The sequence below is a fragment of the Colobus angolensis genome, unplaced genomic scaffold (assembly GCF_000951035.1).
Source record: "Colobus angolensis palliatus isolate OR3802 unplaced genomic scaffold, Cang.pa_1.0 Scaffold57, whole genome shotgun sequence".
Lineage (NCBI taxonomy): Eukaryota > Metazoa > Chordata > Mammalia > Primates > Cercopithecidae > Colobus > Colobus angolensis.
Window position 1 is genome coordinate 5,579,110 of NW_012119265.1, and position 131,500 is coordinate 5,710,609.

Here is a 131,500-nt window from a genome sequence, read left to right on the forward strand (position 1 = left end):
TCTGCCTCTTACTTAAATGAGCTATGACAAGTCCCGATGTCTCTCCCAGCCTCTTTTATCTAAGATACTCGACATTTGAGAAATTCAGTGGCCATTATAAAGGCATCAGATTTAGTTTCAGGCATATGGCAAGGCATAGTTGGTTAGTAAATGATCCCTGTTTCTGTTTTTATAGATGGCAGTATACCCCAAAGGGGTAATTGTCCGGAGCTCTTTCTATCATCACTGATGCTGTCAGCAGTTTCTTGCTCAAGTGCTGATTTTTTGTTTTTTGGTGTTGTTGTTGTTGTTGTTGTTGATGACAGAGTCTCCCTCTGTCATCCAGGCTGGAATTCAGTGGTGTGATCTCAGCTCACTGCTGCCTCTGCCTCCCTGGTTCAAGCAATTTTTGTGCCTCAGCCTCTCAAGTAGTTGGGATTACAGGCATGCACCACCACACCCATTCAAATTTTGTGTTTTTAGTAGAAACAGGATTTCACCATGTTGGCTAGGCTGGTCTCGAACTCCCGGCCCCAAGTGATCCACCCGCCTTGGCCTCACAAAGTGCTGGGATTACAGGTGTGAGCCACCGCACCTGGCCCATTTCTGTTTTTTAATAGGACCAAGTGAAAACACATCATTTGAACTCTATCCATTGGTCATCTCTCATCCCCTTCTCCCATCACCAAACAAACACACATACCCACAAACTTGGTTCAAGAAGATTTATAATACAGGGGCAAACAGAAATGTTAATACTGCCTTGGGACTTCTAGGGCTGGGACTGCTCACTGACTCCAGCTCTGAAAATATTTCCACTTGGGAGTCCCAGACAATCTATCCACACCTTCTCTGTTATCTCCTCCATCGATAAAATGGAAAAATTCCACCAGAGATTAATTCTTGCCTGCATGGCACTTTAAAGATTAAAATGCACTACATTAAAAAAGCAAAGCATAAACCATAGGGAGGAGTAGACAAAATCACCAAGGGAAGAGGTAATAACAAGTGAATCAACCAGAAGGCAAGCCTTTACTAAAAATGAGTTACACAATTGCTATAAACTTAGATTTCCTGTCTTGATCCCTTGAGTATCTGTAGTTTGCCTGATTGAGACTTAACTGAAATCAAAATTCCAGGCAAAGCTGTTGTGCTTATATAAAAGGAAAAGCCCGGTTTTTTAAATTAAAAAATCCAAGATAAGTTAGTTCTTAGGTGAATATTGGGGTTCTCTCTCTCTGTCTCTCTTTCTGTGTATGTGTACGTGTGTGTGTATGTGTCTTTCTCTCATTTGTTGGGCCTCACATCCAAACATGTCACAGTTGATGGTGTCTTAAGTCATGGATGGATACAGCTAAATATCTACCTGTGAAAAGCTTTTTCCCTACTGCCAAAAATTCTAAAACACTATCAGGTACCAATATAGACTCTTGTCTGTATTGGAATCACTGCATCTTTCCTGGAAGTTCTGCCCACCACAGGACCCAGAAGCTTTCCATGTATCTTTAAGCTGGAATGGACACATGCCACCAGGTGACACCAAACTGTGGCCAGGATCAGGACGGAGGGAGATGGCACAGACTGCTGCAACTCCCAGTTGGTTGGCTAGTTGGGCAACTTCATTCTAGTTATTTCATTAATCTTGCAATATAACATCAGATTTTAAGACAGTGAATTTTCTGGATTATGCTTTTCTTATTATGGAGAGAGTTTTACTCTACTTCTTCTTCTCAATTCTATACAGTATTATTTTTAAATTTGTATGTTTTAACCTTCAACCAAATTGCAAGTCCACTGAGAGGAAGAATCATGCATTCTATGATTCCTGCATACCTCAAGCCCAAAGCATCTAGTGTGGTATAGATAAAGGAGAGACACTCAACAGCTGCTGGTTTCATTGCTTGTTGAAGCTTTAGTGCACTATACAGTATCTCCACACAGATTTCTTTAACCGCCTGGAAATGAACCTGTCTGCCACAGATACTCCTCTCTGAAATATACCCCTGTATACACAGGAGGCTCTTGCAGTTAGCTCTATTATTGGCCAGACTTTCAGAATACAAGTAGTACGTTCCTTTATCAGAGAAGTAAACAAAAGTACAAAATATCTTTGTGATTCAATTGCTTAGTTATAAATACAGGCATCAACTTTTTCTGATTATCTGGTTTTCCACATAGCTACTTATGAAACCTCTATTTATTTTTCCTGTCGATGCTAAGGTACTAGGGAAATAGAACATCCCCCACACCACACACCCCTCCAACACACACACTAGCAGTGTGTCCTTCTCAGGGGGAGCCACCAGCATAAAAGTCTGGAATGTGCTTGGCTTTGCACCCATCACAGCAAGGCATTAGAAATATTGGATTTAGTGTTGTGCGTCCACAGATATAAAATTAGGCCGACAGAAGTCTGGATCTGGGCCTCACTCCATACTGCTAACTTGTGGAGCACCAGTAGCCAAAAGGGTTTGGAACGGTTGTCTCTCTACAGATGCTGCCATTCATTTCTGTGGGAACAAGACCACTTACATCTAATTACAGTTTCTGCTTAAATTAACAGGACAGATATGACAGCAAAAACTTCTTCAGACTAACTGGTGGGGAGACCTTTAGCTGACACAGCTTATGAAGTAGTTGGCTTGCAGCAAAGCAATGTCAATTTTTAAAAGTAATTTAGAATTCATATGATTCCACTCAGCAATTTGTGGCAGCAAAATACTTGGGGTGGGGAGGTGGGGCAGTAGGTGGGCAGGCAGGCACACATAACCTTTTAGAAAGAAGAATAGACTATCTTACAGAGTAGATGATTTGAGAAATATTGGGTTATTTTATACATTACCATTACACACTAATAAGTGGTGGAGCTGCCATTTGAACCCTGAGAGCCAAATGGCAGAGCTCTTGCTTTTAACTTTGACTGCCTCCAGGGATACCTCAACCCCGAATGCATGCTGAAAATGCCACTAACAAACAATTAAAGGAGATTTTGTGCTTAATACTGGTTTGATGACAGTTTTACCAGCGTTCATTCTGGCCAGTCCACTGTATTCTATGGAATCCGAGGTGAACTGGATCCCTCAGGAACCTACAAATCCCTAGAATGGGTCACTGCATAACCCTCAGGATAGTCCTTATGAAAGCCTGCCTCCAGTCAGGAAATGGTGCAAGGGCAACTTTGCAAAGCGATATCCCAAAAGACATGAAATTCAGGATTCACAGAATTTGCCTCTGAACTGCTCTCTTATCAGTATTACACCTTGCTCCATCTTCCTTCTTTCACTTTGCTAAACCTCTCTTATCCATCTACCTAACTTGTCCATTTGATAGCCCTTACCAGACTCCAGTTCTTGCATTCATGACCTGGGCTCTGATTACCATCTCTTTACTTTGATCAAACAACCGAGCAAATGACCACTTTGGCAGGGGGCAGTCTTAGCATAACAGATACCCACATACTGCCCTGTGGACAGCTCTCACCTGGAACAGACCAACTCTGGAATCAGACATATGCTGGATTTGGGATGTCTGTTTCACTTGGTGCCTAGAGAAGGACAAGGAGGAACCCAGTCTTGTTATTTGTGAATGCAGCTAACAAAAATAAAGTTTGCAGCAGTCATTATAGAGTTTCCAGCATATTAGACAGGCATATTTTAGAAGCATAGATAACTGTATACAATGGAGATATACACATAAACATGCACATATGTGATACATTTTTTATGAGAAACAAACCTTATTTAAAAGTTGTATTTTTAAATGAATCACTTAAAATTCTCTTAATCACTCATTCTAATTCCTAATTCAAGAGCAGGAAGTCTCTCTTTTTAAAGCATAGTTCTGGAGACTGAATCACAGAAGTCAGAGTTGTGAAGTGATAGCTTCTTGTCTACAGCTGACTGACCTTCATATTTTTCCTCCAAAGCAGAATAATATAACAAATTTACCCGAAAAAATTCTTCGATTAGAAGTCAGCAAACCATGGCCCTTGGGCCAAAATCTAGCCCACTGTTTTTCTTTGTAAATGTTTTATTGGAACACAGCTATGCTCCTTTATTTATATATTGTCTACAGCTACTTTTGCACCACAGTGACTGAGTTGAGCAGTTGTGACAGAGACCTTATGGCCCACAAAACCTAATATATTTACTACCTGGCCTTTTATAGAAAAAATTTGCTGACCTGTGTCCTAGATGAAAAATACAGGACACAGCTTGCAACATGGATTTTTATTATCAAAAAGAAGCTTCTTAGTACGTCTACTCTAAGCCTTACAAAAACACTACACTTGATGTACAGAACTCAGGATACACTGTTCTAAACAGTTGATTTTTTATTCCTATACTTTAAAGTCAAATCATTGAAAACTCAACCTTGAACTCAGATACTAAGATATTTTTACCAGTTTACTTTCTGCAGAGTGTACTCAAGTTATAAGATCAAATCATTCATTCTTTATTCCCATAGTCTCAGACTAGAAAGATTAATATTTGCCTGGTTGATTTAAATAATAAAGAATAAGTGAAGAAAAGCAATTAACAGGTTAATATAAAATCTTGCCTAGGCGCAGTAGCTTGTAATCCAAGTACTTTGAGAGGGCAAGGTGGGAGGATCATTTGAGCCCAGGAATTCAAGATCAGCCTAAGCAACAAGGTGAGGCCCAGTCTCTACGAAAAATAAAAAAAATTAGCCAGGCATGGTGGTACATACCTGTAGTCCCAGCTACTCAGGAGGCTGAGGTGGGAAGATTGCTTGAGCCTGGGAGGTCAATGCTGCAATGAGCCCTGGCCGTGCCACTGCATTCCAGCCTGGGTGACAGAGTGAGACTTCAACTTAAAAAAAAATAATAAATCTCCATTTCTTTGAAGGTGAAGATAAAAGAATTGGGGAAATAAATAGTGATAAAATTGATTCTTCCTTAGAGGAAAAAAAATACTGCTTTGGACTACTTCAAATAATTGCTCATTTAAATAGCATTTGGCTATGTGATAATGAGACAGATTAATGTTTTCCAATCCATTCCAATCTCTCCTAGACACAAAATAATTTCAAAACATTCTCAGTAAACAAAATGAAACACAGCTTTACCTATGAACTTAAAGAGGGTAACAAGGGGGACTTCTTGAGGTTGAAGCATACTGGGGTTGAAGAAGCAGAGCTTGGGAATTACAAAAGCATGCGCTGGACTCTTGGCCATGAATAAAACCATCTCTGAAACTTTGGGCACATATATAAAAATCTGTCACCTTTTGAGTCCAATTCACATTTGTTATTTTAACAAAGTGTTTCTGTTTTTATTAATGCTAGACCATTGTTTGGACTACTTTGTGCGGGGGAGGAGAAAAAAATGGTCAGCATCTCAGATATATAACTGACATGCTACCTGACATTCATTGCTTCAAAGTACAGGTGGAAAAGGATTTGGGCTAATCGCAAGCAGTTACTCTCATCTCATCTCCACTGCTGTCTTGCTGTGTTATCTTGGACAAGCCCATTTGCCTATTCTGTGCCTCAGGTTCTTCATCTGAAAAAAAGGAGATCATGAAAATGGCCACAACCTACCATCATGTAAAGCTGCAACAAGAAAATGAGATAGAGAATAAATTAAAGCTTTAATTAAAATTAGAATTTTTCTTTCAGGAGTATGTTACTTGTATTTGCAGCTCAATTTAAACATAACTGAAGCATTTTCTTACCTCTAGTTGTGCTAGCAGTCTAAATAGAGAAAACCCTCATCACTCATTAGTTCGAATATACCAAGATTGGCAATGAGGTCCTGTCTTCCCCCAGCCCTCATGCTCAGATGGGCCTGGGCAAAGTTCTTATCTTCCCTAGGAAAAGGGTGAGGCCTCAGGGAAAACTCTGGGAAGTAGGGATATAGAGAGTGGGATCCCACCTTCCAGGAGCCTCCCAGGCCAATCTCAACACCCGCCAAAGAAAGGAGATGCAATTATCTGGGAGAATTTTGGAACTGCTGTCCTTGTCCTGTCAGTCCTACACAGTCACCAGACCTAGAATTATTCCTGTTGATAACATAAGTCAGAGTGAAAAAATCACCACGGGTGGTGCCAACCAAAGTTGGCAAAGGGATGGATTTGGATGGTTCATTTTTAGTACTCAGTAGCTAGTCGAACAAGCTTGCTCTGGCCATTTTCTTGTAACCCTGTGACCCATATTTTAGCCAATTTATTTTTTTCAGCCCCTACTTGTCACATTATGATGGGTAATGATGACAAAAGAAAGGCTTAAAACGGGGTGAAAGCCAGAGATCACTGTCTCTCTCTCTTAAGTATTTGTTGGTGAAGAAATGAAAGAATCTAGTATTGTCACTTTACCATTAAAGCTTTGATACAGGGCTTGTTACCACACAGCAGAGTCTTGAATTCATTATTAAATGAAGAGGGAAATCTTACTTAGTCTTGGACTTATCTCATAGAATCTTAGAGTTGAATAACATTCAGAAACTGCCTTTGAATTTGTAGGTCTTGAATTTCTCTGTCTTATCAATTAGAACCTGATAAATAATCTTTTAGGACTCAAGAATAATAATAAAGTATGAAAAGTGTTTTTCCTATGCCTCCCTAATGTTACTAGTCAGATGTTAATATCAGAGGGGTGATCATATGCAAAACAAGAAAATATACATTATTAGCTATTGCTAAAAAGTGCCATTTTACACAGATCTCTAGCACATTCTGAAAGCAGAAACTGACACAAAGCCCTACTTAGAGAATATGACCAGCAGTTCTTCAGATAGCCACTCCAGTGGGTAAAGTGATAGAAATGGAAATTTTAGCCTTTAGCACACTGGTACTATCCTCCTTGAGGCCACCAATATGCGTTATGATCAAAGGGAAGGCAATTTAAATTTGTTGGGCTGAATTTTTTTCCCAGCCTATGGGCAAACCTGTTTTATTTGCTTGACCCTCTCTACTCCTAAAACTATTTATGGTCAGATATTACGAAACGTGTGAAGAGCCACAGAACAAAATTACATTTCTTTTAACCAAGGGTAGGGGAAATAAGTTAATTTCATGCTATTTCTTGAGATCAGATAACAAAATGCACATTTACCCAGGAAGAGAAACGATAGGCTTTTCTTCCCAAAATTGTGAGTCCCGAAAGTAAAAGCAGCTGAACCCAGAAAGTTGATGAAACGACACTTTGAGAGAACAGCTCCTCAGATGGAGAATCCTATGGCAGCCATTAAGTTTGTGCCATTAAGAGGGAAGCAGACAACTGAGATGAGTACCAAGTACTTTTGGGACATGGAGGAATTAATCCATGAACTTCAGAGCTGGAAGAGAGACCTGAGGGATCGTGGAGTCAAACCCCTTTTTACAATTGTGGGAACAAAGGTCCAGAGAGCTGCCTTGCCCACTATACACAGCAAGCTGGTAGGAAGGCAGGACTAGAACACATGGCTCTGCACACAGGTCAGTCTTCTTTCTACCAAGTTACATTGTCTCTAGTTCAGGAAGGTTAAAGTGACTTTAAAAATAAAGGAAATGCTTTCCACTTATATAACATTCTGATCAGAAATTAAACTCAATTAGGCAGGCTGTCCTGGCCTCTGTTCTTTACATGTCTAAACCTTGGAACTGAATCAAAATTATGACTCTGTTGGTGGAAATGTAAACTGCTAAAGCCATCATGGAAAACTGTATAGATATTCCTCAAAAAAATTAAAAATAAAATAATCATGTGATCCAGCATTTACCCAAAAGATTTTAAATCATTATGTGGAAGAGATGCCTGCATTCCATGTTCAGTGTAGCACTACTCACAATAGCCACGTTATGGAATCAACCTAAGTGTCTGTCAACAGATAAATGGATAAAGAAAATGTAGCATATACAGACAATGCAATGCTATTCAGCCTTAAAAACGAGAAATGTTATCATTTGCAACAAAATAGATGAAATTGGAGAACATTATGCTAAATGAAAAGAGCCAGGCACAGAAAGCTAAATGCCACATGTTCTCACTTACACATGGAGTCTAAAACAATCAAACTCATAGAAGCAGACAGTAGAATGGTGGTTACCAGGGGTGATGGGATGGGGGAAATGTGGAGCTAATGGTCAAAGGCACAAAGCCTCAGTTAGATATGATGAATAAGTTATTTTCTTTTGAGAGCTATTGCACAGTGCAGTGAATTTCAAAATTGCTCAGAGTAAATTTCAAATGTTCTCATCACAAAAATAATAAGTATTTGAAGTGCTGGATATGTTACTTAGTTTCGCTTAATGATTCCACATTGTATTCATAAATCACAACATTACTTTGTACCACATATATACAACTATAAATTAGATCCATTTATAATAAAAATAAATTAACTAACTTAAAAAAACATTTTCTTTTTTGAAACAGAGTCTCGCTCTGTCCCTCCCAGTTCAAGCGGTTCTCCTGCCTCAGCCTCCCAAGTAGTTGGGATTACAGGTGCGTGCCACCATGCCCAGCTAATTTTTGTATTTTTAGCAGAGACAGGGTTTCACCATGTTGGCCAGACTGGTCTCAAATTCCTGACCTCTGGTGATCCACCTGCCTCAGTCTCTCAAAGTGCTGGGTTTACAGGCCTGAGCCACCATGCCTGGCCTAAAATAACAATTTATGACTCTAATCAAACCCGTGCTTTGTCACAACCAACTATCCAGGTAAACAGGACCCACAACGTCTTACTTCTCTGGCATCCCAATCATCCTCCCACTCCTCAATGGATTCATTTGTGAACTACAGAATTCCAGACAATGCCTCACCTTTTCCTCCTAATCCTGTCTTCCTCTCCCACTACTATCAACCAGGCTGAAAGTTTTGCCCCGGGATTTACTAGATTAAAAGAATTGAGGCATACTCTAAGAAAATACATAGTTTGCAAATTCAAGTAGTTTACAACTTTTTATCAGTATAGTAGACAGCAACCAATACATTTCAAATAAAGCTCAATTCCCCAAGGGGGTGACTACAACGAAGGTACCTGAGAGAATACCCTGAAGATCACCATCTCTACTTCTAAAGAACCAAGAGAAAACACAGGTGGCCACAGCTTCTAGATCAGTGGTTCTCAAACTTTAATAAGCATCAGCATCACCTGGACGGTTTGCTGAACACAGATAGCTGAGCCTCACCCTCAGTGTTTGTAATTCAAGAGATCTGGGGGTGGGGCCAGTGTTTTATTTGCATTTCTAACACATTATCTTGATGTTGGTGCTGATGTTGAGGCTGATACTGCTGGCCTGGGCATCATACTTTGAGAATCACTGCTGTTTCAGATCAACACTAGGAAAGCCTTCGAATGGGAAAATATAAACTCCTGTTTCCTCCTGAATCGTATTTACTTGTCAGATTCCATCATATAATATTGATGAACAACTACAAATCCTAACAATAAAGCTCTTGCTTGAAGTTTGCTTTGTATTGAAGCCTTGGTAGACTCTCACATCCCCAGGGAGTTATATATCAAGAATGGGGTCCTTTAAGGGCTGAGAGACGGGTAGACTACAGCTAAGATGTTGATTCTAAGAGGAAACTCTGGTCTGACATCCTCAAAATCTACACAGCTCACGTCTGATTATCACAAGCTAGAGTGACTTAATCTAGAGCCCTATCTAAAGTCAGATCAACAAAACCCAGTAGCCCATACAAATCTGAGGCCAGATTCTGGGGCAGAGCATCCAGTGGATGATGTTCCCAGAGGCTGGTGCCAATGACCCTTGAGCTGTGACCTCAGGCAGGCTAGACGATGATCTCAGTAATTCTGTTCTGAAATGATGCGCAGACCAGGAGCTGATGCTGTAAAAATATCCCCAAACAATCCAGGCTTTTTTCATGTGCTTCTGAAGAACTTTTAACAGTTCTTCCCTGTGGGATGGGCCAATGAAGGGGGAGAAAAATCCCTTGCACAGCATGCTATGGTTGACAGAGTAATTTTCACATGTATTCTCATTCAATTCTTACAATTCTGTGAGTGTTAGTGTTAGTATCATTCCCATTTTACGGATGAGGAAATAGAAATCCAATAAAGTTTGCTCAAGGTCAAAGATCCGAGATTCAAACCCAGGCCACACAAGCTCGATGCATGATGCCACACTGCCTCTCAGAGGCCGAGGAACAGATGTACAACAGCAGCCCTGAGAAATGGTTCAGAACAAAAGTCAGGAGAGCAACCAACAAAACTCATTAAAATTCTTCATGCCAAGCAAAGTAACAAGACAACAGGGCCAGGGTAAAGCTGTTTGGCCAGCAAACGATGGAGAAGTAAACAAAAACAAGATATAACTGGAATGTTCTTTAAAAAAAAAAGATGTTTACATAGTCATTTCACAATAATAGACTGAGACTTATTTCTCTGAGAGCACACTTAAAGGTTCTTACATAAACTATCCTGAGAGATCCTTAAGCAGAATGCTCACCACCACTCTCCCAGAGATATATTTTAATTCTCCATTTTGCTAAAATTTTTATTTTAGAGTTATCCAGGAAGAACAAGTGCTACAGGAACTAAAACTGCTTTAGTTGAAGGTGGTCAGTTTCCAGTGCTGGAAGCTCAAAGAATAATTAAAAGAATACTTATTTGAAACAGATTTAAATATGTATTCATGGCTGGGAGCAGTGGGTCACTCCTGTAATCCCAGCACTTTGGGAGGCCGAAGGAGGCAGATCACCTGACGTCAGGAGTTTGAGACCAGCCTGGCCAACCTGGAAACCTCATCTCTACCAAAAATACAAAAATTAGCTGGGCATGGTGGCGAGTGCCTGTAATCCCAGCTATTCGGGAGGCTGAGGCGGGACAATCACTTGAACCCAGGAGGTGGATGTCGCAGTGAGCTGAGATCACACCACTGCACTCCAGCCTAGGCAACAGAATGAGACTCCCTCTCAAAAAAGAAAAAAAAAAAAATGTATTCATGAAGATGCACTTTTCTCATAAGCTCATTCTCCTCCTTGCTTCTTATCACTATTATGTCCTGAGTCGAGCCAGCCCTAGGCAAAACTGACAAATAAACATTTATTTTCAGCACTACCTCTCTTCCTAATCTCCACTTTCCCTATCTCTTATAAAAATCCCAGGTACTTCTTCCTACCTCCTTTTGGCTAAAGACTCAGTTTTCTTTCCTTCCCAGTCAAAATCTGCCCTCCAGGAAGAGTTTTTCACACTCTAGACCAATGGGTCCCAACTTTGGCTTCATATTAAAAATCACCTAAAAACAACAACAAAAAATTGTTAAATTTGTTTTGTTAAACTAGTTAAATCAGAATCTCTGACAGTGAAGCTCTAGCATTGGTATTTAAAAACCAACAAACAAAAACAACTCCTCTCTTCCAAGTGATTCTAACATGCAGCCAGGGTTGGAAATCACTATACATACATTGATGAGAAGGCTTATTATATTACTCTTTCCCAAAATATCTGTATTTTATATCATAACAAAGTCTTAGTAGTGGGACATTTAGGCAGGTTACATGATCAATGAAGAAAAGAGGAAGAGTTAGAGAAGAGAAGACTCCTTTGTTGAAATTACTCCCTGCAGGCTGGGTGTGGTGGCTCACGCTTGTAATTCCAGCACTTTGGGAGGCCAAGGCGGGCAGATCACAAGGTCAGGAGATCGAGATCATCCTGGCTAACAGGGTGAAACCCTGTCTCTACTAAACAAAATACAAAAATTAACCGGGCGTGGTGGCGGGCATCTGTAGTCCCAGCTACTCAGGAAGCTGAGGCAGGAGAATGGTGTGAACCCAGGAGGCGGAACTTGCAGTGAGCCGAGATTGTGCCACTGTACTCCAGCCTGGGCGACAGAGCAAGATTCTACCTCAAAAAAAAAAAAAAGAAAGAAAGAAAGAAAGAAAGAAAAAGAAATTACTCCCTGCGGAGGTGGATGTCATCTTAATTAGTGAGCTTCATGAGTTCAGCAATGAGGTCATTCAGACACCTGCATTTGGTTTAGAATCACTCTGTCTCATGGTTTCTCTCTCAGACACACCATCCTTTGACTGGTGTTCATGTTCGTGGCAAACAGACCGTTATTTCTTTTTTCTCTCCATGATGGCAGGCTGTTTTCCTTCTTAGGTCTGACCAAATCTCTGTCTATAACTTTTAGCATTCAGCTGAGGGAGTAAAGTGCCCTGATTTATTTAACATAGTAAATGCTTTGAAAATAGTTCCCAGGTCATTCTCTAGAAGAGATGATCTGAGATGGCTGTCCTTTTCTTGACAAGCCTCATAGGATAGCAATTTGTTAGGATCACTGAGAAAGCAAGTTGTGGTTCTCAGTTTTGCAGGCTCTGAACCAGAGTTTTACTATTGCACCAGAGGGTGATCAGGCCCTCGTGCGCTGGCTCCTACTAATATACCACATAAGTCATAACCCTGCTGTACTCCCTTTTACTGAGATCTCTGACTGATAAACAGACTACTCCTCTTGGTCAGCCTAACAAAGTTAGGAGCTTACAAAGTCAGGAGCTCTCTTTGTGAGAATAAGGATGGAGCAAAGGTACATTAAAAAAAGTGCCTCCACAAAATCTTCCAGAGGTCCCATCTAGAACTTCTAGGAAACCAGAGACTCCAGCATTTTAGCTGTACTCACTGTACTCCCTTCTTCTTGCCTTTGAAACAGAGGCCTGCTTACTGAGAGTTAGGCTTTGAGAGTGGCAGAAAGAGCAATCCAAGAGGATACCTTCGTTGAAAGGAAATTGCCAAGAAGAGTCAGTTATTCCAGGTCTGATGCAGTCTCTTCAACCAGACCAGTGGTTCTTAAACTCTTCTGCACATTAGAATCACCTGGGAGCTTTCAGGAATCCTGATACCTGGACCACGCCCCCAATCAATTGGATCAGAATCGCCAGAGATGGGAGCCCGTGGCATGAATATCTTAGGGATGCTAAAAAATACTACAGAAATGTGTTGCCAATGAACTCAGATTATGGTTTTTGCAGATTTTTAAAACTACCACAGGTAGATTCCAAAAAAAAGCCAAATTTGTGAAACCACTGAACTATGTCTGTGCAAATAATTTGCATAGCCCCAGATTCCCCTCTCCCCTAGACAAGGCTGGAAATAAATCCTTACTGTCTTTTTCTATCTGCCATCCTACTTAGGGGGTTTCAAGGTAAGGAAGGTTTGTATTTATATTTATATGCCAGACACAGAAGAGGCCTCTATGTACTTTGTCTCCTTAGTTCTGGACACAGTCTTCTCATCCGGATTCATAGGACTGAGTTACTTTAAAGTACGTGTGTCAACCACAACCCTCCAGTTCTCCTTAATCAGAAACTCTGAGATTGGGTGCTGGGAATCTGAAGATTTTTTAAATTCCCCAAATGAGCTGATTCAAAACTAGGGCTGAGAATCTCTGAGCCAAGTAGATCACCTGGTTTTTGAGACATTTTTTGGCACTTGTCATAATATCATTTTTTTATTCAAGGCCAGATTATAGGGTGGTTCAATCAGACAAATGCCTGTGGCATTTAGAAATGCTAAAAAAACAAAACAAACCAAAACAAAAAACATGGAAATATGTTGCCAGTGAACTCAGTTCTTTATGCATCCTAACACAAAGGACAAAATATAACATGGTCCCATTTCTACTAAAGTAGATCACCTTTCAGAAGAGATTAAAATGGAGAAGGGAAAAGAAAGGAAAACAGGCCGGGCATGGTGGCTCACACCTGTAATCCCAGCACTTTGGGAGGCCAAGGTGGGTGGATCACGAGGTCAGGAGATCAAGACCATCCTGGCTAACATGGTGAAACCCCGTCTCTACTAAAAATACCAAAAAATTAGCCGGCCGTGGTGGCGGGCACCTGTAGTCTCAGCTACTCAGTAGGCTGAGGCAGGAGAATGGCGTGAACCCGGGAGGCAGAGCTTGCAGTGAGCTGAGATCGTGCCACTGCACTCCAGCTTGGGCAACAGAGTGAGACTCCTTCTCAAAAAAGAAAAAAAAAAAAGCAAGACAAAACATCCTTGCCAGTATTGATCACTCCTCACTAAATAAATGTTGAACCATGATTTTCAACATACTGGGTGCTTACATACCTCAATCCAGCCCTAATACCATGTCTGATTTTCAATGATGCTATTTGGATTGGTTGTTCTGAGGGAGACCATACGATAAAATAACAAAGCCAATAGCACTGCCATTTATTGAGCACTTGCTATGCACCTGGTGGTAGGTGCTTACTGTAACTTCTTACTTACCATAGCTTCTTTCATAGAGGGGAAGCATTCATCACTCATTCATTCAAGTATTGACTGCCTCCTGTAGAAAAAGGCAGTAGAATATTTAATATTGCCAAGTACATAGGCTTTGGAATAAGACAGCATGGGTTTGAGTGCCTGCCCTGTGAGCTATTGGTTGTTACCTCTTCTGTAAAATATGGATAGCAATAAGATGACCATAAATGAGTAATTCATTAAAGCAATGAATGCAATGGCTGGTAACTATTCAGTAAAAGTAATAGCATCAGAGATGGTCATTGCTCCTATGTGTACTATGTGCTAGACACATGCTGGGTGGTGGGTACCCTTATCTCATCAGCAAATTCAACCATCCGTTTGTTTATTCATCTATTTTAGTAAGTCATTCAGTCAACAAACCATTTTTTAATGCTGTGCTAGACTGTGAGAGCTCACAGGTAAAGAGGAGACAGACAGTAAACAAATCATGGAAACCAGAGGTGATGAGAGCTGTGTGGAGGGGTGTGTGTGTGTTTGTGTGTGTAGTGCCCTGGCAGTGGAGAGGAAGGGGCCAGGACCTTGGGGAGGGGGCAGTAGCCAAAAGCTTCATGGAGACACTTGAGCAGTTTCTGGAATGAAGAGCTGCAGTGTGAGACCTGAGGGTGGGAAGTAGGTAGAAGAAGAGCATTCTAGGCAAAGGAAAAACCAACAGTGTAGGTTTCTAGGATGATAGCCATCGCTGGCTGGAGAGAAAGGGCCTTGACTTTTCTCTGGATTTGGCAGTGTAACGGGTTGGGATTTGATTTTTGAGCTGTAGATTTAGATCCAACTACTATACTCCTCTATATCCAATCTTCATTAATAAATTACCTATGTTGTCATTATGAATTAATTAAGCAAAGCTGAGGCAAGCAGTGTTTTCACTGTAGCAATCACCCAGTCATTTACTGGCATGAAACTATGAATACAAAGGCAAAAACAAAATTTGGTTTGAAGAATATTTTGCAATGAATATATCAATAACATTTTCTTACTATCACTTGGATTTATTAGCTTTTAAATATCAAATGCATGATACTACAGCAAAACGGGCTTTTGAAATGTTAACAGAAAGAGGTATTATCAACATGCACTTACCAGGTTAGAGTATATTCTAAACACAAAGGATCCCATCACTGGGGTTTTAATAGAAAGCTCTGCTGACGCAGCTTACAAAACACAGACCAAACCTGTAGCAGGTTGTGTCACTCACGTCAACTCCAGAGGAACCCATTTTGAATGCTTCTATACACTCCTAGCAGCCAGGATGTCTCCTGGGAAGTACATTTTAGCCCTGAAATCTAAATCCTTGCAACAAAATATAAGAAAAACAAATAGAAGACGATGCACAATAGTGACTGTTGGGAATGAAGGTAATGTTTATTTTTTTTATACTTTTCTGTATTTTCCAAATTTTTCTGTAATGAATGCATTTAACTTCTTAAACATTTTCCAAAAACTACATAATTTAAAACATCATGAGAATACAGGAAAGACACTATATCACTTGGGCTTCACATGTAGTCTATTTCGCTTTGTCGAATGGAACTGTGACAAAGACATTGACCACAGAGCTTAAGTGCCTCAAAAAAAAAAAAATCACTCCTGTTAATTGCTGTAAAATTTGTCTGTTAACTTTCATTCCTGTATAGTTTCCTTTCTTAATGATATCTTGTTTTGGAGTTTACGATTTAACTAATTTTATTTTAATGTGTGATCAAATTATTGTCACAGCTGATAAAACAATTGTAATATAATGGCTTAACATTGATCTATTCCTTAGAAAAGTTTTGCTAGAAACCTAATAGGAGCAAGAGACTTGGAGGTAATTCATTAAAATTTCTCCAAAGAACTTATAACAAACAAACCACATGAAGTCAATAATGACAACATTTTAATCATGTATAAATACCAATAGCTAATATCATAGTTTGATAATCAAATCAGGATTAATATAATCTTACAGACTGCTTCTTTTCTCAAGAAATTAAATAATACAGAAAAAAGTCATCTCCTAGTCATACTCTTACACAGCAAGAAATATTTTAATTGTAAATGTGCCTTTTAGAACCTTTAAATTTCAAAAAGATGAGGAGGAGGACAGATCCTGTGTACTTACTAATCTGTAAATAGAGTACCAGGCCAAGAATCAATTCTGAAATGCGGCATCAATTGCACAGGCTTCCACTTAGTTTTAGTTGAATAAAAGCCCTACTAGATACGCAAATAACATCAAACTTGCCAGATTAAAGAGCTGCCCCTCATACTCTAAATCATGATTGTCAATCATCACCCAGGATTAAGGGATATATTTTTAAAACCTAAAAGCAAGCGCTTCCTTTTAACTTCTGCCTACTGCGCATTTTGGATTATCGCCCAGAAATAGTATTACTTGAAACAAGACTGCCTCCCTCCTACCATCTATGAGAAGTGCATTGTTACCATCTGCTGTTGTCTATTTGGAATAAAACTCAGCAAGGCATGCAGCTTAATGTTCAGAGCCCTTCAGCAGACTATGCTTGTGTTTAGAACGCAGCTTCACATTTAAATGGAGCCGATTTTCAGTTTAGTCAGTGTTTTCTCAACATTGCTATCCTCCCCACCAGAAAGAAGCAAATTAGTCTAAGAACTAAGACGACCACAACATATTTACATTGTAAAGTGGAAACTTCCCTTAAACCCTGCAGTGACCAGTGAAGCTTTACTTGTAAACTCTCCAGGTTTATTCAGGTGAATAATTTCCCCATTTTGTATTTTCTCATTAGCATTACCCTCTCCAGGCATCCATATTACTTTCACTATTAGAAAATATTCTTTTAAAAAGCATGTGTTCTTAGCAAATAAAACTCAAAAGATGTAATCATCAAAGGGCCTTGAAATAGTTGAGGCCCTTGTAGGCCAATAGTTAAGTGCAAATAGTATCTCTAAAGTATCCACAACAAATCGATAGGGTTAGGGTTGTTGTTCATCTTCATCTAGAGGTAGAAGGAGACTGAAAGTTTGGAGAGGGAAAGACATTTTACTTGTCTATTATTTTCTTGTGCTTTTTATTAACATGTAAATGTATTAATATTTTTAAATGTATTAAACATTTTTTAGTCATAACCAATAAGAATATTTAAAATTGTGAAAAAGAAAGAAAATATATACTGGTTCTTTAAATTAAAAAAAAAAAATCACATTCCAGGACCAATCTTATCAAGAAATAACATTTTAATAAGATTAAAACAAAGTATTAATTTCTGAAAAGTTCAGCATTCTATTAAAATACTAACAAAACACTGAATTACAACCCAACAGTTTGCTTCATTGAATTCATTCATCTGCTCCTGGCAAAGACATTCCAAATTTGAACTTAATTAATATTCCTTCTCCTGGTTTCCATAGTTTCTTTTTAAATATGAGAACCAGCAGAAACTGGTGGCAACTTTACCCATATTCTCAATAATAACCCCCTCTGGCTGTCAATATGTAGGAAAAGGAAAATTTTTTCCATACCCAGAAGAGCCGCCATTTTCATGTCTTTTGTTTGAAAATATGCTGGTAACATTTCTTTCGCTGTTATTTCACATATGCAGTTTGACATACTTAATTCTTTCCCTGCCTGTGGTTCACTCAATGCTTAGCTGAACAATAAATACTTAAGAGTAGTGTTGCAATTCCTGGATCTGAACAACACCCTCCCATTCTACCTCTCCATACCCTCAAATCTGCAGTGGTCTACAAAACTGGGGCCTGATAATTAAATGTCCTGGTTGGAATCAATATTATGGCTTGAAAGTTTGTTGGGTATGGAACACTTCTTTGTTTCTATTCTAACATCCGAATGAAGATTTTGACCACAGTAAACAAAGGAATTAGTAAGAATATCTCTGTATGAGTAAATGACAGGTGGATTCACTAAAGTGATTGGTTTAGGCACCACTAAAATACTGTATTCCATACATTTTCTCTAATGGTAGGTATTTTCTCCTAGCCCAGAGTGGATAGTCAGTCTCAGACCTAATCTTGGGCTTCCTCTCTGTGCCTCTCCTCCTCTCGTTATCCCTGCATATCCTAGCCTGGTTGATTGCTTTTGTGAATCACTATGCTGGAGGGCTGTAGCAGTATACTAAGCATTTCTGTATTCACTTCATTTTAGTCTAGAATGTCCACGTCTTTCTGCCATGATGCTGTTGCTCGTATTTTTCATCTAGCTTTCCCATCTCTCTGCCTTGGCACATTTCACACTGTGATGCAAAATATTTCTGCCAAGTAAATGTGTCTGTTGTGGGTTACAAGGTTTATAGCCTTGATCTGGCATGAGCTCCATTTCCTCTGGTTTGCACAAATCAGGTCTGGACCATACATCACATCAGCTCTTGTGGCCCCTGCTTGTGCTGCTCTTAGCATTCACTCCTCATTGGCCATCAGTGTCAAAAGTACATATGTAGACCCCACCCAAGAGGCCACAAGGTCAGTGACCTCTGGTTACTTCTCTTTGGTCTTGTTGACAACCACGGCTATAAGAAGAAGTAACCACACAGGGCAGTCTGTTCTCATGGCCAGTACTGACCTTGTCTTATCCATTGCTACTCTATGAAACTCACTGATTCCTTTTCCTCTGAAAGGTTTTCAGTGAAAAAAATAAACTTGCAAGCAAAGGTCAGTTAGAAAGACAATATGCCAGGAAACAATAGACTACTTTGTTTCTCATTGTATATTTCTCTAAAACTTTCTTTCTTCCCCTATGATTATATGTCAAAGGACAAAATGCTTGTTTTTAATATGAAAAAGATGGGGCTTGCATTGAAACAACTGTTTCCCAAAATCCTAAGAATAAACCCAAATGGAATTTTTTATTTATTAATTTTTTTTTTTTTTTTTGAGACAGAGTCTCGCTCACTCTGTCACCTAGGCTGGAGTGCAGCAGTGTGATTCCCGCTCGCTGCAACCTCCACCTCCTCAGTTCAAGCCATTCTCCTGCCTCAGCCGCCTGAGCAGCTGGGACTACAGGTGTGTGCACTATAGTGCTGGCTAATTTTTGTATTTTTAGTAGAGACAGGGTTTCACCATGTTGGCCAGGCTGGTTTCGAACTCCTGACCTCAGGTGATCCCACCTACTTCAGCCTCCCAAAATGCTGGAATTACAGGTGTGAGCCACCGTACCCAGCCCCAAAGAGAATTTAAATTCAAATAAATGTAAAATGTGCTTATCTTAAATTTAAAAAAATCTAAACAATATCACTAAAGAACATAAAACCAGATGAAAAGTTATACTATGTTCTATGATAGAAATAACTTAATATTATAAAAATACCAATCTCCTCCAAATGAATATACCAATGTAGTTTCAATTAGAATGTCAACCAATATGGCAGACATGCATACTGTGCATATCTCCTCTGCTTGCTTACATGCTCCATTATCCCATCAGACTTCATTTAGCAGAACACAATTTCAAAGATAAAATTATCAAGAATTTCAAGACAATGACAGCAGGGCATTAAACCAAGTATAGACTCTTCTGGAGGCTAGTGAGCCCTGGGCAACTGCACAGGTCACACAAATATAAGGCTTACCCTGCCATTCTGGTCACCATATTTAAAACTGAAACTCTTTCTCACCAACTCCTGTTTTTTGCTGATCTATTTTCCCCTCCCAAAACACTTATCACTTTCTAATGTATTGTAGAATTGGTTTATTAATTATGTTGATTGTCTGCTTTCACCTGCTGGGATGTAAGCTCAGCAATGTCTGGAGCCTCGTTCACTGATGTACCTCACATGCCTAGGATAGTGCACAGTAGGTGCTCAATAAATATTTACTGACTTGAACAAATGATAAGATAAACCCTTGAATGCTAATTGGGCATCTATGCTAGGATAATAAGACCCTGTGAGGCAGACTCTTGTGGTAATACTTAACTGGAAATGTGTGCATTGACTTCTGAACTTTTCGCACCCTTCCATGGAGAGCAAAGGAGACATTGGGGGCTCTACACACACACAGACACACACACACATACACACACACACGTTTCGTTGCTCATTTGCTGGTGTGTCAGATAACTGAGTAAAAGCAACCTTATACTAGGGCCAAGTTGTCGTTATTGCTCATCTTTAAACCTGTACCAAGCTTGAGGGTCTGGCAAACTAATAAAGCAAACTTCAGATCAGGCTCTGGGGCTGGCCTAGTCCGACATTCAGGCAACATTATTACCTACTAGCCCAATAATTCTTACCCACTAGCTCAGAAAGGAGCTTACTGTCTAAGTAAGGAAAGGCTTACTCCCTAAACTCTACATGTTTGTGCAGATGTTTCTAACCTCTGCTCATGCTATGAAGGGTCACATTGGTATTAAACATGCTGTATATTTAAGCATGAAAAGCATGGATTTTCCAAGAGTAAGGAAGCGTTTTGGAAGCTATGTCAATTAAAATTTGTGACATGACTATTAACAGGGTTCAGCTCTGAGGGGCAGGATTATTGGAATTTTTCACTCTTAAAATTTTAAGTGATCTGTTTTTTAGGAGACTGCTGGATAGTTTGGGCTTCTGATAGTAGATACATCCATTATACTCTGAGAAGTTCAGTTTGTTTGAGGAAATTTATCCAGAATAGGCTCTTTTGTTATACAAAGTAAATTTATTAATTCATTAGTTGATCTTGAAGGAACATGTCACAGAAAATCCAAATCCCGAAATTACAATCTGAACAACTGATTTTGCAAATGCAGCGAAGTGTTTGATAGAACAGGTGCCAATGTTTGCCCATGTTCAATCCTCTACCTGGTTGGATTCGCATTGGGTTTTACCTTCTTCTACCTGGGTGGATTCACATTGGGTTTCTCCATGCCTCAACTCATGATAATAATGTTTGCATCTACCTCATAGAATTTTTGTGTAGATCTAATACGAAATCATTAAAATAGTATCTGGCACAGAGTAAATGCTCCATGAGTGTTAGCTATCCTTATTAGGAGTTCCGTTTAGTACCTGGATATGGAGTTGGCTGTGCTGACTCAGCCAGGGCTCTTGAAGCTCTGGAGATGTGCTTTCCTATGTGTAGATTTAGATAGTGTTCGTATGTGGTGATATTAAAATGTACTAACTTGAGATATGAGAAACTCACTCTACTGTGACTGACCTTCTGGTCCCATCTCAATCATTTTAAGGCAGAAAAATGAATGGGTCTTGAAATCAGGACTGACGGGATGGGGCAGAAAGAGCTTTTCTGAGTCTGGATTTGGAGCATAAAAGTTCTCAGAGAGTTTTATTGGTGGGCATTAAGTTGATCTCAACATCTGGAGCCTGACAGAAACTCCAGAGGGTCCCTGATATTAAATTTGGGGCTGTTGAACCTAAGAAAAATCATTGCCAATGGCAAAGTAAATCACTTTGGAGGTATACTGTGGTTATCCCCCAAGCATGCAGTAAAATTTTATTAACCACTAAAACCTTAGGTTTAGAGGGAATTCAAGGTGTTGGATTGGCGTTGTTACAGTTTTAATATTTGTTTAAAAGTTGACCTTTCATAGCCCAAGCCAATAAAGCAGGAATACACTACACTATCTATTTCTGGTTATACTATACTGCATATTTCTATAATGTTTGGAGTACTTACAGCAAGTATAATGAAAGGATAACAGGAAAAAATATATTATTAATATAAAAATATTATATATACATGTTTTAATCCATCTACAGGAATTACAACAATAGTTCTTATGCTTTGAGGTCAAATTATGTTAATTACTAACAAGCAGTACAAGCTAGAAGTTGTAGTATACCCGGAAAGTTCTAGAAAATGTGCCTTTAGGTTCTATAGTATTTCTTACAGCACCATTAATGGCTATGAATAAAAAGCTGAAGTAGTTATGTTTCAGTTACTTTTTAAAAATAACCCTTTTATTAGAATGTAACAAATAAGTGAACAAATTGTAAATGTATTATCAATGAATTATTACCAAGTGAACACACTCATGTAACTCTGCTCAGATCAAGAAATAAAACATCCTAGAAGCTACCATCTTGCCCTCCTCAGACACCATCCTTCTCTTCAAAGCAAAGAGTGGAATTGCTGGGTATGCATATGCAGTAGAAACAAACATAGTTATCCAAATAGCAATATATCTATCTATTCTCACCAGAAACATATATATATATATGAGTTCCACTTGCTTCACATTTACAAACACATGGAATTGTTAGGACTTCTTATGTTTTGTCATTCTGGGGATGTGTAATGACATCTCATTGTAGTTTTAATTTGTAATTCTCTGGTGACCAGTGAGATTGAGGACCTTTTCATATGTCCACTGGGCATTGGATATTCTCTTTTGTGGATCAAGTCTCAAATGTTTTGCCCGTTTTTCTGTTGGATTGTATTTTTCTTAATGACTTACATACATTTTTCATATATTCTGGATATGAATCTTTTGGCAACTATATTTTATATTGCAAATATCTGTTTTGCCTTTCAATTCTTAAACTCCTATCAACAAAACTTTTCAAGAATCTTTATACCTCTAAATCCAGTTCCCCAACCTCTTGGCCCCAAAGATTCAGAGGCTCTTTTGCTCCCACTTCTTCACTCTTAATTCCAAAGTCTATTCATTTTCTGCCCTAGGATAACTGGGAGTGGGAATATTTTTTTTCCTTCCAGATGAAAGCTTCTATCCCACTCACTCAGAGGGGGATCTGATTCCCACAGTCCAAATGGTAAACTTCTACCACAGTAGAAGGGATTTTTCAAAGCCAAGATGAGTCTACAAATTGATCTAAGCATAAGTTCCTAATTTTAATTTAGTTTTGTTGGTTTTGTTACCTATAAAGGTATCTTTGTTTACACCATAATGAAGATATTTGCCTATGTCATCTTCTAGAAGCTTTATTGTTTCATCTTTCACATTTGAGTGCATTATTCACCTAGAATTTATTTTTGTGTATGCTATTAAGAGGGGTCAAGATCTAGACTGAGAGACAGTAGACCATTTTTTTAAAAACTGCCTCTCCCCCACTACTGTGCAGTGCCAATTATGTCATAAATCAAGTATCTGTGCATTTGTCAGTCTATTTCTGGACTTCCTATTTTGCTCTATAGTTTTATTTTTCCCTGGCCAACATCAAATTGTTTTAATTATTGTAACTTTAAAATAAGTGTTGATATCCAGTGGCTATTATTGGACCTTTGCATTTTCATATGAATTTTAGAATCAGCTTGTCAATTCCCACAACAAACCTGCTAATTTTGATTAGGATTTTATTAAATGTATGGGTCACTTGGTGGAGAACTGAATTATAATATTGAGTCTTTCCATTCATGAATATGGCCTTTCACTCCCTTAGTTTCTCTCAATGATGTTTTATAGTTTTTCACAAACCTATATATTTGATGTTTTGGTGCTTCTGTAATCTGTATTTTTTAAATTTTATTTTCAAGTTGTTTATTGCTGGTGTAAAGAAATAGTTTCTTGTATATTGATTCTGTATCCAGCAACCTTGCTAAATTCATTTAATAGTTTATCTTATATGAACTTTCTATGTACACAATCATACCTGCAAATAGAGTTTTATTTCTTACTTCCTCACTTATTGCATTGGCAAGGATCTCCAGTACACTGCTAAGCAGAAGTGGTAGCAAGGATCCTTGCTTCATTACTGACTTCTGGAAGAAAGTTTTCAATATTTCACCATTATAATGTTTGCCATATATTTTTTGCAGATATTCTGGCATATTAAGGAAATTTCTTTTGATTCCTAATTTGCTACGTTTCTTTAAAATAATAAATGCATATTGAACTTCACTACCTGTTTTTCTCCTGCTTCTATTGAGATGATTTTTTCCTAATTCTTTAAATATGGTAAATTTCATTGACTTATTCAAATATCTAATCAACCTACTTTTGAAATAAGTCTGATACGGTTTCAGTGTATTCTCTATTTTATATACTACTGGGTGTGGGTTGCTAATATTTTGTTTAGGATGTTTGCATCTATGTTCACAAGAGAGACTGCTCTGTAATTTTCGTTTCTTGTAATGTCTTTGTTAATTTTTCACATCAAGTTTATGCTGGTTTCATAAAATGTATTGGGATGTTCTCTTTCCTTTAAAAAACTTTCTGAAAGGGTTTAACAATATTGGTATTATTTTTCCCTTTAATGTTTGGAGGAACTTATCAGGAAAGTCACTGGAGCCTAAATTTTCCTCACAGGAAAGTCTTTAATTATGGATCCACTATTTTGGACATAGACTGTTAATATTTTCTATTTTTCTCTTTTATCAATGTTGGTAAATTAAACTTACATATATATATGTATATATATGCCAAATTACATATCATTAAAATTTCAAAATCATTCTCCTATGTTTCAAAGCCACAGATGGAGTTTTTTTTTTCTCCTGCCACAATTTCCATCAGATTACGAAGTTTAAATTTTTTGCATGACCTGAACCAAGTTCTGGCAAAAGAGATGTTCTTTCAGTAGTCAGTGACATTCCTCCTAGACCTACTTTTCCTAATGTATATATTTTAAGTCCACAGTATTGGTATTCACCAAGATATGTAAACTAAGAATCTCGGAATCATCTTTGATTCCTTTTCTTGCTTACTCCCCACATCTAATAAAGCAACAATTAATAAGTCCTATTGGTTTAATCTTCCAAATATTCCAAATATTTCCTGAATGCATCACCTCCTCTTCATTCCTGTGCTACTCCCCTAGTTCAGGCTTTCACCAGATTAATGCAGTAGACTGGCTTCTGTCCTCTTCTCTCCTGTAGTCCACTGCATACATTCTGACCAGTTCTCTTTTTCTAAAACACAAAATTGTTCATGTCATTCATTTACTTAATTTGCAATGGTTTTCTGGTTTTATGATAAAGCCTAAATTAATTGGGATACCATTTTAAAGACTTTTTTTTTTTTTGAGACTGAGTCTTGCTCTGTCACCCAGGCTGGAGTGCAATGGCACAATCTCGGCTCACTGCAACCTCCACCTCCTGGGTTCAAGCAATTCTCCTGCCTCAGCCTCCCGAGTAGCTGGGATTACAAGCACCCGCCATTTGTATTTTTGTAGAGATGGCGTTTCACTATATTGGCCAGGCTGGTCTTGAACTCCTGACCTCAGGTGATCTACTCGCCTCGACCTCCAAAGTGCTCGGATTATAGGCTTGAGTGACCGCACCCGGCTTAGACTCTAAATAAGCTAACCCCAAACCAAATATTCATTTTAACTTGCCCTTTTTGATGGACCCCACACATTGAGCTCTATCCATACAGCAGTTTTTCTATTCGGTGATATACAAGTGACTCATGCCTCCACACCTTGCAAGTTTAAGTTACTTCTGCCTAGAATTCCACTTCTCCTCCCCTACTGATGAAATGCCACTTGCCTTTTTATAGCACAGCTGAAATGTGACCTCCTTTGTGAAATCTTCTTAGAGGTAACAGAGCAAAGTGGTTAAAACATAGGCTATAGAAGTCTAAGGATATAAGTTTGAATTCTGATGCTATTACTTTTTAGATACATAATTTTTGTGAAGTTATTTAACTTCTCTGTGCCTCCATTTGACTTCTATTTCACATTGTTTATTGTAACATCTATTATAACAGATCTAGCCCAGAGACTCCTTTTTCACATTAAGTTTATCTTTCTTAGCATATATATTTTCTAATGGCCTACAAAAACAACAATTGTATAATCATTTTTCCTGTGAACTTTATTAGTAAAAATATCCTATTGGTATTCAGTACTTAATGGTCAGGTTTCCATTCATACAGTTTCTCTGATGCACTGTTATTAAATAGCAATTACAGTATCAAGGAGATTATATAATAGAAAAACATATGGTATGCATTTCAAATTTAATTCTTTCAAAATGTAAGTTCTGTATCTTGGGCATAACACTTTACCCCCTCTTCAATTCAGCTTTACTAATTTGCTCACTACATTAAAACAAACTTCCACCAAATATATAGTTGTTTCTGAGTGATAAATTGTACTTTTAAAATTTAATAGTTTAAAATGTTTACATGATTTCTGCAATGACCATTCTTATTCCCTCAATTTGGTCCTAAAGCCAAAACTTTAAGAGCTATGTGAGATAAGGATGGTCTCCTCCTGAGAGAGGGGAAGCCCAGTACGGGGTATGGAAGCTCAAGTGAGGTGGGGAAGATGTTGCAGAGGGGAGCGTGTGTACAGGTGTATATTTAAAATGTGTGTGTGTGTGTGTACACACATGAAGCCCCCTGGCATTATCTATTGAGAAAGAGTAGGGCCAGACATCTCAATAACAATAAGCACATCTCATGTATAAATCTTGGTTTCTAATTGCTAATTTCACTAAAAGGTAGAGGAATGGCTGATTCCAGAGCTAGGGCAAGTTAAGTACAAGATGAACTTGGAAAATCCTGTTGTGCCCAGAAGAAAGTGCTGTAAAAATGATAGGAACATGCCAAAACAACACAGGAGACAACCTGAAGAGGCTTCTTCTGACCAAATTGAGACAATTTGAGATTTGGTAAAACGACAGATTATAATCACCTGAACAAAAAACTATGAATACATAGTGATATCAAGAGAATTCTGATTAGAAGGATACATACACACACACACATAAAGGATGGCTGGTTAAGGTGGTTCACACCTGTAATCCCAGGATTCTGGGAGGTTGAGGTGGGTGGATCACTTAAGGCTAGGAGTTCGACACCAGCCTGGCCAACACGGCAAAACCCCATTTCTACTACAAATACAAAAATTGGCTAGGCATGGTGGCACGCGCCTGTAGTCCTAGCTACTTGGGAGACCGAGGTGGGAGAATCGCTTGAATCCAGCAGGCAGAGGTTGCAGTGAGCTGAGATAGCGCCACTGCACTCCAGCTTGAGAAACAGAGCGAGACTCTGTCTCCAAATAAATAAATAAACTAGGGGGATCTATATATGTCTGTATCTATTAACTAAACCTACCTCCAAAATATTTACAAAGGGATAAGTAATAGTTTTAAAGCGCAGAAGCCTGGTAAACAGTACCTTAAGAGAGTGATAAAAATGAACATCATCAGAAATGGGGCAGATTGAAATTGTGTACTATGTGATAGGATGCAACAGTAACACAGAATTGCATCTGTGGTACTCCTGCCAAAAAGCACAACCAGAATCTGATTACAGGGAAACAGAAATCCAAATGTAGGGGTATTTTACAAAGGAACTTCCCTATAATCTATAAAAATGTCCGGAGTCACAAAAGTCAAGGAAAGACTGTGGAACTGTGTCAGAATGAATGAAACTAGAGACACTACAACCTAAAGCAACACATGATTTTGAACTGAGATCCTCAAAAGGAATTAGGACAGTTAGTACAACTCGACTGGGGTCTGAGGATTAGATAGTAATAATATGTCAATGTTACCTTCCCAATTTTCATGTATTGTAGTTATACCGAAGCATTCTTCTTGGAAATACAAAGGTATTGGAGGGTGGTGCAGCATCATGACAGCGACTTATTCTCAAAAGGGAAAAATTTTATTTGTACAGTATTTACAACCCTTCTGTTAAGTCTCAGATTGTTTCAAAATTTTTTCTTTAAAAAACAGAATTCAGAACACTAATCAGTAGATTCTTATTAGAGCTGATAAAGAAATTCAATATGATATATAACTAAGAAAACATAATTTTAATCATGGTAAACTTTGTTCAATTCCTATGTCCACTGTGCACATGTTCTTCAAAACTGTTATGGTTTTATTATTAATTTCCCTTGAAATTTTTCTCATGCATGACTTTCAGAATCTTGTTTACACACATGCACACACACACATCATTAGGAGAGCAAAATGTTCATAGATGCTGTAAAGTTATGTGAGTTCTATTTTTAAAATAAAAAAAGTACATATTACTATAAAAATAACTTCTCCCCCTTGTGGCAAAAATTGAAAATACATTCTACTGGAGAACTATAATGGAGAGGCACTTGGGTATTATTCCTTATAAAATATTCTCACATAACTTCATGTGAATCCCCATGTTATCCTCTAAATGGTACACAGTATTTACAAACAATACACTTAGAGGTAGCTTCACAGTTTTCTTTACATCCAGCATTGTCCAGACTCTATTTGGATATTTTCTATAGCAAAAAGCTAAGGGTTATTTTTCTAAAAACAGGGACTTACTATGTTGCCCAGGGTGGTCTTGAACTCCTAGGTTCAAGTGTTCTTCCCACCTCAGCCTCCCAAGTAGCTGGGAAGCTGCAGACTTGATAAAAGTGCTACAATAAAAGGCCAGTTGAAAGGAACCAGTTACGGTATAAAGATTAAAATGATAGGCAGGCAAAGAGGGATGGCCTCACTTAAAGGCACCTGCCAACTTAAGATTACAGGGGCATCAGGAAGACTTCTCACCTCTCAAAGTTTAATCTCAAAACTCTGGAAGTCCACCATTGGAGACTAATTCCTTTGTTAGTTCTGTCCAACCATCACTTAGTTTATTAACACAAAGATAACTGGAAAGGATACGACACTTTCTTCATTTAAGATTCCCAGTGGTGAAAACAAAGAAAGTCACTCATCTGAGCTATAAATGAAACTTAACTTTCTTATTCCAGGTTCCTACTTCCTTTCTTAACCCTCCATATTTCCTCCTATTAAGTCACTAGGCACTTATGATTCTACGTTTTACTGACCTTTCACTGATTATAAAGTAATTTAAGTGATTTCTGAAAGTAAACTTAATTCCAGTTTCAGACTTTTAAATTAAAAGTGGCTCAGTTGGATACTGTCTCTTAAACACAGTAATATAAATATTAGTATCTTGGCTAAAATGAATTATTGACAATTTTAATACATGTTGCACAGTACATATTAATATAGAAAAATACATGTTATCAGCAGCATAATGTTGACCATGTTCTAATCCATTCCACCTGCTCAAATATTAGTGCAAATAATTATATATTTGTAATGCATCACTGCTGTCTAGCAAAATCTACGCCTTCTGAATAAATGACTTTCCTCTGAGGTTGACTGCTATTTGAAGTACGATGTGATATATTCCTATTTAAACTGGCTTTGTATGGTGAGGCAGACTGCGACCTTCTAAACCACTTAGAAAATGGGCGAGTGTGTTTAATTACTCATCTTCCCCCCAAAAGTAGATATTTAAACACAAAACAAAGGTTAATGGTATCTATCAAATAATAATGATAAAACACATTGCGCCTAGTTCAAAAATAGGAATTTTGTTAAGCCCACGGGCAGCCTAACTGCTCTAATTTGGCAATTAAAATCTCTATTCTCTAAATGTCAGGTTTCTGTCCCCTATACATTTGAACAGTTGTTTCTTCCCTAAATTTGTAAAGAGAAATGATTGATCGGTGGTAGAAATAAAAGGTAAGAGTTATAACAGCTTTTAAAACCCTCAACATGCAATTCTGATTACATGAAAATGACTATCTACTGTTAATACACTAAATATTTTGCCTTACACTTTCACTTCAGCATTAGTCATTTAAAAACTACCAATGTATTAAATAGTTAACACAATTGGCAAGCCTATGACATTTAAAATAGTTTTTGAATGTAAAAACACTGATTTCTTCATATCTTCCAAGGTAGAGTTGTCATTTACTTCTATGTCACAAAATATAGTACAAAATATTTGGTCTCTTTCTATTGTGAAAATTATCAAGCTGGAAAAGTATATAAAATAATACCAATAAAGATTTGTGATAGACATATTTCTATTAGGTACAAACTTAACAGTAAAGTTTCATGACCACTTATAAAATTAAAAAAAATCAAATTTAGAAAGTATGACCACACATTGAACATATTAAGAAAAGCACAACAGTAAATTAGATACTGACCCTGTATGCCAGCTCTGTAATACAGATGCTACAATAAGACTCATATTGGAAGAAACGATTAAGCAAAACTAATGAACCTACCAAACTAAAGGATCTATTTAATGTTATGTAAGGAGAACAGCATATAGAACCTAAAAGTGAGTGAGAAAAGATTTAGGTTTCAATCTGCGCATTTTACTAGCTGTAGACCTTCACCGGTCTACTTACCTTTCTATGCATTAGGATTTTCATCTGTCAAATGGAAATAATAGTACCCAAATCCTAGAGTTGCTCTAGAATCAAATAGTATATGCAAAGGACTTATTAGCACAGTGTGTGAGACTTAAATCAATACATGTAACTATAATTATCTTTATTATGCAGTAAAATTTTTAAAATTGCTAACTTTTAACTTTATGTAGAATTATTCAGTCTGACAATATGAACTGATCTTTTCTTCTAAAGTACATAATAATGTATTACAGGATAGGTCAGAGAGAAATAGTACAGAAACTGAATGCAGTTAAACTAATTGAATGAAAGCACAAAATGCTTTGTATGTAAAATTCAGCAATATATGGGTAATATGCAGAATATTTTTGCATTAAAAAACGTTAATCTCCCAGATGTTAGCTTTGTTAGTCATCAATGATTTATGTACCAACTTAACTGCTGTCTCTCAAACACAGTTCACGCATGCCTTAGCCACTACCTTGAGAACTTGACCACTTTAAGGGGTTTTGTGGCATTTCAAAAATCAACATCTCTTTATCCAGATCCTTGTAAATATTTACCATCATAGGTAAGAAAAACGCATTTTAGGGAAGCAGTGAATTCTCCACTTGGAATCAATCTACTGATTGATAATTAAATTATTTCCCTGTGAACCAGAAGGCTAGTACTTAGAAAGCAAAATACTTAGAAGTGAAAGAGGGGGAAGAAAAGAATGATCTACAATGTAATATAAATTAACCTAATTTAAATTAGATTTTAATTTAACTTATTTTGACAGTTCTTTTTAAAATAAGGAAGATTCTAAGGACTTGCAACTATGGCAATCCTCAAAATGGGACTAAATATTGTCTTGGAATGGTCAGGTGGTCATCTGTCTAAAGATCCATCCAGCTACTATTTAATAATTCTTCATAAGGACACTTCATCTACTCTGGTTGACTGTCATTTTCAACATCATAATTTATATAAGGTAGGCTTCCTTTATTAAACCCATATTCTGTATTTCAGATATTTTTCAATTTTAGAAAAACAATATGCAGTGTGTTAGAGCATATTTTCAACTTCATTCAATGCATTATGTAAATATTGCATATTAGCTCATGTGGTATTGTGTAATACTACAAAGATTGCATTTATGTAAATGTTGGTTAAAGTTACCAATTATACAAAGCTCCATTCTCTACCTAAAATTTTACCATGTGCAAATGAAAAACATTTTACTTATTGATCATCTCTTCTGAGCCATACACTTTGGGCAAAATTTTGTGATGGCTATAAATATGAAAACACTTAAAAAATCAGAATACAAAGAATGCATATTGCTTCACATGACACATTTTTTTTTTCCCCCTTAGAGAAAGACCATCTGTTTAGGATAAATTTCTAGTCTTATTTATATAGTCTGTATTTTTTGCTAAAAAAGAAAGTGAGAAGACCTATGCTGTGAAAAATTTTTTAAATCTTAAATTTTTAAATAAAAAATCATTTATAAAATTCAGGATGGATAGCTCTAAAATATAAAAAGAGTGAAATAAAAAAAAAACAACTGCAGGGAATTTGTTTATTGAGCATTAATGTTAACACTTCTAAATTAAGTATTCACTTATGAATTTTGTCACTGTCCTATCAATGGACATAATAGAAAATATTGCACAGAACTCAAGCATGAAAATAATTAACAAAATAACTAAGCAACAAGTGTATGCTTTACATTTTAAAAATTAATCCAAACAAAATAATTTGAAGCACTTCTCTGATTTGGAAGTCTTAAAATGTTATCTCATGTTTTATTTGAGATTTTTTTTCGTTTTTTCTTTTTTACAAATTGACACTGTACAAAGAGCTTAAATGGCCAGTAAAACTACTGCCTTAAAATTGTTGGCTTTAAGTAACAGAGGTAAAATTTGAATTCACATCAGAGCTTTCTAAAATGGCAATAGTACAAGCATATGACTTTCTCTAGTATCCAAAACCTGTTCTGGCTTTTCCTTGGCTAGAAAACAAGACAGCCTTCTAAAGCTGTCATATGTGTCCTAAAATTCTTTGAAAAAAGTTGGTATACTTCATTCCCTTGCTTACCTTGGTAACACTGGACTAAACAGAAAATGAAGAAAATCCAGTCAATAGTAACTTAAACAGTACTAAGTTAGCTCTGGACTTAGAAGGTTTGGTAAAGTTGATGACATTCAGATTAAGGTTCTCAGAAGAAAAGCAGTTTTCCAAAAACAGGCTTAAAAGCCTGTATTAAAGAAAAAATGCCAAGAGTGAGTAATACTTAAGTTTATCTGTTCCTAGAAGACTATGAACAACACGATGGGAGCTGAAATATTACATATAATTTAGAATGCATTCTCCCAGAGCAAGTTTACAAGGTTTATAGAATAGCAATGGCCTTTCTAAATTTTCACTTGATGTTCAAAATTTTGTAAGTGATTTAATACATCATCAAATTAAGTCAATTCCATTAACTATATCCAAGTAGGAATAACTTCAGAAATGCTTTGAAAAAGGACAATGACAGACCTATAGACATGAAAAGCAACCACTCTTTGCAAAGCTCATCTCCAAATCTATCAATTCTCAATTCCTCTTAAAATAAAAGACTAACCACATATTCAGCCGTTCCATCTTACTCAAGTTTAGCATTACGACAGAAAATCTTAAAGGGCTGCATTGTTGCTAAACACTATCAATATTTCTTATATGCACCATTTAGACTATACCTCACTTTTTTTACTTCCCTTATAATATTAAAATAATGAATAAATATGGTCCGTTAGTTAAGGTCCTCCACCTTAAGTGAAATATAAAATAAGGTAGTTTTATCAATTTCTTACTAGAATTGGCTTAAAATCTATTTACCAAATAAGAAATAGTAAACTTTTAAGTTTTACCCAGAAAGCAGTATTCTGATCCACTCCTAATGTCTACATAAAATATTTCATCATTTTAGTTCAGTTTATGACATTTTTTGGACTAGTACTAATGTTGTCCCTCAGAAAAACATCCAACCAACCACAGAAAGTAAACTTAATTGTTAACCTTCTGAAAGAGGCAAAAAAATTATTTACGAAAACCTAAAATAACCTGATTAACAATTGATGCTGAAAAGGTCATTAAAAACTGAGGAATAATAAATGTAGTTTTCCTGTATTTTGCCTATTATTAATGGGAAACAGAATGGCAAAATTTCTAAATGGAGTATGTTAAAAGTACAAGAACCAAAAACACTGGTAACATTTCCTTTGCCTTCTGACAGCAACATTTTCTAGGATGAAAACAGTGACATGTAGTTTTAAAGAATCTGAAACTTCTACATTCAAGAATGGAATTAAAATTCAACATACGGGGAAAAAAGCAAAATATAGTTAGTGGTATCCAAACTTTAAATAAAACCTCAAAGGTAAGTATGGCTGCTGTTTTGTTCCAGTCACTGTTTCACAAAATGTTGGCTGTGTCATAAGGTATCTCCTGTGCTTTCTATCAACCGAGGCCTGCTGAAGTACAAGAAATTCCTCTGTAAAGGAATTGACATTGAATTCCTTTGTAAATTCAACCTCAGCTGAAGTGTCGAGCAAGGCGGGCAGATCTATAATCAGCACGAAGTTGTACGAAGGAGTGAAGTATATTCTTGTCCAGATTAGCAAGTTGTTCTCCTGAGCAGACTTGCTTTAAATTATCTGGGGCAACTACCAGAAGATTGCAAAGAGCATGCAGAGTATCAAAAAGATGTAATACCATTGGAATCTGAATTGAGAGAAGAAAAAAAGTAACATTGAAACAAAACAGTTTCCAGTTTTACAATTAGCTTGTAACTTCTTACATACTGTCACGTGGGACTTACTAGTGTGGGTGGAGTTCAACATATTAGAATTTTCTAAAGATCACAAAGCATTAAAACTTAAAGATTTCGTAGTTAAATAAACTTACTATAATATTTCAAAAAGATTCATATGTCAATTCTCTTCAATATAACAATCACATATACTTCAGTGGACTAAAACTAGTTATTAATATATAGTATTTTTCATAATTTAAATGTTACAGAAAAATTCAGAGGGACATAAAATGAAGACAACATTATTTTCCTAATGTGTGACATATACAGCATTAGTCATGGATGTCAATAAGTCCAAGACTGTGGAACTGAAAATACACCGTGAAGCAAAAATGTGTTTAATATTAAATATGTGGGCCAGGTGTGGTGGCTCATTCCTGTAAACCCAGCACTTTGGGAGGCTGAGGCAGCAGATCACTTGAGCCCAGGAGAGACCAGCCTGGGCAACATTGTGAAACCCTGTCTCTGGAAAATAAAATAAAATTTAAAATTTAAAATTAAAAGAAAATGACTAGAACAACACTGTTTCAGGTAGAATGTGTCAATCTAAAAAAAAAAAAAAAAAATAAAATGACTAGAACAACACTGTTTCAGGTAGAATGTGTCAATCTAAAAAAAAAAAAAAAAGAATGTGTTAATCTATCTCATACAATATCAACAAAAGTTATAAACCTTTCACTAATTATAAGTAAATAGTGATTTTTAATGATATGACTTATGTTCCTGGGCCTATTTGCAAGTTTGATGTTTTTGTGTATACATACCTTGAAGTCTTTGGCACACTTCCTATATTCAGCTACATCACAAATTGCCAACATGCCACCCATACAACTGTAGGAATATTGTTGAAGATGCTCATAGATAAGTCGATGAAAACGTACTCCAAGTTCCATCAAAACTGTATCCACATTCTTCCCATCCATGGAATTTTTAATCTTCTCCACTTGTTTTCTTACGTAAGCACAGACTTTTACACAGGCCTATAAAAGTTTTTCTACACTCATTACACAGAAATGTATACCGGCTTAGCTAAAGAGGAAATACACAGTTTCTCATTAATCTGTAAGTATAAAAGAAAAAATCTAGGGCACAGTAGGATACACCAATGAAAATGTTAGCAAAGTATTAACAAATTGAATCATTTTACTCACATTAGTATACTGAATCAAAACATTGTTTTCATCTTCTGGCTTAAAATCTGTTTTCTTTTGTTCTGCAGCCAAAATATGCTTCATCTGTCCAATCATACAATTTAATGTCCTAGAGAATTGAGAACACAACATTCTTTAACCCATCTAACTTATTCTGTTTATATTTAATTATATTATTTATGCTAAATTAAATCAGTTATTTAATATCCTATCACCATAAAATTCTTTCATTATTGGTAAACTTTAGATATTAGAAAAAGTCAGCTCTAGGTCTTAATATGAAAGAGCTCTTGGTTTTATTATCTTTCTGCTCAAAACAGAGGGCAAAAATTCTTTGTGCAATAATTCAAGATTCAAAGATCTCAGAAGCCTGTCACTAATTTAATTCCTTAACAGCTAAGGATCTTCAAAGGCAAAAACCATATACAAGTTAACTATCCCTTTCTCAAAATTCTTGGGACCAGAAGTGTTTTGGATTTTGAAATTTTTCAGATTTTGGAATATTTGTATATACATAATAAGATACCTTGTGGATGGGACCCATTCTAAACACAAAATTCATCTATGTTTCATATATATCTTATACATGTAGACTGAGAGTAACTTTATAAAATATTTTAGTAGTTTTATATATGAAACATTTATGTTCACTGAGCCATCAGAAAGCAAAGATGTCACTATCTCAGACACCCATGTGGACAATCCATGGCTGTCTGGCATCACCACCATTCCTGACTCTGAATTTATATGCTACCAGTAAGCAATCATTTTCTTATACTTATTCATACATAAGTACTTAACAGTAAAAAAGATGACATGCCATTCAGAGAAAAAATAAGTTTAAGGTAACCAAACAGCACAGTAACATCACCACAATACCTGTATTGCCTATTAAACAACAACAAACAAGGTAGCAGGTTTTCAGTCTCCACCTACGATGCTGTGCTTTCATGAAAAGGTACTCTATCCTACATTTTATTTTTTTAGGTGACAAGAAACATCAGAAGCAGTTGAGAGACCAGAAAGCAGGACCTCTTTGGACGAGGAGATATTCTGCTGGATGGCTTCTTAAAAGTTTCCTCTGGAGTTATCTGCCTCATTAATAATGGTTTTTGTCTAGAAGTCTCTATTTGATTTTGTAAACTGATACGACTTCGTGTTCTTTTATGAATGTACACTGCTGTACTTTTTTTATAAGTCCATTGCACATTTTCACCATGTAATCTACAGGCATTTTTTTCTGCAGTGTTAGCAACATTACTTTGTCACTATTCACAATCACCTTGATTTAGAACCATTTTGGCTATTTCACTACCAGTCCATGAATGAGCAACTGGAGTCTCACTGATGTTAAAAATTATTCGATATTCACTTCATCCAACTTACTGACAGACTCTAAATGTATTATTTTTTGTATATGTAAGAAGTCAGACATCACTTTTTTCTCACTTGAAATATGGAAATCTTCAAAGTCACTACTTTGTTCATCCTCTTCACTGAACATAGCTCAAGGCCAGAGGTTGTGCCAGGCATGCATCACTGTCTTTAGTCACTGTGTTCCAAGCACTGGCAACAGCATATACAGCATTTTTCAAGCTCAACTCATTTTGAAAACCTTCCATACTCCTACCTCTGTTCACCGTTGCTAGCATGCTGTTCAAGAAAGTGTTCTGAGAGGCCGAAGTGGGAGGATAACTTGAGGGCGGGAGTTCGAGACAAGACTGGCCAACATGGTGAAACCCTGTCTCTACTAAAAATACAAAAATTAGCCAGGTGTGGTGGTGGGTGCCTGTAGTACCAGCTACTCAGGAGGCTGAGGCAGAAGAATTGCTTGACCCAGGAAGATGAAGTTGCAGTGACCTGAGATGGCGTCGCTGCACCACTCCAGCCTGGACAAGACTCTGTCTCCAAAAAAAAAAAAGACGGTGTTCTGAGACAGGGTCTCGCTCCATCACCCAGGATAAATGCAGTGTGATGATTGCTCACTGCAGCCTGGACATACCAGGCTCAAGTGATCCACCCAACTCAGCCTCCTGAGTAGTTGGAACTACAGGCACATGCCAGAACACCTGTCTAATTCTTAAATTTTTGGGGGGTAGAGACAGGGTCTTACTATGTTGCCTTAGGCTGGTCTCAAACTTCTGGGCTCAAGTGATCCTCCTGCCTCAGCCTTCCAAAGTGTTGGAATTATAGGCTTGAGCCACCATGCCCACCCAAGAAAGTGTTTCTGTATTTACTCTTCATTGATCTAAAGATACCTTGGTCAGAAGACTGAATAAAGTCACATTTGGGAAAAAGTATGACACGAACAGTTGTCAAGGAATAACAAAATCTTGTAGTCGTTATCCAGCCCAGCTTTTCTGCAGTATGTGCAAGCCACTAGTACAAAACGTTTGTAAAACCAATCAGAAAAGACACCCTTGGTTATCCATGCCTTTCTGTTAGCATAACAGTGGACCCAACAAGAAATTCATTCCTTGGAAACAATGAAGATGCAAGCTTTAGCCTATTACAGCAAGCTTACACTTATACATGCCTGCTGTATTAGCACACCCCAGCACAGTTACTCTGCCCTTGGCATCCTCAATTTCTGTAAAAGCCATTTTATCACCTGTATTGTCAGTGTCTTCCTGGGGCAGTAATGCCAAAAGAGTAGTGTTTCATCAACATTATAGGCTTATTCTCACACCAGATTTTCATCAGCAATAACCTTGGCAAACTCATTAAGGAATTTCTCTGCTGCTTCATGACCAGTAGATGCTTTCTCACAACAAACCTTTAAAAACATAACGCCGTGTCTGTTCTTAACTTTTGGCAAACAGCCTATTGAATAGCCATGATTCCCTTCAATTTTCAATTCATCGTGATAGATCTTTGTTTGTTTCATGATCACCATACCATTAAGTGGCAATGTATTCATTGCAATGCTGACAGATCCACTCTTTCAATACATAATCAAGATCTTCACTTTTAGCTTTATGTAGTGATTTTATATTTTTCATTAATTTCCATTCATCACTTTCAGCACAGAGTTTCTCCTTCTGTTTCTTCAGGTAATATATGGTGGTCATTCCAATACCATACTCTTCTGTAATACATTTCACACTTACACCACCATCCTGTTTGTCCAACAGCTTTGATAAACGTAAGTGCTGCTAGGTATGGTGACTCACACCTGTAATCCCAGCACCTTGTGAGGCTGAAGTGGGAGGATCACTTGAGCCCAGGAGTTCAAAAACTCTATCTCTACATTAAAAAAAAAAAAAAAAAATGGCTGGGTATGGTGGTGTGCATCTGTGATCTGAGCTACTCAAGAGGCTGAGGTGGGAGGACTGTGTGAACCCAGGAGTTCAAAGTTGCAGTGAGCTATGATTACACCGTTGCACACCAGCCTGGGTGACAGAGTAAGACCATGGTCTCTAAACAAAGTATTTTTATTTTTATTTATTTATTTATTTATTCATTTTTTGAGACGGAGTTCTGCTCTTGTTGCCCAGTCTGGAGTGCAGTGGCGTGATCTTGGTTCACTGCAACCTCTGACTGCTGGGTTCAAGCAATTCTCCTGCCTAAGCCTCTTGAGTAGCTGGGATTACAGGTACCTGCCACCATGCCTGACCAATTTTTGTATTTTTAGTAGAGATAGGGTTTCACCATGTTGGCCAGGCTGGTCTCGAACTCCTGATCTCAGGTGATCCACCCACCTCAGCCTCCCAAAGTGCTAGGATTACAGGAGTGAGCCACTGCATCTGGCCACAAAAAAAATTTTTTTAAAAGATAAACAGGCTGAGTGCAGTAGTTCACGCCTGTAATCCCAGCACTTTGGGAGGCTGAGGCAGGTGGGTCATTTAAGGCCAGGAGTTCGAGACCAGCCTGGCCAACATGGCAAAACGCTGTCTCCACTAAAAATACAAAAAATTAGCTGGGCACGGTGGCGTGCACCTGTAGTCCCAGCTACTCGGGAGGCTGAGGCAGGAGAATTGCTTGCACCCAGGAGTCAGGGGTTGAAGAGAGCCAAGATCACGCCACTGCACTCCAGCCTGGGCAACAGAGAGGGACTCCACCTCAAAAAACAAAAACAAACAAAAGGATAAACTTCCTCTTTTTCTTATCATTGTTAACCACAGTGGTATCTGTAGGCCTTTTTGAGATTTCACATCTTTATACCATAGAGCACAGAATAAGGAGAAAAAAAAAGCACACACACAGTGAGTAATACACACAGGTCTTGCCTGCATGGGGGGCATTGTGAGCAACCTACCATTGGCATGTCCAGCCTACACACATGCCATTTTATTATTCTTTGTAGGCATGCTTATTGTGGGGGCAGGGGATTCGGACATGCACAGAAAATATTTATCACAGCTGAAGAGGGTTGGGAGGGTCTTTTTTCCCTTGGGGGTACTCAAATAAACCATGTGCTATGCATCTGTATTTTGACTGTGCCCTGTCACGAGATCAGGTGTAAAATTTTCCACTTGTAGAGTAATGTCAGCACTTAAAAAGTTTCAAGTTTCAAATTCTGAAGCATTTTTATTTTGAATTTTTGGATTAGGGATGCTGAATGTGTACAGAATGCTTCCAGTGGAGATAGGGAACTTACGAAGAATTGACAAGGTTGGGAAAAACAGGTAGGAGCAACGCTGAGTCACACTGTGTAAGGACAATCAGAAGGATGGATAAGAGGTACTAAAGACTCAACTGAGAAATGAAAGCATGGATTTGCAGTGGTACCAATAACGTACATGTTATGTGATATTTTCCAACAGCGAGGAGCCAACCAGTTATGGGAATAAAAGAGACTGCACCTGTCAGAGGTTAGGGTCTGTAAGACAGTTGTGTTTGAAAGAAATGTACTTTAGGGTATTTCAAGAAAGTAATTCAAAAGATGGACCAAGTGATATAAGCACAATAACTAAAGAAATAAAGCTAGGAAAAGGATAATCGATTGGCATAAGATGAAGAGATTAAGAGACAGAGGTCCTGCTGAAGTCAGAAAAATCCCAGGACCGGATGGTCTTACTAGTGAATTCTACCCAACATTAAAAGAAGAATTGGCTGGGCGCGGTGGCTCACACCTGTAAGCCCAGCACTTTGGGAGGCTGAGGCGGGTGGATTGCCTGAGGTCAGGAGTTCAAGACCAGTCTGGCCAACACGGTAAAACTCTGTCTCTATTAAAAATAGAAAAAACTAGCTGGGTATGGTGGTGTGCGCCTGTAATTCCAGCTGTTCAGGAGGGTGAGGCAAGGGGAATTGCTTGAACCAGGGAGGTGGAGGTTGCAGTGAGCCAAGATTGTGCCACTGGTCTCCAGCCTGGAAAGACGGAGACATCATCTCCAAAAAAAAAAAAAAAAGAAGAAGAAGAAGAATTAACACCAATTGTTCTCAAACTTTTTCAAACAATGGAAGAACTTGTAACACTTTCAAACTCATTTTACAAAGACAGCATTACAGTGATACCAAAGCCAGAGAAGGACAAAACAGGTAAGAAAATTACGGGCCAATATCCCTGATGAATACAGATGTAAAAAAAAAAAAACACTAGCAAACTAATTCAATAGCATACTAAAAGGATCATACCCCATAATCAAACAGAATTTATCCCTGAGATTCAAGGATAGTTCAACATATGCAGATCTATAAATGTGACAGACCACATTAACAGAATGAAGGATAAAAATCGTATGATTGATAATGTGAAAAAAAAAAACACTTCTGGTAAAATTCAACACTCTTTCATGACAAAGACTTGCAAACAAATTAGGTATAGAAGGAATATACCTAAAGATAATAAAGATCATATATGACAAGCCCACAACTAATATCAAACTCCATAGTGAAAAGCTCAAAGCTTTTCCTCTAACATCAGGAACAAGAAGGATGTCCACTCTCACTACTTCTTTTCAACACAGTAGTGGATATCCTAGCCAGAACACTTAGGCAAGAAAAAGAAATAAAAGACATCTAAATTGGAAAGAAAGAAGCAAAACTGTCTCTTTGCAGATGATATGGTCTTAGAGAAAACTCTAAATTTTAGACTCCATCAAAAAATAGAATAAAAGAATTCAGTAAAGTTGCAAGATAAATCATCACACAAAAATCAGTTGTTTTTAAACATTATCAGCAAACTATCCAAAAAAGAAAGAAAAAAAAATCCCACTTACAATAGCATGAAAAAGAATAAAATATTTAGGAATTAACCAAGAAGTAAAAGACTTATACACTGAAAAAACTTTAGAACATTTCCAAAAGAAACAAGTAAATGGAAACATATCTCGCGTTTAGGGCTTGAAATAATATTGTTAACACGTCCACACTACCCAAAGCAATTTAGAGTCAATGCATTCCCAATCAAAATTCCAATGGCATTTTTCACAGAAATAGAAAAAAAAAAAAAAACACTAAAATTCTTATGGAACCAGAAAAAAATCCTGAATAGCCAAAGCAATTTTGAGAAAGAACAAAACTGGAAGCATCGTACTTCTTGGTTAGAAAATATATTATACAGCTACAGTAATTAATGCAGTATGGTACCGTCATAAAAATAGATATACAGCCCAATGGAACAGGATACAGAGCCCAGAAATAAATCCATCCATTTATGGTCAACTGCTCTTTAACAAGGGTGCCAAGAACACACAATAGGGAAAGGATAGTCTCCTCAATAAATGGTGCTGGAAAACTGGTATCTACACACAGGAAAATGAAATGACACCTTTATCTTAGTCTACACCAAAAAAAAAATCAACTCAAAATGAATTACATTTAATACAAGACCCACAACTATAAAACTAGTAGAAGAAAACACAAGAAAAAAGTTTCTTGACGTTGGTGTTGGCAATGACCTTTTGGATATGGCCTCAAAAGCAGAGGCAACAGAAACAAAGACAAATGAGATTGCATCAAACTAAAGAGTTTCTGTATAGCAAAGAAAACAATTAACAGCCTATGAAATGGAAGGAAATATTTGTAAACCATACATCTCAGAGGGGTTTAACACTCCAAATATAGGAACTCAACTGAACAGCAAAAAAATAAATGATCCAACGATTAAAGGCAAAGAACCTGAATAAAAATTTTTGAAAGAAGACATACAGATGGCTAACAGGTATATGAAAAGGTGCTCAACATCACTAGTCATCAGGAAAATGCAATCAATTATCACTTTACACCAGTTAGGATGGTTCTTTTCAAAAAGGCAATAGATAACAAGCATTATCAAGAGTGTAGATAAAAGAGAACATTTGTACACTGTTGATGGGGATGTAAATTGGTAGCCATTATGGAAAAGTACAGAAATTCCTCAAAAACTTAAAAACAGAGCTACTATATGATCCAACAACCCCACTTCTGATTATCCAGGCATACCTTGTTTTATTCTGCTTTGTTTGATTGTGTTTCACAGATACTGTGGTTTGTTTTGTTTGTTTTTTTACAAGTTGCAGGCTTGTGGCAACGTAAGTCTATCAGTGCCATTTTTCCAATAGCATGGACTCACTTTGTGTTTCTGTGTCACATTTTGGTAATTCTTACAATATTTAAAACATTTTCATTACTGCTAAATCTGTTATGGTGATCTGTGATCAGTGATCTTTGATGTTACTATTTTAATTGTTTTGGGGTACCACAAACCATACCCTAAGACAGTGAACCTAATTGACAAATATAGTGTGTGTTCTGATTACTCTAGTTAATGGCTATTTCTCTGTCTCTCTGCCTCTCTTTGGGCCTCCCTATTCCTTGAAACACAGTAACATTGAAATTAGGACAATTAATAATCCTACAATGGCCTCTAAGTGTTCAACTGAAAAACGTCACATACTTCTCACTTTAAATCAAAAGCTAGAAATGATTAAGCTTAGTGAGGAAGGTATGTTAAATGCCAAGATAGGCCAAAGTAAAAAACTCCAGGATCCAGTAAAAACAACATTCTAATAAGGATGAAGCCAATATATAAAAAAAAGTTTCTTTTTTTTTTTTTATCAAATGTTGTAGCAATATGGTGGAATTAAGATAAATATTTTTCTTCTCTACAAAGTATTTGCATGCTGCTATAATATGGTGTTTTTATAATTTAAAAAAATGCAAGAGACAAAACCAACAACTTGCCTGTCAATGCCAGTATCCAATTTCATCTCCATTTGTTCAATTATTTCTTTTTTCTTCTGAAGGCATTCAGATAACTTAGGAGAAGAGCTATTGTATATTTAAAAAGGAAAAAGAGTCATATTAATAATCTGAGATTTTCTAAAAGTTTTTCTTACACCGATGTGTATTACATTGTATACATTTATAAATACATCTGTATACATGCATTAATATTGTTAACAAATTCAAGAAGCATATAAGAAGCAAAGTAATTATTTAGCATTCACTATGCCCAATTCATTATAATAGACTAAGGAAGAGGACCACTTAAATTTGTTATTTTGATCCCTGAGGAGATATCTCTCAAGAATATAAATGTGACTTTAAAATTGTGGAATTATTTGGTTTTCTTTATAAACAAATATCTACTGTAATACCAACAAAAGTTATAGACTAGCATCACCAGAGTTTTAAGAATACAGTAAATCATACTCTAAAATTTGGAGGGTAACAGCCAATCCAGTTGTATTTTTAAAAACCTGACAATCATATTTGCCTTCTGAATGCTATCAGAATGTCAAAATTCAAAATATTAAGAAACAGGCAACCCTAATAATTGTGTGAATTCTCTGCTATGTGGTATAACTGATCTTGAAAAGTAAATTTCCTTTCAGAGTATGATTCAGGGATTACAAGTGACTGTTATCTTTGAGTGTGTTTCTGGACTAGTCTTGGCATATCAATGTTTATAACAAAAAGTCAAAAAATTTTATATGAATATTTTTCCTCTTACATAATAGTGCTAAAGAGAATTTTGTAAAGCATGTTCACATATACACCATCTTATTTGATTCTCAAATGTTTTATAAGTTCATATAAATTGATATGAAGCTATAAACCAAACTTTACTTAATGCCTCATTAAAATCTGTCCTATTAATCTTATAAAATTTTTTGTATGTCTTTATAACAAGTGGGTACATGGACTTTGTCTATCAGATCTTTTAAAAGATGTCAAATTTGCTGAGTTTCACTAAGCTGGAGGTCCTCTTTCACATGAGATTTCAGTTTTAGGTTTGTGACAGATTAAATCTTTTGAAATACACCAAAATTAATAATATAGTGGAAAGAGAAAACAGAAATGCAAGAAGAAACAATATTTAATGTTTTATTTCCTAAGAACTTTTATATTTTTATTTCATTCCACTTGTCCAGTCTGACATTTTTGTGAACATGTACTTTTTAAATTTAATGAAAATATATGTAGAATATTATGCAGAATGCTATAACAGTCACTGAAATATCAATGAAAATCAGATAATCTGACTAACCTTATTAGTGGCATAAGGTGATCATTAAACTGTTTGTCAAAAAGATGAAAAATAGTATTGGCCTGTTGCACAACATCCAAAAAATAAAGATTTGCATTCCTAGAATCTGAAGAGGGAATTCCTAAAACCAGAAAGCATATATATGTTAGAATCATCCTTGAAGAAATTCATCTTGGCAACAGAGAAAAAGAATGTGGTTTTTTAATCTATAACATAAATGAAACCACTGTTTTAATACATCAATAATGACTTCTGTGGACAGAAGAGGAAAATCAAGCTAAGCTTATACTAGTAAAACTCATCCAAAGTTATTTTTATGTCCAATATTCACCATCTACTTTGCCTTCATGATTCACGTGAGCCATGAATACATCTCCACATATTTCTTATAACCAGGCCTCTTTACCTCTGATAATAGTTCAAATAATTCTCTCATTGGTCTTTCTCATTCAAGTCTCTTTATCTTTCATCCTAGATACTGCTGCCATAGTAATATGCCTAAACTGACACATTTCACTTACTGTGCTGTACACTACTTTCTCAAAAATACTCAAAATGTTCTATCTACAGATTACATACCTGATTTTATTCTGGAATTTATTCAGAATAAAATAAAAAGGGAATCAAGCCACTCCATATTCTGACCTCAAAATGTCAGCTGACCTCTGGATTTCCATTTCCTCCTTTTTGTAAAGAATAACAGATGAACTCTAAGGTCCTAGATGTTTATGTTTCTAGCTAAAAGTAAAAGACTTAAGAGACTAAAGAAAATATGCATAGCTAATGTGAAAATACAGGCTTGACAACTAGAGTTCTTTACAGGACAATGATTTTTTTGTCTTAATAATGGAAAATAAAGGTGTTCTCCTCCCCTACCCAAGTAAAAGACAAGATTACCAACTGGTAAGAAAACTGAAGGCTCCAATAACAAATGAACTTTATAAGAGAAAAAAAAATCAATACATATGCAGAAAATATGAGTCACTGTTATTAATGAAAGACATAAAAATTAAGGTAATACTGATGTACTTTTTTTCTTTATAGGCATCAGAACTCAGCTACGATGTATGTTTTTAACCATGAAATTAAAAATTTTAAAGAATATTCAATTACAGAAAAACTGGCACACACAAACAGTCCAGCAATGGCATAAGTTAGTAGGAAAAGAAACCTTTAGGAAAACAGTTTAAATCAAAACAAAAAATTATTGAGAGGCTGAGGAGGGAGAATCGCTTGGAGTCAAGAGTTCAAGAACAGCCTAGGCCCCCATCTCTACAAAACAGCAAGACCCCATCTCCACAAAAAAAGAAAAAATTAGCTGGGCGCAGTGGCATGCACCTATAGTTACAGCTACTCAGGAGGCTGAGGCAGAAGTATTGCTTGAGCCCAGGAGTTCAAAGCTGCCATGAGCCATGACTGTGCCACTGCATGCTAGCCTGGGTGACAAAGCGAGACTCTGTCTCAAAAATAAAAATAAGGGCATATCAAAATTATTATATATACACACTTTAAAAAATTTTTTAATACCTTACTCAGTTTTATTTTTCTTCACTGCACTTTCTAATCATTTGTCTATCTTCTCCATAAGCATGTAAACTCCACAGGTGCAGGAGTAGGCATTTAATAAGCATGTGTTAAATGAATGAATTCTGGTAAGTGGAGGCAGACATTAACAGATAAAAATTTCATTGTGGTAAGTGCTATAAAAAAAGTTAATGCAATGATAAGATAAGGAGGATAACTGGGCTGGGAGAAGAGGGCTACTTTAGCTAGGGTGATCAGCAATGGTCTCTCTGAGAAGATAACATCTTAGCTGAGATCAGATGATTGAAAAGCCAGCCACGAGAAAAGCTGAAGCAAAAGGATTTTGGGGATAGGGAAATACCAAGTGCAAAGAGACTAAGCAAGGTAAAACAATGAGGGTCAGAGTGACTGCTCAGTGAGAAGAAATGCAACGAGAAATGATGAATACATACCAGACCAGATAAAAAGTCATGCTTCTCTAGAGTTTGCTGTTGTTTTCCCCTTAAGAGTGATAGGAAACCACTACAGAGTTTTAAATAAGGAAATAATTAAACTGGCTGTTACATGAAGTCAATAATGTGGAGAGGCAAGAATGTACACAGGGAGACCAGTTACAAGTGTCAGAGATAATGGTGTTTAAATTAGGGTGGCATCAGTCAAGACGGAGAAAAGTACATGAATCTGACTTATGCCTGGAAGTATATTAACAGGATTTGCTGATGGATTGGCTATCAGGATTGATTTCTGAAAAGGAGGAATTAAGGAACTCCTGGGTTTTGTTGGGGCTTGAGCAAGTGGTAAATGGTAATGCCTTTCAAAAAACTGACATACAATAATCATGCATATTGGTAATGCCTTTTAATGACATGGGAAGAATGGAAAAGAAATAGGTTTAGAAGGAAGATAAAGAGTTTCATTTTGGATATGTTAAGTTTGAGATGACCATTAAACAGATGAAGTAGACAACTGAATTAATGAGACTGGACTCAGGTCATTATTATGCTACTAATACTAACTACTAAGACCAAAAGACCAAAAGCAAAATAAGAATTTTAATTTGAATCTATTTTTTTCCAGACTTAGTTTTTAATACTTCTCTTTCTAAATCTTACATTACTCAATTCCCCAATCAGAATTGTTTTTGCCTTCATTTTTGTTCCTTGACATTTTCTAAGTTACAGAATTGTAAGACATTGTGTCATGCATTGTAGTGACTTAGGTAGCTTATTATTCTATTATGTCATATGTAAACAACATGAGAGAACCATTCTGTATAGTTTTTAGCACCTGGCAAATCTTTGCATTATAAAAGCTCCAACTTCATTGCATTGAACTGAATTTGACATACAGAGATGATTATACGGAAAACAACATTATGCATATAGTTTAACCAAGCAGGATCAAAGGAATTTAACACAAGTGTAACACAAATATACTTACCAGCAAGTCCTGTTTCCAAAGCATAATCAATATGCTCAATACATAAAAATTCCACAAGAATGGTAAAAATTCTGAAGGCATTCCTTGGTAAGTCGGAAGGATCAGAGAGCTTAAAAACAAAAACCAAACAATTATCACTCCTCAAGTCTACCTTTTGAAAATGCCAATTTTTTAAGCAATTTTTTATAAGATGTAGTCAGTGTTTCAGGTATCAGAAAAACTCACAGCTCCCCCCATACTGCGCATGCATGCACAAATACATATACACACAATTATAACGCTCCATATTTGCCTGTAACTCTCCTGACTTAGAGCAATGTTTTTCAAACTTGGACTGCAATCCATTAGTGAAATCCAAGTACACTTTCATAAAATGTATACCTCTCCCATTTAAATATGTATACAAAGGGTTAACATTTAAAACACATTTCTTACTGTGGGTCAGAGGTTTGAGAGCCACTGACTGAGCAAAGAACAGTCTAGTAAAACTTTGAACAAAAAGAATTCTTTGTTTCACTGGGGAGTGGAGATGGAGAAATTAATAATAGATGCACCATAAAATATGACTGGCTCAAATAATGGTTTTATCATTTCCTGACTAAGTGAACCTTTGAGATGTTATTTAACCCCACCATGCCTCAATGTCTTCATTTGTAAGATGGGAATAATATTAATAGTACTTACATTCTAGCCTTGAGGTGAGAATAAAATACGAAATTAAGCATAAAGTGTTTTTAGCACAGTATTTGCACATAGTGAGCTTACAATATTCATTTTGGTGCTGTTGTTGCTGTTAAACTAGCTATTTAGTAAAATAATTATTAGTTATGCTGGGAAAATAAAATCTTTTTAACAGAAAATTACTCTTGACTTCTTATAATTGCTTTCCATATTATTTATACATTGATTTCTGCTTCTGTCAAACCTATTTGTAGTCTTCATTCATGTATTCTCTTGGGGTTAATACTTATTACCTGATGTATTAAATTAGAAGTTGATAGGAATTCTACAACCCCCTTTGAATTCCCACTGATTATAATTTGGTATTACTCAGCTTCCTTCCTGGTCTTATTAATAACTACCCCAATCTTTACCCCTCCTTCATCAGTCTCTCTACTCCAATATATACCCTCCTCCTCTCATCACTGATGCTCAAAAAATGCTCTTACCTTCTTCACAAGCCATTCTTACACTCCTATTTACACCCAAACATCCATGAATAATAGACAGAAGAGGCAGATGGAAAATTGGTAAAGATATAGAAGACCTGAACAACATAATCAACTAAGCCTAACTGACATTTATACAATACTCCATCCAACAACATCAGGATATATATATTTTTTCAAGTGCATACAAAAAAGATGGACCATATTCTGGGCTAAAAAGAAACCACAAGTCTTAATAAATTTAAAATGGGTTCACATTATACAAAGTACATCCTCTGACCACAATGGAATCAAATTTAAAATTAGTAACAGAAAGAGATCTAACAAATTCCTAAATATTTGGAAACTAAGTAACATATTTCTAAATCACGTTTGGGCCAAAACAAATCAAAAGCAAAATTAAAAGGATTTGAACTGAATGGAAATAAAGTACAACATACAAAAATTCTGGGGATGCAGCTAAAGTAGTATGTACAGGGAAATCTGTAAGACAAAACACCTGCATTAGATTAGGACAGAAGGAAGTTCTCAAATCAATGACCTTAGCTTCTACCTTAGAAAACTAAAAAAACAGGGGGGTTGTGGTGGGAGGGTATAAAACCCAAGTAAGCAGAATAACAGAAATAATAAAGAGTAGAAATTGATGAATATAAAACAGAAAAACAACACAGAAAGATTAATGAAACCAAAAGCTGGTTCTTTGGGGGGAAATAAATCAGTAAAATGAATAAACCTCTAGCCTGACCAGAAAAAAAAAAAAATGACATAAATTACTAATATTAGGAAAGTGGTGACATCACTACAAATTCTACAGATATCAAAAGGATAAGAAAATATCATGAATATAATTTTAGTCCAATAAATTCAACAACTTATGTGAACTACACAAATGCTTAAAACATACAAACTACCAAAGCTGACTTAAAAAGAAGTGGATAACCTGAATTGTTCTGTATCTACTAAAGAAGTTGAATTTGTAGTTTAAAATCCTCACACACAAAAAAATTCAGGCCCAAATGACTTCACTTGTGAATTTTACCAAACACTTAAAGAAAGAAAGAATACCAATTCTACGCAAACTCTTTCAGAAAATTGGGAGGGGTGGTGGAAATATTTCCCAACACATCCTATGAGGCCAACATTACCCTGATACTAAAACCAGACAAAGACATAAAAAGGAAAAAAAGCCAGGCGCAGTGGCTCACACCTGTAATTCCATCACTTTGGGAAGCTGAGGCGGGCGGATCACCTGAGGTCAGAGGTTCAAGACCACCCTGGTCAACATGGCGAAACCCTGTCTCTACTAAAAATACAAAACTCAGCTGGGCATGGCAGCAGGAGCCTGTAGTTCCAGCTACTCAGGAGGCTGAGGCAGGAGAATGGCTTGAACTCGAGAGGCGGAGGTTGCAATGAGCTGAGATCATGCCACTGTGAATTGTGTTTAAAAAAAAAAAAAAAAAAAGGCCAATATCCCTCATGAACACAGATGTTAAAATGCTTTACAAAAGTTTAGCAAAACTAATCCAACAATATATAAATATGACAAAAGGTCAAAGGTCAATTGATGACCAATTGGAGTTTATCAAAGAAGGAATGCAAGGCCAACATTTGAAAATCAATCACTATAACTTACCATACTAACAGAATAAAAGAGTTTTGCACAAAATCTAACATCTAATCCTCATAGCTAGTAGGATAAAATAATTTTCTCAATCTGAAAAAGAACATCTATGAAAAACTCAATTAGTATCATACTTAATGGTGAAAGATGGAATGATTTATTCTTAAGATCAGAAATAAAGCCAAGTGTTCACTCTCACCACTTCTATTCAGCATTGTACTAGAAGTCTGGCCAGTGCAATAAGGCAAAAGAACAAAATAAAAGACATCTATATTGGAAAAAATAAGTAAAACTGTATTTATGGGCTGATAATATGATAATCTATACAGAAAAGCCAGTGGAACCTACAAATAAAAAAAAAAGGCAAATAGAACTAATAGGTGAGTTTAGTTAGGTTGCAGGTCTGAACCCAAAAGTATCTGAGACAAGTCTCAATCAATTTAGAAAGTTTATTTTGCCAAGGTTAAAGACATTCCTGTAACAATCTCAGGAGGTCCCACTGACATGTGCCCACCTAAGTTGGTAAGGACACAGCTTGGTTTTATCCATTTTAGGGAGACATGAGACATCAATCAATAGGTGTGATGTACACTGGTTCTGTCCGGAAAGGCGGGAAAACCTGAAGGGGTGAGAAGGTACTTCCAGGTTACAGGTAGGTAAGAGACAAACAGTTGTATTCTTTTAACTCTGATCCACCCTTTCACTGAATATACAATTTGCATGTCAGAGGTGGGTAGAGGAATAATCACTTATACCTTAATCTAGATCAGTGAATCTACATTTTTACACAAACAATAGGACAGAGGAAACAATGAGATATGCATTTGTCTTAGGTGGGCTGAGGGATGACTTGAGTTCTCTCCTTTGTCCTGCAACTGTGAAGACAAGCTATCAATTTACGTTGCCAAGGTGAAATTCAAAAAAACTGTTTTAGGGGAAAGATCTTGAGGCCCACAAGGAATTTCCTTGTGGATATAAGAGCAACATAAAGAAATGAATTGTATTTCTATATACTAACAACTAAGTTAAACTAGAAATTAAATATAAATTTTAAAAAGAGCATTTACATATACTATAATGGCATCAAAATATGTCAATTCTCCCCAAATAGAACTATGGAGCCAATGTAATTCCAATCAAAATCTCAGACTTTTTCAAAAACGGACAAGCTATTATAAGACATAATACAAAACGATTTATATAAAAATGTTAGAGGACTTACACTACCCAATTCAAGACTTATTATAAAGTTACAGCAATTCAGACAGTATAGTACAGGCATAAAGACAGACCAATGGAACAGAAGAGTCCAGAAACAGACCCACATATAAATGGTCCATTGATTTTTTGACAAAGGTTCTAGAGTAATTCAGCGGGGAAATGATAGTTTTTTCAATAAATGAAACTGAAACAACTGGATGCCTAATTGTAAAATTATGAACTTTGATCCACAATACTGTATAACTTAACTCAAAATTGGTTATACATCTTAACATAAAGCCTCAAACTATAAAACTGCTAGAAGAAAACACAGGAGGAAAACTTTGTAACCTTTGGTTAGGCAAAGATTTCTTATATGACACCAAAATCACCATCCAGAACAGAAATGTATTATTAAATTGGATGTCATCAAAATTAAGAACATCTATCCTTAGAAATACTGATGAGAATAAAAAGACGAGCCACAGGCATAAAAAAAATGTGCAAATCACATCTGATAAACTGTAACAATACAGAGTGCTCAAAAAATAAGAAAACATGACTGATTTAAGAATGCACAAAAGATCTGAACAAACATTTCACCAGAGAGTATATATTGATGGCAAATAAGCACATGAAAAGATGTTCAACATGAATCATCATTGCATTAGGAAAATGAAAACTAAAACTATAATCAAATATCACTACACACTATTAGTCTCGCAGTTTCTTAAAAAAAAAAAACCATATGATTCAGTCATATCAATACTGAGTATTTTTGAGATTTATTCATGTTGATACATGTAACTCTACTTCATGTATTTAAATTGTTGTATAGTTTTCTACTGTATGAAAAACATCAGTTTAACAATTCTCTTTTTGATGGACACTGAGAGTTTGCTTTTAATTTTTCACCATGACAAAAAATGCTGTTATGATGTTAGACATATCACATGAACCTATGAGTTTCTCTAAGAAATTGCCAAATTAATCCTCAAAATAATCATACCAATTTCACTCCCATTGCTGGTGTGTGACAACTGCTATTGCTCCACTTCCTTAACAATACTTGGTCATCAGACTTCTTAATTTATCCCAACCTAATGAAAATGGGATGGTAATTCTCTTATTCTAAGTTGCATTTCCCTATTAGTGAGACTGAGTATTGTACTAGTGATTTACATTTTCTTTCTTGCAAACTGTGTATGTGTATCTTTGACTTGTTTTCTATTGATTTATATTCACATGTATAATTTAATTTACTGTCTCAATATAAATGTAGACTATATACATCAACATAAATGATTAAGACTGCCTCAACTCTCAATCCACTACTTAAAAGTCATGTATTTCAGTTCTTTATTTGCAAAATAACAACCTCACAGGGTGGTTATATGACGAAATAAGTTTACATACATATACACACACACACACACACACACACACCCCCGTACGTAAACTACATACAAACAAGATACACACACACACACACTCTCTCTCTCTCTCTCTCTCTTAAATGCTTAGAAGAGTATCCGGCACTTCTCAAAATAAGATATTTATGCAGCCAAGAAACATGAAAAAAAGCTCATCATCACCGGTCATTAGAGAAATGCAAATTAAAACCCCAATGAGATACCACCTCATGCCAGTTAGAATGGCAATCATTAAAAAGTCAGGAAACAACAAATGCTGGAGAGGATGTGGAGAAATAGGAATGCTTTTACACTGTTGGTGGGAGTATAAATTAGTTCAACCATTGTGGAAGACAGTGTGGTGACTCCTCAAGGCTCTAGAACCAGAATTACCATTTGACTCAGCAATCTCATTACTGAGTATATACCCAAAGGATTACAAATCATTCTACTATAAAGACACATGCACACATATGTTTACCGCAGCACTACTCACAATAGCAAAGACTTGGAACCAACCCAAATGCCCATCAATGACAGACTGGATAAAGAAAATGTGGCACATGTATACCATGGAATACTATGCAGCCATAAAAAAGGATGAGTTCATGTCCTTTGCAGGGACATGGATGAAGCTAGAAACCATTATTCTCAGGAAACACACACAGGAACAGAAAACCAAATACCGCATGCTCTCACTCATAAGTGGGAGTTGAACAATGCGAACACATGGACACAGGGAGGGGAACATCACATACTGGGGCCTGTTTGGGGGGGTGGGGAGGCTAAGGGAGCACTAGCATTAGGAGAAATACCTAATGTAGATGAGAGGTTGATGGATGCAGCAAACCACCATGGCACGTGTGTGCCTATATAACAAACCTGCACGTTCTGCACATGTAACCCAGAACTTAAAAAAAAAAAAAAAAAAGAGTGCCTGGAACATATTATGTACTATAAAATTATTGGTTACTATTATTTGTTTCACACAATCTTTTGCTAGTAGTATCATTTACAAATACTTTATCACTCTGACTTATCTGTTTATTTTGCTAAACTGTGTTTATTTGAGAAGAAAATCTAAGTTTTAATGGAGCCAAATCTTCATTCTTTCCCTTTGATGTTGATGCTCTTAAAACACTGTTCTTTCCCTGATGCACCATTTCTTCAAGAGAAAAGTCTAACTGTCCCTTTCACATCTTCATTTAATCTTACATAACAAAAATTTGATCTGGTCAACTTTAAAGTTATTTTAAATGTGAATTTAAATTCACATTTATTCCTAATTTTAAAATTATTCTGATCTCCAAAACAAAAATCCTATCTTTTATTACAAAAAACAGTTGTTCCTAATCAGAGAGTAAATTTATATCTTAGTAAAACAAGGTAAGACTTAAAACACACAACTATATAGTCAATTCTCCAAATCTGTAAGTTCTGTATCTGTGGGTTCTGCATCAGCAGATTCAACCAGCCACAGATAAAAATATTCAGGAAAAAAAAAAAAAGAGAATGGTTGCAGCTATACTGAAGATGTACTGTCATCATTCCCTAAACCCTAAAGTTACAACTATTTACAGAGATTTACATTGCACTAGGTAATGTAATAATATATATAAACAATTATAAGTAATCTAGAGATGAATTAAAGTATAAAGGAGGATGTGCATAGGATATATGCAAATACTACACACTTTATATAACAGACTTGGGCATCCACGATTTTGGTATCCTTGGAAGTTTTGGAATCATCTCCCCACAGATATCAAGGAACAACTGTATACGTAAAATAAATTTATAATCACTCTTACCCTATGACATCTTTCAAAGGCTTGCTTGGTTTCTTGTAAAAGATTCACCACCACTTCTTGGGATAGAAAAGTTTCCCCATGAGTATCGATACTTGGCCCAAGTGGTAAGTTGGTACGTTGTCTAATTCTCTCCTTCAAATCCTGAATACTAGTACATCATAAAGAAAAATGAAAAAAAGAAAACATTTTACTTAGATTTCAACTTCGAGTATTCCAAACTTAGTATATATCAACAACAACAATAAAAATGGACCAATAGCCAAGAGACCTAATTTCTAATTCCAATAACTAGTTTTGTGAAATAGAGTTAGCCTTGATCTCCAAACGGAAGATTTTCATCTGATAAATGAGTCGATTTGGATTTCTAATTTCTGAAGTAGCTTTACAATTCAGCCTTACAATTCTGACTCAATAGTAAAACTTGTTGGGTTTCCTTAGAAAGTGAGCTATTCCAAACAGGTTAGCATTCTAAGTGACTAAATAGTCCTGTTTAAAAAGAACACTTTAAAAGTTTAACAATTTTAAAATATAGTCATTTTAAGATTCTGCACATTTATTCATGATATTAAAGAAGATATATTAAACATAATTTAGCTATTCTTAATTACTGAGGGTCACCTGAAACACTTATATGGGGTATCTTTGGAGGGTTAGACATTTTTTGCTCCTAGGATATGTAACTCCAGACTACTGTAAACTCACACACAAACATAAAAAATTCCTATTACTCATTAGTTTTTCTCTTCCCTTCCTTGCTACTACCTTTCAGGTATACCTCTTACTACTAATTTTAACTCTCTCTAATCATTATTTAATACACAACAAAATGGGAAACAAGAAACTGGTTTGGATATATATGTGTGGGGATTCTGGACTCTCAGTCCACCGAAGTCATTCTGTCTCTTTTTAGAATCTGGGTTCCAGGCAGTTAAAGCCTGGTAGCTGAGATGCCAACTATTCTTGGAGCAAGTTACTTTCTTCTAGTCTGTAAATAATTACAGGCTTTAAGGTATTCATTTAATAGTTTTTATATGCTAAAGTCTCTGAATAAAACTCACCAATTCAAGGTATTTAAACTGTAAACTATTTTCTATTTTTTTCACACCTGCAACAGTAACAAAAAAAAGAAGTGTTTCCTGGTCAATAACCTGGAACTTATTCTATCTAGAAAAAAAAAAATGAAAGAAACTATGGAACTTTTTATATTACTAGTGTTCTGCTTGATAGCTTTAAAAAATTATTTTTTTATTGACAAATATCTGCTTTACTTTTTTGTGACGTAGAGTCTTGCTTTGTCGCCCAGGCTGTATGTAGTGCAGTGGTGTGCTCTCGGCTCACTGCAGCCTCCACCGCCTGGGTTCAAGTGATTCTCCTGCTTCAGCCTCCCGAATGGCTGGGTACAGGTGCCTGCCACCACGCCCAGCTAATTTCTGTGTTTTTAGTAGAGATGGGCTTTTACCATGTTGACCAGGCTGGTCTCAAACTCTAGACCTCAGGTGATCAGCCCACCTTGGCCTCCCAAAGTGCTGGGATTACAGGCGTGAGTTACTGCGCCTGGCCTACATTTTAATTATATTATGTTAGGTCATTTCAACATTGGGTTTAAGAGCAAGATTTGATCAATAATATACGAATCTGGATTAAAAGAACTCTTCATAAAAAATTCTAATGATAGTCAACATTTGATAAATTTGCCCAAATATAATGAAGTTATTAATGTCTTCAGTTTTAACAGTAGTATTTAACAAAAATACTCACCCTCCTGTGCCAATGGATCTCTTTTGATGGTTTTTCGAATCGTAATAGCGCTGCAGGATCATAGCACTTCTGCTTTTCAAATATCCAGTCTCCACCTCAATATAGTTCTCCAAATAGGAAATGAAAATGGATTTGATAAGCTTAGACAAGAAAGTCTGTTTATCAGTACCTAAATTAAACTCCATCAGCTTGCTGGAAAGATTGGTGGTTCTTTTCATGAAAAAGGGGGAGAAAAAGATTAATATATGTTTTAGGTATAGTAACAATATTAAGGAATACAAATTTTTACAATGTGACTTTAATGACTTATATTAAGCCACCATTTCTTAAACTCCGGGAGAGTACTTACGATGCAGAGATCAACTCTACAGGGTTACATGTAAAAGTACAGTGAAATATTATGAACAACTTTATGGTTTTGAGAACTGTTACAAATTCCTAGGATAAGAAATTGTGAGGCAATGAACTAGTCCAGAAATGGCAACAGTGGCAGATTGGCCTCAAGTATGTCTAATGCCATTCATCACATGTGACCCAAAACAGAGTACTGAGAGAGCTACTGTCTGTTCACCCTCTTTTGTTTTGTTCTTGTGGACTTTCCCTTCAATTCTCTATTTCTCGTTGCTGAAGATAGGGTCAAAACAGTGTTGTTGTTGAGATGGACTTCCTCATTACAGTAACTTTGGAAAAACCTTCTCCCAAAATGAAGACATTGAAGAAGAGTAATAGGGTGGGGAAAAGTCAAGGGAAAAAAACCCCACAAAACTCCGTATGAAGCTTCTGAGACAATCTCTAAGAGTAACACTGACATTTATAAAAGCACAAGAAAAATTCCTACGTAAGACTTAGAGCTGAAACTGTCGTTTAAGATTACATCACTTCCTTTTGCAGTTTCTAAAATTTTGACTGCAGATAAATGTAATTACACTAATGCTTAAAGAAAAGATAAAGCATAACATCCAATTTCTCAAGTTAATGTATTAAGAATGTTGTACAATACAGTCTTGTACGATAACTAGTCTATACAGCTAAGCATTTAATGCTAAAAGGTAAACTGGTGACAAACTTATTCAAAAATACCTGAATATTTCCTCATTTTCTATCAAAAAAACAAAAAAAATCTGTTATCTATTATTTTCTAATCATTAAAAATTTACCTTGTATAGAGATCATAGAGATTTTTGAGATACTGCTCTGCATCAGACTTCCTACATTCTTCTAATTGCTCTTTCACAAAACTCTAAAAGAAAAAGGTTAATATTCTGTTAATTAGGCAAATATTAAATTCTGTAACTTCTCAAGATATTCTTTTAAAATTCACTCCACAGTTTTGAACCTTTCTGACTTACAATCCAATCAAAAAGGTAATGTACAGAAAACAGACCAATCATAAAATATTTTATAACAGGTTTTTAAATTTTACAGCTTCTCGTATTTACCTGTAGAGGATCTATATCAGTCTCAGGAATAAGTATTAAGAATTTAGAAATACCTTTCCTTTTAAATTGGCCTATTCTGCTCTGTAAGGTAGATCAAAAAAACAAAACTGAGAGTACAAATAATAGAGTCAACTCGTTAAAGCAGCATTTCCCAAACTGAGCTCCAGGTAATACTAGTGTTCTTTCAGACATCTATAGGCATTACTCTAAAACAGGGTTTCTTGGACAGTAAAAGTGTGAAATGCTGTACATTACATCCCCACTTCTAGAGAATGACAACACTATCCAAATTCCTGAATTGTGTTTAAAAAAAAAAAAAAAAAAAGGCAAGCATTTATTGAATGTTGTTTAATCCAGTAGTAAACATAGTTTAGGAAATGTTATCTGAAAGTACAGTGATATGTGGGTAAATTAAATTTCTGTGTTTTCCCTTTTCACGTTAGTACCATATTATTAAAAATTCTACAGACTGCTCTTGGAATTCTTGTTCAGTTTCACAAATGATATCTATTGGTGAAGGCAGAGACCAAAAAAAAGAAAAGTCTTCAAGGCTATCTTACCACAATATATTATATTACTACTACGAATACTACACAAATTTCAAGCATGTTCTCTGATAATACTTACTGATTAGCACTTTCTTCTTGGTGAATAACAAAACATTTTTTAAAAAGCATGAGGATTCCTTTCTCCTTAACTAGATTACTATTTCTAAGGTCATTACATAAGTAAACTAAATTTTAAAAATACTTTTAAAATACAGGAAAAAAATTACATATTGCCTTAAGAACTATTTACTTTGTTACTATTTAAAATTACCTGTAGTTTGATTTCAAATACATTTTGAATAAGTTTAGCCAGGACTGTTTCTGGATTACTGAAGATATCTCCAACTTGTTTGTTCACTCGTTGACAGAGTATTGCAGCATCTTCAAATATATCATTTCTCAAATAAGCACCCTAAACAGCAGAGGCATTTTACACAGTGAACATATAATTTCTAAATGATTTTAAAACACCAAATTAGCAAAAAATAATATCCAATAAAGTGTACTGTTACGTTACCTCCTGGCACTGCTTTATATAAACATCAACACAATGGGAATAACCCTACAAGGAAGAAACACACTGTTATTATTCTGGTTCAATTATAATAATTATTATTTCAATAAAAGAAGTGTTATATGTCATAAAGCTATGTCTATTTACCAGTAAATGGCTGATAGCAACACCTGTTGGACTTAAATAAAATTAACTGTAGAAAACCAGTAACTTGATAAAGGTATCGTCTCCCTAGCCACTTTCTATGATAAAATTTATCAGTTGGTACATATCCTTGTTGAACTTTAGACTGAAACAAGAAAGATGAAGTATGTAACTGAGTTCTTTAGAGTGATTTTTGTCCTATGATCATCTAGCCATCTCCTCCAACTCCAAAACATACCCCTCACACCCACCCACCCACATGCATATACACACACACACACACACACACACACACAGTCAAGGTCTTGGGAAAAGGTTTTACATATATATATATATATATGTATGTGTCTTATATACATATAAAAATATTTATATATATTAAAACGTGTGTATATACATATATACGTGTATATACATGTGTGTGTGTATATATACATATATATGTATTTCTTTTTTTTTTTTTTGAGACAGGATTTCACTCCCGTCACCAGGTTGGAGTGCAATCGTGTGATCTTGGCTTACTACAACCTGTCTCCCAGGTTCAAGCGACCCTCCTGCCGCAGCCTCCCGAGTAGCTGGGACTACAGGCACATGCCTCCCCACCAGCTAATTTTTGTATTTTCTATAGAGACGGGGTTTCACCATGTTACCTAGGCTGATCTCGAACTCCTGAGCTAACTGATCCACCCGCCTCAGCTTCCCAAAGTACTGGGATTACAGGCATGAGCCATTAAGCCTGGCCTTTCTCTAGCATTTAGTTTTCCTTGCAAGAATCTGGACAGTTGTATTCAGCTGGCAGTTTGGAAATTTACTTTTTAAATGGAACCTATTTTAATAAAATGTGTTTTAAACAAACTAATTTGTCATCAAGCTCACCATAATGAGATTTTTGCCTATTAATAAATCATACATAAAAACCAGTAAGGAAAGCAATATGAAGTGCACTACTGTCTCAAGAGCCATTCTCAATACTCATTCAGATTTTACCAAAATGAAAAGTCCAACAAATAGGCTTCCCTTTCCCTAATCTGATACAAATCAAAGAAACAGACTGAAGGAAGAATCATTTCTTTAAGCACTTTCTTTGCAGAAATCTACTCCTACACAGGGATTCTCTCCTCAGTTCAAATTCTAGGAAAACAATTCTGTAATACAAGGTCCTGAGGTCCCCTGGATTTAACTCTCTTACTAGTCATATTCCATCTACTCTCTGGTTCCTATATTCTACCAGATATTTACAGTCAAATTTTCTTTCTTTTCACCTGTATCATAATATGTGAAAGCAAAAAGGCAGACAATATGATTTTCCTTATCAAACTATAAAAATTCGTCAATATGTAATTGATCAATTAATTTTAATTCAATATTAATATTGACTATAAAGCCTTAAATATTAAATATATAACATTTAATACCATTTACAGAGTATAAAATGTACAAATTACTCAAAACAATGAAAATTATCACTGTGATATAGTTATATAATGAATGGGGGAGGTCAGAAACTATAATATATAGAACTTACACAATTTCCATAGCCTTGAACACTAGTCTTCATTTTTAATTCTTAGTATTTACCTTAAAATGAAGTAAAACTGCTGCTACTTCTCTCATTCTGGAGATTTCACCTCTTCTTTGAGCATTGGTAAACTCCTGAATCAGCTGGCATTCTAAATCATGGTATTTACCTAAAAATAAAGTCATTCAGCTACACTGAAGCATACAAGGCACCCACGTCATTTAACAGTATCTACATTACTTACAAATATAACGACTATGAATATAAATTTCTTTTGAAGGAATTACAAAAACTAATGAGATTATAGGCAGTGAACCTAGCCCCTATAATACACTGTGGCATATAAATCTATATTTTCAAGACAAAAAACTTCCAAACTGGCAAAACTACTGAGCGTTTCCAGAGTCTGACTGTCATATGCCATTGTTACTTAAACCAGTAGCTAACTGGAAAAAATCCTCCAGATGTTATTTCTGATAGCAACGCACATGAAAAATCCTACATACGGAAAGGGTGAAGAGGACTACAGAACTCTTTACTAGTGTTCTGATGCCTCTACCTTGAATAATAGTGGACTGATGACTGAACACCAAATCTCATCCTGATAATATGCAGTATTTATATTTTTTCATTTTCTTTTTTTTTTGAGACAGTTTCTCTCTGTCACCCAGTCAAAGTGCAGTGGCGCAATCTCGGCTCACTGCAACCTCCACCTGCTGGGTTCAAGCGATTCTCCTGCCTCAGCCTCCCGAGTAGCTAGGATTACAGGCACCCACTACCATGCCTGGCGAATTTTTCTATTTTTAGTAGAGATGGGGTTTCACCATGTTGGCCAGGCTGGTCTCGAACTCCTGACCTCAGGTGATCCACCTGCCTCGGCCTCCCAAGGTGCTGGGATTACAGGTGTGAGCCACCATGTCTGGCCTTATTCACTATATTCTTGAGGCTAGTATGGTTCTCAATGAACACCTGAACTTCACACTACTCTATTGTGATCAAAAATATTCCCAGGAAGTCTAACTAGCTGTGTCACCCTTATTCTAAGACTTTTTGGGAATACAGATGAATCTTTGAATCTTCTATGCAGTGGCCTACTCTAAATAGTGACCCCGGCTACCACAGAGCCTGCAAATTTAGTGGTCTTTTCAAAAACCTAGAATGATCTAACCTAAAATAAAATCCAAGACTGGCAAGAACCAAACTAATCATGTAAGGAGTTAAACAGATACTGAAATGCTTACATAATCTTAAAAAAAAAAAAAAAAAAGAGAATCTTATTCAGAGATAGATGTATGGAAAGCACACAATTTCCAAAACGCACTGTTAAATTAAAAATGCAAGGCATAAAGCTATTTATGTAGCATGGTAGCAATTATTTAAAAATAAATGAGGGTAGAAGTACATATAAATATCTATACACACACATATATATGTACACACACACATATATAGAATTTATGTCTTATGCTTGTATATCCATAGATTATTCTGCAAGAATATCCAAAAAATTGGTAATGGTTGTTTTCAGGGAAGAGAAATCAAACTCAGGGATCTTCTATGCAGTGGCCTACTGGGGTAGGAAGATGACATTGTTCCTGCTTTTTCTCCTTTCGCTATTTGTTTCATTTTTACACATGTAGTTTTTTTACTTATTAAAAAAAGGTAAAATAAATACATCACTTACTTGCAATTTTGGATTTAACTTCTGAAAATCTGAAAGACAAAAACCAACGACGAGGTTCGTTAGTTGTGACACACATCCTATGGCAATGTAAGATGCTAACCAAAGGGGAAAATGGGTGCAGGGTATATGAGAACCATCTATCTTCGCAACTTTTCTGTAAATCCAAAACCATTATAAAGTTAAAAGGTTATTGTAAAAAGAAAAAAGACCAAATCAGAGGAGAGAATACTGATAGGAAGCACGGCAGGTGATAGAACTTAATGTAGGTAATTCATATGGGGTAGCTGGTTCTCATTTAGGAAATTTACATTGAAAATCAATTCTCTTTTTAAAGAATCAGCTGCTCTGCATAAGACACTAACAATCCAGCCAGTCCCAAAACTGACTTACTGTTCTTACTTATATTTGCTGGCATTTTAAACACACTTTATTATTTGATTCCCTCCCCACTCCCATGGTTGGTATTTTTAAAAATAAAGTTCCATCATTATTATTCAAAAGAAAAAGATGATCAAATAATATACTATATGATAATGATGTATTAATGACAAAAGATAAAAAGACCCAGCAATGTGCCTAGCAGAGTAGCCATTCGATCTTTACAAATTAAAAAACTAAAATACCACACAGTAGGATTTTTTCAAGTTTCAAATATCTAATTGAAATGCATAGCATGAAAAAGAAATGTTTTCAGATTGTGTGCAATTGTTTGCAGAGAGAGGAGAGTGGCTGGCAAAAGAGATGCCAAAGACAAATGAAGGAAATAAAAATCTAGACTGTTATACAAAAATGATGTATCAAAGTCACAGTAGATCAGATCACATATAAGGCCATATTAATCTGTGTGCAAAAAATTGAATCTAATTAGGATATATATTCAACTCCAAGGCTTGGTGAAGAGGCTAAAACAAAACTGTAAGAGAAGTATGTTCCTGAGTGGTGGTGAATATGAGTGTGTGTGTGTGTGTGTGTGTGTATATACACATATATATTTATATATGAAAGTGTGTTCTGGAGTAGAAAAATAGAATGAAGACAGGGGAGGGGAATGCAGTCAATAATTATTATGAGCCTATTTTGAGCTAGATATTTTATTCATTTAAGTAAATAGTTCAATTCTGAAACGAGATACAGTTAAAGAGAAGTTTTGGTGGGTGGCTTTAAAAATTATTACAGTAAGTTAAATCATAATGCTGGGCAACAACCAGATTATTATTAAGAATGACAGATGATCATTATTGCTAATTCTTCATGATAATCAGAGTTGAGAATAAAATAGACACATTTTTAGGGGGAATTCATTACATGTTTGGGAGATAATGGTTAAGCTTTAAGTATAGCAGTATGTCCATACTTCATCTGTTCCTGAAGATCTTCAAGTATCAACAAAATAACATATGTCTATTAATATGTATCATTTGTAATATAGTAAATCATATTTCTTTCAAATATTCACATGGAGGAAGTACTAATTTACCAAGAGTTTATTAAAGAGTCTGACATTCCGTACACTAGAAGAAATCATGAAAAAATTTCCTTCTCAGTGGATAGTTTATTTTAGGATGAAATCTAACTTAGTAATGGCTCTGGGGCCTTGCATTTAAAAAAAAAGGGGGTTCTTAATGTGAAGTCCCTAGGAAGAGTTCTGTGGATAGGCTAGAGTCTAAAACACCATGAAATTGTATACAATAATCTGTGTGTATCTTAATTTCCTGAAGAAAGGTGATAGTGTTCATCAGCTTTTCAAAGGTGTCCAAGGCCTCCAACAGCGTAAGAACCTTCACCAAGAAATAGGAAGTCTTCTCTCTATCGTCTACCTGCTTCTCATAGTCCAAAATGTGAAAATCCAAATTTTACCTCAGTCGATTTCAAAATTCTCCTTCATCAAATTTTTTTCAGAAGACAGGGATTGAAATTATTTCAAGACCTATCATTAAATTTAGATATTAAGAAAAGACTGTATTTTTTCAATAAATTATTTTATACTGCATCTTGTACAAAGTGAAATTCCTGTTTAATTAACGGGCAAAGAAAATCATACAGGAAAAGACACAATTTTATTTTATAAATTATACCATACATTCAAATTAGCTCTTAAGAAATGAACTTGCCTATCAAAAGGTAACTCTTGGGCAATTAGGTGCAACTTCTGAATGATGTCTGCTGCTTCCTTTATCTATTAAAAAATAAATAAAAGCAATCATTTTAAAAACCTTTAGGTATATCAAAAAATAATTACATATTTGAAATTAGTAATATCGCCCTGCAAATGCCCACAGTCCCTTCCCTAAAAAAATTTCCTTTAAAAATCCACAACAAATAAAACTTTATGAGCAACAAGAATACATTTGGGGTGTTACCAATAATGTCAATAAAATATAAACATTTATCTTTCTGGTACTGAAATTCTGTGATTTTTTTGATGCCATAATCCCTTCCCAATGAAACCCATAGTTCAAGTTTATTCCGAAGAAATTCAAATCATTGCTCACTGAAAGCCAAGTGTAAATCTCAAAATTCTAAGTTTATGAACCCGAAAAGAATAAACAAGATTTATAAAAATAATTTAGGGCATACTGCCACATATATCCTACTTTAAGCTAAATGCCTGTCATTTACTGACCATATGAATTTATAACACTTGTTCTAAAAGAAAAGATAAAGTTTAATGTAAAGCCCCAAGATGAAATATAATATAGAAATGTGTATATTTCTTTTCTTTCTCTTTTTTTTTTTGAGACGGAGTTTCACTCTTGTTGCCCAGGCTGGAGTGCAATGGTGTGATCTCTGCTCACTACAGCCTCTGCCTCCCAGGTTCAAGTGATTCTCCTGTCTCAGCCTCCCGAGTAGCTGGGATTACAGGCGCATGCCATATGCCTGGCTAATTTTTGTATTTTCAGTAGACGGGGTTTCATCACATTGGTCAGGCTGGTCTTGAACTCCTGACCTCAGGTGATCCACCCGCCTCCGCCTCCCAAAGTGCTGGGATTACAGGCGTGAGTCACCGAGCCCAGTCAGAAATGTGTATATTTATTCAAGTTGTGGAAGTAAGGAACTTAGGCAAGAGTTCTAAAATTCTTTAATGCAGATATCTGTGCTTATTTACACAACAGTGTAGAGGAGTTCTATAATGTTCATTTATTCTTTAAATTTCAAATTAGTTCTCTGTTTTACTTTGGCACAATTTTAATAATTCACTTTATGAAGATTCATTTTCTTTTACATTTGAAAAGACAGTGAGACTCATAACTATGAAGGAAGAGCTAAGAACATCAATATATATATTTTTTCTTTTCTCTTTGAGACAGAGGCTTGCTCGGTCACCCAGACTAGAGTGCAGTGGCATGATCCTGGCTCACTACAATCTCCGCCTCCCGGGTTAATGCAATGCTCGTGCCTCAGCCTCCCAAGTAGCTGGGATTATAGGCATGTGCCACCACACCTGGCTAATTTTGGTATTTTTTTTTTTTAGCAGAGATGTGGTTTCACCATATTAGTCAGGCTGGTCTTGAACACCTGGCCTCAAGTGATCTGCCCACCTTGGCTTCCCAAAGTGCTGGGATTACAGGCCTGAGACACCATGCCCTGCCCAATATATATTTTTCTAAGTAGGCATGTCAACTCTGACAAACAACTGTGAATAACAAGAGAAGAGCCTCTTCTCCCTTCTTGCTCCAAATTATAGTGAATATAGCATTTCTGCTTCAGTCATCTCTTTTCTCCTAGTCAGCAGGTCACTGTCATTTTCAACTACCAAACACTCACTCTGTTCTGCTGTATATGGGCACAAATATCACTGCAGTATCTGTCCTCACCATGCCATTTAGTTGTATTAGCAAAGTCCATCATTTTCTCCTCACCAATACCCCCTTCAGAAATAATACACTTGGCACACAGCCTGCTCTATGCTTCCATAAGGAGTTTGCTTTTGTTCTTTTAAGAAGTCGTCATCATCATTGTGCTGTTTGCAAATTTTGTTTAACGTACTAAGTAGTATAAAGGTAAATGGCACTTGTTTATATTGAATTTCCATAGCAAATTATTTTATAGAAATTCTGTAAAGCACAGGTATCTCTTAAGGTTACAATATATGACATTTAGTCAGTTAAAACATACTACAACAATAGGTAACAAAAGCTGTCAAAACTATATTCTAATAGTTACTGATATTTGGGTGAGGTGAGAGACTACCCTTGCTAATAGTGTTAAAGATAATCACAGTCATCAAGTATTATCCACATGAGGTACAGTAAGCTGCCACTCTAGGTAAAAAAGAGAAACAAAAAACAAAAAACAACATATATGCAAGGAAGAGGTAAACAAACAATAGTTTTTTTTTTTCCCAGAATATGAGAAGATTCTTTTTTTTTTTTCTTGAGACAGGGTCTGTCTGTCACCCAGGCTGGAGTGCAGTGTGGCTATCACAGCTCACTGCAGCCTCAACCTCCCAGGCTCAAGCAATCCACCTGACTCAGCCTCCTGAGTGCTAGATCTATGGACGTGTGGCACAACGGCCAGCTTACATACACACACACATACATATATATACACATATATATATACACACACACACACACATATATATATATATATATATTTTTTTTGTAGAGACGAACAGGGTCTTGCTATGTTGCCCGGGCTGCTTTCAAACTCCTGGCCTTGAGTGATCCTCCTGCCTTGGCCTTCCAAATTGTTGGGACTACAGGTGACCACACTCAACCACAGCCAACAAACATACATATATATACACATATATATATACACACACACACACACATATATATATATATATATTTTTTTTTTGTAGAGACGGGGTTTCACCATGTTGCCCGGGCTGCTTTCAAACTCCTAAGCAATCGTCCTGCCTCAGCCTCCTAAAGCGTTGGGATTGCAGGCCTAAGCCACCACACTCAACCAAGATTCTAAAAAAGAACAATTAAAAAAAACAAAAATGACTAGGGGGTGAGAAGAAAAAGAATATGATGTGTTGATATCTTAACCCATTCTAATTCCTCCCACAATCACACATTGGTCTAGCTCTGTGGGTGCTTTCTCCTTTTCTTTCCATTGGGAAGGTGACTGGTCCAGAGTCTAGAAATTGATATAGCTAGGAGTTTATCTAATAATTGGCAATCTAATACTACATGAGTTCTTAAGGATGGCTAACTGGTAGAACCAGGCCAAAAATTAATTTACTGCAAATATATGGAACCAACCTAAGTGCCCATCAACCAACGAGCAGATAAAGATAAATATGGTACATTTACACCATGGAAAACTACTCAGCCACAAAAAGGAACAAAATAATGTCTTTTGCAGCAACTTGGAGAGAGCTGGAGGCCATTACTCTAAATGATGTTACTCAGGAATGGAAAACCAAATACCATGTTCTCACTTACAAGCGGGAGCTAAGCTATGAGGACAAAAAAAAACATACAGAGTGATATAATGGACTTTGGGGACTCTAAAGGCAGAAGTTGAGAGGGGAATAAGGGATACAAGACTACATATTGGGTACAGTGTACAATGTTTGGGTGACAGGTACACTAAAATCTCAGAATTTAACACTAAACAACTCATCCTTATAACCAAAAAACCACCTGTACTCAAAATACTAAATTTTTCAAAAACGCCTTTTCTTTAGAGGAATTATCTGTACACACATAACTATTTTCCAAAGAACTCTAAAAATTACACATTCTGTAACCCTATAGAGTTATATCAAAAAACTGTTGCTTAATTCAAAGTGAGTGTCAATAATACTTAGCTTTTACATTCCACTATCTGAAATATTCTATGGAGTAAGTCTGGAATAATTCAAGTCTGTATTCAATAGGAGTGGACAATGTTGCTATGTACACATACGAGCCATAAGAATGTCCATTTTCTCACACATTTTGATTTTTTTTTCCCCTGAGGCGAAGAAAGTGAGCTAAATTACCTTCTTTTAAGATTGTAGAGCAACCAATACCATGTACCCTTAGACCAGGAGTCAGTGACTAGTGCTATGAAAAGGATTAACCTAAACAATTAATTCAGAATTTTTTTTCAATTCTCCTTGGTCCAAACTGCTTTAATTATTTATAAGAGATCTTTATTCAAGTAATAAAAACCAGAAGTTCTGAATTCCTTCTTCCTTTACAGAAAAGCATCTCAGCTGATCAATGATTTAGGTCAGACTACCCCACCACCACCCAACAGACTGTCCCTATTTAAAGACTACAGAAATTCTGTTAATATTGAAAGAAATGTATGGTAAAGAGATACTTATGAATACAGTTACCACAGCATTTTTAAGCCACAAAAAAATTCATTTAAAAAAATGCCAGGAAACCCAATTAAAAATCTCAACATTAACACTTCATCAGCAATCTACAAGCGACTGTATTAGCTTACGTTTCAGAACAATAAAAACTTTTAATAAGTCAGCTTCTCAGTGATTTGAAGTCTAACTCTGGAAAGCAATTAGTGTAGTTCATAATTAGGGCACTGTTATTAATGCTGTGATTTGGTTTTATCCTCTGACAGCACTTACCTTTTCAGAATTCGTAAAAACATCAGATTTCAATTCTCCATCTAGAAACTCATTAAAGTATTTCATCAATTTCTGAGCCTCCACTGCCCGTTGTCTGGGTGTGTTTACCCCCTCTAACTGGTCTCCAAGGTGACAGACTTTAGTTGCTACATAGCTAATGTGCTCATCTAGTTCTTGGAAATGTTGGAAGGCAACCTAGGAAAAATGTGCATAAGCATAAAATACAATCAGTGTGCTCAGTTTATAATCTAAACTACTAATCTTATTGCTACTAACTAAAGATAACAGAAGTTATATATGAGATGATCTACAAAATTCATGCTCATTAGTGTGACATGATCTGAAAATCTGTTAACCAAATTGCAAACTTTTATACCATTAACTATTAAAATAATATTTATCATGAGTACATTAATCAACAAAAAAGCAAACAAAAAAAGCTGTTTACTCCTCATCCTGTTTTAACAAAACACTCAATACCATTTAGCCCCAAATAATGATTCTAAAAACAATTAGCTAAGTATCAAAAGGATCAGACATCTAAAGAGCTCTCTTGCTACTAAACTGAAAAGAGTAAAAAATATGTCAGTAAGAGGCCAAGGCAGGCAGATCACTTGAGGTCAGGAGTTAGAGACCAGCCTGGCCAACATGGTAAAAACCCAATCTCTACTAAAAATACAAACATTAGCCAGGTGTGGTGGTGGGCCCTGCAACCCCAGCCAGCTGGGAGGCTGAGGCAGGAGAATTGCTTGAACTCAGGAGGCTGAGATCACACCACTGCAGTCCAGCCTAGGTAACAGAGCAAAACTCTGCCTCAAAAAAAAAAAAAAAAAAAAAGTCAGTAGTAAAATATACCAATTTATTTTAAATATTTGAAAATGTGATATTTATATATAAAGTAAAACAGTTCTTTCCCAATTTTGAAAACAGAAAGGTAGCAATTATTCTACTAAGGCAAAGGTATATTATTTTCTAGAATATTCTTTCCCTTCTACCCGGGTACACTGATCGTCCTGTGGCGTATCGAAATTGAATGCAATGAATGCCTTGTAATTGCCAACAGCAGAATTGCTGATAATCTAGTGTGGGACTTTTTTTCTAACCCTAAATTGAGGTGGGGAAGAGCTGTAAACATTTATTGAGGACTTTCTCTGTGCTACACTAGACACTGTTCTAAACATATTACATATATTTACTCATATAATACTCTCAACAACACACTTTACAGATTTAAAAAAAACTGAGTCGTGAAAAGGTTAAATTGCTTGAGATTACACAGTTCATAAGTGGCAGAGTTGAAACTAAAACTCAGGCAGACTGGTTCCAGAGTTTATTAGCTTAACTATTAAATTATTATTACTAGCAAGGGAAAACTGCATCAGAAGTGTTTGGAAACTGTGACCTTAACTACTTAAAAATGCATTCCTTACCTTAAATTACTGACTTCCTTATTTCTCATAGCCGCGTATGTTTAAGTAAAGCAAGCAATCTTAAAAATTGAAACGTTAGCAGAAATCAGTGTGCTAATCCCTAACACTAAAAAATTAACGATCCCTGGGAGGCAGCAAAGCTAAACAATATTCCAAACTAAGGGCAATCAAGGCCAGCGGCAGTAGCTCACACCTGTAATCCTGGCACTTTGGGAGGCCGAGGCAGGGGGATCACCTGAGGTAAGGAGTTCAAGACAAGCCTGGCCAACATAGCAAAATCTCTACTAAAAATACAAAAAAAATTAGCTGGGTGTGGTAGCATGTGCATGTAATCCTACTTACTCAGGAGGCTGAGACAGAAGAATCACTTGAACTTGGAAGGTGGAGGTTGCAGTGAGCCAAGAACGCACCACTGCATTCCAGCCTGGGTGACAGAGTGAAACTCTGTCTTAAAAAAAAAAAAAAAGACACGGCAACCAAATTCCAGATAAGGCCCAGCCTGTGAATGGGATTCAGAGGTTCCAGATTAAGTCTAGGACCTAAGAGTGACTAAGAAGTTTGGTCTGCTTAGCCTCAGGACCAATCTAGTGATCTGGTTTTACTCCAAAACAGATCAAGGCAGTTTTTCCTATAGTTTACACTAGAATTCTTACTGGAGCATATACCTCATGACTTTTGTGAAACTTCCCAGGGAAGTTTTTTCTCTAGGGAAAACCTAATCCAGACAATAGTTGGTTTCATATTACTTTGTTTTATGATTAAAGAGAATGCAAATGACTACCTAAATATCCAAGCTAATAAAGAGTCCCTAAAACTAGGGGTCTACTGAAGTGTCACTCTTGAAAGTTTGCATTATTAGAGGAGAATCAAGGACCACACTCAACTGGATACCACTCTATCCTGAGAAGAGTACCACGATCCTAAACCAACACTATGGAAAGCCAATGCCAAGAGTACTTGATAACAATTCATTAACATTTTACCCCATGGGACTGAAGCAGGAGAGAGAAATCTTGACAGTTACTATCATGTGACTAGACTTTTTTAAGAGCTTAAAACTGGAAGGAAATAAAGATATTATAGCCTATATAAAATACCCATTTCTTAACAAAATGTTTACCTGATTGCTTTTCTGGAGCTCTTGTACCTTCTTGGCAAATTCTTTCGCTTCTTTCTGACATTGTTGCTCTAGTTTCTCTACTTTCCTTTGAATTCTTTCATCCATTATCTGGAGTTCCTGAATATGATTTACAAATTCTTCTAATAATCTAATAGAGGAAAGTTTGAATATGTATCAATCTACCTATTATTAATCCTTAGGAACTGACCAGTTAACTTATAATCATAAAGTCTTAATAAGAAGTGTTCCTTGAGCTTGAAATGATCATGTTAATTTTTTCTTTGGCATCTTGTTAGAAATTTCTTCATCAAAAGATCAAGTCTTTCTGTAATTTCATAACTTCCTTATAGTTGTGTCCAGGCCACATGGCTTTAAAGCAAACATGACGTTTGAAAATACAGCCAGGCTTTAACTATTGACTTTTTGGTGGAATATCTCAGAGGTGAATAAAAGCCTCACCCAGAATCCCCATTAAACCCCTACAATAGAAATACATTTTATAGCCTATTTAAAACAGTCAAGAAGGTAAATGTACCGTATAAAAATAATAATATACATTTCAGAGTTCAGTGACTTTGTTCCCTTAATTTACAACTATATTTAAAACAATGTATTTAATGTTTTTATTTTAGAAGTATAACCATTTCTAGTTTATGACTCATTAGAAGAAATGTCAAATTCTTACACTCAATAAAATTACTTCCTGAATACCAGTAAAATTGCTTCATTAAAAGAATGTCAAAGAAAAATCAAAATCTCAAACTTTTAATGCTCTGTTGTATTATGTCTTTTATTGGCCAATTGTTAACTAAAATCCTTGTAGAGGAATGTTAAAAGCAATCTCAACAGTTATCTCTATTTTAACACTAATGTGTACCAGATTAGATCTGTGGGGAAAAAAATTTTTTTATTTCACCTTTTAGGATCAAAAGCCTCAGGTCCACCTCTAGAGCCTCCTCCTGGGGTTCTCCATACAAGACGTTCAATATATTCATCTGCCACAAAAGGCTCCTAGTTTACAAAATAAATACGCTTTAACAAAGTTTCATACACAAGTACTTAATATTATTTATAAAATTAAAACAGCTTCTACTAGGTAAAAACTTAAAATGAAATTAGTTTAAATACATCTATATTAAAATGTACAGTTTTTTCCAATTAAAAAATCTTCAATAAACAAAACAAACTACTTAATGAAAATTAGGATATTAAAATACTAGAACAGCATTAATGACCAACTGGAACAACTCAACAGAAAAATGAGCAAAGTAAACAAACAAGTAATTTATAGAAGAAATAAAATGGTCAAAAAAATTATTTTTAATGTACGGCCTTACTAGTAATCAAATTATTTTTTTTTTTTTTTTGAGCTGGAGTCTCGCTCTGTTGCCCAGGCTGGAGTGCAGTGGCACGATCTCGGCTCACTGCAAGCAGCTCCGCCTCCCGAGTTCACGCCATTCTCCTGCCTCAGCCTCCTGAGTAGCTAGGACTACAGGCGCTCGCCACCACACCCGGCTAATTTTTTTGTATTTTTTAGTAGAGACAGGGTTTCACCATGTTAGCCAGGATGGTCTCGATCTCCTGACCTCATGATCCGCCCACCTCGGCATCCCAAATAGCTGGGATTACAGGCATGAGCCACCGCACCTGGCCTATCCTTTTTTTAAAAATCTCACAAACTGACAGAGTTTTTTTTTTTTTAAATTATAACAAGCAAGGCAGGAAAGGATAAACTGAAATTTATACTCTCATTATTGTTAGAAATGTCAACAGTTATAATCTTTTTGGAGGCCAACTGGTATTAGGTAACATCAATACTGTTACAAACGCTCGTATACCCTAACAGTAATTTTATTTTTAAAATCTAAGGGAAAAGCATATATGAATGCAAAAATTTCTGCAGAATGTTCATTGAGCATTATGTATATTACTAAGAAATTGTTTACATAAATAATATCCACAAAGCCATAACTGACAAATTAGAGTAAACTTACAGGATGAAAAACAATGTTCCTATTAAAATCATGATCATGTAAAGAGTTTAGAAACGAGAAAAAGTCTAACATGATAGCCGACGAGAAAAAGCAAGATACGAAATCTTATAATTTTCTTAAAAAACCCATTTTTTAAAAAAGGATATTAGAAAAGGCTCAATCAAGAAAATAAAACTTCAAATGTTCACCATCAGCAGATAATACATTTTTTAGACTAATACACACTAATTTATACACTTTTCATACTACCCTCTTTCATGTAAATGGATACCACACATTGCTTCCTACCTAGCATGTAACTTAAACTAGTGATCAGCAGCATTTGCTGGTGATTACAATTTGAACTTTCATATCTGCAAAGTTTTTTCTTACACTTTTAAAGATATAAAGTGCTGACATGTTTAAGAATTAAGTTCCAAGGATGAATTAATATCCTTACAAAGAAAAAAATATGGCACCCTGAAATACAATGAACGCATTTAGCAACATATAATCATTTAGATAATCAGTCTCTTGTCTGCCTCACTTCTGTCGAAACAAGAGTTGATGCGAATCTAAAGATTTTTAACATCATCTAAAATTGAGAAATATGGACTCAAGATGAACTTATATTTAGAACTACTTAGAACTTTAGAAACTAAGCTATTTAAAAATTTTAGAAAACTTGGCCATCACATGAAATACTCCTATACAATGAGCTGGTGATGACAGCTAAAGTTTTTTAAGTACTTACTACGTGCCAGGCATAGGCATTGCCTAGTATTTTACATACTTTATCATATTCAATATGTACTATGGTAAGTAGTAAGTCAGGCCTTTCAAAATCTACAATACTTCCATTAAAAAACTTCATATAGTAATCATGTACCTTTTCCCTATCATTTGCTTGGCATACACATTTGTATAAATACTTAATAATCTTCATTCTTATGTGTTGTTAATTTTATTTGTTGAGTAATCGTAGTTTTCAATTAAACACATTATACTGTTCATCAATTTTAATATATTAGTTTTATTAAATGACATACACTAAAAACTTATAAACAGCAGATATTTACTGACATAAAAAATTAAGCAATTTTTATACAAAATATTTTCAATTACCTGAAAATATAGTATGCCTTCATTCAGCAAATATTAATTGAGCACCTACTACATGCTAGAGACTATGCTAAATATCCAGGAAATAGTAAAAAAGAAGGAAAAAAAATCTCTGCTCCTCTGGATCTAGTGGAGGAGAGTGACAGACAAACGAGCACAAAAAATGATAGTGGAATAAGAACCATGAAGAAAATGAAAGAGGATACAGAATGATGGATAAGAGTGAGATGATGATGATGATGATGATGATGTTTTTTGTTTTTTTTTTTTTTGAGACCGAGTTTCGCTCTTATTGCCCAGGCTGGAGGGCAGTGGCATGATCTCGGCTCACCGCAACCTCCACCTCCTGGGTTCAAGCAATTATCCTGCCTCAGCCTTCCTGAGTAGCTGGGATTACAGGCATGCACCACCATGCCTGGCTAATTTTGTATTTTTAATAGAGGTGGTATTTCTCCATGTTGGTCATGCTGGTCTTAAACTCCCGACCTCAGCTGATCCGCCTGTCTCAGCCTCCCAAAGTGCTGGGATTACAGGCATGAGCCACCGGGCCTGGCCACAGTGAGATTATCTTTGAAAGAAGTTACCAGGCAAGGCCTTTCTAAAATAAATTTTCAGGAAAGACCTGTATGCGGCCAACTAATATAATAAGCTATCTGAGGGAGGAAGACTCTAAGCACAGGGAAGACTCTTGGTATAAAATCAATGAAAAGAGGCCAGTGTGACTAAAAGAGAGTGAATGCAGGGGAGAATAATTGTGGATGAGGTCAAGAGAGGTAATGAGAATCCAGAGTTTATACCAAAGTCTTATAGGATGTACTATGATATATTTCCTGTTATTGATTGAAGAAAAGGCCAGGTTCTCAAGAAGATAGGTATTACCTTCTTCTTGGGAATGCCAATACACAATAATAATTCTCCTATTCCTTCTTCCAAAAGAAGCTACAACCATTTACTTTAGTATGCTAAGGAAAGAAAAATATGCAAATATTTTGAAGTCTGTTGGACATAGGGTCCTAGTTGGCACTGGCACTTGGCTGACCCAAAGCATAAATCATCATGGACCGTGTCAGAGTGAGAACATATGGGGGCCAGGTAATAGATTCCTGGCCAAGATCTGGCAGAGTCAAACCAGTATATCCACGAGCATACCTAGTGGTGATTTCTACAGTCTACAAATGTTTAACAGGTATAGACACACTTAGTGGTTGATATGACTCCAACACTGGGTCCTTGGTCTACAAAATAAGAACTATTATAATGAGGAAGCCCAAGTAAAAATCCCTAAAATTGCCCCTGTCCAGTTGAGGTAGTTAATCATGTAGGATGGCAAAAAGTAATGCTACTCTTAAGAATATAAAGTAGAGATCAACAATTTTTTCTTAAAAGACAAGATAGCTAGTATTTTAGGCTTGCAGACCATATAGTCTCTGTTACAACCATTCAACTCTGCCACTGTGGTGCAAATGCAAACATACACAACACATGAATGAGCATGGTTATGTATCAATAAAACAGACAGGATTCTGGGAAGATGGTGGAGTAAATCTGTCTCCCCATCTAGGTAACAACTGCACTGGCAGAATCTAACTATTTTGGAACTCCGTAGGCTAGTGAAGGCTAGTATCTTCCCAGGTGAAGACTTAAACAAGAAAATGTGGTAATTTTGGTAAACTTCAGCTCTTAGCACAATAGCAACTACCCAGGTCTCACCCTAGCCCTGTGGCAGAGTGCTGTACACAAATTCCTGGAACAACCTGCACACAGGTTGCAGGGGCCAGCATGACCAAAAAGGACCCTGTCCTTTAACTATCCGGGATCCCTGCGCTGAGAGCTAATTGCTGCTTCAGACCACAGAGGCATAAAAAGGCCTTTGTTGTTGTACCTTCCCCATTTTTGCAAGCCCCTCTCCCTGTGGATAAAGTGACTGTCAGAGGATTTAAGTAAACGGATCAAAGAAGAAATTACAAGGGAAATTGTAAAATACTTAAGAAATTAATGAAAATAAAAACACAACATACAAAAACATAGGACACAGTGAAGGCAGTGCTAAGGAGTAAATGTGCAACTAGAAATATTTATACTAAAAAATAAAAAAGACCTCAAATCAACATAACTTTAAAACTTAAGTTACTAGAAAAAGAAGTATAAACTTAAGTAACAAGAAAAAAAAGAAAAACTAAAGCCAAAGCTAGCAGAAGGAAGGAAATAATAAAAACTGGAGCTGAAATTAACAAATTAGAGAATAGAGAAACAATAGAAAAAAAAAATTAAACCAGAAGTTGGCTTTTTGAAAAGATCAACAAAATTGAAAAGCCTTTACCTAAACAGACTAAGAAAAAAAGGGAGAAGGCTCAAAATACTAAAATCACAAATGAAAACGAAGACGTTACTACCAATTTTATAGAAACAAAAAGGATTATAAGACAGCATTACAAACAACTGTATACCAACAAATTTGATAACCTAGATGAAATAGAAAAACTCCTAGAAACATAAAATCTACTAAGGCTAAATCCTAAAAAAATAGAAAATATGAATAGACCTATAGCCAGTAAGCGGAATGAATCAGTAATCAAAAATCTCCCGACAGAGAAAAGCCCTGGAACTCATGTCTTCGCTGTTGACTTTTGCTAAACATTTTACAAAACTAACACCAAGCCTTCTCAAACTTTTCCAAAAAATTAAGGAAGAGGAAACACTTCCTAATTCACTATATGAGGTCAGCATTACCCTGATACACCAAAGCCATGCAAAGACTGTGCAAGAAAACTATAGACTAATATCCCTTTATGAACATTCATGCAGAAATCCTCAACGAAGTATCAGCAAACCAAATTCCATAGCATTATTAACATGATTATATACAACCTACAGGAGAAAATATCTGCAAACTATATATCTGATAAGGGGTTTATCTAAAATATGTAAGGAATTCAAACAACTCAATAGGAAGAAAATAAACGACCTGAATTTTTAAAATGTGTGAAGGGCAGAAACAGACATTTCTCAAAAGAAGACACATAAATGGCCAACGAGTATGTGAAAAAATGCTCAACACCACTAATCATCAGGGAAATGCAAATTAAAACCTCAGTAACGTATCACCTCACACCTATTAGAATGGCTATTATCAAAAAGACAAAAGATAAGTGTTGGTAAAAACGTGGAGAAAAAGAGAACCTTTGCACACTGTCGGTGGGAATGTAAATTACCATAGACATTACGAAAAACGTTACGGAGTTTCTGAAAAAACTAAGAATAAAAATACCATAATGATCCAGCAATCATACTACTAAATATATATCTAAAGGAAATGAAATTAGTATGTCAGAGATATCTGCACCACCATGTTTACTGCAGCATTATTCACAATAGCCGAGATACAGAATCTAAGTGTCCATCAATGGACGAATGGACAAGGAAAATGTGGCATATATTCACAGTGGAATACTACTCAGCCATTAAAAAGAAGGAAATCCTGTCATTTGCAAAAATATGGATGAACCAGGGGAACATTATATTAAGTAAAATAAGCCAGAAATAGAAAGACAAATACCACATGACCTCACTCATATGTGGAATTTTAAAAATGTGATCTCATACAAGTAAGAGTGGATTAGTGGTTACCAAAGAAAGGCTGGGAAGGGTAAAGGGGAGGGGAGGAGGAAGAAGACAGCCTGATTAACAGATACAAATACATAGTTAGATAAAAGAAAAACTGAAAAATTAGTTGCCATTTCTATATACTAACAAGGAACAATCTAAAAAGGAAATTTCTATGAAAACAATTCCATTTACAATAGCATCAAAAAGAACAAAGTACTTAGGAATAAACTAAGAATTAGCCAAGGAGGCTAAAGACTTGTACAATGCAAATTATAATACTTCGAAAGAAATCAAAGAAGGTACAAATAAACGGAAAGACATCCTATGTTTACAGACTGGAAGACTTAATATTGTTACAATGTCAATACTACCCAAAGTGATCTACAGATTCAACTCAATCCTTGTGAATATCCCAATGACTTTGCTCTATTCAAAAATAGACAAGAAACACCAAAGAGCCCAAAACAATTTTGAAAAAGAACAGAGTAGCAGGACTCACACTTCCTGATTTCAAAACTTACTACAAAGCTACACTGATCAAAACAGTGTATGATACTGGCATAAAGACAGGGATACAGAACAACTGAACAGAATAGAAAGCCTAGAAAAAAACCCTCACATATTTGGTCAAACAATTTTTGACAAGGGTGCCAAGACCATTCGAAAGACAAAGGACAGTCTTTTCAGCACTTTGGCAGGCTGAGGCAGGCAGATCTCTTGAGGTCAGGAGTTCGAGACCAGGTTGGCAAACATAGCAAAACCCTGTCTCTACTAAAAACACAAAAATTAGCTGGGTGTGGTGGCGAGTGCCTGTAGTCCCAGCTATTTGGGAGGCTGAGGCAGGAGCATCACTTGAACCAGCGAGGCAGAGGTTGCAGTGAGCCCAGACCACTCTACTGCACTCCAGCCTGGGTAACAGAGTGAGTGAATCTGTCCAAAAAAAAATGCCCAACATTACTAATATTTAGGGAAATGCAAATCAAAACTACCATGAGAAGCCACCTTACACAGGAAATGGCAAAAGGCCTAGCTATCAGAGAAGTAAGACTGGAAGACCAAGGACAAGGAAGTCTAGAGTAGAGGCATATGGACGATACAATGAAAGAACTGTCCTGCCAAAATTCATAGGTTGAAGACCTAACTCCCAATGTGTATTTGGAGATGGGACCTTTGGGGAGGTAATCAGTGTTAGATGAGGTCACAAGGTACAGGCTCTCATTATGGGATTAATGTTCCTACAGGAAAAAGAAATCTCTCTCTGCACATACAAAGAAGAGATTACGCAAGCACAAAGTGAGACAGTGGTGCCTACAAGCTAAGAGAAGAGGCCTTAGCATGACAACTACCTTGCTGGCACTTTGATCGTGGACTTCTCAGCCCACAGAACACCGAGAAATAAATTTCTGTTGTTGAAGCCATCCAGTCTATGGAATTTTGTTATGGAAGCCTGAGTTGACTAAGACAGACAAATATATGAGACTGGATGAAAAGTATGAAGTTCTCTGTATAACATGTTAGCACCAGAAAACATATACCATGAAAGAGGAACTAAGCAACCAAGCAGAAAAAATGACTCTGCTTGGCATTAGCACTCTGAGCACATGAACAAAGCAGACACAGTACAGAGACAACATGACTCCAACTGCAAGGGGTCCTACTTACCAAGGCTGATCCAGCTACTGTGAAACCAAATATCTAGCCTAACAGTGACAGAGACCAACTCTAAGCCCCTAAAATAGCCCCATTCAAGACTAATCACATGGTTGGCAAGTTGACTACACTGGGCCCTTTCCACTCTAGAAGAAAGAATATTTTACTTTGATAGAGAAACATTTGAGTTGGATTTGCCTTTCCTCTGAAGGAGTGTTTGTTCCTGTGGCACAGGACTTCACATAGCATATCACACCAAAGGACCCAGGCACCCAGTTTACAGCAAAGGAGGTAACCATGGGATTCACTGGTCATATCATAAACCACACCAAACAGAGGTAGGCAGACTAACAGAGCACTGGAACAGCCTGATGAAGGCACAGCTGAAGCACCAGTTCAGAGGGTGTACTCTATCAAGATGATGCACTGGTCGGGCGTGGTGGCTCATGCCCGAACTCAGGAGTTCGAGACCAGCCTTGGCAACACAGTGAAACCCTGTCTCTACTAAAATACAAAAAATTAGCTGGATGTGGTGGCAGGTGCCTGTAGTCCCATCTACTTGGGAGGCTGAGGTAGGAGAACTGCTTCAGCCCGGGAGGTGGAAGTTGCAGTGAGCCAAGATCACACCACTGTACTCCAGTCTGGGCAACTGAGCAAGACTCCGTCTCCAAAGCAAAAAAGAGAAAAAAAAAGAAGCACTATCCTCCAAGATGCAGTATATATTCTGAATTAAAAGGCTTTATATGATGTTGTGACTCCAATACGAAAAACACATGAGTCTGGCAACAAGGGGTAAAAGCAGAAAGTGGGTTCACTTATCATGCATGATTCCCAATTTGTGGTTGAGATATCTGTGACTCTAGGTTCTTCAGGAAGAGTCTTGGTCCCCAAAGAAGGAACACTTTTGCCTACAACATAGTATAAGAGTATCATTAAACTATAACTACAAGTACTGCCTGGTCATATTGTCTCCTTATACCTAGGGAATAAGAAGAGGAGTGATCATCTTTGGCTGGGGCAATCAACCATAATGATCAGGATGAGGCAGGGCTGCCAATACACAATGGGTGCCAACAGCAGTATGTTTGGCACACAGATGATCCTCTTGGGGATCTCTTGACACTCCCTCAACCAATTCTGAAAATGTATGGACAAGTGTTACAACTCTGGCCTAAAAAGGGTATTGTAACCAGTTAAAATACCAAGAACATCAGAGGTACTAGCTGAAGGTAAGGCAGAGTTACAATCGATAGCAGAGGTGACAGATAGTGAGTATCAGTTGCCACCCTGAGACCAGCTATAGTAGTGGGGGCCACAGTTCACCTCACTAGCCTTTTTCTTTGAATTTTCCTCCAGGATAAGACTCAATCAGAATGTCAGAAGAGCTACTCCCCAAATGTATATGAAGAAGTGAAGTCTAATAGTGGAACAAGGGTGGTCTGTGGTGAACACAATTATGTGCCATCCAGCTCGCCCTACAAGAAGGGACTTGCCCTAACTGCTAACAGTGCTGCCAACAAAAAGGCTTCATGGGCAGTATTTTTAGGGACGTCATCAGGTGTAAAGAGCCACTTGACCCAATGTCATGCCTTTCCCAATGTGATCCATAGCCAATGACTGATTAAGATGGAAGTATAAGGGCCAGACCACTTTGGTCCAAAGCAGGACAACTCTGACAGGTCATTTTAGTTTCAGACCTCCCCACAGGAGCCATCAACACTGCCACTGGACCAAAACTGTAGCTCTGTTTCTCCACATGCCCAATCTTGTATCCTTGCTCTGCCCGCTCATAAATGTTTATCCGAGGTTACTTCCTAATAAATATTCTGCATGCTAAACTGTCTCAAAGTCGGCTTCCCAAAAGACCCAACCTGCAACACCTCAGTAGTCCAGTCAAGAGATGGCAGCGACTCAGATGAAAGTGGCAGTGGATGAGGTGCTGAGAAATAGGTTCATGACGTTTTAAGGCACACATTCATATAAGTTGCTGATAGATTGGATACGTGGAAAAAGAAAAAAAAGGAACAAAAGATTACTCATAAAGGTAGAGGTTTGCAGCCAGGACAATTCTGTGAATGGCGGTGCTAATTACTGAGATGGGAAGATCAGGGAAAGAGATGGATGAGGGAGCAGTGAAACAAGAGTTTTGTTCTGTATATGTTATATTGTAGATGCCTATTAGATATATAAGACAAATATAGAGCACATAGATGGAAAAACAAGTTCGTACTACACGGAAGAAGCTGGAGCTTCACAAAATTTGAATCATCAACACATAGATGGTTACCGAAGGACTGGGTGAGATCATCTAGGAGGAAGAAAGACATGCCAACATTTGGAGATAAGAGGAAGAAAACAATCCAACAAAAGAAAGCAGGAGGCACCAGTGCAGGCGGAAGAAAATTAGAGGTCAGTGTCCTGGAAGCAAAGTACACGTTTTATCCTCAGAGACAAATTACCACTAGGGTTTAAGAGAAGTCAGTGATTGATCCCCAAGGGATAGATGTTCCAAAAAAGCAAAAAATAAAAATAAAAATAAAGAATTCTGCTTATACAAGCAAATAAATCCTAATGCCTTGCTTTCTAATACTTTACCTTGCTGCAAAGGCACTTACAGTGAGAAAAAGACAGCCAAATTAACAAATCCTAAGACCTCCAAATGACCAAGTCCTCCCAAGAGACTTCTCAAACAATTCCCTATAATACAAATACCTGTAAAAAATTTTTTTAATCCTTCAGAATTTTATAAGCCTGACAAAGGTTTAGCTTCACTTTCTGTTTGCTACTGTAATCAAAAGCAAAAATTACCAAGCCAAAACAAAAATCTAGAACTATGCACTAAGACACTATCATATGAAACTTAGCTTTACATAATTGGTTGTTATATTGCTCCGTTAAACTGATTTTAAATGCTTTACAAATGTTACCAATTGTAATATTAAAATATGGTGTTTGTCATTGTGGAAGATAGTGTGGCGATTCCTGAAGGATTAGAACCAGAATTACCATTTGACCCAGCAAACCCATTACTGGGTATATACCCAAAGTATAACAAATCATTCTACTATAAAGACACGTGCACATGTATGTTTACTGCAGCATTATTCACAATAGCAAAGATTTGGAACCAACCCAAATGCCCATCAATGATAGACTGGATAAAGAAAATGTGGCATATATACACCACGGAATACTATGCAGCCATGAAAAAGGATGAGTTCATGTCCTCTGCAGGGACATGGATGAAACTGGAAACCATCATTCTCAGCAAACTCACACAGAACAGAAAACCAAACACTGCATGTTCTCACTTATAACTGGAAGCTGAAAAATGAGAATACATGGACACAGGGAGGGGAGCATCACACACCAGAGCCTGTCAGAGGGTGGGGGACCAGGGGAGTGATAGCATTAGGAGAAATACCTAATGTAGATGAAAGGGTTGATGGGTGCAGCAAACCACCATGGCACATATATACCTATGTAACAAATCTGTAAGTTCTGCACATATATCCCAGAACTTAATGGTGTTTGTGGTCATTTCTACTGAAAACTCCCTTGGATGTCAATCCCTTGGACAGGAATACAAATCCCTAATTTAAATAATGTTGCTTCCTTGACAAAAATTCAAATTTTTATATTTTCTTATATTTCCATTCCCAAAAGTAGATCCAATACAATGTGTTGGAACCACCCACAAACTCAAAGAAACTAGGATATTGACCCCAGCCTAGCTAAAAAAAAAAAAAGTAAGTCTCAGATCATTTCAGAGAGATATTTCTGTATCCTGTTAAACCAATTAACCCATCAGTTCAAAAGTACTGCCTATCATGTATTTTCCTTAAATTTATTATGGATACCACTGTCTAACAGATCATTAAAACACTACCTCCTTTAGTGAGAAACTTCCCTATATAATTCCTATTACACTATTGAATTCACACACTTTTTTTTTTTTTTTTTCTTTAAGATACAGTCTCACTCTGTCTCCCAGTCTGCAATGCAGTAGTACAATCTCAGCTCACTACAAACTACGCCTCCTGGGTTCAAGCAAGTCTCATGTCTCTGCCTCCTGAGTAGCTGGTATTACAAGTGTGCACCATCACGCCCGGGTAATTCTTGTATCTTTAGTAGAGATTGGGTTTTGCCATGTTGGCCAGGCTGGTCTCTAACTGCTGGCCTCAAGTGATCTGCCCGACTCAGTGCTTGGATTACAGGTGTGAATCCAATCCCACAGCCAAGTTCATACTCATATCTACCATTTAGGGTTCTTATCTTGTACCACCTACCCAAATTTCTCTGTACCTCAAAACAAACAGTCACACTTCCATCAGACTATGCCAGTCTTCTTTTCAAGCCCATGTTACTCCTGCTTCCTAACCTGTGGCCAGGTAACTCACCCTATTAAGTATGCCCTTTCTCCTCCAAAATTTCAAAGACTGCTATACCATTACTCAAAGCCTGGCTCCATTCCCATTTCATCTTTGAAGGGTTCCTTCCCTACATGGTCTCCATTAATTTCTCCACTCTTAAACCCCTATGAAGCTTAAAAATTCAAATCCCAACACAGAATATTACTAACTGTCATTTTATCATTTATTGATTTAGAATCATTTTCATAAGTTTCACTCTTTTCTCCATACTTAAATTGAAAGCAAGGGGAGGCTGTGTCATACATTTCTCTTGCTTTCCAGCTGTAGTCAACAGAACAATGCTGAGCATACCAAAACACTAGCTAGTTGGGGCCATGGCTGAAATCCCTGCAGAGGGTCTTGAAAGTCATGCTCTTGATCCATATATCCAAAACCAAAAAGGCAGGACCACCACCCCACAACCCAGAAACAAAGAACAGGCATTACATGGTACTATCAATCCAAGATTCTAACAGAAACCAAATATGAGCCTAATACAATTCTGGCACTACAAAGAACTAAAGAATTTTACAATATTTGGCCTCTACTTTCTAACCCCATTTTCTTTGATTTTTCAGTGAGATTCTTTATGTGTTTTCTGTATATTAATAAGTTATATTTATTGACTACTGATTTTTTAAAAAAGCACCACAAAATATTTTGTCTCCAGCTAACAAAATGGATTTCAAAAGTAGTATGAAAAGGTAGAAAAATAAAGCACATTAAGACACAAATATAACTAAGGCAAACTTTGAAAAAGTATTTTGAAAACTACTTGCACAAACACTACAAAATAAATAATTTTACGTTTTAAAATTAGTCAATTTTAACATTCAATCTTGAAGCCCTTTAAACTATGAAATTGGCCAAATAATCATGTCATCAAAATTGTTTTGAAGACTATCTAAATGATGGTAATTTAGAATCTTATAAAATATTTTAGATTCTCTTAAGCAAAATATTTTTCCAGGATAGAATATATCTCATTTTGAACCGTAAAGTAATATATATGTGTATGTCCTAAAGGGAGAGGTAACAAAATGTTACAATTCCTGTTATACTAGTCTCAGCAGAATCATATAATTAGATTTAAAATTTGTAATGCAAGAATGTTCTTTAAATATCATCACAGCCCAGCTCTTTCATCTCATTTTTACATATGAGGAAACTGAGGAAATGAAATTTAAGTCTTATGAAGGTACTAAACCAGTATTCTAACCCAGATATTTTTCCCACTCTATTATAGAGACTTTAATATAGACTGTGAAATTACTTTAAGTATTTAATAAAATCTGCCATTAGCATTTCAAATCAAATTAAGCGTATTTACAAATATACACGTTAAATATTCTTACAGGCATTTAACAAACACCTTGGAAATGAAATTAAACAAGTAAGGAATCATTGCTTCTTTCGTTTATTATACCCTGAATAAGCAAAGATATATAAATAACTGTATTTTCTTATTTTCATATTTCAGCTTCAAGGAAATAGCATCAGAAAAGTTTGCTAAGTTTTAAAAATATATATATACATAAAATATTAACAACCAAACTTTTAATTTATCACTCGACTAGAACTTTCATTTAATTTGTAGGTTATATGTTTATTTGCAGGGTGTTACGTGCAATTGCAATCCACTTTTAAGAGAACAAGGTAATCACTCTTTCAAATCTCTCTCACACATGTGGGCACACACATACCTCAACTATTTAATTTCCTGGGAACACCAGGGATTCAGTATTTTAGATTAATTATACACACATGCAGTCCATAATACTGTCCTCAATTTAATGACTTGCTTATTCCAGAAGTTCACTTCTAAGTTGGTTTGACTGGAGAACTCCAAAGCATAAAACACTTAAATGCAACTCTATTACTCTAAGCATCAACCTCTACTTCTACCACTCTCTCCACTAACACCAGCAGAAGGTAAGAAATTGATTGGCCTCTGTTTCAGTTATCTATTGCTGCCTAACAACCACTCAAATAGTTAGTGGCCTAAAATAACAATAATCATACTGTTCACAAATCTGATTTGAGGAGGGCTCAACAGGGAAATCTGGTCTCTGCTCCACATGAAATAAGCTGGGGCTGCTCAACTTGGCTAGAAAATACTCTTTCAAGATGGTAAGTTGGTGTTTACTGTTAGCTGGGAGTTCAGCAAGAGCCAAGGGTGAAGGGCCTTGGTTCTTTAAAAGGGCTGCATGGGCCTTCTCTTGCTATGGTTGCTAGAGTCCAAGAGGTTAGATCATCAAAGGTAATACATCTGGCCCAAAGGTAATACATGGGGCCTAACCTTGCAAATCACTACATAGCAACACTTCTATAGTCATAGGCCTGTACAGATTCAAGAAGTGAGCAGAGACCCTACTTCCCTATGGGAGGGGCATAAACATCACGATGTGGGATGGCAGATCTTGTGACCATCCTGAAAAATATAACCTTCCACAGCCCCTTTTTGTAATCCTCTCCTACTATAATCTCCTACTTCTTGGATATTAGTCAGCTAAGACCAAGAAGGCTGAAGGCTTTCCTTCCCTGATAGATCTTTAATCTAGTTCTCATCTCAATCCACTTAAATTGAAAGTGACCGACACCTAATTTTTAAAAATGGATACTACTCTTTTAATAGTATGCTCCTAAGCAATTTAAATTTCTCAATTCAATTTAGTCATCAAAAAAACCTTCTGAAGTAGATACTACTATTTCCCCCATTTTACAGATTAGAAAATTGAGGTACAAAGAGGTTGGGTAACTTGCCAAGATCATACAACTAGTAAGGGGCAGAGCTGAGAGATGTCATCCACTTCCTGACTAAATTACCACCCATATAAAGTGATACTTCCTAAACTGCTATCTCTGACTGTGATCTCTTTCTGAGTTACTAATTCATATTTCCATTTGCCTAGTGGACTTTACCACGATGTCTTGCTAAAAACTCAAAGTGTAAAACAATAATATATATATACACATATATATATTTTTTAATGAATATATTACTTCTTTCCCCTGCAAAGGTCCTTCTAATTTTCTCTATCACAGTTAATGAATCACCAACCACCCACTTTTCAAAGTTTACAAATTTGGAATTTTAACTCCTCAGTAATTGAATTATTTTAATTCTTCCTCCAAAATGTCTTTTCAAATTTCTTCTCTGTTGCCATTGAATTAGGTTAGAATTTCACCTGGCTAGATTAATCAGTCAACAGATAATTCTGGAACACTTACCAAATGACAGCAATTATGTTAGGCTGCCCATGATCCCAATTTTCCCAGCTAACAATTTCTTCCCCCATCAAAGGCCATTCTTCACACTAACATTAAAATTGCCTGTCTTCCTGACCCTTACCCAAAAAAAGTAAGGTCAGCCCTCTTGCATGATCTATAAAAAGCCTTCTTAAAAATTCCCCCAGGCTGGGCCCAGTGGCTCATGCCTGTAATCTCAGCACCTTGGGAGGCCTGAGGCGGGAGGATCACTTGTGTCCTGGAGTTCGAGACTAGCCTGGGCAATATAGTGAGACTCCGTCCCTACAAAAAATAAAAAATTAGCCAAGCATGGTGGCACATGCCTGTAGTCCCAGGTACTTGGGAGGCTGAGGTGGGAGGATTGCCTGAGCCTAGGAGGTCGACATTGCAGTGAGCTGTGATTACACTACTGCACTCCAGCCTGGGTGACAGAGCAAAACCCTGTCTCAAAAAACAAAAAAACTGGCCAGGCACGGTGGCTCATGCTTGTAATCCCAGCACTTTGGGAGGCCGAGGCGGGTCGATCATGAGGTCAGGAGTTCGAGAGCAGCCTGGCTAACACAGTGAAAGCCCATCTCTACTAAAAATAAAAAAATTAGTTAGGCATGGTGGCAGGCACCTATAATCCCAGCTACCCAGGAGGCTGAGGCAGGAGAATAGCTTGAAACCAGAGGCAGAGGTTACAGTCAGCCGAGATCACGCGACTGCACTCCAGCCTGGGCAACAGAGCTAGACTCCTTCTCAAAAACAAAAAACAAAAAACCGAAAAACCGCCCTCGAACTCCTATGGTCTCAATGCCTTGCCACCACTCCCTGTTCTTAAAATATGCATATACACATCCTAACTCTTCTCAACTGCCTCACCTTACAACAAACTGGAGTCATCTTTTGTCTCTGCCTCGGAATACCCTTCTCCTGTTTGAAAAATCTCTACTCATCCATCAATATCCAATTTCTATATGCCATTACTAAATGAAACCTTCCCTAATAATCCCTGGAAAAGATTCTAAACTCCCACTGCACTGTATTAATGTATTAACATGTCTGTCTCCCTCAATCAGATGCTTAACTCAACATCTTTTAACTCTAGTACCTGGAATAATGTCTGGCCTACACATTCATTCAATGTTTGCAGAATGAATACATTTTATCATACACATGACACTACAATTGGTAGCCAATGTCTATAAACACTTAACAACTAATATGGTTAAAATAAATAGCATTTCAGCACCTTGACAGTTAACGGGGGCCCCTTACTTGTATATCTCATGCTCATTAGTATACACCTGGCTAGCTAATTGAACAAGAGACATCATTTTCAACAAGTCTATTTAAACAGCTTTTGTAATTTAGTTTGAAAAATTAAGAGACAAATAAATGTGGGAAAATGTGTTCTTCAATATTCATACGCTAATTTGGAAGTCAAACAGCCATTACTATCACAGCCAAATTACCTGACCTCAAGCACTATTATCAAGGAACCTACATTTACAGAAAGAAAAAAAAAATGAATTTTTAATCCTGGTATTTAGGATCTCCAAAATTAAACCCCAATTTACCTTACATGCCACTACTCCTCTTTATGTGTGCTATACTCCAGCCAAAATGAATGTTCCCCTCACCTCCAGGGCCTACAACCCTCCCTTTATGTCTTAGCTTTCACTGTCTGCTTTACTGAAAAGTCCCTCCACCCAGTTCCACAAACTCAAATCTAATTTTTCCTCTGTAGATAATTCAAATGATAATAATTCCTATGTAGATAATTCTAATCCTTTCTTCTAGAGGTAATCTTCCCGTCCTCTTGACACCTATGGCACTTTATCTAGACCTCTTTGAAACCACTTATAACCTTATTTTTAAGAGTATAGTATCATATATCTACCTTCTCTCCCTCTATTTGCTAAGGACAGGTTCTATACTTAACTCAACATTTTCCAAAATATGTACCTTATAATTCACAAAATTAAGTTAACAAGCAGTAGAAAATAAAAGTCTCTTAAAAAAAGAAAAGAGTCTCATGGTGAAAAAAGTTTGGGAAATGGACTTATCATCTTTAACATATTAAGGTACACTGCTGCAAATCTCCAACGAAACAGACTATGCTCATTTCCATAAGTTATTTGGCCACTGAACCCTGTTAGTTTTTTTGCGACACATCACGTAGGATTAATATTTCTATGGCATGCCCTTTGAGGCATGCAGATAAAGTTCAAGAACTTTACCTTGAACCTCATAGGTACTCAACAAATATTTGTAGAATGAATGAATAACCCTAGTTATTAACCAAGAACTCTCCCATAACGGTAGTCTCAACAGAGAAAAGGGAAGATTCTTGAAGAATTATGGGGAAAAAATAAGCAAATGAGAAAAGAATGTCCTCGGTAGTACAATAAAAGGAGAAAGGAATATTTGCAACAACATAAAAAGAACTTCTGGAGGGGCATGGTGGCTCACACCTGTAATCCCAGCACCTTGGGGGGCCAAGGTGGGCAGATTGCTTAAACCCAGGAGATCAAGATCAGCCTGGGCAACATGGTGAAACCTTTTTTCTCCAAAACAATTTTAAAAATTAGCTGGGCTTGGTGGCAGGCACCTGTAGTCCCAGCTACTCTGGAGGCTAAGTTGGGAGGCTGGATTGTGCCTGGAGGGTAGAGGCTGCAGTGAGCAGTGATTACCCAACTGCACTACAGCCTGCGCAATAGAGCAAGACCGTGTCTCAAAAACAAAGAAAATTTAAAAAGGAATTTCAGAGCCCAGCCACTTTGCATATGTAGAAGATACAATTTATCTACACCAGGTAAGAATCCTTATTCAGAATATCTATCCTGAGAAGATTTAAAAACACTGTACACGGATCTTTTCAGAAAGATCTGTCAACAAAAGTTGAAACTAAGAAGGTATTCTGAGAAACTTTCAGGATACACACTATTACAATAGCCAAATCATCTATTACTAAATCATTTCGGTCAACTGAGGAAATATATTACAGTCCGATTTTGTTACATGAAGTTGTTTTCATTGAGTGTCATGGGACCAATAAGATTTTAAAAGAAGTATAGTTAACACAATGAAATTTCATGGATTCAAAAGCTTAATTTTGTTTTCATTTAACTTCTCTTAACATGAAAAGTGAAAGTACAATTCTATTTAATAGTGCATGAAAATCAGGATGAATAAAAACCAAACATCCTTGACTACATCCTGCCTTCTGTTTTCCACAGTTTTCCAGCCGGGACTAAGAAAGGGAAGCAGGGGAAAAAGATACTTCCTTTGACTTGTACTACAATCTAGATGCTATGGCAGTAGCTACAGGAAACTGAGCAGTGACAAGATTTGTTTTTCCTCTTCCCTCCAACGCCAAGACATCAACTTTTCACTTGGGGATGAAAACTTACTCAAGAGTAGAGTCCACTGTAGGGCTGGATTCATAGCAGTACCAAAAAAAAAAATGCATTTCTTAATTATAACTACTAAAATTGTAACTATTATGCTTTTAATTTTGACGAAGCAACAAGCTACACATAGTCAAGAAAAAAAGTCACGTAAGTTTTACGATCTATAAATATGTTTAAATTTGTTCTAAAAACCCTCTAGCCTAAGGGTAGTCTAAGGGCTACTGTCTCTATTATCACTGAATCTTACTGGCTACCATGTAACTAGAGTCACTAAATTACGTTAAATCCTAATCTGGTTTAACTACTCAACCTAATGGCAGGACCCCAGAAAGCAAAATATGTATTTCCCCACCTCCTCCCCTTCCCCGCCAGGAGAGGGAGAAAAAAAAATCAAACATATTTCCAAATAAGTTACCGAAATAATGCGGTCAAATATTTAAATAAAAATATACATAAGATGGTCCAAGGTACAACTGGAACTGGATTAACTCAAAGGATAATGTCTTATGAACTGTATGACAACATATATAATAGTTTTCTGTTAAGACCTGGCTTGTCAGCAAATACATTAATTGAAGATCTCATACAACTTCATCGTGTTCTCCCTCTATAAGATGTGAAAAATAAAACAAGGAACCACAGCACTACTTAGTACCCAGGGACACAGTAAAAGTTTCTAGCAGGAAAAGCATCTCCCTGATCTTGTGTCAATAAACAGATGGCACAATTTTGGAATTACAGAAATTAATGTAGCTTATCTCCCAACACTTGACTGAGAAAATACAGTATCTCTGAAGTCTTTCTTGTAATTACGATCCTTCATTCACAAATTACTGTCTTATTACAACTTATTATAACAATAACACATATTATTCCTCAAAAAAAGCACTATCTATCCGAAAGCTGACTGATATGCAAAATATAGTAACAATAACAAATGTAAAGTTCCATTTATTAAAACTGTGGCATTCAAATTGTAAGCCACAGAAACTGCTGAATCTTAGGCAGAAAAATGATACCATTTTCACTTATGGAGACGTTCCCTATTGTGGATTACAGTCTTCTCAATTATTACACTTTTGTTATTCAATGTGAAATACAAGCACACACACACAAAAGGGGTCTTTCTTTCCTTTTTCTTATGTGTTTTCATTTATTTCACAAAAGGAGATGCTTTATAAGTTTCATTGTTTTGTAGTCCCATTAGTTTTCCTATTCTATTATCTCAAACTTTTATCACAGCTTCTTACAACAGACTTCACGAAATTAAATTTTAAGGTTCAGATACTGAAAACGCTCGAGGAAAGACAGTATTCTCACTATTACGTATTAAGGATTCTCTAGCTTGCAGTTAGGTGATTTTATAATACACGTAAATGAATATAATACACTTAAGGTGCATTATATATATGAAACGAAGTGTTCGTTTTATAGTGTTCATTTTGGTTTTATTTTATAATACACGTAAATGCTTTCAGTATATTATTATGTATTATACGAAATAAAGTGTTCACTTGAATTTTGCCTCCCTTCAGTCGAAAGAGATAAGTACGCCTTTATTGTACAAAAAAAAAAATTGTCCCAGCCTTTTCAAATGTAAGGTTAAACTGGCAGGCCTATGAATGCCACCTGCAGCCTTACTAATGGAATAATTATTCAAAACGAGAAGCCCCCAAGAGTCACGATCTTAAGTGGCTTCCTGCTATTATTCCCGCAAGAATCCCAGCGACAAGACTCGCCCAACCTAAGGCTCCTGGCTCTCTTTCCTCGTCCTGAGTCAGCCCTTCCCACTACTCATCCCGAGTAGACATCTTCCAACACCCGAACCTTCCAGACTCCCCTTCTTGCCCCCACAGAGAAAACCAACCCTCCTCCCTTGGGGCACCCGGCTTCCCCTCTCGGCCGACCGGTCGCCCAACCCACCTCGGCCCCAAGCACCCCTCCCCCATTTCACGCTCCGCCCGCGCTAACACGGAGCTGCCACCCCAACCCTTCAGTTTCGCATCTCTCTCCCGAGTGCTCCTCCTGGGTAGCCAGCAAACGCCCGCTCCTCGGCCCGCCCACCTAGCTGCCTGCAAACCCCGAGGCTCCCACTCCCTGAAGAGCCGCCGGGGCCCACCTCGAAGAGCTCGGCCGTGGTAGCCATCCCGGCCGGCTGAGAGGCTCGCCCCGAACTGGATGCCGTCTTCGCTTCACATGCTGCGCCTCAGAGGCGCGGCGCACAGGTCTCCGCTCGGCTCGCCAACCCTGGCTCCGGGCCGCCGCGGGCTCCTCCACTCCCCACAGATCCCAGGCGGGGCGGGAGAGCTGCCATGAAGCGAAGCCGCAAACGCCTGTCAGCTGCCTCCCGGCGCCACCCGCGCTGCTCCCATTGTCACCGCCTCATACGCCGGAAGTGGAACTGCGCGCGCCCCGGAGGTTGTCGGGAGGGGCCAGCGAAGAAAACGAGCGGCGGGCGATCCGAAAAGAGGCTCGACGCTACGGTATATGAGGAACTTTGATCCTTGCGGGCCACCATTCCGGAAGTGGAATTTAGAGGAAGAAAATACCGCAGCTGCAAGGGATAGGTAAATTTCTCAACGTTATAGGTTGGGGTTCTTAGAACTTTTTGTGGTGTGTATTGGGCTAGAGCGACTCAGAAGTGTTAGTCACCTCACCTAAAAATAACCTCTCTGCTGAGCGCGCCCGGTTTGTGGCGCAAGATGAGCCTCGGGGCTTCTGGTAAGAGTCCGTCTGAGAAAGCCGGTCTGCAGTGTTCCTCGGTGGCGACCTTAATTGTAAGATGAGCTAATGCTTTACTGACTTACCATGGCGCAGCGGGCAGTGTGGCTCATAAGTCACGAACCGGGAACTCCACTTTGTGGCACCGTGAGATTCTCCAGGTAAATGCAAATCTGAATCCTGATCGATGAAGTAGCATAGTTTTGTGGTGCTTCGTGGCCCAGGTTTGCCACGAATAGCTGCGTGACCTTGGGCTAGCCAGTTAACAGACCTCTGTTTCGTCTGTTAAATGGAGATTTTAATAGTCCTACCTTACAGTGTTATGAGAATTGAGTTGATGACTCGTACATACTAAGTATTACGGTGTATGTTTAGTGTTAGTATTGGATTTTAAAATGACCTCCGTCTGCTTAGGTTTACAATGGAGATGACTAAGGGAAACGTAGAAAATTTACTGAGCACTAAACATGTTTCAGATTTTTCAACATGCATTGACAAAATCATTCAGGAACATTTTATTCTACTGAAAAATCCATGCTAAGTTACATCAGACTTTTTTTTGTTGTTATTATTGCTATTTTTCCGAAACGGAGTCTCGCTCTGTCCCCCAGACTGGAGTGCAGTGGCGCGATCTCGGCTCACTGCAAGCTCCGCCTCCTGGGTTCACGCCTTTCTCCTGCCTCAGCCTCCTGAGTAGCTGGGACTACAGGCGCCCGCCACCACGCCCAGTTAATTTTTTGTATTTTTAGTAGAGACGGAGTTTCGCCATGTTAGCCAGGATGGTCTCAATCTCCTGACCTCGTGATCCACCCGCCTCGGCCTCCCAAAGTGCTGGGATTACAGGCGAGAGCCACCGTGCCCGACCCAGACTTTTATTTTTATCCTGTGAATTTGTGTCATTGGTAGAAATCATCTGTTTACAGTTCCTAATTGTTGGAGAAAATAGAAACAAAATAATTAATTCACTTTTTCATATATTGTATTAAGTTGATCTGGTCCGACTTTTAGAATTTGCCATGTGTAATCAAAATAGCTCTGTTAAGAGAATTATACAGTAACTCATTGTAAAATGTTGGTGGCAATCGACTGGATCTGTTCACCTTTTTTTCTCTGGCCATTGATAGTTCTTTTTTGTCACAATTCGTTCTTCCCTGAAGAAAGCTTATAGTGAAGTAGCACCATAGTAGAATTGAGATCGAGGCAGAAAAAAAAATGATTGTAATTTTAAATGAAAATTGGTTGGCAATGAGGATATGAAAAATTCCTTCTTTGCAACCTAAACAGTTTTTGTTCCTGAGGGCATCAGAGTTGGAGTTTACCATTTCCCCGCAGGATTTCTGGCTGACACTAACCCCAACATTTGTTGTTGGACCTCAAATACAGGAGATTATATATATTATTTAGTACATACTTTATCAGGAGCATCAGTCCATCCAAAGTATCTTTCATTTTACTTTGGTTACATATTCCCTTTGGTTACCTATTTCTAACTGCCGTTCCCCTCCCCTTGACAGGTAGCTCTTACGTCTTGGATGTTACCCTTTTTCATTGTATGCATTTTTCAAATTACATAATTAAATGTGCTTTAGACTTCACTTCCTAATGTTACATTTGTCAGATTTCTCAGCACTATTTTAAAGAAACATCCATGATACTTTGTGTTCATCTAAGGCACCTTGCCCAGTAGAATTCTTTATGATGATGGAAAGGAGAAATGTTCTTAATTCGTACTGGCTAGTACTGTAGCCACTAGCCACAAGTACCTATTGAGCTTTTGAACTGCAGCTAGCATAACTGAGGAACTCAATTGTTACTTTTGGATAATGTTAATTTTTATTTAAGTTTAAATAGCCACATGTGGGTAGTTCTACTGTGTTGGACAGTGCAAATCTAGGCCATTGTTTTTTCTTGCTCTGTAGTACTCCGTGGTTCACATCCTACACATTTTACCTATCCCCTTTCCCTAGTGACGACCTCTCCCAAATTTGCCTCCAAAGAACACTGCCAAAGTGTGCATCCTCAAATTGGTCCATGGGGCATGTCTATGCCGATTTTGACTAAAGACTGCCAAATAATCTGCACTTTCACCCACCTACGCACTCACCAGCAGCAAGGAGGAGTTCCTATATCTCCATTCTTTCCTAACATTTAATTTTTGCCAGTAAAGGGCATCTTATTTTTGTTTGCATTTCTGTGTGTAATAATGATTGTTAGTCCTTTAAGTTTCCTTTACTGTGAATTGCCTGTACATGTCTTTTTTTCTTTCAAAGTTGCTTATTTTTTCCTCTGAATTTGTAGGAGTTTGTTTTATATTCTTGATATTAGTCCTATGTCATTTTTAGAAAGTACTGATATTTTCTTTAATTTTACCATTGTCAATTAACTTTATGTTTCCCTTGATTAAACAGAAATCACTAATTTTGATGCAATCGAAGTAGTCGCTTTTGGGAATTTGTTGAAGTTTTTTCTTACCATATTTCCCAAAAATATCTTCCTACAGTATCTTCTCTTAACTTTATAATTTCATCTGTTGCATTTAGGTCTTTAACCCATATGTAGTCCATCTTTGGATATGGCGTTAAGTAGGAATCCCATTTCGTTTTTCTCTGTACTGTGGATCAGTTTTTCTGACACCATCTTTTAAGCAGTATGTCATGTCTTCATTAATTTGTGAGGCTATTGGTAATGTTAGTTATGTCTCCTCATATAAATGTTGGTTTGTCTCAGTTCTAGTACTTTGTCTTTCTTGTGCCAATAACATATCTGTTGCTTTTGTAGCTTACCTTAATATCTCATAGAGGTAAACTTTTTACTGCTTAAAAAAATAAGTTTCTTAAATCCTAGTTTTCAGAATGACTTTTAATTATGCTCAGGATATTATTTCAGAATAAAAAGTCAGATAGGTCTGGATGGGCTTTTCAATACATTTATGGAGGTAGCAAGTTGGGTTCAAATAATTTAATTCTGTATCATTGAATGACTTAGTTAAATTTTATTATATTTTCAGTTTTCTAACCTCTTGGGGCAGGTGTTAGAGCTACACAGATATGCACTGACATGTTATAAGTGTCAATAAGTGGCCAATATTTAAGATTTAAGAAGGCAAATGATATTTTCTCTATCTAAGTACTTATTTCCCATAACAAAACTTGGTTAAGATTCTGGTTTAAAGGTTTCCTTTCCAGATAATAATAGCATCCAGTTATATCTAGCTTAGGTCAGTATCATATCCCATAGTTGGTAGACCCATTTAAGCTTTGAATCCTGTTTTAGAAAAAGCATATAATAAATTAGAAATGATAGATTGAGTCATCCAACAAAATATTCATTGAACACATATTGAGACATTGTATAAGGTCCCAGATTAACTTATCTTCACAGTCAGTTGTGAAGTTTTTATACTTAAGAACTTTAATTATCCTCTAGAAAATTAGATAATAAGAGATTGGACTACAGTTTAGTCCAGAGAGCTCTACTATTCATATGCAGAGATTTAGATAAATAAATGGCATTAACCTGCTATGCCATGTCATTACTGGTGTGCTACCTGATTCTTCCCCTTTCTCAATCAAGAAAATGCATCAGAATGTAAGTGAGATTTACCTACACATGGGTAACTGCTTTTGGGTTTTTTTGGTTGGTTGGTGGGTTTTTTTGTTTGTTTTGTGGTTTTTTTTTTTGTTTTTGTTTTTGTTTTTTTGAGATGGAGTCTCACTCTGTTGCCCAGGCTGGAGTGCAGTGGCAAGATCTCGGCTCAGCTCACTGCAACCTCCACCTCCCGGGTTCAAGATTCTCCTGCCTCAGCCTCCCAAGTAGCTGGGATCACAGGCATGCACCACCACACCCAGCTAATTTGTGTATTTCTAGTAAAGACAGGGTTTCACCATGTTAGCCAGGCTGGTCTCAAACTCCTGCCCTCAAGTGATCTGCCCACCTCAGCCTCCCGAAGTGCTGGGTGAGCCATTGCACCCAGCCTACATATAGATAACTTTGAATACATTCTTATATTTTTTTAAAATATTAGTAAACATCAATATTTTTTAGCAAAAACTGTTTTAGCCAGGTATGTTTTTGACTCTTGGTAAAAACTGCTGATTTGTTGCCACCCTTTTATTTACAAACAAGAAGATAGGCTAAGGGAAGTTAAGTGATTTACTCAAAAGTTAACAGCTGATAAATGACATTGTTCTGGACTTTGGAGTGGAGATAGAAGGAATGAGGAAAAGTACATATTTTGGAACTGAGAAACTGTGATCTAACAGATTTCTGTAAATAAGCAAAAACATCTTCTGTTTCCAACCAAAGAAAAGATAAATTAGTAACTGCTTACTGTTCAACTCAGCACATGCAAAAACATTCTGATTTTATTCTTTTTTATTACCTAAAAGTATCTTCCAGGGCCATAGAGATAAACCATTATTACTAAAATGATCTTCCTTGTTTTTGTAGGGATTGGCAAGAAGACTCAGGGTACCTGTCATTCACTATAGGTTGAGTAGAATAGAACATTCCTTTTAAAATTGTACCATCTCAAGTAATGAATCCAAAATTGTGGAGGGTTAAATTGAACCACTTTGTTAGTCCTGCTGTAGCTATTAAGACAGAATCAGAAGAAAAAAAAGTTCTTATAGATGCCTGAAATGGTTCAAGTATATTCTCCTTGCTGACCAAGATGATATCTGAGTGGCTGAGAGACAAGGATTTTGAATTAGAATCATGTACTCTACCTAAACTAAGTAACTAAATTGAATTAAGCATTTTCAATAACGAATTATATACCAAATATGGAAGTTATTCTAATAGTAACTTAATGGGCATTATAATTTTTTGGTTGTTGGCATTTGTGGTTGTGTGTATGTATTTGTTTCTCATGTATTTTATTATTGTTACTGTTTGCCTTATATTTGGGAGTTTTTAAAAAATTCTTTCATCTTGGTTTTACTTGGAAGAATCACTTATAATGTTTCTGTTTCCATAATGCAGGCGGTATCCAACTGTTGAAAAACGAGCCAGAGTCTTCAATGGAGCAAGTTATGTGCCTATTCCCGAAGATGGTCCCTTTCTTAAAGCACTGCTCTTTGAACTTAGATTATTGGATGATGATAAAGACTTTGTTGAGAGTCGTGATGGCTGTTCACGCATCAATAAAACATCCATTTATGGACTCTTGATAGGAGGTGAAGAACTCTGGCCAGTTGTTGCTTTTCTGAAGAATGACATTATATATGCTTGTGTTCCACTAGTTGAACAAACTCTGTCCCCTCGTCCGCCATTAATTAGTGTTAGTGGAGTTTCACAAGGCTTTGAATTTCTTTTTGGGATACAGGATTTTCTTTATTCAGGTCAAAAAAATGACTCTGAGCTAAATACAAAATTGAGCCAGTTGCCTGACTTGCTTCTGCAGGCTTGTCCATTTGGCACTTTATTAGATGCCAACTTACAGAATTCATTAGATAATACCAATTTTGCATCTGTGACTCAGCCACAAAAACAGCCAGCTTGGAAAACTGGGATGTACAAAGGAAAACCACAAGTTTCTATTTCTATCACTGAAAAGGTAAAATCCATGCAGTATGATAAACAGGGTATAGCAGATACATGGCAAGTTGTTGGAACAGTGACTTGCAAGGTGAGATTTTTCTCTGGTATTTGCTTTATTGTTTTATTTAACATATGGAGAAAGTTAAATTTGCTAGTTGTGTTTTAAATAACATTTTTTATTTTCATCTTAGGCAGCAGTTGTTAAATGGGAGAGTCATGTAAAATTTTATGTTGTCTTTTTGTATTCCTTACCAATTAGTTATCTGTGGCTGTGTAAAGAATTGTCTCATTGTCCCCAAAATAGACATTTATTATTTTCATAGTTTCTGTGGGGAAACTCTAGACTGGGAACTTTCAGTGTAGAGTCACTCATGAAGTTGCAGTCAGGTTTTCAGTTGAGACTATAGGCATCTGAAGGTCTGACTGAGGCTGGAAGATCTACTTGCAAGATGACTCACTCACATGGCTAACAAGTTGGTCCTAGTTATTGGAGGAAGGCCTTAGTTCCTTTCCACATGGACTTCTCAACTGGCTGCTTAAGTGTCCTCACACTTGGTGACTGGCTTCCCTCAGACCAGATGATCTGAGAGAGAGAGAGGAGAGAGAGAGACAGACAGCCAGGCAGAAGCGATTATTTTTATTACCTAGCCTGGGAGGTTACACTTCCACTACTTTCTGTTCAGTAGAAGCAGGTCATTAAGTGGTCCATATTCAAGGGGCATGGAATTAAGCTCCACCTATGAAAAGAATAACATCAAATAACTTCAGAACATACTTTAAAGTCACCACTCCTATTTTCCATTTTCTTTAGGGGGTGAAATTGACATCTCTGACATATCTAAAATTATATTGAAGGACTCTTATTTAAATAAGTCATTATATTAATACTGGGTTCTCTGTAGAAATAGAAAATAGGAGAAGACAATGGAAATAACAATACAGTTAGTGGTGATTAATGCCATGTTGAATAATGATTGAAAATAAAATCCTCCACATAAACTTTCTACAAGTTTATATTAATAGTATTCTCGTTTCTTTATTTTTCTTTCTTCCTTTATTCCCTGCAGTTATGTATATTTTTTATATGTCAAATTTAATGTGTGGCTGTGTATAGATCTGATAGATAAAACTAGAGTTCAAGAGCAGAGAATTAGAACAGTCCTGACAGAAATATTGGGTCTATCTTTTTTTTTTTATCCTATTTAACGTTAAAGTTATGTAAAAGTTTTTGTGCCTATTTTAAACTCATATCTATCGTGGTCAAAAATACACTCCAGTTACTCACTTTCTTAGAAATAACTATTGTAAATGGCTCCAAAATTGAGGTGTTCATGGAGTATGTCATTCTTAAGTTTTCAAGTAGTTGAATCTTTTTTCTCATAAGTTCAATGAAATGAAAATAGAAAAATAGGGCCCGGCGCAGTGGCTCACTCCTATAACCCAGCACTTTGGGAGGCCAGGGCAGGCAAATCATTTGAGGTCAGGAGTTTGAGACCAGCCTGACCAACATGGCGAAACCCTTTCTCTACTGAAAATACAAAAATTAGCCAGGCGTGATGGAGCACGCCTATAATCCCAGCTACTCAGGAGGCTGAGGCATGAGAATCGCTTGAACCTAGGAGGCAGAGGCTGCAGTGAGCCAAGCTTGTGCCACTGCACTACAGCCTGGGTGACAGAGGTAGACTCTGTCTTAAAAAAAATAAAATAGAAAAATTCACCAATTCTGTTTTTTTTCCATTCTGTAGCAATAAATAGGGAATATGTTATTTATTATATAATGCTAATTAATACCATGGTATTTAATGTCTCTGTTCATTGATAGGCTGACTGCAGTTTACTCTTAGGAGAATTTCAGATTGGTTCCTACTCTTAGTCCTGATACAGATTATCATGATGGGCAATTTTCTTATTTAAAGAATGTTCTTAAGGGAAAAAAAAGGGGGTATACCTTAACCTACATGCTAAATGTTTCTTTAAGGTTGTATGTACATAATATAACTGTTAGCCAGACATTCTTTAAGTACTTCCGAAACTTACTGTTTAAAGGAATTTTATTGTGAAGCCCATTGTAAATGGAAATAATCATCTTCATTTTATCCTACTCTGGTAGAAAACCAGAGCCAAAGGCCAGTGGTCCAAAGTTCTAGACCTCATTCTTCCACTAATTTTCTGTATGTCTTTAGAAAGTTACACAATTTTGTGAATCTTTTCTCATTTTTAAAATGAGATAAACTCTTAGGTGCCTTTTTTTTTCTTTAATAACTTTTATTGCTAAAGTTGGGTTTACATATGCCAGATTGGTTTAAAGGGTAGTACACCAATTCCTTCTAGAATGGATGTTCTCATCCTATAGTAAATAACTGATGATCTGGCATTTTAAGTGCCCAGATAGATTCATTGGCGGGTTCCATGATGGCTGATATTTCTCTGACCCTTTACAAATGTTAAGAGATTAATTTACTAAGTATAAACTGAATATTATTAAATTATAATGGTATTTACTATTGATGTTTGCTTATTTTGTCTCCATAAATATCTATCAAAAACAAAACTACTTTTCATTTGTTCTTATTAGTTCACATATAGAAAATAGCAGATGGTTTGAAAGTTAAAACCCTAAAATTTTTTTTTAAGTTTTAAAGTAAGATTATATGGCATATTTATTTTTAATGTGACTGACATTATTGTAATTGTCACTGACAAACCTTATAAAGGCACTAATTATATGTAGTACTCTTCATAATGCCTGCCTGCTAAGTACTTACATTGTATAGCAGATACGTAATGAATTCCCACACGTGTCAAATAGTAGATAAAACATTAAAAGTGAAACATTTCATATTAGAAATTGAAAACAAAAGTAGGTTTATAATTAGAAAAAGATAGCCACTCAGCAAACATTTTTTATTACTGTTTTCTATGCATAGAAATGTGTCAGGCACTAGAGATACTAAGAAAAATGTAACGATTCTTGTTTCAAAGAATTTAAAGCTTGAAAAGAGAAATGGACCAGATACCTGTAGATAGTGGACAGTTAATGCATGGTGCAATCTATGTATATGATAGTGCATTAGGAGCTAAGTGTTACGCTTTCAGAGTTCACTAACTCTTAAAATATTGTGTAGTTCTCATGAAACAGAAGATACCAATAATTCTTATGGGGCTCAGTTGGTCAGTTTGATCCAGGCTTTAATAGAGGTGAATTTCAAGAGAGAGGTACAAAGACCCTGACTACCTACACAAACACAAGTAAAGTATGTCAGTCTGGTTGGGCCAGAAGAAGCCACTATAAGATTTATGGGAGTAAAGATGTTTAACATAGAAATTAGGGCTTATTCAAGAAGCACTGAGGAAATAAGTCTTTGATCCTCTAGCTATAGCCTTTCAGAAACAGTCACTGAGGAGATAGTCAAATCAAAAGTTCACAAAGAAGTCTGAGAAACTGCCATGTCTGTCTGTTAATGACCTCACAGAGGAAATTCAAGGAAAGGTCCACAGAAGTGTGGCATCTGGCCACTTTGGCCTTGAAGTAGGAGTTCAAGGACAGGTTTGAGAAGCTGACCTATCTGGCTTCAGGGAACTTTCAAGAAAAGTTACTTCCTTTTCTCTTTTCCCTTGTGAATCTCTCATGAGTACCTCTCATTGGCAAACTAACTGAGACTACATAGGGAAGAAGATCCTGGGCTTCTCTACATAGCAAAGGTAGGCTGTAGAGGTGATACAGAGTGTAAGACTTCACAGAGAGCATCAAATGAGCTAAGACATGAAGAATGAAAGCATTTACAGGGAGAAAACATTGCAGCTGGGAAGGAGTAGCACATGCAAAGGTGCATTTGGAGGTATAAGACAGTATGGTTTATTTAGGAAAATGCAAGAATCCAATATGACTACATGTAAGTTGCAGGGTAGAAAATTATTAAGGAGGTAGATTAAAAAACAACCCCATTAAAAAGTGGGCAAAAGGCATGTACAGACACTTGCCAAAAGAAGACCTACATGCAGCCAACAAACATGAAAAAAAGCTCAACATCACTGATCATTTGAGAAATGCAAATCAAAACCACAATGAGATACCATCCAACACCAGTCAGAATGGCTATTATTAAAAAGTTAAAAAACAACAGGTCTCACAAGATTGCAGAGAAAAAGGAACACTTTTACGGTGTTGGTAAGAGTGTAAATTAGTTTAACCATTGTGGAAGACTGTGGCAATTCCTCGAAGACATTGAGGCAGAAATACCATTTGACCCAGCTATTCCATTATTGGGTATATACCCAAAGAAACATAAATCATTCTGCTATGAAGATACATACACACGTATGTTCATTGCAGCACTATTCGCAATAGTAAAGACATGGAATCAACATAAGTGCCTATCAATGATAGACTGAATAAAGAAAATGTGGTACATATACACCATGGAATACTGTGCAGCCATAAAAAGGAACGAGATCATGTCCTTTGCACGGACATGGATGGAGCTAGAAATCATTATTCTCAGCAAACTAATGCAGGAACAGAAAACCAAACACCACATGTTGTCACTTATAAGTGGGAGCTGAATGACGAGACCACACGGTCACGGTGGGGGAACGACCACACTGGGGCCTGTCAGTTGGGGAGGTTAGGGGAGGGAGAGCATCAGGAAGAACAGCAAATGGATGCTGGGCTTAATACCTAGGTGATGGGATGATCTGTGCAACAAAACACCATGGTACACGTTTACCTAGGTAACTAACCTGCACATCCTGCACATGTACCCCAAAACTTAAAAGTTGAAGGAAAATAAAAAGGAGGTAGATAAGAGCCAAACAATGAAAGGCTTTACAAGTAATTCAGAATTGAAGTAGAATCACTGAAAGGATTTGAGCATGGAAAAAGTATAATAAAAATTATGTTTCATTAAGATAGCTCTGGCATGGAGAGCTAGGAGGATGGAGGATTAGAGGACTGATTATAGGAAAACAAGTCCAGAAATATTTAGTGGGCTGTGGCAGAAATTGTAAGGGCCCGTATTAATGTGGTTCAACAGGAATGGAGAAAATTCAGCAGATTTAAATTATCTTTGTAAGAGCTTTAGAGATAAGCAGTGGAGTCTATGAGGGCCCTCCTGGTCTCTGGCTTGGGTGTGTAAGAACATGATAAAACCATTAATAAGAACACAGAAAGCAAAGAGAACAATACCTAGAGAAAAGTGAGTTAATTGGGGAAAATGACTTTGATAATTTTTGAGAAGCCTGAAACAGACATTTGCTTCTGAGATTTTGGTGATAATCTTTCTGTTTGCATTTCAGTGTGATTTGGAAGGAATCATGCCAAATGTTACCATCAGCTTGAATCTCCCTACCAATGGATCTCCACTTCAAGATATTCTAGTTCATCCTTGTGTAACTTCTCTTGACTCTGCAATTCTGACTTCTAGTAGTATTGATGCAATGGATGACTCTGCATTTAGTGGGCCTTACAAATTTCCATTCACTCCACCTTTAGAGTCATTCAACTTATGCTACTACACTTCCCAGGTAAACAACCCTAGAATAGTTGAGAGTTTGCTGATCTTTATATTCATAAACACTATTGATAAGTAAATGATTCATACTCTTGGTATGAGAACTTAGAAAAAGTTCTATTTATCAGACAATAATTGATGAATGAAGATGAAGATTTAGGCCAGGCACCGTGGCTCATGCCTGTAATCCCAGCACTTTGGGAGGCTGAGGTGGGTGGATCACTTGAGGTCAGGAGTTCAAGGCCAGCCTGCCAACATGGTGAAACCTTGTCTCTACTAAAAATACAAAAAGTTAGCCAGGCATGGTGTCGTGTGCCTGTAGTCCCACCTACTTGGGCGGCCGAGGCAGGAGAATCGCTTGAACCGAGGTGGCGGAGGTTGCAGTGAGCCAAGATTGCACCAGTGCACTCCAGCCTGGGCGACAGAGCAAGACTCCATCTCAAAAAAAAAAAAAAAAAAAAAAGATTCACTTCTTTGAATGAGATGCCTCTTATCTTTGGTGTTGGTAACTACTTGTAAATAGCTTTTAAAATAATTGAATTTTTTTTTTTAATGTTCCCTAAAAATGTTCACGGTCATGGGATAGATTTTGGTATGATTTAGTAGTGGTTTTAACCATGAACATAATAAAATACCCCTCATCGCAGGCAACCTGAATTACAAATATATATTATTTTTCATATCTATTTATTTATTGAATAACTGCTTGTGTGTTAGACATTGTCCTAAGCATGTTACATGTATTTTCTCTAGTACTGTAGTACTGGTAACAACCTTTAATTAGATATTATCCCCATTTTACAGCTCAGGAGAGTCACAAAGAAGTGAAATGACTTGCACCAGGTCTATAGTTGATAATTGGCACTGCCTGGATTTGAACCCCAATTTTTCAGACTCCCAAACCTCTTTTCTACTACACCATTTATCTCTTGTCCTAGTTGTGGATGAGTAGGTTAGAAAAACCTACTCAAGCTAGCTTAAGTAGAGCGAATTTATTTTGAGAATGCAATAGGCAGTCTCATTGCCATTTAAGAATAAGAAAAGAAGCAGACACAGTTCTTACTAGGACTGGAACCAGAAAATTAATATCAGCCTGTACTCAAGGTCCACCTTGTCTGTCACATGTCTGCTTCTCAGTCTCCTCTTTCAGCTGTTTTTCTCTGCTTACACATGACCTTACAGCTCTAGGGCTTGCACTGTATAAGTAGTCTTTCTGTGTCTTACTTCACATGTACCAGAAGTAATGGTTGGCTCACCCCAGCCTACAAGTTGTTTCCTTCAGTCAGTTATTGATGACCAACCAAGTAAGTTACTGCTGAACAAGGGGATTGGAGAACTCACGGGATTCAATTGGAGCAACAGAGCTGTGGGCAGATTGGCAGTGCCTGCTGCACGCCTACTGGATACCGTATGCTGCAGGTCAGAGAACATGGAGACGGGGAGCCTGGATGAGCAAGTATAGGAACAAGAATGCATTGTACACCTTTGTAAAGCACTTTTCTCATCTCTGAAAACAGAAAGAGAGAAGAATCCCTATCCTTATAACGAATATAGATTCATCATTGCTGTTACTAAAACAACTTGGAATCTCTAAGTCATTAAAAGTAACTCTTCTCAGTTACTTTTGGTGTTTTAGACCCATTAACCTGAGAATTATATAGACATTTATGTTTCTTTTTAGGTCCCTGTCCCACCAATTTTGGGATTTTATCAAATGAAGGAGGAAGAAGTACAACTAAGAATAACCATTAATTTAAAACTTCATGAAAGTGTAAAAAATAATTTTGAATTCTGTGAAGCTCATATACCTTTTTACAATAGGTAGGAATAAAATCTGTATTGCCATAATTTCTGTCTTAATACATTCCCACTGCTCCACACTAAATTGTCTTTCTCTTTTACCTTATTTTTAAGGTCTGAATAATTTTATTCTATTCAAATGAATGCTGATTTTCATGATATAGTCATAAAAATAATCTGTTTCCCTTTAAATGTGCCTTTACCCTTCTAGTAAAACTTACTAGTAAATTATACACTTAAACCAATGTAGCTTCCTCAGGAATTATTTTTCTACTGGATTTATTTCTAGCAATTTTTCCGTATACAAGTCAAACCAAACTGTCAACAACCTGGTGAATTAGCCAATTATAATATTACTTTATTATCAGTTCTACTTTTAAATTTATTCTGCAGCACAGTTTTTTGTCAAAGTATATCTACATATGTAGTAAAATCATAGTCTTAATGTTATAGCAACCCATGTGACTGTATTAATACATTTTGTATGATTTCATAGTTGTCTTAAGGACTAATAATGAAATACACATCATCACCAAAAATGTTTATGTGTGTTTTGTTGTTTTTCAAGATTTAATATTCATTATTTTTTCTATTCTGCAAACTTGAATACAGATCTGCTTTTATGCTGTCCTTGTATTAAGTAACAGTGGCCAAGTTTGACTTAGATCTCAAAACTGTTATATCTGTGATCTGTTTCTATTTTGTCCCTTTCTTTTTAAAGAGGTCCAATTACACATTTGGAATACAAAACTAGTTTTGGCCAGCTCGAAGTATTTCGAGAGAAAAGCTTATTGATCTGGATTATTGGTGAGCAAGTTTTGTTTATTGATTTCTTTTTTCTTTTCATTTACTGTAGAATCTACTTGATTTAGAATAGTTGATTGGTATATTTGTGTTTTAGGCCAGAAGTTCCCAAAATCAATGGAAATTAGTCTTTCTGGAACTGTAACTTTTGGAGCCAAGAGCCATGAGAAGCAGCCATTTGACCCAATTTGTATTGGAGAAACAGCATATTTAAAGGTAAACATATTTATATGGCTTACTACAGTGGAGCCCTTCCTTTGTTTTTTTGTTTTGTTTTTTCTTTTTTGGGGGGAACAGAGTCTCGCTCCGTTGCCCAGGCTGGAGTGCGGTGGCCGGATCTCAGCTCACTGCAAGCTCCGCCTCCTGGGTTTACGCCATTCTCCTGTCTCAGCCTCCTGAGCAGCTGGGACTACAGGCACCCACCACCTCACCTGGCTAGTTTTTTGTATTTTTTTTAGTAGAGACGGGGTTTCACCGTGTTAGCCAGGATGGTCTCGATCTTCTGACCTCGTGATCCGCCCGTCTCGGCCTCCCAAAGTGCTGGGATTACAGGCTTGAGCCACCACGCCTGGCCTCCTTTGTTTATAAATTGCGTATTTCTAGTTGATTTTTAATGTTTTCTACCAATTGTTTTAGAATTCTATTCTTTTTGTCTGGGATAAGTTCTCTTTTGGATTTTTGATTTTTTGTTGTTGTTTAGTATTAGTCACTTCTATTTCACTTAATACTTGAACATTTTAAAAAGCCAGGCATAGAGGCAGGGTATCTGTAGTCCCAGCTACTGGGGAGACTGAGGTGGGAGGATCACTCAAGCCCAGGAGTTCAAGGTTACAGTGAGCTAAATTGTGCCACTGCACTGCAACCTGGACAACAGAATGCAACCAGATCTCTTTTAAACAAGGGTTTTTTGTGTTTTTTTAAAGGGAACCAGCTAACCTAAATACCCCAACTCAGTCTAATTCTACTCAGCTATTGGTTATCAAATTTGAGATTTGGGCCAGGCATGGTGACTCCCACCTGTAATCCCAGCACTTTGGGAGGCCAAGGCAGGTGAATCGCTTGACCCCAGGATTTCAAGACCAGCCTGGCCAGCATGGTGAGACCCCACCTCTACAAAAAATAGAAAAATCAGCTAGGCATGGTGGTGCACACCTTTAGTCACAGCTTTTTGGGAGGTTCAGGAGAATCACCTAAGCCTGGGGAGTTCAAGGCTGCGGTGAGTCATGATAATGCCACTGCATTCCGACCTGGGTGATAGAGTAAGACTGTCTCAAAAAAAAAAAAAAAAAATTGAGATTTGTGTTCAAAAAATAGAAGATGTAGTCCTTGCCCTCCAGGAATTTTTCAGTGTTGCACATCAACAATTTATCAGTGCTAACAGCTTTGATATTTCAAGAAAAAGGTGCTACAGCTGAAGTTATTGTGGAAAGCTTTACGGGGGAGGTGAAGTTTAAGCCAAACTCTGAGGCCTAGATATGCATGAATATGAAGACTTGAAGACTGACTAACAATTGTTTAGATAAAGAAGTTACTTAGAAGAGTAAAGAAGGATAAACAAGGCATGCTTAGAAACCAGTGCTAAAAATAGTAGTACTATATGAGACTGCATATATAATTTAGATTAAGATTATGGAGTGTTTGAATCTGACTTTTATTACTTTGGTTGATGGTGTACTTTTTTAAGTAGGGGAGTAGTCTTTCACAAGTGATACTTTATGAATGTTAATCTGGAATGGATGTAAGGAAGGTGAGTAAAAAAACTAGAGACAAGCCATTCTATAACATATTAATATTCCATATGAAAGGGTAATATTATAATAAGTTAATAATGCTGAGTTAGTGTAGTGTCAACAGAAAGAGAAAAGAAGGAAGAAGGGAGAAAAATGAAGGGACTGCTGTAAAAGCTGTGATGAAAGTAAAGCCTCGACTACTAATTAAATACAGAGACAAGAAATGGTGTTCAAAGGTAGTATTGTTCAAAAAAAAAAGGAACTTAAACCAAACTTGACGCTTTTTAAGAGGGTAGAGACATGTGAATCTCATTCGTTCATTGTTTTATTCCAAATATCTAGTCCAGGACCTAGCACATAAATATTTGCTGAATGGATGAATATACCTAAATTATTGATATGGAGAAAAATGGGAAGAAATGGGTTTCATATCATATTTTTGGCTGGTAATAGCAATATAGCCCATTGTAAATGTTCGGTGGGTAGCTAAAAATCTAAAGCTTGATTCGTAAGAGAAGGCTCAGCTGTATATAAGCATTTAGGAATTATCCACAGAGAAGAAATGGTTGAGGCAGTGGAAATAACAGAAAAAGATAAAATAATACAGGGAGATTCAGAAGAACAAGTGAGGGAATTGAAGGAGTGATTAGAAAGGTAACAAGAAAACCTAAATAAAATGTATTAAAGAAATCAAGAGAAATACAGGCAATTAGGGGAAGTGGTAGTGAAGTCAGAAGTATACTGGTGATAATTCATTTCTTCTATCTTGGCTTCACTTGTGTCCAGAAGCTTTGTTTCAAGGATTATTATAAAAATTCCTACTTCAGATACCTTTCGGAAAAAAATGTGGAATGTTACCACACATTGTATGTCCTTCAAGGGTAGGAATTACGATTTTTCTATTCATTCCTATCACCAACCATTTATATTCACATTGAAAGCATGTAGCACATATTTTTGTTGACTGAATGATCTAAGTATGTTTTACAGATTTCAGTTATATGGATATCAGTCTGGTCATAACTTATAACTATACTTAATGTTGTATTGAGAATTATACCAGCATTGAGAATTGTACCAAAAAAACAAGCAAAAGCCCTTTATTATCAGAGATAATTTGAGTTGCAACAGGAAAAAAAAAATTGCTGAGAAGATCTGAAAATTACATTCTAAATCACATATTATGCATGTGATCAGTTAGTTTGGTAATTAATAGAGAAAGTTAGGAAATGGGAGAAATTTTCTGGGAATAGAGATAGGAGAAAAAATATATAAAAAGATATCAGGATGCTGCAAAAATCTGGAGCATTTAGCAGCAGAGATGAGGAGAATCACAGCAAAGGAGAACTGGAGCTCCATGAAATGTAGATTTTTTTCATAGGTCATGTGAATGTCATTGTAACTTAGGGGCATCCTGGCCACTGTACTGCAACCTGGACAACAGAGTGTGCTATGTTTTCAGAGAAGGTACTAATGATTCACTCTCTTACAGCACAGTGTAATAGTTGGCATTTGTAGTGATAGCCCCACATTGTCGATGAAATCCAGGAATTATGGAGTATATTTTAGAAAGCTTTTCTAGGTAAGGGAAAAGGTAATTCCTAAGCTTAGTTCTGTAAAAGTTAAATTTCACTCTTCTGGAAAATTAAGTCGTACAGCTCATTCCCCCTAAACACAAGATAAACTGATGTTTCTGTTTTCATAATTACATTATATTTTGCTAGAAGGTTTATACTTTCTTGCCTGTAAAAGACTTGTGATCTAGAATATATCATAACCACATAGCCCTAGGGATAGAAGAGAAAATACGGCCTACAAGACAGCAGCACAGTGGGAGACAGCACCAGCATTTGGAGTCGGTGTGATCTGAGTTCAAATGCCAGCTCTGCTGCTTATGTGCTGGGATACCAGTTGCTTCCATCTTTGAACCTCAGTTCACTCAGCATACCTTGCAGTATGGATTAGAGCTGTTAGTGAAGTGCATATTGTGTGTTAAGTACTTCATAATGACAGCCTTACAAAGAAATGGCCCTAAGGCAAAGGGAAAAAAAATTGTGTGTTTCTATGTACATATGTGTGCACACACACATGCACACACCCACAATTCAAGTTTAAAACTTCTGTATTAGACTTTTTATTTTATTTTGTCAACTGTGTAAAATAAATTCCCTAAAACTGGGTCAAGGGAAAAAATGTAACCATCCTTTTTACCAAATAATCACCTTAATTTGTTACATTTCTCTCTTCTTTCTAGCTTCATTTTAGGATCTTAGATTACACACTCACTGGGTGTTACGCAGATCAGCATTCAGTTCAAGTTTTTGCATCAGGAAAACCAAAAATAAGTGCATGTAAGTTATACAGATTCAAACTAACTTAAGGGAACTAAAATGGTGTTTGCAGTTATTACCTAAGGTAAAATTTGAATGTAACAGAACTTAGAGATTATAGAATAATCCCAATTTATAAAATTCTGGACTGATCCTACCCCACATAACTGTTTGTATACTTTACACTGCCCTCTGCCTTCTTGTTTATAAAGTGGTCTGGATGAGCAAAGATTGGGATAGAGGTGAACTTCAGTATAAAATTTGATTTGTTTTTCTCTGGTTATTTTATTCAGAGATGGTTCACAGAAACTGTGGTGTTGAACAGACAGGACTTAAACCTGGCTCAGCCATTTCATTAGCTGTATAACTTTGGGTAAATTAGTGAACTTCTTGAAGTTTTAATTTTCTTCTCTATAAAATGGAAATAATAGTGCGATTTGCCTCAGGCTTGTTATGAGGTTTAAATAAGATTATATTGACTCAGTATGATACTTAGCATATAGTATGGATTTAGTAGATACTAGAGATGGTTCTTATTTAAAACTTTTAAATATCTTTAGCAAATGTTGCAATCAATAAGCGTTATTTAGCACCTTCTCTATTCTATCAATAGGAAGACAATAAAAAAGACGTTTCCTGATTTCAGTATGTTTAATGGTTGGTAAAGTATAGATCTATATGTGTGTACACACACACACAAAACATTTGAAAATATAATGAGACAAAAAACAATTTATAAACGAATCAAAATTATTTAATTCAGATCAAATAGAAATATGTAACATAGAATAGTAGCTAAAATGAGGCAGAGTTACCTAAACTTAAGCAAAACCTTTTTGCCTCAAGGAGAATAAAGCTGTTATATATGTGGACAAGAATGATCCCAATTTACACACTTTTTTTTATTATAGTTAGATTAATATTTCTTAAACTAAGGATTAGGGTTCCTAAAACAAGAAGAAGACTAAAGGACTCTCCATGGACATTTCAGGAGAATTAGAGAACTTAGAACTACAGAATTGTAAGCAACTACTGTGCATGACAATATAACTTCTATGTAGTATAACCAGAGTAAACCAGTGTTCTTTACTTCCCTAGGCTTGCCCTGTGTTTTCTCTTACATCATTTTTTTGTTGTATATATGGGAGACTAAAAGCAAACAGACCAGTATTTTAGATTGTCTATGGGAAAATATTTTAATTTATTTATGTTAACTAAACATACTACAGTAATTTCCAGAGAGCATAATACAGGATGGGAATATACCTACTTCTTAATACAAAATATGTTGAATGAAAGAACTCATTTAAAATTAATATTACGACCCATCTTTTCTTCCTCTGTTAGTTTCAGAATGTGACTGCCAGTTTGTGCAATTATGTAAAACTTTATTTTGCCATCATCTTGACAATAAAATCTATTTTCAAAATATACAACTTAGTTTAAAAATAGTAATAATAATACTTTAAATAATAATGGCTAATTTAATTAATTTAACAATAAATTTAAATAATAATGGCTAATAGTAATTTAAATAATAATGGCTAATATTTATTGCTTACTATATGCCAGGCAAAGTTCTAAGTGTTTTATGTATATTATCTCATTAATCATCACAGCACCCTATGTAAGTGTTGTTATCTCCATTTTACAGATGAGGACACTGATGGAACTGAGAGATTAGGGTCCCATAGCTAGCAAATGGCAGAACTGGGAGTCAGATACTCAAGCATTCTCGCTCTGGAACCTGTCCACTTAACAGTATGCTGTCTTGCCTCTCATTGTTACTGGGTTTGAGTACTTTGAAGAGAACAAAAAAGACAATATAATCTATATTCTTTTCATTTATGAAGAAGGGCATGAAGAAGAAAGGTAGAAAAGGCTGAACTGGATATTTAATTATATTTAATCAGATATTTAATTATATATATATAAAGAATTTACATATGTAACTCCAAATGAACATTATTATCTCTTTACGTATCAGAAAACTTCAGTTCAAATAGGTTGCCATTTTTGTAGGGTTTCAAAGCTATTTTTAAAAAGGCTTAAATTGATCAGAACTATAATAAGAAATCAGTGAAGCAAACCGTTTAGAATGTTGCTAGGAAGTTGGGTGTTAATTTATATCTCTGACATTTTGGGTAAAGAATAGCAAGACCCAGAATCAGGGCCATCGTGATAACGTTATAGAAGAGAAACCAATGAAAAAATTTTAATGTTTTTACAGTCAGAGTAATGGTCCATATGAAAAAGATTTTAGAGAAAATGTGAAGATAAAATTGGCAGATTTGGCATAAATGAGAGATATTTCATGTAAGGTCAAAGATGGATTGTTCAAATATTTAATGAGTCCATATTTGTAAAATGGTAAAAGTTATAATAAAGTCTTGATAATATCAAATTAAAATGAATATGTCAAAGTATTGCCTTGAAATAACTGCATTCCACAATTTCAAAAAATCATGACTTTGCTCTTGTTGAATTTTTGCTAAGATAAAATAGTCTTATCACTAATTTCTTTTTCTTTTCTTTAGACCGGAAACTAATTTCTTCTGATTATTACATCTGGAATTCTAAAGCCCCTGCTCCAGTAACATATGGATCATTATTACTGTAATAGTCTCATGTTTAAATGGGATTATATAATGATAACAGTTTGAAGGAAATCATAATCCTATATTTTTAATGTGGATGCATATAACCTGTGAGTGAAAAATCCCTGAATGATTTAATTGTAAAAGTAGTCTTATTTAGTGTTTGTAGTCTGATAGAACTTGAAAGGATGTTTTAAAAGCTAATGTCTCCAATTTTGTTAACCTTTGATTTTATGCCAGTATAATTCAGAACATAGAAAAGTAATGATTCACTTGGGCTCATTTTAGACTAGTCCTGGGTCACCCTGCCACACTTGTTTCTTAGTGTTTCTGTGGCAGACATTGCTAATCAAGTATAGCCCTTTTCTGTACCAAGCGTTGGATAAAGGGTCAGGCTCCTTTTCAGTTCAGAGATTCAGGGTTGTAGATGATGTGCAATATAAAAACTATTTTCTCTTCCAAATCTAAGTACTAAGCTCCTAGTATAAGGTGTTGTTGCAGAATACCAGAGGTCATGTTAGAAACAACTACATCTCTTCAAAAAACAGCCAACAGAGACAAAGGAAAAGTGTTTAAGTAGTAACCTGTTCTTCTTAATCAGAACTATCCTATTGACTAATAAAGAATCTGCATAATTCTACTTTTCTACTTAAGGTATGTAATCTCTGTTCTAGAGTTAGTTTTTAAGTAAGCTTGTTAATCTGCCACAATGACATTTTGCTTAGGATGTCAGTAGCCACATTAAGATGTGTGGAATAGCTTCAGAAGATGATCATAGTGTTTTGTAATCGTTTAATGTCTGCAGCTAAATATTTAAAGGTAATTTAGATCTAATACTGCTCTTTCTGTGTCTTATTATGTTAAAATTAATGAATGAAATCTGGTAAAAATTCAAAAGGCACTCTGTGGGTAGAGAGTATCATTTAAGCTTATTTTAGTCACATGTAGTATATATCTCCTTAAAGCTGTCACTCTCACTTTCTTACCATTCTCTTGATTTCTTCAGAAACCATCTAATCATCATCTTTATTCTCTACTTACTTCTGCAATTATATGTCATATTATGTTTTCAGAGCAGTTCATTGTCAAGTTGGACTTTAACTGACCAGTCAAGAAAAGATGAAATCTCACGAACCTCAAAACTTCATTCATGTCTTTTTACAGATTAGAAAAAAATATGCATTAAAGATTAATACTCAATTTGATAATATCTTGGGTTCTGTTTTTTAATGAGTCTTCTAAGGAAAAGCTTAGAAAATCTGCTAACTCCTCAAAAAAGAGCATGATAGTTTAAAGGGATAGTGCATATAAATTTAGGATTTGAAATATGATTTTTAAATTAAGGTCAGTCCTACTCATAAACTCATTTTCTGCAAAGCATTATCATGGCATAAGGTTCTATGTTCAAAATTATCCCAAGTAACAAAGAAAAAAGAATAACTGCCTGACCAGGACTTTAACTTGTTATTCTAGCTTAATCATAGATAATCAGCAGTGAAAACTTTCCTTTAGAAAGAAGAAAATATCATTCCCTGTAAGTTATTTGATCTCTCTTAAACTCAAATAAAGCTTAACATTTCACTTATGTTGATAAGTTAATGGTAACGGAGCCATTTGGAATCTTGATTGTATAAATGTTTACCAAATACACTAAGGTAAGCAAGAGGCATTTATCTAGTGAGTAGGCAAAGATTTAATATAATAATCCCCTAGGCAAAAGTTTATAAGCAGTTAGAAAAATCAGTGAATCTTCTATTTGACATTTCTAGAAACCGGAGGAAAATCTAGGGTGTCCTGGAAAAGTGATGAGGTGTTGGGGAACCTGATGCCATCTGTTGCCATTCCATTCTAACATAGTGCTACAGAACTGAACCAACTTAGGTTTTCATCCCATTGAGATCAGCTGGGCACACTGTGATGCTTTTGATTTTGTCTAGAAACCTGTCACTTCAGGATAATTTCTGAAGACAAAGTCTGTTTCCCGTTTGGTAGGTGACCTGTTTAATGTTTTCCCTGTGTCTGGGAACTCCTTAGTGTAATTAGCGACCTTTGAACTCCACAACTAATCCTGAGCTATTTTGTATTCCTTACTCATCTTTAAGGCTGGACCTTTCTTTTCTTCAGAGTCCGCTGCCACAATTAAAGAAGAAACAGCTGCATTTCAAAGGGATTCCGATTCCAGAAGCTTAATCGTGATTGACATGTTCTTATTCTAAGCTATAAGACACTCTAAGAGTCCTTTCTTGGGTTAAAACTTCAATCATTTTCTAAAAAATTATCTCACTATGGATTTTATTCATTTTCTTTGATAACTATTCTTTGCATTTTTTAACTTGAAAGATGCTTTGCGTTTGCAGTGAATATGAGCAACTACTTCCAGTGAAAGATTTGGATAGTGTCAGACCTTCTCTAGATGCAAAATTGCTAAATTCCCTTTTAGTGCCAAAATATGATTATGAAATCTGATGTCTATCACATAGGTAGTTATTCTTCAATAAATTCAAAAGGTTAAAAAAAAAGTGTTAAATTTTTTAGAATGAACTCCAGAAAAGATGGTTCATGATTTTGTAAACTCTTCTCCGTTTTTTACTAAACAATATTTTAAAAACTTTTTAAAGCCAGCAATATAGTACTCAGGCAATACATCCTTAGAGTAGTGACATTTTTATTTTTTTTTTTTACTTTTTAAGTAATTGATTCAAATGTCAAGTTTGAAGTAGTCTTGTCAGGAATTCCGATGACAATTATTTGTTTAAAAATATTTTTTGTATTAAACATTAGTCTATCCCATAAAATAGTTTCATTTTTTCACACCAATTCAGTATTTCTACTGGCTAAAAATTATGGTGTTTTTATACATTGTATGATTTAAGATCTTTCAAGGCAGACATTTATACTTTTTCTGCTTTTTGTTGTAGTATTTTATTCTGCTTTTTCTGCTTTTTGTTGTAGTATTTTTCTGCTTTTTGTTGTAGTATTTCAAAATATTTCATAGACATTGATAGACTCCTACACTACCCCTAGGAGCTAGGTAGGTGGAATTATCATCCAGGACTTCTGTAGGGACTGCTGCCACAACAGAATGGTTGTTCCTAAGACAAAGGTCAAAAAAAGGGGTGTTAATAAACAGTCCTCAGGTTTAAGGGACTTTTTTAGGATTACATCTTAAATTCCAACAAATCAGATTTAGGAGTTACTGAAAGTGAAATTGATCCATCCCTCATCCAAACTTTGCAATACTTTCCTGTTCTGACATCATTTAGATAGTTAGCTGTATTATCAGATTAGAAACCATTGTACCAGGCTGCTGAAAGGAAAAGGAGGCAAAAAGCTAAACATGGGATGAATTCTGAACCTTTTAACCTGGCTGAAGTACGTTGGTCCCTGTTATGCAAATACCTTCAATCCTCTGCTAAGTTCAGTGGAAATAATTTTCTTGAATGACAGGTTTATTCAGCAAGGATTCAGTTGGTGATTAATCCCCCTTTGATCTAGGGTATTTCACTTAACTACCAGTTACCTCGTTCTGACAAAGTGCAACTGAGATTAGGGAGATCACTAGAACACTACCAGGGTGTGCGTTTATTCTCTATAACCTTTTAAAGCAAGGGCCAAGAATGCAATTTATTTTCAGTATTTGAAGATGTAAAGTCCTGTCTGCTAAGTTAGAAAGTCAATTGAATACCAAATGAAGTTTATTTCTTACGTAATAGAACAAACATTTCTTTTTGCTTTGCCTAACAATGATATTAGGAAACATAGGCTTTGAAGAAAGAAGAAACAAAGACTACATTCTAAGTATTACTTCTGGTTTTGTTTCATGCACTAGAGTATATACTTACTGGCCCTGAGACAACCCAAAAATCAAAGCAGTGGCTACAACTTAAGCTGAGAAAATGCTTCTGTTTCATTAAGCTGCATGGTTTCTTCTCACCTTTCCCCCTACCACCACCACCACCACCATTAGAAAATGTCATACTGTGTGGTAAAGAAATCCAGTTGAGGAAAATGTGTTGTAGTACACGGTTATCCACCTTAAGACTAATGATTTTGAAGCTTTGTTAACTATTTCTTTTCTTGAGGCAAAGGAGCTTCTTATGTTTCCGTTATAAGAATAATTGCATTCATTTTCAGAACGCTTTTTTTCAAAAAAAAAGTGACAACATTACCAAAATACTCGAGTAATTAAATTTTTTCTGCCTGCCTTTCTCTCAGTTATGTGAGTACCTCTTCTTCCATAATTTTAAATTTTGAAATATTACATGGAATTTTGCACAGTATTTTGAGAAAAAAATTTAAGATAATGTTTCATGCTAGGTTTCTCAATTTGCTGTTTAAAACTGTTTCAATAGTAATGTCAATCTTTATCTTGTAAGATAAATCAGAGGATTTATTCCTCCAGTATATTTTAAGACCTTTAAAAAAAAAGTATAGTGATTTGTTACAAAATATGTTTTTAAAGATTAGATTTTGATTGATGATTGAATTATAAGCAAAGCATTTTAATGCTTAGCAATTACTATTGTAGTAGCATTTTACAAGACAAGTGATGTATTTAGACTATTATACTTTTTTTTGGCTCAGACTTTTTGCGATCTAATTTATAAATTGAAACAATGACTCAAAGAAGTGCATATCTAACTTATGTTTGTGCCAAGCCAGCCTCCTCTAGTTTCAATTTAATAACTAGTTTCAAAATATATTTTGATAGCAAGTTCCTAAACCACAGCAAAATTGCGGATCAGGAAAAATATAAGATACAGTATTCTATAAAGATAGAGGGTAGGTTCCCATTGGCTATGTTGCTAAGAAACTAGTGTTTTTAATCATTACACTCCGTGCAATTATATTTATTCAATAAAACAGGATATATTTTGAAATTGACCATCATAGAATATGTATATATACACACAACATACATATACAAGTATATGGATTTATGTAAATATATACAACACTAGTGTGTCTGACTTGGTGGGTTTCCCTGTGAAACATGTCGGTATCATGTAAGATGAAGAATATTTTAAGGTCAAATATTCAAATATCTTTCCTCCAAACACAGTATTAGTTAATAGTAATGAAAGGATTCATTAAACTGAATATGAGTTTAATAAACTCATGAGGTCCTTGGTGATGGAAACAAAGTGATTAAAACTCTTACGACCTGAAGTCTTTCCAACTAGCCTCCAACTTTCCTCACCAGCTGTTTTATGGATATAACATTAGTGTTTGTGTATAGCCTGGAACAATACAAGGCTGTACCTGTATCACTAGTTTCTTGCCTTATAAGCAGGATACTGCAAGGGCTGGTTGATTTTTCTAATGCCCTGGCCAATCTGCATAGTTGACATCAGTGTAATGTTAATGTGTGATGCACAAGCATTTACAGATGGACAAATACTCCACACTAAAAACCACCTGCTGAATTTTTTTTTCCAGTAGGATGTGAAAATTTGCATTTCTAATCTGTCAGACATTAAATTCAAAACTGCATGTTTCCTTTAAATGGCCTCTTTTAAATATTTTATGTTTATAAATTTTGTTATAATGAAAAAAATTTAAATTAGTTATTCCTCTTAAATTTTTACTTTTTCCTTCAAGGGACTTGGGTGCCCTCTGCAGGTTATAAAGAGATAATTAGTGACTATCTTTTAAAACCCTGTGATTTTTCTCTTTCATACACAAAGCCTGCTTACACCTAATTTCAAAGAAAGTGTGAGCTAATTTATTTATGTTAACTCTTATTAATTTGCCAGTGGTTGAAGTTGGAGTTTCTTTTCTCCACTACTTTTATAGGTGTGTTTAGTGTGAAGAATGTGATACCATTGAACTTCCAGACTACTTAGCTGGAGCTCTTTAAATGTTGGAACTGTAGTAACACACATTCCCTCACAGAAGGGAGATTGGGAAAATAGCTATTTTGAAATTTATTGCAAATGTAGGGAATAGCTTGTTTCCCATTACGTTTTTAGAATATTACACATTTGGAGTAAGCCTTGCTTTTTCAACAGTTGTCATGTAAAATTACATGAAAGAAAATAATTTGAAAATTACACAAGATTTCTCTTTCTTGATCTTGTTGATGATGATGATTGTGTTCTAGCTCAAAAAGCAGACCTTCACAGAATTTCTTATTTTTTAAAAAAGTGAGTACTAAACAGATAATGCGTAGGTACTGCCCATTGCAGACATAGGTCTACTAAACTAGAAAGAGTATTTGAAAAGCAAAAGGCAAAGGTTTCCTCACCATCCTGTGGAAGTACATGAGTTACTCATTTCAGTACACCTATACTTTCTCAACAGGTGTAGCAGATTTGTTTCTGAAGGACATAGGAGTTCATTTTTTATATGAAACTGTAGAACTGGAGTGGTAATGGCACTTCTGATTCAATTAACTTACTTGGTGAAGCTGCCAGGGAAGCTAAATATGATGAGAACAAGAAGAATGACTGGATCAAATTAATATAAACAGATCTTTTTGCAAGCAACATAATGATTCTGATCATCAACCTTGAAAAGTAAATTAGAACAAGCAAATTGCTGTTGAAAAATTCTTTCAGCACTCTGCTGTTGCTACTCAGCTAGTCATAGCTCAGCCAGAGGGAAGGAAAAAATGCACTCAGTTTTGCATTAACAAAGGAAACATTATTAAAGTGAATGTTTACATTGTGTTTATTGAAGTGTTGAAAGAATATTTGTTGCATCTTCAAGCAACCTGCTGCTCTCCAGACTTACAGTGCATGAGTGATAATAAAAATGAGTCAGTCACTTGTACATTTTAGAAAATAAATAACTTTTAACATAATATTTCTCAACTACGTTAGTTCAAAATATTTAAGTGCCAAATTTAATGTTACCTTCTCTGCTAAAGATTTTTGTCTCCAGGAAATATATTCCATTAAAAAAAAAAGAAAGAAAAGAAACTCTCTATTTATTTATTTGAATATACCTTCCAGTTACTTCCAGATGCTTTATGTAACTTTCCTCCCAGAAGCTACAATACATAAGAAATAATAAGCTGAAAATAATCAAAAAATGAAAATAATTGTGAAAATACTGAAATGAGTATGTAATATATGCATTGGAGTAATACCAGTTGATTATTGTGATAACTTTTGAGAGCTACAGTTATTTTGAACTACCTCATAAAGACTACATTGAGAATGAAAAAGTCATTGAACAATAGGTGTACCAATTTGACCTTTAAAAGTTCAATCTTTATTATATGCGTTGATAAGTGGGAAAGTTAATAATTAAAAATTTAGAAAGAATTTTAGCCTTTACCTTTTTCAAATGAACTATATAAATCACTCTTACACTTTAGAAATTGAAATACAGTATTTAACAGGGATTAAAATGTTTTGCTTGGTCTCTTAGTGTTACTGAATACAAGTTTAGTATTCTGTAATCCCTTATGGATTGGCTGATTTTTGAATAACTATTTTCTTAGATTTACCAACAGGACAAGTTGTCGGCCTTTTCCCACATTTCAACCTAAAAATGGTATCTATCGCAGTTATCAAAGATTAGCCCTTAAGAAACTCTTAGCCTGTTACTTTATTACTTACCATTTCTATAACATGTACATTTACAGAGCATCATATATTTAAGTCTAGAATCAATAAAAAGTTGTCTTTGTCAATAATCAAAAAATTTTTAATCTAAAATAAAGTAGATGCCACGCTTCTAATTCTGCTTTTGCTAAGGCAATAATCAGTAGAAGTGGTTAGTAATATTTGTGGCTTGTTAACTAACTGGAGCAACAGGACTTTTTAATATGAATAACAGTGGTCTCGTGCCATAAGTATTTATTTCCCTCATACATATTAAAATAGCACATTATTTTATTTAATATTTAAGGCCTAAGCAATTGATCATAAAGTATGGCTTGAAATTTAAAACTGCTGAGCAGTATGGTTCAGAGGGAGACCTTAATTTGGTCAATAAAAATTCATAATTAATGTTAAGCTTTGTGCTCATATTATATGCTACTCTGGGATTAGACACAAAGACAAAAACCAGTTCCATATTTTGAAGGATATATTCTGCCTCCTGCAATGTATTAGTATTGTAGTGTAGAAGACTATTTCTATATGTTGTTAGTACAGAAACTGCCCAAAAAGGTGATGTTGGAAGTTTACCTGCCAGTTAAAGGGCACGCCGCGGGGGCAGCATATCTCCATGGGTCTATCTCTATCTAGCAAACGGAATCCCGGAAACTTGAGCACCTGATAGAGCAGAAGGAAAGAAAGATTATAGTAAGTATATTCATGAGAGGGAATTTGTTTATGCCTCCAGATGTTTGGGGTTTGGATACGTAGGGTAAATATAAATGTCTAATGAAAGTGATTACTATTGTATTTGATTTGATATTTAATTTATTATACTGAAATACTAAATTAAATACAAAAAAACTCCTACATACTGAGTATACGTTTCTCCCATTGATCCCCTCCTGCCTCCTTCACTGATTTTGAATGTGTGCTCAATTTGCTAGTATGAGATTTACCTGTGCCTTACCAGTGAAGAAAATATGTCTATATAGAATTACAAGGAAAATATATATGTGAAGAGATGTTATGTAATCTAACATTTGTATGCTAATGTGTCTTAGATTTACCAACTATCCTAATATGTACTCCATTGATAAACTAAATTTTTCTTTGGGATAGTTCACATCCAGTAGAACTTCTACCTTGGAACACATTCTTAGCCTTGTTAACTTTGAATATATGTGTGTGTGTGCATGTGTGGAAAACAAGAAAAATACAAGCTCTAGAGTAGTGGCCTCACACTGGTTTATATTAGTGTGCCAGTCTTTCCCCTACCTCCCTAATATTTCAAACCTCTTGTGGACCGTGACATTCATTTTCATACCTTTATATTTCCGGTGCCACCAGAAACACAAAAGCAGCTTAGTGTTGATTTAGTGAAGTAGCAAAATGTTAAGTACATAATAAAGCAGATTGTCCTGTCACCTAAAACAAATTAGTGATGTTTGAGTAATTAGGATTTTGCATGTGTGTATAGAAAGGCCATTGTGCAAACAGTGGTTCATTCTGTATTGGGCACAGGTGAATTCTGCCCTGTGATTGCCATCTTTATAGCACTTTTCAGAGAATTTGTTGCCATTGATGACACTGATCTTCAGACACACTTTGTAGTGCCTTGGCTTAAACTGTCAGACTGGCAACAGCTGAGGCTGCCCATCATAGGACACATTGCTTGCGGTTACGCTTCAGTGAACCTTAAAACATTTGGCGCTTGTATCTTAGAAATGTCCTTCTGAAACTCACTCTACAACAGCTTTGTGGGCTCCCTACTATTTACTAGAGTCAATCCTGATTTCGTTTGGCATAATATGACCTGGTATGCTATGACTCCCCTATAAAACCACAGCTTTCAGCGGTCCTCGTATACTAATGAAATGGAGTCGCCAGTATCCAAAAGTTCCAAGTGATTATTTAGAACATTTCCATTAACCATAAAGGCAAAGTGGTATAGAGAAAATAATACAGTCTTTGAAGTCACACAGGCCTGATTTCAAATCCCAGCTCTGCCATTTACAAGCTGGGTGGTCCTGGATAAATTACTTAACCTCCGTGGTCTTCAGTTTCCTCCCAACTTTGTAAGGTTATTGTGAGCCTTGAATGATACTAAGTTATAAGTGCATAGGTATTCAATCAGTGTTCATTCCCTTCTGTGTTAAAGATTCATAATGGCCATTTCATGGAACTGTCTCTACCTATAATTATGTGATTGTGCCTTCAGATTATCAAAATTAGATGAATTGTCCATGTGCCCTTGGTTTTGAATGTTCAACTCTGTATTGCAGAATGCCTACTCAGTTGCTTGAATGGGTCTTGGAGTTAATAAAATGGCTGTAGAATTGAGTGGGCGTAAGTGTTTGCTAAAGTTTGCTAAAGTTTAACAATTCATCATTATTATTCATGGAAAGACATTTACTCAAAATTCACGAATTATAAGAAAACAGTTATATTCTACCCAAAGTGGGACTGAGTGAAAATAAAACTCATCCACAGGAACATTGGACAAATGTGGTAATAATGCACAAACTATTAATAGAGCTTAGTTAACTTCTGGAGGTCTTTTACATTGTCCAACATATGGTCCGTACCATTCATAACAAATTGCTATTTGTGGAAGTCATTTCTTTTTAAGATGAACCATGATCATACCTGAGTTGGATGTCTGGTAAAGAGATGAATATGTTCAGAATATTCTAACACACATTACGTAATATACTGTACTAGGGCCTGGTTGGGGTTGCAGGGGTGGCAGGAATGTAAAATTAGAATAAGTACCTGCTTTCCTAAAATTTACAATCTAAAAGATATAGAAATGCTTGAGTACCAGCTATTATCTCTTGGGGTTTCTTGACTTTTTTTTTCACAAAAAATAGAAAAATATTGGCAATATAAAAATTTTTAATGTCAGATTGCTTGATTTATTCATGTGGTGAAACATTTGAGTTATCAAATTTTGCTTCCTGAAAATCTGAAGTTTCTGAACAAGGGCACTTAAATCTCAGTAATGCTAAAAGGAGTGGTAATTTGTTTTCATCTCACAGAAGAGACACATTTTGTTTTGTTTTGTTCTACCAGCATTTTCTCCAAATTTGCTCCATTGAATGAGGTTTCCTAGGCTGCAGCTACATACTTCTGATGGCAGTGGGTATATTCCTTAATCTTCCCTAGGGTTGCATCTCTGCCACAATGCCAAGTTTCTCTCATGTTTGAAAGGAGAAAAGTAAATGACATCGAAGCCTGGATTTGACCCTCAGAAACTCCCGGAGACCACTCCCCTACACTCAAGGAGCTTCCTGACTTCCCAGTCCTGCATAAGAGGGCCCCTGCCCTCCAGGGAGGCACAGTTGGTAGTGCTGGAGAGCTTCGTAGGAACTACCTGTATTCCCGTCTTTTAATAGTTACTTCTCTGTGTCTTCTATTGCTGGCAAACACATTGGTTTTACATTTTTAATAGTGATTTAAAGTTCTCTTGAAATAAATTTAAAATGAATTCATAAAAAGAAAATTAGTAAATCGTTTGGGTAGAGTATAGCTAACATAAAGGTTAAAACTCAAATGAGTGCACAATAATCTTGGGCCTTTGTGTAAACCAAAGATTGATGCTTAGGGAATCCAAAAGAAAGATAACGTTTTATTATGCTACCTATTGATAGTTTCTCAATAAAGCCTTTGGTGGGTTTAGTAAGCAGTGTAGTCAGTGGAGTATGTATTCTGGCTGTAGCATTAGGCAGGCTACAGTTCAAATGCCATCTCTGTTTAAGGAGGTCTCCTGGGGCCCAGGGACCTCATTTATAAAATAGGAACCTTACCTCTTCAGATTGGTGTATGAATTAAAGATGTAGCACATACAAAATGAATGCAACATAGCTGATACCTTTTCATTCCCTCTGACTCCCCTCGAATATCAATGTCAGCTGTTTCTATTCATGACTTATGAACTGAAAATAGGTCATAATTATTTACATCCAATTATTGTTTGTAATGTATTCTAGTAAAATAGGGAAAAGCCAAGTGTTACATCCTCATGTTTACTGCAGCACATAGAAATCAAAAGTTTATGTCAATGGCAGAGTCAGGTTTAGATTTTCATCTAGTTAAGCTAACCAGTGCCACTTCCCCTACACACACACACACACACACACACACACACATATTAGTGTATATATGTTTTGTAACAGATTGTTTTCCTGTCTGGTTTGATAACTAGGAAACTGAGAGCTGAAATGCGGATCTTTATTAGAGGTGTGCAGAACCTTTTCATGTACATGCTTTGTTAATAGCTTTGTATTGTCTTCATTTTTCTATTCTTTCCTGATTTTCCCTTTGCCTCAATTTTTTTTTTTTTTTCTTAGCTAGGGTCTTGCTCTTTTACCTAGGCTGGAGTGCAGTGGTGTGATCACAGCTCCCTGCAGTCTCAATCTTCCAGGCTCAGCATTTCTCCCACCTCAGCCTCCCAAGTATCTGGGACTACAGGTGCCTACCGCCATGCCCAGCTAATCTTTAAAACATTTTTTTGTAGAGATGGGGTCTTGCTGTGTTGCCCAGACTGGCCTCAATTTCCTGGGCTCTAGCAGTCCTTCCACTTCGGCCTCCCAAAGTGCTGTGATTACAGGTATGAGTCACCTCTCTCACCCTCAATCTATTTTTTTATGTTGCATCCTATTGTACTACCCTATCATATTGTACTGATCTTTATTAATGATGTACTACTATATCCTTTATAGTTTTCACAAATCATTTTTGGAATAAGGCTGAGGATAATTATATATACAAAATAATGTCAACCCACTGCTGAGTGATGTTCTAGGCCAAATTTAGAAAAAAAGATTGGGGAAAATGTAGTGTGATCCTGAAACGGATGTCAGATAATTCCCTGGTGGCTTCTAAATTTAAGCATTTCATTCTTGCCCATACACAGCTGTGTTATGCCACTGATTGTTGCTTCACATCAATAGCCATTAAAATCTATTTGACTATTAAAAGAAAAAGGAGGACTCACATCATTAACAACTCTACCAGTTCAAATACATGTCTTTCAAATTAGTCTCCTCTGAATATGATTCCAGTGTATCATAGCTAGAAAAGTATTCAGGGTACCTCTCTTACAAAAGCCTTCGTAGCTAATTTAGAAGCTACAAAAGAAAAATGAACCTCATAATTCCCTCTTCTGTTTAAATAATAACCATTTTATCTAACATAATTAACCACCTTATATTCATGAGGCTCAATACATCAAATGTTTGAAAGAATATGCCACATGGTTTAAAGGCCATTCACAAGGAAAAAGAAATTCCCAGAAAGATTTGGCACAATGGCAGAGTTACTGGAATAAGTGTAGTTAACCAAAAGCTACTTTGAGGCTCAGTTGCAAGTTCTGGTATGTTTGTTTTTAAATGAATCTCAATAGGACACCCCATACAGCATAATCCTACATGTTTCTAGGGAGCCAAAATATTTTAAATATCAAGATTTATTTGGGTTCTGTTTGTACAAAGCATAAAGATAAATTATAAAAACAAAAACAACTATTTAGAAGTCTTTTATAGCAAATGTCTATTTTGGCAGGAAAATTACAGCAATCGTACCTGTAGTGTATAGTCTAGGACTGGGACTGCTTTGAATGAAGGGAAAATAAAAGTATTTGCATATGTGTTTTTATATTCTGATTTGAAATACTCTATCAAGAGAAACTAAAAATTATGTTTTACAGCTCATTCTCATTCTTATGACAATCTTGTGATTATTTTTATTTAATGTTAAATATTTTCTGGCATTTTTTTACTTTAATTATTTTTAGCTATTCACCCACAATTGCAGTAAGGCTGACATAATTACCTCCTTTAATTCACAAAAGACATGTATTTACCTATTTGTTATAATGCTTCCTGTGCTAGCATGCTGTTACTATGACAAGACTATTCTGAACACACAGTAGGTAGAATGATATCGTATATTGCACAGCAACCCCAGTAACTGAATGTTAATTTAACCAATCAAGACAAAATAACTGCAATAATAAGAACTCTTATCTTTTAACCGAATTAAATGGAGCTCACATTGGTCTTAAGTAGCTCATTGCTTTAGCAATCACTAAAAATACCAGCCAGTGAAGGTACAAAGTGTATTTGCAAAGCTGCAGCTAATTAAGAGATCCGAGTAGAAGATCTCATTGTAGTACCAGTGTTGTAGGTATTAGTGTCATATCTAGAGTATTTGACACCTAAAGTGGATTTTTTTTAATATCCACCTTCACAGGACAAAATTGTTTTCAGTAATAAAGGAACGAGAACGATGGCAGAAAAAGTGCAGATACTGAAAATGGTCTTTTATTGAAAATGTGTGTGTGTGTGTGCACGCGCACGCATAATAATCATGCCAGTACAAAAATTTTAAAAGGAAATATTACAAAATAAAAAATATCATTATTTTTAAATTACATTATATATCTCAAAAAGAGGGGAGACTTTATACCTACATGTTAGTCTGTCTCAATAATACATACTAACATTACAGTAATTGATAACTGAATTTTAGTAAAACCAAAACATCTGCAAAAGGTACAATTTAGACAACTAGATTACACCACTGATGTAACATTCTGTTTTCTTGAGTTATTCTTTAGTTGAAAAAAAAAAATGGTTAGACCAGACACGATGACTCACACCTGTAATGCTAGCACTTTGGGAGGCTGAGGTGGGAGGATATCTTGAGACCAGGAGTTCGAGACCAGCCTGGGCAACATAGGGAGACCCTGTCTCTACAAATAATTTTTAAAAATTAGCTGGGCATGGTGGTGTGAGCCTGTGGTTCCAGCTACTTGGGAGACTGAGGCAGGAGGATTGTCTGAGCCTGGGAAGTGGAAACTGCAGTGAACTGTGATTGTGCCACTGCACTCCAGCCTGAGCAACAGAGCAAGACCCTGTCCCAAAATTAAAATAAATAAATAAATAAAATAGTAGTATTCAAATTTAGTAAAAGATGATGCTTGAAATAAAATTTTCACTTGTCAAAAACATTACACCTCAGACTTGGCATGCTGCTTCACTATTGTAATAAAAACTACCAGAATGACCTAATTGAAGTAACTCAGGTTCTTCTTCTTAAAATCACGGCGCTAAATTGTTCATTTCAATTATACTGCTTAAATATAGAAGTTGCCTTCAAAGCGAATTTCAGCACTTCTCAATTGTTACTCTCAAAAAGAATGGGTATAGCAGAGCCCTTTTGTGGGGGATTAACTGTATAATTGGAAATTCTCCAAATTAATTTACACGTAGGATACAATGTTTATTAAAGGATAAGTTATCAAGATATGGTTATTTGAAACTTTCATATGTTTTATTTCAACTCAACCACAACCGGAGCAATTGTTTAGAATTTAACACAAGGTAGTTCACAGGAGGATTATTTTAGTATTTGCATAGTTTAGAATTGGTGGCACATAGTGATAATGAAAATCAGACAAACTTTTGGTCAGTTGTATTATTATGTACTTCTCTACAGACATTGCATCCCCTTTTGCCTGCATCAGGAGGGGACTACCCTGCCCGCGACACATTACTGCATACCCTCATTTCATCTCTCTTGACAAAAACGTGCTTTGTTTTGTGCCAGGGGCATCCAGCTGCAGAAAACCTTCAAAGATGTGCTACACCAACTTGAACGTTGTATGTTCATCAATATTCACTTAGTGAGAAGGAGATCCAAGGATGCTATCTATTGGTAAATTAACAATTCTCAAATAATTGTGTGTCAACCACATGCTTCCCAGGGCCTTTATACAACATGATTAGTTCTGCATCATAGTCCACCATTAACACTATGCAGGCTCGTTTGGCCCATTTTACTGGGGAGGACATTCAGAGCTGGCCTTAGGTGGGCAGTTGACCCTCAGCATTTTTGCTTTCTCTTTGAGTACATTACTAGTATCCACTTTGCCCCTTCTCCATACCTAAAATCTCAGTACTTCTGTGTGCCTAGATTTTGGGAATCACTTCCAAGTCTCTGTGTCCCCACTAAAATATTATGGATTTCACATGCCCTAATATTAGAGTATTTGCCTTTCAGATAGAATGTTGCAAAGTGAATAAAGCTGAGCAAAAAAGGCAATTTCTGACATTGGGAGGGTTCTGTATTTTGGGCTATAGGGCCTCCATACTGTTAGATACCTTTCAAACTGTGCTACATCAGCAGCTCCTTATTCATCCTACTCATGTGTGTGGTCCATCCACATTGATAAAGGGACAGCCAAAATTATTACTCGTGACTGCAAACAGGGAATTAGGGCTCATGAGCTTATGGGAGCATCTATCCTCATGAGCACAGGTTATCAAATCTTTTTATAAAGTCACAGGGCTTTTCTATCTTAAAACTAAAACAACACTCCCCCACTCCCCAAGATCCACACAGTACAAGTAGCTGTGCAATCACAATTATATCTATTTTCAGTTTCTAAATCTGAAAAATATGGAAGTAGGGCAAGATGATTAGATGATCTGTTTTTTACCCATCTCTTTTTAAATCTTTTAAAAAGTCAATCTGTTTTTTAAATTGGGTCTCTTTTTAAATTAGTGTAGGTATCAAATTTTATTGTTAGTAGCCATGTAATTTTGAGAGAGAAGACAATAAGAAAAAAGTAATGGTGACAATGACGATAGGGCTCATAGTTAAGGAAGTTGGGTTATAAAAATCTTCACCTATAATTTTGGAGGTTAGGTCACAATTTTAAAAATTCATACATTTCACCTATAGATAACTATTTGTTGAACGTCTACTATGTACCAGGCATTATTCTAGTCTCTGGGGATCAGTATGAATGAAACAAAATCCCCTGATCTCAAGGAGTTTAACTACAGTAAGAGAAGATAGAAAATAAAGATGTAAATAAGTAAAATACATAGTATATCAGGTGGTGATAAATTCTTTAGAGTTAAAAAAAAAAGAGAGAGGAGGGGTAATCAGGACAAAGAGTCCTAGGAATGGAAGTGGGGTACAATTTTTTAAATGTATAATGGTCACAAAATGGGGGAGAGCCAGGTAGCGGGGGCAAAAGTGAACCCTCTAATGATTGGGAAAAGAGAAGCACATGCTGTGAAAGGCAAAATCCACACACCAGGAAAAAGAAGTGACCCAAGCTTAATCATCACAAGGACATCTGGGCGTCACAGGACAAGTAAAGGTATCACTGAGAAGTACTTCTATTTCTCAAACTCAGTATCTTGCTATTTTAAAAGATCTTTTAAAAAAACAGCTGTTGTAGTTTCACAAAACACCTAAAGCCTAATTGCAATGCCAACTACCTTCTGAAACATCAGCATAAAATCCACAGCCATGAAAGATAATGCTTGAAATATTGTATCCTAAGCAAGACTGTTTCTCAATAAGATAGTCTGCTATTTGACTTTTTAAGCTTTCTATTAGTAACTATAATTGGAAGTCAGAGGTTGGAAATTTTCAATTCAAGAAATCCATTGCGAGTACCTTGACAAAATTGTGGGGAGAGGGAACTGCACTCATGAGGTGACTGATCTAGAGTTGCTGAGGCCAACTGCTACCCTGGAGGATATGGGGTATGAAAGAGAAAGAGGCATTCGTTAGAGCTGCACCGTGGTCAAAGTCAGCTCCAAGGAAGAGAAGTTGGGCTTTGTCTAAGAACTGCTTTGTCTTGCCCAGAGAGGTAGGCAGTGGACCACCCACTTTTCAACAGGCTCTGGGCTGCAATAAGTAGCAAGAGCAGTAGTGGACTGGTGTGCTCAACATCAGTATTCCATGCAATTGGCTAGAGAAGTTGGACCAAACAAAAACCCCTTGTGTTTTGGATAATGGAGGGAAAAGTCCATTATTTATCCATATATTTATCCATAGCCCATATTTATCCATATATTTATGAGCAATTTGTAGAACAGTTCAGACATATTACGTCTCCAAATTGTATAAATATCCTGTACTACTTCTTAAATTGAGAGGATCTTTTTTTTTTTTTT

General features: G+C 36.3%; 2 protein-coding genes and 1 long non-coding RNA gene across 6 annotated transcripts; 2 read left to right on the top strand and 1 right to left on the bottom strand.

The window, feature by feature from the left end:
* Positions 1 to 28,977: 28,977 nt before the first annotated feature.
* EXOC5 (exocyst complex component 5) lies at positions 28,978 to 93,440 on the bottom strand. Of its 3 annotated transcripts, none has more exons than XM_011961871.1 (18): positions 93,054 to 93,440; positions 72,441 to 72,535; positions 71,525 to 71,672; positions 68,975 to 69,169; positions 64,551 to 64,615; positions 62,440 to 62,468; positions 60,815 to 60,924; positions 59,096 to 59,140; positions 58,850 to 58,990; positions 57,749 to 57,831; positions 56,592 to 56,801; positions 54,834 to 54,981; positions 47,621 to 47,729; positions 44,657 to 44,777; positions 43,348 to 43,434; positions 35,242 to 35,350; positions 34,855 to 35,070; positions 28,978 to 33,999 (listed from the first exon to the last, which is right to left on the bottom strand). In XM_011961871.1, the coding sequence occupies exons 1-18, from the start codon at positions 93,078 to 93,080 to the stop codon at positions 33,811 to 33,813; spliced, it is 2,127 nt and encodes a 708-aa protein (XP_011817261.1). In that variant the 5' UTR covers positions 93,081 to 93,440; the 3' UTR covers positions 28,978 to 33,810. The 3 variants fall into 3 exon arrangements, with proteins under 3 accessions (XP_011817261.1, XP_011817263.1, XP_011817264.1); XM_011961873.1 differs by having other exon boundaries at positions 28,998 to 33,999; positions 71,525 to 71,641; positions 93,054 to 93,297; XM_011961874.1 differs by lacking the exon at positions 68,975 to 69,169 and having other exon boundaries at positions 28,998 to 33,999.
* AP5M1 (adaptor-related protein complex 5, mu 1 subunit) lies at positions 92,888 to 115,177 on the top strand. Of its 2 annotated transcripts, none has more exons than XM_011961869.1 (8): positions 92,888 to 93,501; positions 98,639 to 99,284; positions 104,492 to 104,719; positions 106,388 to 106,527; positions 107,228 to 107,313; positions 107,408 to 107,526; positions 111,295 to 111,391; positions 113,908 to 115,177. In XM_011961869.1, the coding sequence occupies exons 1-8, from the start codon at positions 93,422 to 93,424 to the stop codon at positions 113,988 to 113,990; spliced, it is 1,479 nt and encodes a 492-aa protein (XP_011817259.1). In that variant the 5' UTR covers positions 92,888 to 93,421; the 3' UTR covers positions 113,991 to 115,177. The 2 variants fall into 2 exon arrangements, with proteins under 2 accessions (XP_011817259.1, XP_011817260.1); XM_011961870.1 differs by having other exon boundaries at positions 92,928 to 93,816.
* Positions 115,178 to 116,817: 1,640 nt separating this feature from the next.
* On the top strand, positions 116,818 to 121,059 carry LOC105526015. Its single transcript, XR_001004006.1, has 2 exons — positions 116,818 to 116,878; positions 116,920 to 121,059. It is a non-coding gene; the product is annotated as an uncharacterized LOC105526015 (long non-coding RNA).
* Positions 121,060 to 131,500: the final 10,441 nt, after the last annotated feature.

Coding starts and splice junctions, on each gene's coding strand:
- AP5M1 (XM_011961869.1), top strand. CDS start 93,422: ATGAGGAACTTTGATCCTTGCGGGCCACCATTCCGGAAGTGGAATTTA. Junction 106,528..107,227: donor CATATACCTTTTTACAATAG/GTAGGAATAAAA, acceptor TTCTTTTTAAAG/AGGTCCAATTACACATTTGG. Junction 111,392..113,907: donor AAAACCAAAAATAAGTGCAT/GTAAGTTATACA, acceptor TCTTTTCTTTAG/ACCGGAAACTAATTTCTTCT.
- EXOC5 (XM_011961871.1), bottom strand. CDS start 93,080: ATGGCTACCACGGCCGAGCTCTTCGAG. Junction 62,469..64,550: donor CAAGAGTTACCTTTTGATAG/GCAAGTTCATTT, acceptor TTTGTCTTTCAG/ATTTTCAGAAGTTAAATCCA. Junction 60,925..62,439: donor AGTTAAATCCAAAATTGCAA/GTAAGTGATGTA, acceptor CTTTATTTTTAG/GTAAATACCATGATTTAGAA.